Source organism: Phaeoacremonium minimum (assembly GCF_000392275.1).
Source record: "Phaeoacremonium minimum UCRPA7 unplaced genomic scaffold PA7_03_scaffold_104, whole genome shotgun sequence".
In the NCBI taxonomy this organism is placed as follows: domain Eukaryota; kingdom Fungi; phylum Ascomycota; class Sordariomycetes; order Togniniales; family Togniniaceae; genus Phaeoacremonium; species Phaeoacremonium minimum.
Genome location: NW_006921011.1, coordinates 1 through 115947, shown reverse-complemented (window position 1 = coordinate 115947; position 115947 = coordinate 1). Strand labels below are relative to the sequence as shown.

Sequence of the window (115947 nt, the reverse complement as noted above, 5' to 3'; positions counted from 1 at the left end):
AAAGGCAAAGAGAGCTAAAGAAGAAAAAAGGAAAATTCCAAATGCTGGGAGCGATGCTGGGATTATATAGGCAGTCAGAGTTGGTCCGTGCGAGCGTGCAAACTTGCAAGCTATGCATATTCTGCCACCATTGGCCGCCTTTTCCATTGGCCCCTCAAGCTCCCTGGAAAGTGCCTGGCAGCACCTAGAGTCAGTTATGTAGGGTCGCGCTTGGGCCACCTGTAGTCAATTAAGCTCCCCATCTAAAGTCGCGTTTTGGTCGCGACAGCACAGGCAGCTTCGAATTTCTCCCGGACACCTCCTTCAGCTTCCCAATCTCCGCCTCTGCGACCAGCCTCACCATCTCATTGATTTTCAACAGAGGAGGCAAGTTAAGATGTCTATGTGAGTACTTGCCTACACCTCCCCCACCCCCTCTCCGTTCCTTAAACTTTTCCACACCACAAACACCACCACCTCCGAACTGAGTACTGATGAAAATGGCACCTCGCAGAGAGAGCTTCGACAACATCTACTTGGACCTGTCCAAGGAGAACGGCAAATGCAGGTTCGCTGATACAGGTCTCGGTTGGAAGCCCGCCGGCGGCGGAGAGCCGTTTACCCTCGACGTGAGCAACATCGGCGGCGCACATTGGAGCAGAGCTGCGAAAGGCTACGAAGTCAAGATTCTGCTGCGCAACTCCGGCATCGTTCAGCTCGATGGATTTCAACAAGAGGTTCGGCCGCATCTATCCGCGCGATGCAAATTTTGTCATATTGACACAAATTTAGGATTACGAGCGCCTCAACAAGATCTTCCAGAACTGGTACAGCCACAAGCTCGAGAACCGAGAGCACTCCTTGAGAGGCTGGAACTGGGGCAAAGCAGAATTCGGAAAGGCCGAGCTCACATTCAACGTTCAGAACAGACCAGCCTTTGAGGTGCCTTACACTGAGATCTCCAATACGAATTTGGCCGGTCGCAATGAGATTGCCGTCGAGTTCGCCGTCAACGAGGACGGCAAAGCAACGAACGGCCACGGTGGCAAGGGCAACAAGGCCTCTGCAGGCAAAGACCAACTTGTGGAGATGCGTTTCTACATTCCGGGCACCACCACCAGGAAGGAGGCTGAGGGCGAGGATGCTGGCAGTGATGCAGATGAGGAGGAGAAGAACGCAGTCAACCTGTTCTACGACACCCTCATCGAGAAGGCCGAGATCGGCGAGACGGCAGGCGATACCATTGCGACATTCTTGGACGTGCTGCATCTGACACCAAGAGGACGTTTCGACATCGACATGTATGATGGCTCATTCCGTCTGCGTGGCAAAACTTATGACTACAAGATTCAATACGAGGCGATTAAGAAGTTCATGGTCCTTCCCAAGCCCGACGAGCTGCATTTCATGCTCTGTATCGGTCTCGATCCTCCTCTGAGACAGGGCCAGACTCGTTATCCTTTCGTCGTTATGCAGTTCAAAAAGGACGAGGAGGTAACCCTAGACCTGAACATTACCCAAGAGGAGCTCGACGGCAGATACAAGGGCAAGCTGGAGTCACACTACGAGCAGCCCCTCCACCAAGTGGTCAGCTACATCTTCAGAGGTCTGGCCAACAAGAAGGTGACGACGCCAGCGAAAGATTTCCAGACGTAGGTGAATCTAACTCTTTTGTCCGACATGGAATACTAACCTGAAGTAGTCATCGTGGTCAGATGGGCATTAAGTGTTCTATCAAGGCCAGTGAGGGATTCCTATACTGCTTGGAGAAGGCATTTATGTTTGTACCCAAGCCGGCATCCTACATCTCCTATGAACAGACCCAGTCTATTACCTTCTCCCGTGTTGGTGGCGCAGTTTCTGCGCTGTCAACCTTCGACATCACTGTGCACTTAAAGAACGGTGCCGGTTCATCACAATTTAGCAACATTAACCGAGAGGACTTGAAGGGTCTCGAGAGCTTCTTCAAGCTCAAGGGTCTTCGCGTCAAGAACGAGATTGACGAAGACGCAAAGATCATCGCGGCGGCCCTCAGAGATGAGGAGATGCTCAGTACCGATGAGGAAGTGGTTGGCCCCAAGGCCGACCGGGGCTCCGCAGATGAGGATGAGGAATCTGTTGACGAAGACTTCCAAGCAGAGTCAGACAGCGACGTGGCAGAAGAGTTCGATTCGGACCACGAGAGCTCAGGAACCGGCAGTGGCTCGGATGCCGAGAGTGACGTCGACAACCAGGTGGAGGATGAGGATGAGGACGAAGAGGAAGAAGAGGAGCGACCCAAGAAGAAGAAGAAGTCTTCGTGATCAAAAGCTCTGTTTATTCCCCCTCCATGTGGCTTCACTGCAGAGGATTTCTGACGCGGGATTCACTGCAAAGGATTATTGCGCGGGCGTTCCGGGCTGGTTTCTACGTTGAATGGCATTGTCAGTGAGGGAGAAACATTTGCAAGACTACATAATGTATTCTAGGAGGGCATATCCCTAGTATAGACAGCTCTGTGAGCCTGGCTACCAAATGGGCAATGAAGCGTCGCCTTCCGCGCACATAATGCAAAACGTCTCGACTGATGACTGCCACCCCGCCAAGTGTCTCCTCAGAAATGGTCTCCTCAGAAATGGTCTCCTCAGAAATGGTCTCCTCAGAACTATTGATCCTGCATCTTGACTTAGTAACATGATTTGATACAACGAAAACGGAAAAGGCTTTAGGCACAAAGGCAATACAAAAAGTATGGTGTTAGTAGCCAGTTGTAGCTCAGCAATTCTAAGTGCTACCTGGGAGAATCGGCACGTGAGCGGTTCTTTTTGCCTGCCACCTACCTACTTTACTCGCTATGTTAGGTACCTAGGCCCTACGACGTATTGGAGGATCCACGACTTGGCGGGGGAGCAGTAAGGGTGGTAGTGGTAGAATGAATGCACAGCTAGCGGAGCCTGACACGATTTTTGAAAAGCCCCACCGACTGACAAGACGTCGGGTCAAGGTACACTACTACCTGCGCACTTCCTCCACTATCACCAACGATTTTGCCTAGAGCTCGAGAGTGAGGCATAACCGACATCATATCACCCTGCCAGTCGCTGCCTACCTAACCTTGTCCATTCTCCCCTGTTTGCTGCCTCCAGACTCATCAAACCCGCCAGCATCGAGCCGAGGGGCTACTAAGCAATGAGCCCTCGGTAGCTGTCCCGCCGCCCTCCTCCCACAGCAATGCTACATGTAGCCCGACCAACGCTGCCGACTTTATAGCAGCTTTCGAGCTCGCCACGACCTCCTCTACCCACTGCCGTCTGGCCTAGTCTCCTTGCCAGGCGGAGATAATCAATATGGACGCACAAGTATGTCCTTTTGCCCAAGCACCACGTAGATGGCGGGGCCCCAGCCGACCCCGCCTCGACTTGATAAACCCCTGTTGATGCCTCTCCTCCTTGTCCTGAAGCTTATATGCTGATTATCAACTCTCCCTGGTAGATCGAGAATGCTATTGAGATAGCATGGAACCCAACCTCCGACCAGGCTCTCAAGGGCCAAGCCTTCCAGTTCCTCACCGACTTAAGGACTGATCCACAGGGATGGCAAGCATGTGCCTCTTTGTTCACCCGAACACCGAAGCCCTCCGAGGTAGTACGCTTGGTATGCTTGGAGATAGTGAATAATGCCATCGTCGTCGACCTGGATGTATCACGGCTAGCAATCCTCAAGGACACCCTGCTCGACTATATCAGGCGTAACTACGGCTCCAACGACCAGAGCCAAGTCGACCCGTTCAGCCTGCAAAACAAACTCACGCAAACCTTGACCTTTCTGTTCGCTCGCTTATACAAGGAGGGATGGGAATCATTCATAGACGATTTTCTGGCTCTGACCAGTCTGCCTGGAAGTGGCCAAAAGGATAATGCGGTTGGGTGCTTTCTCTACCTCCGTATTCTCAGCTCGGTGCACGATGAAATTGCCGACTTGATGCTGTCACGGCAGCCTGAGGAAGCCAAACGCAATACGGACTTGAAAGACCTCATCAGAGGCCGAGATATGGAGAAGATCGCCCGTTCTTGGCAGGATATTCTGGCACAGTATCAGACACAGAACGATGCTATCGTGGAGATGACGCTGAAGGTCATTGGCAAGTGGGTTAGCTGGGTTGATATTTCTCTTGTCATTCACCAAGACATGCTCAATCTGCTCCTCCCCCTTGTGGGACGCGCCAACACGACAGGAAGCGACGACAAAGTCCGGGATGCGGCCATCGATGCTTTCACCGAGATTGTGGGCAAGAAAATGAAGCCCACAGATAAGATGGACCTCATCTCTTTCCTAGAGTTGCACAATATTGTCTCCCAGCTCATTGCAAGCCCACCTCTGAATGAGTTCAAGGGCACGCCGAAGTATGATACGGATCTGGCCGAGGCGGTTGCGAAGCTAGTGAACACTGTGGTCACCGATATTGTGAAAGCTCTTGATTTGTGGGATCGTAGCTCCCCGTCTAGAGCTGATCAGCATCTCCACGACTTCGTGCCATTGCTTTTGCACTTCTTTTCGGACGAGTACGACGAAGTCTGCTCAACGGTCATACCATCTTTGACAGATATCCTCACTTACTTCCGGAGAAGCCCAATGACTCCTCAGTACTCTGAGATGCTCCCGCCGATCCTGAATGCCATCATCATGAAGATGAGATACGACGAAACATCATCGTGGGGCAATGAAGATGAGCAAACAGACGAGGCCGAATTTCTGGAGCTCCGGAAACGGTTACAAAATCTTCAAAAGAGTGTTGCTGCTGTTGATCAAAATCTTTACATGGAGATTTTGAGCAACGTTGTGGCCAATACGTTCCAGACACTCGACCAGCGAGGTTCTCAGATGGACTGGAGGGACCTGGACCTGGCTCTACACGAAATGTATCTGTTCGGAGAACTTGCTCTTCCCAACCAGGGATTGACGACGAAGAGCCAACCATCCACAGAGGCTTCAGAAAGACTGTTGGCGATCATGAGCAAGATGGTCGAATCAGGTACGTAACCCTTTTTCATAAAGCTTATGCACTGCTTACACGCACAATAGGCATCGCCGAATTCCCTCATCCAGCTATTCTACTCCAATATATGGAGATCTGTGTTCGATATTGTGCATTCTTCGAGAGCCGTCAGGAGTATATTCCTCGAGTTCTAGAAAATTTCGTCCGTTTAGTACATCACGAACACCTCCGCGTTCGTATGCGCTCGTGGTATTTATTCCATCGCTTCGTCAAACACCTTCGAGCACAGGTAGGCAATGTTGCCGAGACAGTTATTCAGTCTATTGGTGATCTTCTTCCGATCAAAGCAGAAGTTCCTGGTGACGAAGCCGACGATGACATGTCTTCAGATGAGACAGATCATTCAGCCGATGCTTTGTTCACGAATCAGCTTTATCTGTTTGAGGCCATCGGTTGCATTTCCTCCACCACCGGTACCCCTGTGGAAAAACAGGCTCTTTATGTTCGATCAGTTATGGATCCATTATTCTCAGATATGGAACGAAACCTGGCGAGAGCAAAGTCTGGCGACAACCAAGCAATTTTGCAGATCCATCATATTGTCATGGCTCTCGGCACTCTGGCACATGGGTTCGCTGACTGGAACCAAGGTATCAATACACAGAGAGCGCCACCTGATAAGTCAGTATCAGATGAGTTCGGCCGGGCTGCTGAAGCTATTCTCATCGCTCTCAAGGAGCTCAATTCGAACAGTGAGATTCGCAATGCCTGCCGTTCAGCTCTCTCTCGCCTGTTGGGCGTTTTAGGTGCCACCGTTCTACCACAACTACCACAGTGGATCGAAGGTTTACTCTCCCAAAGTTCGTCCAATGACGAGATGGCCATGTTTCTGCGTCTGCTGGAACAGATCGTCTATGGTTTCAAAGGAGAGATTTACGAAATCCTGAATCTCTTGCTCACACCACTTCTTCAGCGCATCTTCACTGGTCTCTCGCAGCCAATCACGGGTACAGATGATGACATACAGCTTGCGGAGCTGAGGCGAGAATACCTCCAGTTTGTCCAAATCATCATCAACAACGACCTTGGAGGCGTGCTTGTCAGTGAGACGAATCAAGGCTTTTTCGAAACGCTCATTTCGTCCATCATCAGTCTGGCTCGAGGTATCACCCATGGTAATTTATCTACTAGTAGGATGGCGTTTAGTTTGCTGTCAAAGATGACCCTTGTATGGGGTGGTCCAGACATTGCAACCGTTTCCAATCCTCCAGCTGCTCCAACAGGCAGCCCATCGCCTCTGATCCCTGGTTTTGATCAGTTCGTGATTCAACGATTCCATCCAGTGTGCTGGGAGGTCTTGCAGGATCAGCAGTTCAAGCCAGCGGATGCACAGACCAGACAGGTCATGACTGAGATTGCGAATCTCGAACAAACCATCTACATGAAGACGGGCGAGGTCTTCATCCAGAACCTTCAATCATCTCTGTTCCCTAGCCTCGGCATTGATGGAAGCGAATTCCTTCAACGCCTTACTTCTGATAAAAAGGGATTCCTGAACTACCTCCAAAAGCTCGTGCAGGAACGCGGTAGATAGCATTTCGAACTGTGAACATTATCTTCTGATCGACGATTCGAGGACATTGTTTTTTGCGACAATGGGCGGGTTGGCCTGCATTGTTGGAGTTGGTGGGCGGGACTTTACAACACTCAAATTCCCCGAAAAAGAAACTTCCATTGAAGGAGAACGAATAGAGCTTTTTCTTGACGGATACCATGAGATGTAGTAGATCAAATTTTTAGGAACGACACATGGCTTCTGGAAAGGCACTTCTAAAGCAGCGATGCAGTCCTCTTCTTCGAGGAGAAGCTATTAGGTAGGAATAGAGAATGTTCCTGAGAGATTAATATTTTGATGCTTAAGAAGGCTCGGGGGTTTGTACGGCCACACGATTTTGATCTAGAATATCCCTTCTACCTTCTAAATCTGAAAGTGTTACCTGTGGCATTTTACCGTGGGCTTAAGTAGTAGTCGGTTGTAGAGATTGTACTTCCCAAAATGAAGCGTAGTCGTCTAAAGCATGTGTTGATGCCGCCATAATTCCTAATAGACCCATTCCATATATTGTCGAATCGTCCATATTTGGGAACGTGAAGATATGGAAAAGATGGGCGATTCGATGAAGGGAGATTGGCCTTGACTGGACTGGCTGTGAAACGTCAACATGTATGTCTTTACTCCTCAGTCTTCAGTAATGCTAGGGTTTTATGATAAGTGATATCGCTTTCGACTATGTTCTCCTTTTGAAGCCATTGATGGGGTAGGAGTGCTGACATTCTTTATTCTTCATTCAGGGGCTGAACCAAGTTACCTATTGTTTCAAGCAAGGTATTGTGGGTGAGTTTCTCATTACCTTCAGAGATGAGATATCATACAATGATCCCTCCAATAATTCAAAAGCTTACCTTCGTGATCTTCTAAACAAACTCCTCAAAGCAACTATCACCCGCTCAGCACAACCACGTGCTACAATTCCATAAGGGCAAACTTGTTACCGCCATCCCTCCCCAACCACAATCCAAACAAAAAGAATATACAGTCAATTTCACTCCGACTGAGTGCTTTACAGACCTCCACTGCATTGGATACCGTTATCTCCAGGATTTTCCTCAATTGATATGAGGTGGTCTTCGGAACGGCATCACCTCCCAATCAGATTGCCCTCTCTACCCCTGACAGCACAAAATGCCAGCTTCACCAGAACTTATCTGGCCGAGTGCCGTCCCAACTCGCTCATCGGAGCAGGTAAAAGGGATCGAAAAAGAGGTCGACATTACCAAACTCAGGCAGCAGACCCAGAACCGCATTCCCGTGACAGGCGAGGAGCTGGAGGCGATCTCAGCAGCGGCAAACAGCGCAGCGGTATGGGCGCTGCAGAACTTGTCGGCAAACAACATGTCTGATTTCACACCAGATTCGGGATACATGCTCAGAGTGTCGCCGTGCCACTCCCAGCAGGGCCCTGCGAGGAGCGTCAGCAGCACTAAACCGCCCTCTATCTTGTTGGGCGACTGGATGGGTTACAGCCCGTCCACCTCTCCGCAGCCCTCAATGGCCACACTCTCACCGAGACACTACGACACCATACCGGAGAAGCATCTCATCCGCACAGACACCCACACCAAGCGCATGTACATTTGCATCCCAGGCGGCGCCGGCGCCGGCACCGCCCCCGGCAGCAGCAGCAGCAAGACAGAGAGCACCGCGAACTGCGACCACTGCATCTGCATCGAGGGGAGCGTGCGGCCGTCCCTGCACGGCGTCAACCCGCTGGCGCCCAAGGCGCTCTGCCACTTCCACAGCTTCTACATGACGACGGGCAAGACACTGACGCGCTGCGAGCAGCTGGCGCTGGACCAGCTCGACAGCGACGGCGTGTCGTGGACGCCGCAGCAGACGGCCGTCTTTGTGGCCCTGCTGAAGCGGCGCCTCGGCCGGCTTGCGCTGCTCTACGACAGCGAGGAGCTGCCCAGCCTGACGGCGGCGCAGAGCCGGGTCGTGGGCATGGACTACGGTGCCATTGGCGACGGCCGCAGCATGGTGAAGAAGGCGAGGTCCGGGGCGGATTTGGAGGACGACGAGGACGATGAACATGTTGGCGGCGTAGTCGCGGGCGGACTGGACCCTACGGACGATGATGTCTTCACTTGAAAGAAATGCATGACGAGCGTTGATGGCGAGGAGCTTGGAAAACAGAACATTCTCGAGCACATTGGGAGGGAGAGGGGGAGAGCGAGATGAATCACATTCTTGATTCGCATAGGAGAAGAACGATAGTGAGCCATACGCACAGCTATCATCCGCGAATACAATTGGTCAGGCAGAGAGGAACAGGTGATAGACTCATCTAGAGAGTAATACAGTTCATTGAACTATCAATCTGAGATCATGTGTGATATCTGTAATTATGCAGCCTGTAGCTTCATGCTAAACGTTCGTTTTAACAACAATGGATTAGACAATCTTCCCGAGCCGTCCTTGTCTTCTGTACGATCCACAGGGGCGCACGATCTCATTACCAGCCTTATAGAGATAGTAAGCAGCTAATATGCTTTTAGTCGACCAAGATCTTGCTCTCCAGCGCCGAGTAGTGAGACAAGAAGGAGCTGAAGAGTTTGATGCCGTGTTCAACGTCATACGAACCACCAGTCTCCCGAATGCTATGCATGCTGAGCTGGGGGTTTCCGAGATCCAACGTGCGAACACCCATCTTCGCGGACAGCATCGGTCCGATAGTGCTACCGCATGGCGAATCGTTTCGAACGACGAACAGCTGCAGAGGGACGCCGGCGAGCTTGGCCGTCTCCTGCAGTAGGACGATGCCCGGTGAGTTTGTGGCATAGCGCTGGTTGGCGTTGATTTTGAGCACGGTGCCCTTGTTCATCTCGGGCTGGTGGTTGGACTCGTACTTGCCGGAGTAGTTGGGGTTCACGGAATGGGCCATATCAGCCGAGACGAGGAAAGACGATGAGCAAGTCTGCTCGTAGGCGGTGGCAACCTCGGCGTCTGCATCGGCATGGTCATAAGACTTGTCGGATGAAGCGTCCTCTGGTCCCGGGAAACCGCCGGCTGGGAGGACACACAAGCGGCGAATGACGGCCGGTAGGAGGTTGGAGTTTGCGCCGTGGGCGGAGGTGGAGCCGATCTCCTCATGGTCGAAGCAGGTAATTAGTCTGATGGATGTCTCATCATCCAGATTGGTTGACTTGACAGACTCAATGAGACCCATGATGCTGCAGTAGGTCATGCCCAGGTTGTCGAGTCTGGCGGAGAAGATGAACTCGTCATTGAGGCCTCCGAGGCAAGATTTCTGGGTGTCGTAGAGAACGAGCTCGAAGTCGACGACATGCTCCGTCTCGACACCGACATGTTCGGCGATGATGTCTAGCAGATATGGATGGTGGCGTTCGGCCATGGCCTTCAATGGCTTGAAATCCTCGGAGTCCGCATCTTCATCCTTGGCTGCTTCCTCCTTCCCGGTCCGGTTGAGCTCAGCGGCAACCAGGCCAGCAATGGGGAAGAGCTCGGTCTCCTTGTTCGGATTGAACTCAGGGGACCGGTCCAAGTGGATAGCGAGGGTCGGGATCCGTAGTATCGGCTTATCGACTTTGATAAGCTTTTGTGTAAAGTCGCCCTTGGAATCCTTGACGAGCACGCGACCAGCAATGCTGAGATCTCTATCAAACCAACTGTGCCAAATACCACCGCCATACGTCTCAACGCCAACCTGCAGGAATCCGGCATTGGTCTTCTTGCTCACGGGCTTGAGGCGGAGACAGGGTGAGTCGGTATGGGCGCCGACCATGGCGATAGGGTTGCCGGGCTTCCACTTGGCGCCGATCGCGAAAGCGACAATGGACGAGCCATTCCGGGTCAGGTAGTACTTGCCGCCGGGCCGGAGGGCAGAGGACCAGCTGTCGCGCTCCTTGATGTTCTTGAAGCCTGCTGCTTCGAGCCTCTCGACGGCGGAGGCAACGGCGTGATACGCTGGTGAAGATTGCACATGTGAGTGGCGAGGCACGGAGGCTGAGTGAGGCGAGGGGACTAGAGGGCAGGTTGTGTGACTTACGAGTCGGCGAGGCATTGACGAAGTCGACAAATTCGTGAGCGGACTTCGGCGGCGCCATATTGGCTGCGGATGAGTAACGGCAGGACGAAGCGACAGGACCTGGCGAGGCTAAGAGCCGCGAAATACGAAATACGTTGAAGTGATACGAGCCCAAGATAGGGCTTCTGGGGGGCATTCAGCTGCGGCTGTGTACTCGCTAAGGTGAAAACTCGAGTATTCGAACTGGCTTGGCTCCGAGATGTCTTCAAATGCTCTTTGCGGTGTCAGTTGACGTTGTGATTGAAGGCTTATACCGAGTTCAGGGTAGATCAACACAGGCACAGAGCCTCGCTAGGTCGTTTGGTTAGAGCTAACCAAGCCGACTAACGTAGCCCAGCTACCAGCTCCCCTCTTCGGCTTAGTGACATAGCAACCCCACCGAGATCTGCTACCTGCAACTTGTCTAGCCCCGTTGCACCTTAGCCAGCTTCTTGTTCATCGCTACTTTACATATCACTCGCAATTCCACGTGAAAAGGTTGGCAGCCAGGCGTACTTATTCACATGAGCCAGTGCAGATAGGCCAAGATGCAGGGAATGCAGCCTTAGGACGAGTTGCCCGACTCAGGTGATAGCTACTATAATGTGCTTGTGATCTGCGGCCTGGGTATGGGCATCCTTGAAAGCGTTCCCTTTGAGTTCTGACCACTTAATGACCGGGCCTGGACCTGACACCCAATGAGAGGGGAGAGGCTTGCCCAACCCACCTCCTCAGCCCTATCGACTGCTTGACGAATGTCGGCCTTCCTTCACCAGGCAGCATTTTTTTAATGTGTGTCAGATTGCGGCATAAGCTTAGGTTCGGTTTCTGGACATCGGTGTCCTCTCTCGTCTTTTGTGTGAGCCTCTTTGCCTGTTCTGAGGCTCAGCATTGGGGTGCCTGATCGCTTCGACAAGTGTCCGAATGATGGGGGCCAACGCCCTGCAACCTGATGAATGAGGCTGTCTAAGCAGACCAACCAGGAGGCGTGCAGCGCCAACCGGGCGTTCGCCACATCACTATGGGCGTGGGGAGATGGGGAGGGAGAGGGCACAAGGCGGAGGAACGGGCTGGCAAAGATGCGATGGTTGGCGGGCCGCCTGTGTGGTGTTCGTCGTTCGTATCAATCGACGAAACTTTCTGTTTCTGGGCATTGTGCTACCTCGGACATGCAAAAACATGAAAGACCCATTGTCTACTCAGCAGCCGAACCGTTTCAGTCGTCTGACGAACACCGTACTGTAAAGTCGACGAGAGATGGTTAAGGTTGCTGACGACGAGACACGCGGCAGGGGACCCAGCATGTGCCAAAATCTTTATTTCGTATTAGTGCTCCTATGGTATGAGAACCACGCACATTCCCTAATGCCATGCGAGCAGGAATTCTTCTTCATAGCCTAGATCAGTATATGTAACAAACAAAAACAGACGGTCCACTCCACTCTTCACAGTTCAAAATGCATGAAGGAGCGATTTCATTCTGAAATAAGAGCGAGTCTTCCTTCAGCAGTGGGTGAGGTGAGCACCTATTGGGACACACTTTTTGATGTTTAAAGCGGTGCAAGCCGCCAAGTGCCTTGGAATGAGATGCTAATTCGATAAGCCTTGCAGGGAACCCTTGTCTAAAGCGCCATAACCCAGCAGCCTATCGTAGCCTTCCTTTTGATCATAACCCCTTTCAAAAGATGTTTCTTGCCCCTGAGAAGGACTGAAGAACCGCATGTCGTGCGAACGAAGTGAAGAGGTAGATTGGATACGAATGGCAGCAATCAATGCACCGGCCGCTTGATGGGCGTTGGGGCGAGAGTATTGGGATCAGATACATGCATTGTAGGACACGGAGAATGCGGTGAAGTTTGTCGGGAAGTACCCCTGGCAGGTCGCCCTATCCGAAATGTGCCACGGCACCAATTCAATGAGGCCTATGGTATGATGGGGTAAGCACTGTTGCAAGTAAACGGTTCCCCTAGAGTAGGACCCTACAGAATTTCCAGAAAAACGCGACCAATGATGATATCCTGGCTTATTCACTACGTATAAACGAAATGCCCATGATAGGGATTCTTGTTAAGATCCTACTACATCCTCCTTAGTGAGGCTGGATGGAAGTTACAAGAGGTCTGCCTTGGAGGATCAATAACACCGCGGCAAGTCAGTTGTAGGAGTGCAGGTCTCGAATCTGGGGGTTGATGCATGCCCAGGCGCTTTACCTTGGGTTTTCTTCCTGGCATACTTTCCCACACTCGCCAGGCTTGTCCTGATCGAGTGAGACGCACCTGGGTCCCCTGGCCGTCTTGGCGGGAGAAGATGGATCGCTATTGATTGAGTGCGACGATCAGACACCACGAGCTGTATCAAAACTCCGCGATTTCCAAGAATCTAGAAATGATGCGAGCTAGTTTTTTGCTAACACCCCACACTCTCAGATCAGGAACGACTCTGTTGCAGTGTTCTGCCGGTCGCCGGCCAGGAAGAGGGCGTTGCTGGCACCTCTGCCGAGCACGATGACCAGAAACAACAGGCGTGACGCTAATGTGTGTCAACAGGAAGGGTAAGTAGGTTGGGTGCTATGTCGCCTCAGACAACATGCAGAAGCGACCAAATCACGCCGGAGCCGCATGTCTTTGAAAGGCCACAGAAGCAGGCCACACCGACGTTTTTGATTTTGTGAGTGACTGTTGCTGTTGGCTGTGTAGATCTTGATGATGCTTCGCTGCTGTTTAAGAAATGCCGTTGGTTCGAGCTTGAGCATAGCCGTCGACGCCTCACAGTGTCTACTGCGGTGCGTTGTGTTGTGTTGCGCAGCTTTGATCTCGTCCGTTGGCCGCATGTTGTTCTTCGCCGTGCCCATTCCTCTTAGACCTAGCTCCCGCCCTGGGACAGACCGGCAGCAGACGAGGTGTGGGAAGGGGAAGGGGGAAAGAGGACGGAGAACGGTACGCTCGACGCGGCACCTCTGGGCCGTTCTGGTCTGCTTGCTGTATTGCTTCAATGCCACTGTGTGTCTCACTCTAGTCCGCTGAGACCCACATGGACAAATCCAATATGGCCTAATTACCTTCCATTGTTGCCATTGCTTCCCGTCGACGAGAATGAGCTCGCAAATGACAAGCTGATATGTCAAATTGCCCTCTACCTAGCTCATGATCGATTGACTGAGGACGTATTATTATTATTATTACTACAGATTGGCAGCAACATTGCGCAAGTGGACCGAGCATATCGATCATTCAGAGCGAGATTAGCAACCCAAGATGGTAGTCCATCTGCGCTTGATGATTTCGAGAATCTCGAACGTAGGTAGCGGGGAAAAGGTTAAAACAAGGTAGGTAGGTATCGTACTGTACACCATGCTACCTCATAGGTAGGTACGCTCCCGCTGCCCATGGATCACTGGAAACTGCGGGCAATATCACCCCCCAGGTTCCAGGCGGGAGAAATACAAACTCACGCCTTGCTAGACCAGACTAGACAGTTTAGTTGGCACAGTCTCTGAGGGAAAATGGGCAGCAGGCTAAAGTCACACAATGGCGCCGCATTCTGCACGAGTCTGGAGGCAATAGCACGCTGGTCTTAAGATGCAAGTTGTACAAAACCAGGCCAGATTGGGCCGCTCAACCGGCAGCAACACGGAGACGAAGACTGATGTCTCCGTTTACTGCTGATGACCGGATAAGGTATGTATGACCTCAAAGAAGGTACTACACCTAGGTAGATAGATGCTGGTCTAGTTATGTTGTAATTATCCAGTATTCAGGACTTCCAATATCAACTACCTACTGCATAGTAGGTACGCTCGGTACGGTAGGGCGTTCGCACTAGGTACTGCGTAAGAACGAGGGATGATGGGGGAGCAGGGACGAAGACAGCACGAGGGACAGGGACCAAGGACAAGAAAGAACAAGAAGGTGGCTCCCGCCGCGTCTCTCCACTTCCAGGCGCCGGTCGGTGTCCACCTCGTCATTTTTCAGAGCACACACCACATCAAGCCAAATATTATACCTTACATCTCCCTTGCTTGCTTTTTTGATGAGCTGGTTGCAGCCGGCCACAGCCAACGGGCTCCACCATCCTTACTGAAGATTTCCTGGATTTGCCCGCGATAAGAGAATAGGACGGAGGAGTCCAGGTACCGTCTCTACTGCACCTCCCAGAAGGTCGCCTAGGTGGGCAACTCGAAGTATCGAGCTGCGCAGGAGTACCTTGTCCAGACCCCTGGTCCTCCCACCCCCAGTACTTGCAGTGGGCGTACCCTCGCACCCTCTCAAGCGGCAAGAGGTACGTCTGCAGCCCGTTCACTCCAACGCAGTAAACTTGGGACAAATGGAGCTGAATGGGTGGCCGGATGACGGGGTCAAAGGCTTGGCGTCCTTGCGCCTCTTCCCAAGCCCTTACACTGCTCCGCTGCTATGACTGGCAGGCTGACCTGGCTGTCGCTGACACCAAAGAGGAAGAGAGAAGATAGATTGCCACTCACACGGCTCGTCAGACGACGGGGTGTCGTCGAGCAGACAAGGCTAGATGAGAGTTGGGGCGACGCTCTCGTGCTCTTGTTGCTTCACCATGTCTCCATAAGTGGACATCACGCGGCTTTGAAGTTCAAAGTACGTCTCTCTGGATGAGTATCGTGCACACTGTCTTTTGTATAGACGGACCTGACAGGCACGAGAAAGGCGATTGCCATTTCAAGATTGACGACAGTCAAGCACTCTAGACCTCTGAGACGCAATCACTGCCAAATCCAAAAGCAGTTAGGAGGTCTACGCCAACACAGATCACCGATGCAGTCGCAAGCCAAAGTGGGAAGAGCTAAAGCAAGGCCCGCTCGAGGTAACGCCGGGACAAACATGTACTGGCTTCTAGTCGAAGCGTCCGACCTGAAAAGCATACCATCCACAGGTGACGAACCTGAGAACATGTGCAGGAGATCTCACTTTCGACAATGTCGCCTGCCGCTGGCAAATCCTTGGAAGGCTGAATTCAATGTGCGGGCGAAGGCACAAGACCGGCGAGGTGGAGGTGCCTCATAAAGTCGTTCCCGTTGTCAATGTCCATCACTCGACCCTAATTCTCGTTTCTTGTTTTGCGCAGCTGATGATGTCGAATTGTTACCGTTGGCCGTAATTACACCACCCCCTCGCTGGGCTGGCAGGCGCTCATTCTACTACTACTCCGCCAGGGTAATAAATGTTCGTTTGCCAAGGGTATCACTACTCTTCAACAAGGCATTACTATTGCTACCTTTGTAGAAGTTGATAGGCCTATGGTAATAAGCAGAATATTCGAGAGCTTGATGAGTATTACGACTCTCAGCATTGAGTATCTTTGCCCTTTAAGAAATTAACATTTATTACCCTGGCAGTGTCTCATTGTGGCCTTATAGCCCTTGTTATATTTCTCTTGCGACAGTATCTCATGAGAGGTCCTGACATGAAGAAGAGTTTTTATACTGGGGTCTGCTTTACTTTCGTCCAGCTTCGTGGAAGGAGTCCGCAACTGAGCTTAAAAACGTCCGTCAGGACCTAGCACCAACCTACATTTCGAATGGCGCAGATTGGGGTCTGTTTGGGTTCCCGTCTGGCTCCCCTCCCGCCCTCCTCTCCACTGGGCTCAAGCCATCTGCGGCCCCAGGTGTCCACACTAGTGAGACCTTCGAGGCTTCGAGACTGCCCCTGGCAGCTCATGCCGCCTCAACAACAAGAGACTCTGTCAAGCGACAAATCTTCGCACAAGAGAGGGGATAAACAATCGCGCAGAGGTTGTCTGTTATAATGATATAATTCTTGATATACATGATTGACGGTGCAAAGCCTGGCTCGCATGGCCGTAGGAGTGCTCTCTTGATTTCCCTTGAACCCTTTCCAAGGCTCACAGTCGCCGGTGTGGAAAAGTGACTTGCAGGGGCTTACTTAGACCAGGAGACATCCCTGCTTCTGATTAAGTACAGTGCCCAAGTCGGGCTTGCTAGTCTGGCATGGCCTCCCACCTGCTCACTCTCGTCGCCGCCGCCCATGTCCTGAGAGCTGCATGACTGGCCGTCTCTTCTCTTCACCCTGAGCACGCCGTTGAAACAAGCGAAAGTTCTGCTGCAAGCATGTTTAGATGGACCGACACCTCGCAGCAACGCCTGGCTATTGAACAAGAAGCGCTACAGTTGTACGGTCTTTGAAGCGAGAGAACGAAGGCTCTACACCAACCCACGATGCCATTACGGGGTACTACCGGTATGCCCAATGAGAGATGTTTCGCGGTCTCGTCACACTCGACCAGAGCACATAGCCTCTGTCTCTCTGCCCGACCTACTTACTCGCCCCATAAAAGGGCGAATGTGTTCTCGCATGCGTGGTACAAAGATTCATACGAAACATGCCTCATCAACCGCATTTTTTACTCCCAGAACGGTGGCCAGGAGCCCAGGACCGTATAGGCATAGGGATCACCGCCGTGACAGGTTGCTGCTGAAGCCGAGCATTCATTACGAGGCCCTCTCCAGCACACCCCTCCTCCACCTGAAGTGGCTCCTTGACAATTCCCATTGTCGCGAGATGGAAGTACCCACATCGCAGCCAGGCGCTGGGAATGCCCCCTTCAAAACCCCAGTTTAATACACGCTTGACGTACAATTACTCTCCCGTACCTTGTTTACTGTGCTGCCCGTTCAGCTGCTGTGGAATTGGAAGAAGAAATAACAGACCGTAAGCGCTGAGGATAGCGCTCTTCGCCGTCCCGCCCTCTGCTCCTCACACTGACCCTTGAAGTGGTACTGCCACCCTCGTAGGCTGTCTCCTGCTGCTGCCCACTGTGTCTGGGACATGGGACAGGTCGTGCAACACAGAGCTACTTGGGTAGTCATCGAGAGTGCGTCTCGCTCTGCGCAAAAGTGGTGGGATGGAGAAGTACTCTACCTTGCAGTACCTAATAAGCCATCTAACCATCCAACCGTCTCTCAAGTGCCACATTTCGACACGCCCGCCAACACACCCCAGCGGCTTTCGAGCTTGGGAGGGGGACCCAGGGAAGGGAGATCATCAAGTACCCCATGTACCCTTAAGTCCTGCGGGTGCCGCCCTCCTCAGACTCTCCTACAGATGCTGCCCATTGATTGTTGAACGTTGCCCATCGCTAGGTCCAATGAGTGCAGGCTTGCTAGACCTGGAGAGAGAGAGGCCACAGTTATTAGCAGGTATCTAAGAAATTGCGCTTCTCGCCTTGGGGTGCAGTCCATGATAATTCTATTGTGAAGAAAACGGGAACAAGCATAGTAGGTGGTATGCATTCTAAGCAACGTCGCTGGCCTCAGTCGGCAGGGCGCTACCTCCTCGACTGGGCAAAGCTACCTACCTACGGGTAGGTACAAGGGAATACATATACACAGGGTGCAAGTACCTCAGTATTACCTTACCTACCGTAGGGTAGGTACCTAGTGCGGAGCGGCAGTCTGGCATCCATCAACTTGCTGCGTCCACGAGCAAATGGTCCCCTGGCCCCGTCCGCCTCCACCCTTGGGACCAGTCAGTCCTCTCTCCTCTCACCCACCACCACCTGGGCTGCTGGGCCACCACTCCCATGTTGCGCCCACCCTCGTCGTCTCTTCCCTGCTCACACTCACTCGCTCACTCCCTCACGCAGTCACATCCCATCCATCTACCTGCCGCACCGCACCGCACATACGCACGCACCACACTCACACACATTCTCTTCTCCCTCTTACCATTCCGCTCCTCTCCCGCTGCCTGCTGCCTTTGCCTTTGCCTTCCTTTTTGTCGGTGTCGTGCATTTCTCTCCAGCAGCTCGTCTTCCTCCTCTCTTTCCCTCTGCGCCGCCGTGTAAATCGTCGTGTCAATAACTCGACTTATCGCTGCCAACCTCCAAAGTAGCGTAAATAGACGATTGCGCACACGAAGCACTGACCGAAGTACTCCGTACCACCGCCAACACCACTACCATCCTACCCACGACTTTGGAATTGTGCCATTAAACCATCCATTTCTCTCTCGGTGTAGTAATTGTTGCCTTCTGCGACCTTTTTTTTGGGACGCATTTCTCTCGCTTCGTCGAAAGTCTTTGGTTCCGTCTGGACTCGTCTCCGATTAGCATTGCACCCCTCGACGAAATAAGCTCTGCGAAAGTCCAGCGCCGCCCGTTTCCAACGAGCGCCCGAACTTAAAACCCTCTCCCACTTTGACCACCAGAGTCGTCACGCTGCGACCCGACGTTGTGACTTGATTCTGCATCATCACTTCCTTGGGTCTTTACTTCTACTCACCACGACTCGCCGCCACGTCGCACATAGCGAGGTCCTCGCCACTCTTCACCTTGCATCGTCCCGAAGCGCCTAGGAGGTGGCTGCCTTACGATCGCCTGGTTCTACTTTGACGATAGTGCCCAGTGGTGACTCTTTTGAGGACTAAGTACGTGTCTAGAACATGCTCATTGCAAAGGATCGAGGTTTCAGACGGGCAGATTGATTGACAAAGCATAGCGCGCACTTCGACCACGGTCTACTTGTGTAAAGGGTCTCGAACAGTAGTGAAGCGAGGGTATGAGGGTATCTGGTATCAGAGAATATCGACGTCGACATTTATTCGAGATTTAAGACCCCAATCCGCCTCATCACTTCGAACTCCTCCAATATACGAATCCGGACCTCCAAGGTGCCAGCACGACGAACCCATCGACAGGCGCTCAAGGTGGAACTTCCACAGGCCAAAGGCTCCAATTACAGCGTTGTCGTACACGAGGCTTGATCTATATGGACGCGACTGGGGCACGCTAGGCAGCTTGCAGCCAGTTGACGGCTTCTTGCCTCATTGTCAGGACTAACCGACAAATTCGCCTTTTTTCGTGCCGTTGCTTGCGTAACTACGGCCATCATCTCCCCCGGGCGGGCTCTCGATAGACGACAACGACGAACCCTCATCAAAAGGCTCGGAGACTCCAGTCGCAGTGCGTCCACGTGCCGGAACAGCTGCCTGGTCTTGGGGCTTGTTCAACCTTAAATTATTGCGGCCATGGCCGCCAACTTGCAACAGATGGCTGCGGCCGGCCAGCTGATTCCGCAGCAGCAGCAGCAGCAGCAGGGACGGCCGAACCAAGCTCAACTGAGCAATCTTGTCTACCGAAATCTTATGGCCAACACTCTCGCCCTTCAAGGTTGGCAAACGGCAGTCCAAATTTCCGAGCGTATGGGAAAGACGTTAAATCTGTGCGTTGCCCTAATATCACCTTTGATAATCTGACAGTTTCTCCGACGTTTTTGCGGCGGGGTGGTGGTTGCTTTCCTTTGTATTGTGGTTATTGTTCGTGGCGCTAACCATTGTTCCCTATTCAGAATAACCAACGTCATGCTAGCTATGCCCTCAGCAGAGTGGCAGAGAGCCGCATCTTTCGGACTTGAATTCGAAAAAGACGCCTTCCACAACTCGCCCGACAAGGTGAGAAATCCCCACTACTTTCCCCTCCCTCTCACCTATCTTCTAACTCTTTTTCTTTTTTTCAACAGTCCAACTATGACCAGAAGATGAATGCGAAGAACGCCGAGATGTTCAAGAAACGTCAAGCGAACGAGCAGAACCTCCACAGCACACTCAACGCACAAGCCGCCGCCGCTCAGGCAGCACAGCAGCAGCAACAGCAGATGCTTCTCAATCAGCAGAATGCTGCGGCGCTCCAAGGCCAGATGGGACGTGGCATGGGGCAGCCCGGACAGCAGGGCTTCCAGCACCTTCAGCATCCAATGCAGGTTTCACAAATTCCTCAGCAACCACCTCAGATGGCCATGAATATGGGCAATCCAGGCGCACCCCAGATGGGTCCAAATCAGCCAGGATTTCAGATGCCCATGAACGGCATGCGTCAGCCTGGCGGCGGCAACAACCCTCCGGTAGATCTCGCAAGTCTCTCCCCACAAGACAAGCAGAAGGTGGCCGAGTTCGCCAACAAGCTTGCCGCTACCACCCCAGATGCCCAGAAGGCGAACATGAGAGTTCTACTTCAAGGCAAACTGACTCCTCAGCAAGCTCACGAATTCCGCACACAGAATAGAGATCCGTTGATGTGGTACTTCCAGCAGCAGGCGTTCATGCATCTGAAGAACCAAGCCCAGATGATGCGCCAGCAGCAACAAGGTATGCCTCCCAACCCGCAAGCCGCCATGATGCAGCAGCAGTCTCAGCAGAGGACCATGAATCCCAACATGATGAATGCACTTAACCAAGCGGGTGGCATGGCCGGGGGCAACCTTGGTCCTTTCAGCAACATGGAGAGCATCATGAACGAGCAGAAGCAGGGTTACATGGCACAAGAGGCCGGTCAAATTGTTGTGCCAGCGAACAGTGGTGGACCAGGAGGAAGGGCAACACCTCAGCCGATGGGAGGCATGCCACAGAACATGCCACCAAACCCGAATCAGACTCCTCGCCAACCACAAATGCAACAGCCCTTCAATATGCAACAAGCACAGATGAAGATGGATCAAGCAGCAGCGCAGTCCCAAGCGCAGATCAGAGCTCAAGCCGCCGCTAAGCAATTACAGGGCCAGCCCGGTGGACTAGGAGGCCCAATGCCAGCTTCTCAGAGTCCAGCCATGAACACACTCAATGCCCCTGTGAGACGTCCACCTGTCCCGATGGGTCAAATGGATGGTCAGCAGATGGGCCAACCCAACGCCCAGTTTGGAGGAATGCTTGACCCTCGCTTCAACCAGCAAAGAGCACAAATCTCCATGGGAGGCAATATCAATGCCAACAGCCCGGCTGTCAACGCCATGCTTGCAGCCATGCCTGTGGAGCAGCGACAGAAGTTCAGCGGTCTACCCCCAGAGAGACTGAACGAACTCATGAACAAGTGGCAGGAGCAACAGCAGCAACGCGCGATGCAAATGAATAACGCTGCCCAAGCAGTGAAGAACCAGCCCCAGATGCCAGTACGCCCTGGCCAACCTCAACCGGGTCAGGGGCAGTTCAACCCCGCAAACCCCAACCCTCAATTCCAAATGGCAAACGGGATGCAACAACCGAATGCCAATATCCCACCCAACCTCCAACAAGCGTATATTCAGCAACAAATTGCACGTGCTCGTATGACCGGCGCCCCTGATGCAGGACAAGCGGCAATTATCATGGATAGTATGGACGTCCCGCCACAGATTCTCACGCAGTTCAATCAGCAGTTCGGAGGCAGCCTCCCTGCAGAAATCAAGAAGTGGAAAGACTTCAAGACTTGGCTGGCTTCGAATCCTGGTGTCCCCGACAACATCAAACATGGCTTGCTGAGGACACAGCAGAATCAGTTCCGCCAGATGATGCAGAAGAGGAACAATGCCACCCCTAATGCTGGTAACCAGCCAGGGATGATACCTCCTAACCCTCAGCAAGCTCCTGGTCCCATGGTGAACCAGCAGCCCAACAACATGCCACCGAATATGCCGCAGATTCCTCCGCACATGTTGCAAGTAACCCCACAAGATATTCAGACTCTGCGTCAACAGCATCCACGGCTGTCTCAGGCCTCAGACGACGCTATTAGGAGAGTGGCACTGAAGATCAAGACGGACCAGATTAACAAAGCTATGGCGGCGAAGCAGAATGGCGGCGTACCAGTTCCACCACCTCAGCAGCAACCTGGTCAAATGCCTCAGCCCGCCGTGACACAAGCACAGGTGGAAGCGGCCCAAGTGGTTCAGCCTGGACCTAACCAGCCTGCTATGCAGAAGATGCCTCCGAACAACGCGCCTCCAGCGGCACCAAATGCCAATGCTGCAGCTGCACGAAACAACAACCGTCAAGCTCAGCAAAATCAGGCTGCGGCGCCTAACCCATCGCCAGCTACCGCGCAGAAGAATCTCAAACGTCCGAATCCCGACGAAGCTGATGGCCAGGCGCAGGCCAATGCGGCGGCTCAGCGGCCAGCTTCTCAGCAGAATCAAAGACCGGCTGGTCAAGGACAGCCGATGCCAACTCCTGAGCAGCTTGCCAAGATGACACCCGAGCAACGCCAAAAATTCGAGCAGATGATGAAGGCCCGTCAAATGGCTCCGGAGGACATGAATCGCCTCAAGGTGCTCGCCCAGGAAGAATCTGCTACCTTCGGCAAGCAAAGCTATTCGGACATTGCGATGCAGCCTGCAGAGAAGCAAGAGGTTTCGGCTAAGATCACGAGAATCGCTGCTGATATGGCCAAGCTGGGTAGGGCCATTGGCAAGTGGTACGCGATTGCAAGAGACGAAAATCGGACGAGACTGTTCTTCAGACATGTAAGTTTATGCTGTTCTTGCCTGCCTTGCGTACATACTAATTTCAATGCTAGCGTCTCCGGCTTCTAGCACAGTTCCAAGATGGCGAGAAGATGCAGGCCCTGAAGGATACTTTTAGTATCAGTTCCAGAGAGCTAGATCAGATTCGAGGTGTATTAGAGACAATGACCAAGGATCTGGCTGCCTTTTATGGAAAGCCAATGGGTCGACCGAATCAAGCTGGTGCCCCTGGACAGGCCCAAGCTCCCGCACAGCAGGGTCAACCACCTGCGCCGCAACCCCAGCAAACTGGAGCACAGGCGAACAAGATGCACCAGAGATCGAACAGCAAGAGCGGACAAGCTCCAGCGGCGCCTACCTCGGCCCAGCCTCCCTTCGCGTTTGGTGCCTCCTCGCCTCATGGGCAACCTTCGTATGTTGGGAAGCCGACCGTCACTCAAGAAAACCTGCAGTTGCCCCCAACGAAGAAGGCCAGAAAGAATGGCCCGCAGGCCAATGCGTCTCCATCAGTCTCAGCTGCGACAGCGTCTCCCCATGTTAAGCCCCCTTCACCAGAGGCCAAGCGGCAGCAGGTACCACCGCCTCCCAAGCCGTTGTTCGTCTGTCCCGAACCCGACTGTGATAGCCACAATACTGGTTTTGCTACCGAGGAAGCAAGGCAGGCGCATATCGATCAGGAACATATCAAGCCGTACCAAGAGCCGTTCAAGTTCTTTGAGGAGAATCTGGCTGTCAGCCTAGGACTGGACTCTGAAGGTCACATCAAGACCCCTCCCAAGTCATCTGGGCAGGATGGCTCTCAGCAGCTATTCGCCCCATCGATGACCACCACTTTGTCGAAGCAGGGCCAGACTCCCATGATCAAACCGGATCTTGCTGCAACCCCCATGTCGAGAGCTGCGTCTATGAATCGTCAGCCCAGTGCTACCAAGGCTAATGAGATTGCTAAGAGCACTCCTGGCAAGGCGGTTGGCAAGATTGAGAACACACCAAAGATTGTGGAAGTGCCCCAAGTACAGCTCTTGGACGATCCGTGGGCAGGCTCTACAATTGACCCGCAGAACCTCTTCGCGCAGTTCAACTTTGATCCTGCTGCTGGTGGTGTGATATCTGATCTGAGCCTATATCGATCTGTTACTCCCAATGACACCCCCGAGTCGAGCAAGGACAGTGGTGTTTCTGAGCCCAACAGCGATATATCGGAAGGTGCAGCTCTCGAGATCGACATGAATTACCAGTTCGGCGAGACTGGACTTCTCCTGGACATGGACAGCTTCAATATCGAAGGCAGCATTGACCCAGAGGCGCTCATGATGAACGACCCGTCGTTCTCGAATGTGCCGCCGTTGGACTACACGATGGACTTTGACAAGCCATTCTCGCTTGATATGTCACTCTACTCCATGGATACAACTTGAGGCGTGGAATAAGGTACGAAGACGAGCAACCTTTGTGGAAGATGATCTGTCTCGGACATCTTCCAGAAATGCGAAAATGTTGTGACTTCTTGGCGTTTACATTTTGAACGGACAAGGCACCTAAAAATAACGGAAGGATGAACGAATAGGCTGCGGCGTCAGTCTACGACGGTCTACGAACGGATACTTTGGCTCAGGGGGAAAAGCACTGTCACAGGCGTCCCCGTGATTCTACGGCTCTGTATGACTGGATTGGTATTTTGCGATGGCCGTCAAGGCCAGAGGCGTTCTATTTTTCTTCCTCTCTATCTCTCTCTACTGGAACCCCGATCTGGACGATGGACATACTCGTTGCAGATGCTTTTGAGCGTTTTTGATTTGCTTATTTGCCCAATGCTTCTTTTTTTTTAATTTCCCCAATCCAGTTTTACCGACAGATATAGTGTTTTTGGCACGATAGCAGACGGCAGCAGCTTCTCTCTAGCTGGACGTGTACGAAGCCGTGAATGAGGGACTGCAACTGTGCGTTTCTGGACACGCAAGGAGGGAGGGGAAAGGGGGAGAAGATACCCGCCATTGCATCGTAAGGTTTTCCAGGTTAGGTTACCTAGGTATTGAATGAATTGAGAAGGCAATGCATTATTGATTATGATGCCGGTTCCTAGCGTGATTCCTGTGATATAAGACGTGTATGACATGTGGGGAGTCCGATCAAGCTCTACGTCTCAGACGGACAGAGAGCAATCCAGGGATGGATGGATGGATGGCTGGATGAGTAGAGGCTCTTATCGTACACATGTACAGCAAAGCAGATGGATACTCATTGTATATCGTCGCAGTCGGGTCGTGTTTGTTCCTGCATACGTCAGATGAGAAGAGACGATGCGGGGATGCAGGAGGAAGATGCGCGGCCAGGTTGACCCCGGCTCCCGCAGCGCGTGTAGGTATAGGGGGGTCCCGTCCCCAACTTTATGCAACGGGTAAAGCGCCCTCTTGCAGTGTGCCTACTGTAGGTAAGACCCTACACTAGCTACGCGGTACCTAGGTAGGTGGCACTAAGAGGGAGCTTCGACCACCGCGACCGTCCGCTGCAGAGTACCCCGGGATAGCGCGGAATAGGCCCAGCAAGCGCGGTCAGCCCCAGCTACCTTCAGCAGCTAACGGGCCGCTCCATGCTCGAAGGGGTAAGCAAGTAAATATACATGGGGCCAATTTCGATTCCAGGGCGAAAGGCAACGCGACTTGCATGCTGTAGGTACCGTATGTCGTATGGTAGGTACGTAGAAATCCCGTGTGTGTGTGTATACCTGCTGCGCTGCCCAAACGCCCATCTGAACTCTCAACAATAACGCGACTGACGTTTCTACACCAACTGAATTGGACTGCAATATATACTCTCTCTACCTACACCCATACCCTCCTCCGTGGCTTTCTGCCGTTTCTCATCAATTGCATTGATTACGCTTCCTCAGAGACTGTGTATCTCTCATCTATCTACCTTACCTTACCTTTATCCTTCTACCAAAGCAGTATTATCATCCAATCTCCGTGCTGCATCATCGTCCAGGTCCTTCTGCTGCATAGTAGACGCGCCCGCGCTTCTCGCACCACCACCACAAACACGATTGATCCCATCGTGTTTCCTCCTTGCTCTCCCTCCTCCTCAGTCCTCTCTACTCTGCAATGGACGTTTCATCACCTTCCAAAAGACGCGTGCTTGCATCCCTCGACGTAAACGCGCCATCTCCCAACTCGAAAGCCGCCGGCCTCAAACAACACGCAAAGACAGATCTCTCGCCCTCGGGCATATTGAAGCCGTTCCGGGACGCGGCACACCTCTCTGTGTCTCCGGAGCACAAGAAGAGAACCCTACCTTCCGAATCGAACCAGCAGCAACCGGCGAAGAAGCCCTGTCTCGACACAATGGCTGTCCCTACTTCCGTGCCCGAGTCACGAGTGGTGGAGGCGAACATGGGAGACTTGGAAATGGTATGGCTCATCTAGCAGACCGATTGAACACAATGCGTGATCCAGATCGCTAACGATGTGCGTAATGTACAGGCCGAGCCAGACGGCTCCCACACAACAACACGGCAACGCTCGGTCTCGCCGGACGCGTGCTCCGTCTTCGATAACTCCGTCGTCGACACGTCCCAGGCGACGGCGTTCACCGAGCCGGATCTCGACGGCGTTGTCCCCATTGGAGCCATCCCGACTATCGCCGTGCATGTGCCGCTACCGCCGCCCCAGCCGCGTCGGGTACCGACGCGTGAGGAATCAAGACAAGTATGTACCATGCCCTGGAGATTTTGTCCCCCATTGGGCAATATGCATTTGTGTTTCTTGTTGTCCGACCCATACTGACGTGGCCTCCTTGTCAGAAAGCCGAAATACTGAAGCTACGGCTCGGCCTGGCGAACTACAAGCTGCGGACCGGCCAGGCCGACGTGCCGCTGGACCAGCTGCAAATGAGGCCCATGCCCGGCGCGAAGAGGCGGTCGCCCGGCCTGCCGCCATCGTCATCCGCAGCCACGATACGGGCTCCCGCACCACATGCATCACAGGAGTGGTTCAGGCCTGCCGCGCAGCCGACAAGCGGGCGCGATGCTGCCGCGCAGGCGGGCGAGGACGGCGAGCAGCAGAACGCCTCCGGCCAGGAGGAGGAAGAGGACGATGGTGAGGCCGAGGGCGCGCCGCCTGTCCGTGCCCACGCTCATGCTCATGCTCATGCTCATCCATTCTCGCCGGAGAAGAACCTGCTGCCGAGACTGGCGGCGTCTGGTCTGTACACGCCGCAGAGAAGTCGGTTTGCAGAAGAGGATGAGAAGTTGACGAGCAGCGCGCTGAGGGGCGGTGCGGTCAATGGGCTGTTGAGCCTGGCTAGGGGTTAGAGCTATGAAGCTCAACATCACGGTGTAGACAATATGGCGCTTCCAGTCGCAAATTGTGGAACTTGCATCGGCTCTTCACAGAGGCGAGAGAGCAAGGTGAGGTTTTCTTAGGGTCGGTCCTGGTTGGGGGTATCTTGATGCATTATATCGGGCCATGGTGCATTTGGTGGAAAAATTTCTGTATGAGTGAAGGAAAAGAAGGCATATCATAGACGGGCTGCTATCTAGACTCTGTAGATTCGCCAATGGAGTTTATGTGTCGGAATATGCCTCCCCCGCCGGTATTTACGTTACTCTACAACACTTGAGAAAGAGATCGTCCAGCAGAGTCTTTGCGGACTATCCAGACGCTTGTGCAAGTCTCCAGCTGAGTTTACTTAAGCTTCATATCGTGAGTTCGTATTCTCTCCCGCGCCGTATGCCTACACACGCATAATTCGTCGCGATGGTCTATGCTTTACCCCACCATGATAGGTATCGCGACGGCGCGCGCCCGCATGGTGTGTGGCGGCGAGATTCGCAGGGCATCCATGACATGTCAGAACCCGCCACCGACCATCTACTGTAGGTGATGAAACAGAAGCAATACATCTAAGATGGGCAGCAATTTGAGCACAGTACCGCGTGAATGAGTTCTTTGATGTCTTTCTAAATCTCGAGCACTGTGGCTGCAGTGTCCACGTACTTGCTGGACACCCGACCCCAGCCAATCTATGTTGACTGTCTATCAAGATTGGCAACGCGTAGTCCAAACACAAAGAGGCAACCTTGTGTGTGCCATGCAAATAAATATCACAAGGAAAGTGGATGCCGCGGGAGGACCCTTAATCTTAGAGAGATCGCGCCAGAGGAGAGTACCGGTAGCAGAAGCATATATCCTGATGGAGGTGGGTGTGCCCCCTGTTTATTTTGTGATTTGGTTTTTATGCAAGGTACCTACCGCCAGCAGATCTCAGGGTACCCTACTGCGCGCGCTGCCGTCGCGCGTTGTGCATCGCCTGCAGCGACCTAGCGTCAACTAACGCTAGCTCGACAAGCGCCACCTTTTGCCGCGCTTTCCCACGTGGCAGCCGGTGCAAGGGTGCGGCGCGTCTTTTTTGCGTTAGTTACATAAGCCAGCATAACGCGATCGCTTAACAAAGCCCAAAGAACCCCCCCTTCCTACCCCGGACTATACCACCCTAAGGTCCGGGCCGGGTTAAGTAATGAGAGAGCCCCACAACCTGGCCTGGATAGGGGGAGAGGGGGAGCCCCCGGATTTCGGGAACATCAGCAGCGAGCGGCACACGATCGATCCTTGATCGTCATCGCCTCGATTCATCTCCCTGTCTCTGCTCTTCATCATCCCTGGGAACGAACATGCGGTCGAACTCCTGCCTCAGTCTGTACGCATGGTTTTCGCCGCATTAAAGACGCCACCTTTCATTTCACTCATTCGGGAAACCTTCTAGAAGTCGGTTTCGAAAATGCAGCTGGACTATTCGGGCAAGAGGCACACTAGATATTCAGATGAACTAATGCGTCTGAGCACCAAACCGATGAACTACTCCCTGTATGATACATTGACGAGGCCTATCGTACATCCAATCTACTGTCTTGTACCTTTCGAAGACGGGTACTTCCAGTAACAACTATTTTCCATTACTGTTCTCTCGGCACTCCCGGCACTCGATCTTTGGTTTATTCTTCATCTTGCGAAGATCCCATAGACCAATGCTTGACAGGAGCTGGTGGCCGGGGTTTCGAAGACACTGGACGAACAACCCTCCGTTATGCACAATGCGCCTCCACTGGCATCGATGAGATCCTTCGATCCCACATGCCTCGCAATGTAATTCACATCTCAAACGAGGACAGCCAACTGCAAAGCATCTGCACCGGTTCAAGTTAGCTTGTCTCGCCAGCGCTGGAAATTGTAAACAGGCCACTCACTGATTCTTTGGGCAGTCCTGGCCAAGATGACGCGCCTTACAAAAGCATTCCCGCCAACAGTTGTTACCGCTGTGGGTTCCCGAGCCACATAGGCAGCAGATCTCCTTACACTCCCATGGGTTTTGATGAGGGCGAAGTCCAGATAATCTGCAATAGCGGCAATCCTTGGGGCACTGTAAGTTTGGTCAGTATCATCTCTCAAATGTTATCGTTTTCGATGAGGCATAAAACGGACTTGATGGCAGAGATGCTGTGGATAAGTTGTACACCAGCACTGCTTCGACTCGTCGGGGCATCGTACTTCTCGATTCTTGTGAAATTTGCCGCAAGATCGACAGGCTACCGTACATGAAGTCTTATTGTGATGCCCGCCACAGTTGTCGCATTGAGTGACCTTTTCTGGAGAGAAGTTTTTGCGCTTGCGGGATGGCTGTTGTGCTGATACATCTGTTGATTCTAGCAGCTTATCGGGACCAAGATCGACCGGAATATTGGTCACATCGCCAAGTGGCTCGCCCATGCTTGTTGGCTGTTTCTCCTGAGTAGTCTCTGTGGTGACCGTCGCCTCTGTAGCAGGAGGATCTTGATGATGGTTGTCTCGATTGTACCTACGAACGAACGTGAGGACTGTATCATAGTACAATGATGCAATTTCCTTGGCATATTCCGTCTCATAGCGATCTAGCTGGAAATCTGCTGGGTTCGCGAGCCGAACTTCTTTGGGCTTGAGCCGCTGGACAACATCCTTCATGGCGTCGACAAATCTGGTGAGTAGAGTCTGGGCACCCTGAAGGTCAAATAGGGCGGCATTCTTGACGATGTACTGGATGGGAACTTCGATGGTCGCGAAGTCCTTGTGATGGTGGACTGTCAAGGCGGTGCTAGCCGGACATGGGAAGAAGAGTCTTGCTCCATCATCACCGATGACTTGTCGGCCCGCCAGGGAGAGGCGAAAAGACGAGGGAGAGCTGGGGTGAGGATGATCGTGATCTATTTCGACTGTGGCGCGGTCAGCAGCGTTATCTTTGCGGTCGCCTGGACCACCTAGACCACCTGGTATAGACTGGTTGGAGCCCATATCTTCCTAGGCCTATATGGCTACTGAATACACAAGTATGTGTTCTGAAGGCGCGTAATTCGCACGAGGTGAGAGGAGAAGCGAGATTTAGATTATCTTGCTGCGGTTGTTTGGGCGGAGGTTTGGGTAATCAATGGACAGAATCTAGCGGAAGAAGCATCCATGGATTATGAGAGAATGAGATTTTGGATGAATGTCAGGAAGGAAACGAGGGTAGGTTGTTGTCCTCGAGGTGGTCTGGGCAACAGCAATATTCGTGGGTTGGTCCTTCCCCTTCCGTATATCATAGCTTGACAATATGCCGTGCCTACCTGCCAACAAATCAACGACTCATCTTAGTCAACGCAGAGCCGCTGTTTTCACGATCACAACTCCCATTTCTATACAGTGCCCTTTATCTAAGTACCATTTGATCCTGCGTTGCCTCTCGGCGGTCCATTCATATAAGCCAAATCTAACTCCTGGACTTCTTTGCCAACCCAATAAGTCACTTTGACCTCACTTACTCCTCATACAACCTTTCTGCAAACTGGCATTCACTGCAAGTACATACGCGATATGTGCTGGCTGGTATGTTATATTTACAAGTGCGGCCACGACTCAACCACCACCTTCAAGTGCTGCAAATGCGCCAAGAGCGAGGAGCACTGCCTCGAGTTGAGCCTCTCAGAGACGTGCCCCCTTAAGGAGGTCTGCCACGACTGCAGCATCACCCCCGACTCGCTGGCCGGAGACCTAGCTGTCGACCTCGTGCTGGAGGGAGACCGCTTGATTGTGCCCCTTCAGACAAACCGCCTCCTCAACATCATGGTTCGCCGGCCGCCACGGAGACGCCGTTTGACCCCGTTGCAGTCAATCCCCGCAAGCTGAAACTTTCTCATTCACGGCAATGGGAGCGGCAGCAATCATTCGCAGTTCCGATAAGGAGATGAGGCTAAGAATGCTGATGGAAATTTGGTTCGCTATGGTGTAAGTGCACATTTATATTCCAACCCCTGCAATGTGGGAGATAAATCTAATTCGCCGTGGCGTTAAGGTTCACAGGCGTGAAATATGGGCCACAATCTGTCAAGCTTTGGAACAAGGATATATTTCGACCTCAATGGCATCAATATCTCTCTTTCGAGCTATCTAGCTATCTAGGGCGAACTTGAGAAGACCCTTGGGATTGCGACCATTTTGCCAAGAACTCCTCCAGATCCACGTGAATGCGCAGACCCTTGGAAGTCATCGTGCTAAAGACAGCTCTCAACTCAGACGACTCCATGGTTTTCACCAAAGTGGTGAAGGCTTCCATTGCCAGATCCTTCGACCAGGGACAGCTTCCAATGGCCCGGTAAAACACGTCCTTGGCTTTCTGCCGAAGCTCTTTCCTGCTGTAGCAGAAACGAATGTATGATACCCAGAGTGACACACTGCCAGCACAAGCCTCACTTTCAAGAGCACTCTCAAACGCCGCCCGAGTAGAATGTGCGTTGCCTACGTGCTGTTCGTGAGAGATGGCGAAGAACCTACTGCTTAGGCAGTCGTGCGGGTCTACAAGAACTGTGTGCCGGAGGACATCTCGGACAGGATCGTCTATGCGAAGGCTGGACTCTGCCCAGGCAAAGAGTGTCATGAAGATGGTATTTTTAGGGAAGATGGTGATGAATTTCAGCAGGTTTTCTCGGAGAAAAATCGGTCGAAAGGGTCTGTGGACTGTCAATATACTGTAGCTTAGCACTGGAGTAATGATACTGACCCGTGACTTGCATGGAAGTAAAGAAGTCTCGCGCCAAATTGCAGTAGTTGTTCGTGTGCGCTATGAGCTCCGAAGTGGCGTGAGATCAACTCGTTCGAAAATGCAAGTATACTTTCAATAGCGGCCGAAATGTTACCCTGTTTGTCCGATCTTGATTCTGTGCCTCCTTCTGCTGTCAGATACTCCAGTAGAGCCAGAGATTGGGCGAAGAGGGCGCTGGAAACAATATTCCCAGAGGACAAAGAGTAGTCCCGTCGAGCTAGGAGCTTCTGTCTCGTCTTCAATATTTGAGCTGTCGATGGAGGAGTGGGGAGCTTCTGCTGTGAGGAATTTAGACTTTGTGACTCTTCAATGGAAGAGACGAAACAGGCGAGAGACTGGTCTCGTTCGCCCGAATTCAGCTCTTTCCATGCCCATGTATTCCAAAGCAGCTGCTTATCCTTTTCCTCTGTGGTCTGGAGGCTCGCGGCCGATAGATAGACATTCCGAGCAAGATCCTCATTCCCATTCTCCCACTCTGCTAAGGCGTAAGCATTGTAGAGATTAATGCTCGATGAATACTGTTTCAGAAGTGTCTTCGCTGTCTTTTTCGAGCTGCGACAATCATGGTTCCATGAGAGCGCAAGACTGTACTCTGCTGCTTGACAAAATCCGAACGTGAGCGCCACCTGCTTGACGGTCTTTATAATCCAGTCGTATTTAAGGGGTTCCTCGTTCGATCGGTAAAAATTAGTCCAGCTAACAATATACTTGAACCAGTCCTTCCCAGCGAACAGGACGTCTGGAGTAATCGCTACGTGACTGCCATCCCGAGAAAACGCTGGCAGCTGTTTCGAAAGGTCCTCAGGTTCATGACCGATCATCGTCGGTTGGCTTGTCAACTCCCTCTCGATAGCCTTGCCTCCACGAAAGACAAAGGGGTCATCGAAGGCCACCCTTGTTGCGCCGGATGCATCTATTGGGGGAATGCCACAGAATAGGAGGAAAGAATCGAGCAACGTAGTCTTGACGGATACTGGCGCGGAAGGAATATAAAATATCAGGGGTTCGATGTCCGAGTACATGACCACACGGTACGGATCATCCTCACTTCCCTCGTCCAGCGTTCTCGCCGGCATTTTCCCATTGCATGCCTGCTCAACTTCAATTGATGCCCATGCCTTATATGCATCCTTGGTGTCTGGTGCTCGCAAAGGCTTGTCTGTCTTTGGCTCGGGCAGATCTGCCATTGCCTCAGCCTCCGCAAAATGCTGCCATCCCTTCGCATTGTCTTCGCCGATCCGAGGCACTTCGCTTTCCCAGAAGTCTTTGAATGAGCTCATCGCCTCTTCGGTACTTGGAACGTATGTCTCGGCAAAGCGAGCAAATGTCAGCTCAAGTAGACCTTGCCATGCCGCCACTGCTAGTTCGACAAAGCCGGCGTCATATATGAAACGTGTAGTCCTCAGGAATACATATATCAACTCATTACACAACTTAGTTGCATCGTCGTCAAAATTCTGGGATGCTGTAGGTAATTGGCCCCGTAGAGAATGTAGCCTTTCTAGGTGGAACTCCTTGAGGCCATCAAACGTAAAGGTTGTCATGTTCGTCAATTCGAAATTTAAGCGGCCCTTCCATAGAGCGAAGCTCTTTTCATTTGCTTTCGTGACTTCAGCCCAGCGGTTTGCCAGAGTCTTGGTGCTCCAAACTTTTGATCCTTCACGCATGAGCCTCAGAAGTATCCTCTCCCTGTCTGCATCGTACTGTGCATGAGGCAAAGCCTCCTCGTAAAGTGAAAGCTTGACATTGGCCAGGCCTTTAGCTCCATCTCTCGACTGAGCGTCGGTATCTTCACCAAGACGCAGGTCGGTCTCTTGTGCTTGAGCAAGTTCCAGCCAAGAGTCTATGTCCTCTGGACGATCCTTGACACGCCGGGATAGCTCGATAAACTTAGCTTTGATAGGGTCCTGGCTTTCGAGGTCCTCTTCGTCCCGGGATGAGGTGACGCTGCTGTCATCTAGGTCGCTATCAGAGTCTTCAGGGGCCTTGGGCTTGCCATAGATGGATCTGTAATTCGGCTGCTCTTCATCAGACGACTCATTGGGTTGATCTTGACCGCGTTTTCGTTTCCGTGACTGCTTCAAGGGAACGAATTCCTCATCTGACTCGGCGGCTTGTTCATCGGGTGCCTTAGGGCGTTGTTTGAACCGCCGCGGCCTACTTCGCAGGACTTTTGCCAGGTAGGTTCTATCGCGGAAGGCAGAAGCCCCTTCTCTATTGCCCCCAAGACTAAACACTTCCTTTATACCATCTCGCAGGATGGTAATTCGACCAGGCGCTCCTAGAATTCTCCCCGCCCCAACCCGACGGTAGGCGGGAATCCTGTTGCGGTCATTTGAGCCGTATCTGACTATTAGAGGATCTCCACGCTTGTCAACGGTGAAGAGTTGATTCTCGCTGCTTTCGTCCTTGCGAGAGGAGTCTGCTTGTGGTAGTGGCACTGTCCTGGCTCCGTGTCTTTCCTCACTTCGAGACCTGCGACGACCATGACGATGAGACTTTGACTTGGAATGCCCACGGTCGTCGTCCCGGGTTTCGCGCCTACGTCTGTGTCTCTCCTTGGTTTCATCTATGCGTGCTCTGTCGTTTGGCTTAGATGGTACATCAGAGGCAGCAGCTTCTGATGCGTTTGGCTTTGGTTTGAAGGAGGCAAATTTGGGGACAACTGGCTGCTTGCTATCGTGGCTGGACATGATGGAATAGCCCTGCTTTACGAATTAAGCCCATCTCCCATGCCTCAAAGAGTGGAGAAGCCCGGGTCACACTGATGCACGTCCATACGGGGTTTATTGAGCCTCATGGTTAGAGTTGACTTAAGGTTGCGGTTGACTGCTCTGCACACCTACCTAAAGGTGTCACCTATCATTTACTGTTACCCCACTACCAACTACTAGGGTCACATCCGTCCCGCGGTAAACCGATAGGTACTTTGTCCCGCCCAGAGCGATACCTAGATATTGTAGGTAGGAGTCAAAGCCACAAACACTTCTTGTTGAAGTTGGCTACCGGTATTCAACGTTAACTACCTACTGCACAGCCGATGCATTACCCGTATGCAGTCCAACCGGCTGCCGTTCCAATGGTGGCGTTGAATGATGAAGCCACCCGTCCCGAGATTTGCGTCTACAACGACGAACTACAATGATACTGATTCAGAGAGGATCCAGAGAATAATCTAATAAAGCATTTTCGTGCTCACCGGTCAGCATTTGAGCGACGATGCTCTGCAGATGACTTACTGGGGGGAAATACGGTATTGGCTGGTGCACCATTCCTCCAGGGTTATAAGGGTTCTTGGGGTTCAACAGGGTTCATCTGTCGTGGTGGTGGTGTGCAGCCATCTGGGAATCAATGGCCGGCAGGGTTTCTAGCAAGCGACACTGCCGCCCAATAACACGAGCGATCGCCGCGGCGAATACTGGGCAGGACCCTTGGGCGCGCTATGATGAAATCGCGACAGGGGAGTATCATGCCACTACTGTACGACTTTGTATGCGTTCTTCTCTCTTCACAACAACAGTAACAACATGTCAACAAGAGTATAGTTGCGAACATCTCGAATATGGAAGCAAGTGGCCTGATTGACCCAAACAGCATAGTAACTATAATTCCAGCTGTCTGACGTGATCGAGGCCATCTGACAGCCTTTTCTATAGTTGGGGAGCGTGGTGGAGGTGAACAGCCTTGAACGGGATTGCATGTGGTGGTCCCTTGAGACACCCCTACCAAAGCCTCACGTGTGACTGTCTTGGGTCTCGCTGACCACGCATACCCTTCTAGCTCTGCTTTCCCCCGTCCCCCAGACCAGGTCTTTTCTTCGAGGACCTTTGCCCAGGACAGAATGGCCATATTATTCTGATTTGTCTTTGCTTGCATTTCTATTTCATTTGTTCCATTACAGTAAATCAGCCAGTTGTTCTGCAGGCTTGGCTCGCGATTGCGTCGACATCTGGCCCCACATGTTGATCGGCCTTGATTGCTGATCCTCTTGCTGGCTGGCTTGGACAACAACCGACCGACCGACCGACAGACAGACCTACCCTCCGCCAAGTCCACGACATTCCTTTTCTCTATTGTGCTGCTCTTCTTCCATGTATCAACGACCTCGTCTCTCCAGAGATGGATGAAGACAACGGGCAGAGCGGGAGATATCTCTCCTTGCCGCCATCTCCCACCACCTACCGGAGACCTCGAGATCGCAGCCGGAACCGCAACCGGAACCGCAGTCGCAGGAGCTCCCTTGACCAGGCAGACGAGCGGTCTCCCCTCCTCACAACCGCTGCCAACAAGGCACGCGTCCAAATCGATTCGCCCCGGCATCCTCATCTAACTCGAAATGCGAGCTCCACAGGTTCGTGCTGCAGATTTGAACAGTACTATATCATGCCCGAGACTGACTAAATGTGTTTGTCACAGGAAGCATCCCTTTGAGCCGACACCACAGCCGAGTCGAGTCATGGGGTCAGCGCCTGATCCAAGCTCTTTCCGACCGTCAGGAGTCTTCCATGGCCGAGTCCAAGTCCTCCATCCATCCCGACGAGCGCGTCTGGTACGACCAGTTCACATCGACCGACTGGGTCCACGACAGCATAGCAGACGCCTACCGGGTCAAGGCTCTCCGCAGCCGCAAGGACTTCTGGGGTCGGGTATATGTCCTATTCGACGGAGCACAGGGCTGGATTCTTAGTGCTGTCGTCGGAGTCATGGTGGCTGTCCTTGCATATGTCATCGACATATCAGAGCAGACCATCTTCGATTTTAAGGATGGGTACTGTGCAAAGGCATGGTACCTGAGTGAGAGGGTAAGTGGCCAATGGAACCGCTTTTATTTGGACTGCTGAATATAAATACTTACTCATCTTCAACAGAGATGCTGTCCCCTTGGGCCCTGCACAGATTGGAAAGACTGGGGCGAGGTCCTTCAGGGCAAGTCTTACGGAGAGGAATGGACCGAATATGCGGTCTATATCTGCTTCGTGGTTGGCTTCTCTACTATTGCATGCTTGCTTACCTTGCTTACCAAGACCGTCGTCCCGTCCCAATATCGACTGTCAACGTTCGACGAGAATCTCGCTGCCGAGGCGGCAACTCTCGAAGACGTGGACAATGTTCACGACGAGAGCCCAAGCATCAGTCCTCAACAGACCCCACCGGAAGCTTCCGTTGGTCCTCCCATGATCTACTACTCTGCGGCAGGCAGTGGCGTGGCTGAAGTGCGAGTGATTCTAAGCGGTTTCGTCTTCCACGGCTTCCTAGGTTTGAAAACCCTCATCATCAAGTCTCTAGGTCTGATTATGAGTGTTGCTTCGGGCTTGAGCTTGGGCAAAGAGGGCCCGTACGTGCACATCGCCACCTGTATTGGCAACATTGCCTGCCGTATTTTCTCGAAATACGACAGCAATGACGGCAAGAGACGTGAAGTGCTGTCTGCTGCGGCCGCGGCTGGTGTTGCCGTTGCTTTTGGTGCCCCTCTAGGCGGTGTGTTGTTCGGACTCGAAGAGGTGGCCTACTTCTTTCCAGCAAAGACTCTATTCCGCACTTTCTTCTGCTGTATCGTTGCGGCCCTCACGCTGAAGTTTTTAAATCCTTATGGAACCCACAAGATTGTCATGTTTCAAGTTCACTACAGTGTGGACTGGGAATATTTCGAGATTGCCACCTTCATTGCTGTGGGTATCCTAGGCGGTGCGGCAGGAGCTCTCTTCATCAAGGCATCTCGGCATTGGGCCAAGTCTTTCCGTCGTATTAGGGTGATAAAGGCCTATCCTCTCCTCGAGGTGGTCCTGGTCGCCCTAGTCACTGGACTTATCGGATACTGGAGCCGCCTGACAAAGCTACCCGTTGCGCAACTGCTGTACAACCTTGCTGCACCCTGTGATGACCGAGATAACAACTTGGATGACATGGGCCTATGTCCAAGCGGCATCGATGACATACCTCCTATCTTGTCAAGCCTCTTGATAGCTTTCCTCATCAAGGGTTTCCTCACAATTGTCACATTTGGAATCGTAAGTTATCAGACTGCCTGATCCTGTTGCCCACGCCATGAACGGCGGTACTAATAAGATGGACAGAAAGTCCCGGCCGGCATCTACGTCCCGTCTATGGTTGTTGGCGGTCTGATGGGACGATTGATTGGACACGCAGTACAATGGACTGTCTTCAAATGGCCCTCATGGGGTGTCTGGGGAAGTTGTGCTGTCGTTGGAGACGCAACATGCATCCAGCCCGGTGTCTATGCTCTGATTGCAGCCGGATCGACCATGTGCGGAGTTACTCGACTTTCGGTCACGCTCGTGGTTATTCTATTCGAACTCACGGGCAGCCTCGACTACGTCTTGCCCTTTTCCCTTGCAATTCTTGTTGCCAAGTGGACCTCAGACGCCATAGAGCCACTAAGCATCTACGTAAGAACACTTCTATCGCCACTCATCGTGACTTGGCTGACTCTCTTAGGACCTCCTGACGGAGATGAACTCCTATCCTTTCCTCAACAACAAGCACAGACCAGTGTTCACGTCTGAACTTGCTGACATTGTCCCGCGTGTTCGGCGAGAGCGCGTCATTGATATCACAAACTCACCCGTGGTGTCAGCTTCAAGCCTCAGGAGTAAGCTGGAACTTCTGCACAAGGCAGGCGAGCTCGATGGCGGGCTGCCAGTCGTCCGCGATGGCGTCCTCGTTGGCTTGATCCCTGCACCAGATCTGGAGTTTGCACTTGACAACCTCCCTGATGAAGGTTCTCAGATGTGTCTGATGGCTAAGGTCCCTACCATCGATGATTCAGACGATGGCGAGCCTGATCCGACAGACTTCACACCATATATTGATCCTGTAAGAACATCCTTTGACACGGATTTCCGGAGCCCTCTAACAATCAACAGGCACCTGTAGCTTTGGATATTAAATCGCCCATGGACCTTGTATACGAATGTTTCGTCAAGTTGGGTCTTCGTTACATTTGTGTTCTGAAGAACGGCCGATATGCCGGCATGGTAAGCATCTTCCCAACACTTTTCCATCAAAACACATGAATCTAACATGTTGGCCGTAGACGCATAAGAAGACTTTCGTTAAGTATATGCGCGAGCTTGAGCACAGAGAGGGGCACATCTGAGCGAGGCGCCTGCAGACTTTTATTTGTATGAAATTGTGTACAGATCTTGAGTGGTAATTTTGGTTCGGAAGCGCATGAGATGGGAGCGGTCTAATTACGGAAGGCATAGATTGCATTTGCACTCGTCGTTTGCATAGGGCTGTCTTGGAGTCATTGCATAGTAAGGAGTATCTCACTGCATTTTACTCGGTTAGGGGTCATCAAAGCACGTGGACATGCATTAAATTCTATTTTTCACACCACTATGCAACGGTCTCGCGAGATGTGATGCCACCTTACGCCTTTCGCTTCTTGACATGCCTGTCAAGCGTCTGCTGCTTGGCTCCTCGTTTCGAGCGTTCTTTACCACCATTCTGGGTCGCATTGCCTGCCTCCCTCTCTCCATCTGTACTGACATGATCATCGTCATTGTTAGCAGCTGTCCCCGTATCGCTGCCAATGTCACCCTGCATCTCAGTGTTGCCACTGTCATCCGCAAACAGCTCCTTGAAGCTCCCGTCAAGCGCCCTAGCATCATTCCCATGCAGGCCGACCTCGTACGCCTTCTTTAGGCTGGCGATGCAGATGTTTCTACGCTCGTTGAAGTCAAACATCGGCTTCGGGTACGTGCCGGCCTCGCGCTCCCCCAGCGGATCGCCCGCCACGACGCGCACGCCGGCCTTCTTCTGGTCCGCGATGGGCGCCTTCCACGGCTCGTAGATGTACTTGGCCGGCAGGTCCTTGAGCTCGGGGACCCAGCGGCGCACAAAGGCGCCCTGCTCGTCCCACCTGCGCGGGAAGGCCACGGGGCTGTAGCAGCGGTAGAACTGCGAGAAGAAGGCCGTGCAGCTCAGCCACTGCCAGTTGCCCGCGTTGCACGCCGGCTCGTGGTCGATCAGCAGCTCCTCAAAGACCTCGCACCCGCGCTCCCAGTGCACGTAGCATCCGCCGCGCGTGAGGAAGCAGGCCACGGCGTGGCGGCCCAGATGGTGGATCCAGCCCTCCTCGCGCAGCTGCCGCATCAGCGCGTCGATCCAGGGGAAGCCGGTCACGCCCGCCCGCCAGCGCCGGAACCACACGTCTGCCTGCGGGCTGTCTACCTCGTAGGAGCCCGTTATGCGGCCCGTTGACCTGTTGAGGGTCGAGGGCAGGTGCCAGGGGACGAAGCGGACGTAGGCGTTGTTGGCTGTCTGCCCAAAAGGGTATCCGATGGCGGCCTGCGCGGCGAAATACATGTCACGGAAGAGCAGCTGTCCGGTCATAGACTCCGGTGGTGTCGAGGCGTCCTTCTTGCCCTTCTTCTTGTACTTTTCGATTGCCTCCACCGTCTGCCAGTAGACGAGGCGGACTGAGAGAGCGCCAAAGTGGTGATAAGGGGAGAGCAATGTCGTTGACTGCGGCTCAAACGCCGCCGGGCTGGTCTTGGGTTTGCGGAATGTTGAAATGTACTCGAGATCGCTCATAATCTCGTCAAGCTTCTGCAATGCTATTGTCTCACCGCCGCGGTGGGGAGTCGTGGCCTTTGGAAAGCCTAGCTCTTCCATCGTCACGACGGCGAAGTCGCCTTTCGGACCAGCCAGCTTGGCATAGCCATTGTCGTTCCCCGCGCGCCACTCCTCATTGAAGTCAGGCTTCTTGTCTGGCTCTTGCTTCTTGAAATTCAGAGGCGTCTCTCCAGGATCAGGGAGGCTTTTGGGCGCCGGAATCGGCTTTGGGATCTCTCCAATCTTCTCGCCGGCAGCTTGCAGCTGCGTGATGGACATTGTGGGCTTACCGCCATGCTTCGCTACAAGTTCATCGCTGTCCCAAAGCGTCCGGCCTGCCTTCATGATCACCTCCACCCCAGCCTTCTTCGCAATGGCCATGATGGCAGCATCCCGCTCCTTTGCGTACGCATCCGTGTCCTTCTCGAACACAAGATGAGTCACTCTCCACGCTTTGAGCAGCTTGGGGAACAATGTCTGCGGCGCCTCGCGCACGACAAACAACTGAGACTTGCTGTTCAGCTTGGTGATTGACCCCGAGAGGTCATTTTGGCAGTCAAGTCTGCATGCCAGGTTAGCACAATTTCTACGACCATGGTATAGGGCGACCGCACAAGAACTGCCATCTATTTGGCGCGCCTCTGGCACTGAAGACATAATGCGGATCCCAAGTGAAGATGGGCCAGAGGACATCTGGTTTTAAGTCCAGGGCCGCCTTCAAAGCTGGAGAGTCATGCAGCCGCAAGTCCGTCCGGAACCAGTAGATGACCCGTGCTTTGCCCATGGTAACAATTGCTGGCCTGCGGTGAGGATTTAGTTATCATACTGAAGAAACGGGCTGCATGGTTGAAGAGGATAAGTGATGCACGAAGATGGCTGGAAAAGGGGCTGTTGAAATCCATGATGTCAACACATCAGCCACGATTAAGGGGCCATGCCGTGCCAGATTACATGACAGTGCCGAAAGCATCGAGCCCAAGAACCCCAGATCTTAGCTCTTCTTAGTACGAGCTTGTACGGTGTCAGTGGATACGCTAGAGTCTTGTCTCCCGCGGTCTCGAGGTACTGATATCCATATGCAGGCACTGCACTGAACACCTTTGTTATGATTTGTTGATAGCTCTGCCCAGATATCTCAGGGTTGCCGTTCGAAATCAATTCTCTGAACGAACGGTTTCCTTGATATCATTGCGCCGTAATGAGATATCAATTATGAGATTCCACCAACAGAGATTTCTAATCTTTGAGTCATGTCCATATTGTAACAATTGCGCTTCCGTCAGCCCCTGGAAGCGCACAACTATGCACAGCCGTCAATTGTGTGCTTCTTTATACAGGAATGATACACATCGTAGGGCATGCATGGCAAATGATGATGGCCGAGATCAGGAAGACTGTACATAAAGTGAAGAAGCCAATTTAGAGGTGAAGTTGAGCCATAGGAATTACTATGAGCAATGGAACTCTACCCACAATTGTACCTCCTATCCCTCTCCCCACCTTAGCACCCTAATATCTATTCACAATTGCAGAAGACACTCTCGTTTGTAGTGTTTGTAGGCTTTGAAACGCAGCGTGGGGTTCTTCAAGATGGCGGCGCTCAGAACAATTGCTGTAAGGCTGCACTAAAAATAGGGGGCCCATGCTGTCTTGGTGGGGGCACTACCGTGGGCCAACCCCCCAGTATCTTGCAAGGTTAAATTTCTGGCGCCGGCTTTGTTATCAGGGCAGTCGGTGTGGTAGCATGGCAGCCCCCAGCGGTGGCAATCTCGAATCCAACAATTCCGTCAATGTGTGAGGACAGACCAACCTGGCCACTTTGAATGCAGCAAAACCCGGTATCTCGACCACCCGCGCTCACCTCCCGGAGAAAGATTCTTCTATATCAAGACACGACGATACAAGAGGCACAGCACTGCACAACTCGCTCTCGATTATGGCCCGTCGACACAGACCACACCACCGCTGAACCTACACAATGTGGCTTCCACCCGGGAGCTCTAGGATCTGGCTTACACTTGCAGCTCTCAGTCTCTCGGGACTGGCTGTAGGCCGAGATGGCTCAGACACGTCCATAGACGGGCGAGCGCCCTACACTCCGGAGACGTGCGAGTCGAGGACGATCAACTACATCACACATACCCTACCGCAGCAATGTCTGCGCACAGCCTGGTCGTCGGCGAACTCGACTGTACATACCGAAGCGACAGCCACCCCGACGGCCACGGCCGGTAATGAAGCAGAACCCACGGTGCTGAATGGGACGCAAGGCGAGCGGCCCGGCGACAATGTGACTGAGGAGAACAAAGGTGCAGAGCCCCAAAAGGATGCTAAGGAGGAAGATACGGACTCTGGCGATCTAGCCACGAGTTCTTTCATGTCGTTCGAGGAATGGAAGGAAATGCAGTTGCGCAAAGCAGGCCAGGACCCTGCGGAATTGAAGGCTCGGAAACAGCAAGAGGGGAGGGGAGACGGGTATATCAACTCGGGCCATGGCGACCTCGACAGCTTAGGAGATGATGCAGAGATTGCGCTAGATTTCGATGTGCTCTCAGACAAGATCTCGGAAATATCAGCGTCAACGAGGCCCAGTCCTTCGTCGGTCATAAGAAAGGACATCGCCGAGGAGCCTATATTATATGACGACGGCATGGCGCAGTACCCGCGCCCCAAGGACGCAGGCAAGACTTGCAAGGAGAGATTCTCATTCTCCTCGTTCGACGGAGGCGCCACAGTTCTCAAGACGAGCCCTGGAGCTAAGAACTCCAAGGCTATCCTGCTCGAGAACAAGGACTCGTACATGCTGTTCACTTGCTCACAGCAGAACAAGTTTGTCATTGTCGAGTTGAGCGAGGACATCCTTGTTGACACAGTCGTGCTAGCAAACTTCGAGTTTTTCTCGAGCATGGTACGGCTATTTCGTGTTAGCGTTAGTGACCGCTACCCTGTCAAGATCGACAAGTGGAAGGATATTGGTACCTTTGAAGCGAGGAATTCGAGGGATCTCCAACCTTTTCTGGTGGAGAATCCCAAGATCTGGGCAAAGTACATTCGCATTGAATTCCTCACACACTACGGAAACGAGTATTACTGCCCGATTTCTCTCCTCAGGGTCCACGGCACCAGAATGCTAGATTCTTGGAAAGATGCTGAAGGCTCAAGAGAGGAGGATGAAGCGGAGGAGACAATCTCCGGGCCTGAGCTAGTACCGGAGCAGGAGCCGTTGTCAAATAACAAGACAGCAGAGCCTAAAGTAGCCCCTCCAGCTACCACGGACATGAACAGCAATGCCTCGGAAGCCATTCTAGAAATGGGCTTATCACCTTGGTATCCCACCTTCTATCCCGGCCCGCTATTCGAGACTTGCGCTACAGGAACGCCGACAACTACAGAAACTGTCCGTGTATCTCCTCCAGTTGAGGAAATGACCAACATGGTTGATTTGGAGGAACAAGCACCAAACACGAACCCATCGTCAGCAACCGGCAGTACCGTTGAAGGAGTGCGGAACACGTCCATCTTGTCTGCGGCCAACGCTAGTGCTTTGTCTGGCAGTGCTTCGCCGTCTCCTATGGTCAATGGTTCCGCTCCAGCAGCATCCATGACTGCGATACCAGAGGACCGCATCGTGGCAAATATCACCCAAGTCGCAGAGGACCGGTCGTCTGAGACGCCTACGGGTTCTTCTCCATCTTCTTCACCGATTAGTAAACCACCTACCTCCTCAAAGATACCCGTTCCGCCATCAAGCAAGTCATCCAGCGTAACACACACAACCCCCAGAAATAAAACCAGCACAGCATCGGCATCCAATTCGTCTCCAACGGTTCAGGAAAGCTTCTTTAAGACGGTCAGCAAACGCCTGCAGCTGCTCGAGTCGAACACCACGCTCTCGCTCCAGTACATCGAGGACCAGTCCAAGTTCCTGCAGGAGGCGCTACAAAAGATGGAGCGCAAGCAGATCTCTCGCGTCGACTCGTTCCTCGACAACCTCAACAAGACGGTCCTGAGCGAGCTCCACAATGTGAGGCAGCAGTACGACCAGATCTGGCAGTCGACCGTCATCGCGCTCGAGACGCAGCGGGAGCAGTCCCAGCGAGAGGTCGTCGCACTGACCTCCCGCCTCAACCTCCTGGCCGACGAGGTCGTCTTCCAGAAGCGCATGGCCATCCTGCAGTCCGTGCTGCTCCTGGCCTGCCTCTTGCTGGTCATCTTCTCCAGAGGCCTGGTCGGCAACACCATCGACCTCGCCTTTCCACAGATGCTGGGAAACACCAACCTCATGACACCCACGCCGCCCTCTGCGCCCGTCGAGGGATTCTCTAGCCCGGAATCTCCCACCCCACTGCGCAATAGAGTCGCCCACAGTGTACAGGGAGACCATCGTCTTCATCCGCTAACGCGAAGCGACTCATACTCGGAGAAAGTACTTCCCCTGACTCCAACTTCAGACTATGGACATGATGGAACTCCGCCTGCAATCCATATAGATGAACCGGGCGAGTTCTTCAGCGACATGCAAAGTTACACCCCATCACAGGAGTTAAGGCTTGCCAGCCCACCTCTCGAGGACCTTGAGGGCAGCGTCAGCCCTCCCCCAGCAGTTAACAGGGACGCATTGGATCATGGTATAGAGGACGCAAGTAAACCGCCATTGACGCGATCATCATTGTCACAAATAAGCAACCCTCGAAAGCCATTGCCAGCACTGCCAGAAGACCCAAGTTGAAAGCATTTATCGTACTTTTACACATAGTCACTCAAGAAGTATATATACCATCGTAGGGAAACGAGAATCATTCAGCCGGCCCAATTTTCGATCGTCAAATGAAAGCTGCAGGACGACTATGAAAGCCGCGTCTATGTCACCAGGTACATCATAGATCAATACGGCAGCGAGCAGTATAAAGAAAGCCCAGCCCATTATCGCGGCTCCGGTCATCTGCCTAGGAAAAACTACTCTAATTTTGTTACACGATAGCAAGACATAGCCATGTTCTGTCTTCTATTCGTACCAACCCAAGCCCAGAGCGGTGCATGGCAAGCCTAAAAAGCAGGTGGCCCCCTTTCCTAGACTGCCATGGCCACTAACGGCCATCAATTGGCACTTAGTCCAATGATCCTCCACACTTAGCAAACTCAAGCTGTCAGTCCCAAGAACGAAGTCCGTCAGATCGCGTTTGTATAGTACTATTAGAGGCTGGGATCTTGAAACCTATTATGCGTGACGATTGGAGAAAGCCATGTGGATGTGTTGGCAAGGGTAGAGGATATATATGGCATGGAGTTGGGAGGAAGCTTCCGTAGATAGCAAATCAGGCAAATTAATAATGTCGCATGACTAAAGTCATTTGTGCAATTGTTCCCTGCATGATCACAAGTTGCTAGTGTCGCATCGTAGGCTCTCGGTGTTTAGAGGACACTCCGAAGATCGCTAATAGATCAAATGATCTACTGGACTGGGTAGAAGTTCTGAATGGCTGTCTCGTAGTCGTACTCTTCAAGGGCCGCAAGCCGCGTGCCTCGATCAAACTGAGACCGACGTCGACGTTGCTCGTCGCGGAAGTGCTGGCCAGCGTTCGGAGTGAAAAGTCCTATTTTCATGACCTTAGTGTCGGGTTTTCCAAAGATCTTGAGTCTTATACATACCAACATGCTCTGCATTCTCGCAGCTACGCTTCATTTTTGACTGATTGTCCGGCTCGGGAAAAGGTTCCTCTTGACCAGCGAGCTCTGGCAAGGGACCGTTCGAGGTGTAATAGAGCTATCATAATGATAAGAGAAGTATCATAACAAAGCGAATGACAGACTTACCTTGGGTCGGTAGTGGGGAGTCTCCAGCATGACTGAACTGTTGCGGAACTTCTGCACGAGACAGTCTTTGCCCTGGATAGCTGCAAGTGAATTAGAGACGACTTTGCACATAAGAGGCACATCACATACTAGCGTAGGAAATCTCCGCAACTTTGTCACTCTTGAAGCAGTTCCATCTCTGATTTCCTCGAGCATTCACAAACTATAGTTTATTTAGTAGTTGGATCAGTGGAAGAGACGGATAACTAACGTCAATGATGTCCAGAGGCTATGTCACTGTTAGTGAAAAGCAGCAGGTCGCGGAAAGGATTATCACTCACATCAACAAAATTGATGAAAGCATATCCAACACTGTTGCCTATTAGAAGCGATACTACTGCATTGGCCCGCTGCACTTACTTGCAGTCGTTGGCGAAGTCAATGCGCAAGTACATGAAGTCATATTTGCCCCAACTTGACTCGTCAACAATCCTCTTGAGCATGCCCTGATCGACCTTGTTCGGGATGTTCCTCAACATAATCTAAAATAGTCAGCACTCTGTATAAGACACCCGCTATGTTAACATACAGTGGTCCGAACATCGATTCCTTCTCGAATGCGATTGACGTCGACGTGATTGTGATGGCCGGTTTGATTGTAATAGGTGTTTGGTCCTCGATTGACACGTGCGGCGTTCTGGCGACGAGCGTCTGGACGATAGCTGTGCCCGGATCTAGGGCTATGATACTCGCGATGAACTGATCCGAATTGAGGCGCAGTGGCCAGTTGCGGATAGAGCTGGCCAGAAAGAGACACGCTTGTTGTCGACGACGTAGCGCTGTGAGTGCGGGGAGGCGTGTGTTGACTGATGAAAAGCGGAACAGCTGTGTACTGTCCGCCGTAAACCATGGGTATCAAGGCTGTTGGGTGTTGAATGTGCATGTTGAGAGGCGGCGTTTGCTGACCAGCATTGATTAGGGCAGTGGTTGGCTGGTGCTGTGAGAAGGAGATGTTTCGAAATCCCATCGTGAGATCAGTCATTGGACCACCAGGGGGTGACAAGGCTCCACCGTTGATATCGGAAGACGCGACTGTCGTGACCTCGTCTGGCTTGTACATTGAGACAACAAGGTATGCTCCCTGTATGATGATTATTAGTACATCAGAGATAGGAGAATGGCAGCAAAATTACCTCAACAGTTACCCCTTTAAACTTGATGCCAACATTAAGGGCCAAGGTTGCATCACAAAACTCGACAATGGCTTGGCAAGTTTTGCCCTCAGAGCCATTCTGCTTCTGGAAAGCAAACAACTGTCCCTCCGCCTGTAGGAGCTGGTACACGAAAGACTCGAGATTTTCAGAGTCGATGTTATTGCCCGGCTCAGCAACGGCAACGGCAACGAGCTGGCCCTCGTGTGAAGTAGCAAATCTTGAACCGGGTAAGACCGCCTATCGTTCAAAGTCAGTTTGAAATTACGAAAGAAGTGTTGTCTGCAAACCTGGTTGAAGTTGTTTGGCGATATGTATTGGACTTCCCAGTCCTTGCGGCCGATCTGAATGTTCCCATGCACCATGCATGCATCGCGAATATCTGAGAATCGGACGTAGGCTTTATTTGCCTTGCCATGTACTTGCTTCGTGCCCTGAAAGTGAGAGCCGAGCTGCTCAAATGCCTAAAACTTGCATTAGCCCAGCCACTCTGCTGTTTGAATATCCTGAAACTCACCGAGAGATAGGACTCTGCTTCGGCAGTTGTGACACCGTTGGACGGAGATGAGATGACCAAGCAACGTGAGATGTGCAGGTCAGTGCTCAAATCCGACAAGATGGAACCCACAGACTTGTCGCTGTTAACGGGGAGAGCTTCTTGAGGCTTAGGGGTTACTTCTCCTGAGCCGCGAACAACAAGTGCAGCCGACAAGGGTCGGAAAGCAGAAGCAGTGGCAGACAGCTTTTGCTCCGATTTCTTGGACGGGGTGGCCGTAGTGAAAGGATCCTTGTCTTGCTGAACGGTGACAGGGTTGTAGGAGTCAACTGTGAACTTCACCGGAAAGGGCCTAGAGGCACTCAGATTGAGAGCATTGAGTAGCTTAGATGACTTGATCGATCCTTCATCCGGAGAGAAAGCTGTCAGTCGAGTGTCAGGAGTGCCTTCGTGCTTGCATGAGTCGGCCCCGCCACTGGAAGAGCGAGGCGAGGACAGGTGGAAGGCAGCTTCCTTGGTCTGCGCCATCGTGTGTTGTTTTGACAGTTTACTTGATGCCAAAATGGATTATGTGTTGAGAACGACTGTGGCTATGACAAGGGGAAGAAAGAGGGAATCTTCGTCGACAGGTCCTGACCAAAATACGGAGACAAAAATGGTATCAAACGGGAGAGGTCAAGAGAGTGGAAGGGGGAGAAGGTGAGAGCGGGCGAGCGTGAGTGTAAGGGAGAAGGAGGTTGAAACAGAGGACGGCCCAAATATGATAATGATAGAAGAAAATGGGAAGCCTTGCTGCTCTTCGGTAGTCTACTCAAAATTTTTGTCCGCTCTGTTCTAGGAAGGAAGAAGGGAATGGGATAAGGGTAATTGATGACTTTGTGAGGGAAGCTGCGACTTCTGTGAAGGCTTGTCTGTTGCTTAGTTCGGTTCTGGGAGGGCAAGTGCGTTGCTTGTATGGTCCGGTCACTGCTTTGACTGTCCAAGCTTGTGTAGCCCACCTGGCCTGTTTTGTCGACCTACCTACGTATAGCAATATAATGAGATAGCTTGAAAGCCTGGCAGGGAAATTTAGTGGAAGGCTGCCATCTGGCATGTAATTTGGTAATGACTACCTTAGGTAGGTGCGAATTCCTTGAGCAGGTGGGCATATCTTATTCATCTTCCGTGCACGTGTAGGGACACCTCAAGGAACACAGATGGCGATTCACACACCTACTATCATTAATTTACTACGGTTCATTGCTTGGAGTTACTATTATCCTCAGTAAACAGCTGTAAAGTGGTATTTGGTTTGATGGGAAACCTTCAAGAGCTGCCTCGTATGCTTAGCTGTACGTGGGGAGACTGCTGATCCATGGCTTAAAACTGGTCGACCCATGAGTCGGAGAAACTTGGAACCTAGGCATACTTGACCAATTTTCCTCTGTCACGTATTCAATAGATAAATACCACATAGAAGATATTGAAACACAGTGCAGCAGCGGAGGAGTGAGGTAGGTGACTGAGGCTGCATATACACTCAAATATATTCAGGGGTAAAGGGGTAAGTTCTACCAAATCAAACATCTGAGGTCAGTTGCCATCAAAAAGCTCTGCACAAAGGACCCTTTTGGAGAAACAGAAAATCTCAAAATCAAGTAGATCCAGAACACCTCCGTTGGTAGGGAGGACATATCTTGACCATGGTAGGTGTTTAGTCTCCCTCATCTTGTAATGTCTGGGATGAAGTTGAGCCAGCTGCCGACAGCTGGTAGCGACTGGCAGGGCTGCCTGGAATGGGATGTCATGGTCCAAGCTCCCATACATACGACTTCCCAAAGCTATTATTACATGCGAAACAATCCTCGAGACAATCAAAAACAGTTCCCAGGACAGTCTTTCCAAAAGCATGCCCGTAGCATTTAGCGCATGATGCATTGAAGATGCCGCGAAAGGCGCCTACATACGAGGACTACGGCTCTGCCGTCAGCGAGGTTCGTATAATGGATGAGCCCACCCCTCATGACCGTGTCTAATCGCAATCAAATAGATCATTCTCTCCTCGACCGACTCCGACTTCCTCGACCAACTGATTCCAATCTTGAAAGATGCATCTCTTAGTAGTAGGACGACCTCGCTCGTACAGAGTCTCTCACAATATGCCGAGGACCGGGAAGCCGACATCGAGACGATCGGCCTGACGAAGCACGAGGAGTTTCTGGGCTCCGTAAACCAGCTCCAGAAAGTTCGCGAAGGTACCGTTGCATTGACGGCGGAGATCCTCGAATTGAACCAGTCCATACAGTCCAGCACCGAGAAGTTGGCGGAGCAAAAACAAGCTCTGGTGAACACAAGGGGGGTACGACAGAACCTTGCCGACGCATCGGACGCACTCAAGGAGTCGCTCAAGATCCTGACTGCGGTGAATCACGCGCACGACTTGATTCGGAAGAAGAATTACTACGCTGCACTCAAGTCGCTCGAGGATCTACAAAATGAATATCTGATACCGATCTTACAAAACAAATATGCAACTCAGCATCAGCTGGCGCTGTTGATCCAAAAGTCTATCCCGGCGTCTCAGAAGACAATATCGGAGGCCGTAATGACGGACTTGAACACTTGGCTGTTCCGCATTCGAGAGACTTCGCAGTTCCTAGGAGAAGTAGCATTCTACCATACTGAAATGAGAAGAACGCGACAGCGCGAAAGGGTAGAGAAGAATGACTATCTGTCCCATTTCAAGCTCAACTCTGCAATCGAGCTCGTCTTCGACGAAAGCGAAGAGTTTGATGTCCTTGACAACGATGAGGTGCAGGTGGATTTCACTCCACTTTTTGAGTGTCTACACATCCACGATGCTCTCGGTCAGAGCGATAAGTTTCGCTCCGATTACGCAGCAACTAGACGGCAGCAGAAGGATTTGCTGATGCCAAGCACTGTCAACCTCGAGTCTGACGACGATAACTCCCTGAGTAGCTTGCTTGAGGGTATTGCCGGCTTCGCAATCATCGAGAAGGCGACCATGCGACGCGCACCACAGCTGCGAACCACCGTTGATGTGGACGAGCTATGGGACTCAATGTGCCATTCTGCGATCAGGCTCATTTCCAGAGCGCTGAACGAAGTGACCAATGCCGAGGTGCTTTTGAAGATCAAGGGTGTGATCGCTCTCTTCATCCAGACCATGGAAGGCTGGGGCTATTCAGTGTCGATGTTGGATAACTTCCTGTTGACCCTGTTTGATAAGTATGCAGAACTTCTCAAGCGTCGCTTCAGTGAGGATTTCCAGGAGATTGTCTCCACTGATGACTACATGCCTATGGCCATAAATACGGTGGAAGAATATGAGAAGGTAGTGAACGTCAGTTGGTTCACACAGGAAAAGCCGGTAGAAGAGCTCACCTTCCCCTGTGTCCTCCCGTTCTCGCAGATGTATCCCCTGTGCTGCATTGATATCCGGAATTTCCTCAATCAGTTCTACTTCTTTTCTGATGACCACTTTCAACACCCCAATGTCATTGATGACACTCTCCGAAAGGTTCGTGCTTGCCATTTGATCGCCTTTCACACGCTGATTTCATACCTTTAGTCTCTAGATGAGCTTTTGACGGAAAAAGTTTGCCAGTCGCTTGTTGAGCGACTGAGCTCGCAGTATCTGGGTCAGATAGTGCAGATCCTGATCAACCTGGAGCACTTCGAAACAGCCTGCCAGGAGTTAGAGCAGTTGCTGATCCGAGCTCGGTCATCAACATCTGCTGGTGGACCTGTAACTCTGAGCGCCACAGAGCAGTTCCGGAGCAATAAAAAGACCGCAGAGAAACGTATATTCGAGCTGGTCAACTCCAAGATTGACGATCTGGTTGATACCGCTGAGTATGACTGGTGAGTAACGATGCCCCGCTTGTGATGTTCATCCGTGAGATTGACCAACGCTCCCAGGATGTCAACTACGCCCTCTTCCGAGCCCAGCAGTTACATGCAGACATTGACTAGATATCTGTCGAACATTATGAACTCCACACTGCTCGGACTCCCGCGCGAAATCAAGGAACTTATTTACTTTGATGCTCTTAGCCATGCCGCCGAGAAGATCCTGGCACTGCCATTGTCATTCGAAGTCAAGCATATCAACCCTAATGGGGTTGCCGCTTTGGCCAAGGACGTCAAATTCCTCGTCGAGTTTGTGGAAGGCCTCGAGAGAGGCTTCATGCTGCGCTCCAATCTGGAAGAGCTTGAGCAGACCGTTGCTCTGATGCAATCCGAGAACCACGATGAGTTCTTTGACATTTCCATGAGGAACAAGAAATACAACCGTGTCGACGCTATGAATGGGCCTGTGTTACTGGAGAAACTCACGCATACTGTTGAGGCACCTAATCGCGCTGCACCTGCCCTAGCCAACTTCTCGTCCCGTTTCGGCTTGAGATAATCCATTTGACATGATTTCCATGGTGCACGCCTACGATATAAATGAAAATTACGAGTCGCCAGCATAGCGGATACCGAAGTCAAGAGACGGGGGAAATGCTCTTCTGAATTGCCATAAATACCCTTTACCCTGGTTGCCAGTTTACGCCGAAACACTGCCTAGCTACAATAACCGACCTCAACGAAAAGAAATGCGTCCTTAAGGGGTCGGGCTGAACTTCATGTCATGCCCGCCATTCTGGGGGGAATAAAAACTGTCGTCTGAAATCGATACTACCTGGGGCACAGTGCTGTTGTCCATCTTTCCTCCTCAACGAGGACACACCTAAGCGCTCTACTCGAGATCAAGCAGGTTAGGACTTTACTCGTATTCCTCAGGTGGCATTGGTGCATGCAAATAAGAATTAGGCAAACGTCAAAGTGAGGAGGCAAAGAGAACACTTACTTGTTGCGGCTGCATGGTGCCGTAGCCGTACATGTCCTGCATGTCGCCATACATCGGAGCCTGCGCCTGCCCATAAGGGGCGGAGGGACCGGGCTGGACCTGGCCAGGGTACATATTCTGGGTTTGACGGTAATCCGTCTCCGGAGCGAGAGCGTGGCCGCCCATAGAGTAGTCTGTGGCCGCCATAGGGTGTTGGCCCGCGTGATTCGGGGCCTGGACGTGTTGGCCTGGCATCGGAGCCTGGCCAGGGGCGGGGGCAGGCACGCCTTGAGCCTGGCCAGTGGTTCTCTTGGAGTGAGAGGATGCCTCCTCACGAGGAACAATGTCGATGAGGAAGTCGAACATGTCCGACTTGGCCAGAGCCGAGGCAATATCAGACCGCTGGAGAGTTCGTCGCTTGTTCTCCTCGGCATGGATCCAAGCGCGCATAGTTAGCTCAGTAATGAAAATGTCACACCCCTTTGCGAACAGGATTGGTGCTTCGGCTGAGATCATCTTGACGTCAGGGTCCGCCTTCATGACCTTCTTTATTCTGGCCAAGGGAAGCTGATGCAGCTTGTAGTCGTGAGTGTCGCTCTCCAGGTGGTTGATGGTCTGCTGCCAGTACGTAGTCAGGATGTCCTTATACTGGCCATTAAGGCCCTGGTGGACCTGATCGCAGATAGAATGTTAGCAAGATACAGCGCGACTCAGATCGCTTGCAGCTGGACGTACGTTTGCCCATGGTCCTGTATACAGCTCTGCTGGCGCATACCCTTGCGCGGACAACTGGAGACATCATTAGCGGGGTCTGCCATGGTCGTGGATGCGTGCAAAAACAAACCGCAGCGCTTGCGCCTAGACAATCGACAGGTCAGTACACGGTCGCATGAGGCCGGAAATGCGGATGCAATGCGACTTACCGTAGTGGCCACCGTGGCTGGTGTCGTAGACCGGCTGCGGCCGATTCTGCTGCCCCGAGGATGGATTCTGGGGATCCATTGTACAGGCGGTTTACGCGAGAGCGTGATGACTGATTCGGGGGAATCGGGTTTGTGGCGAGTCGCAATCGTGCGACGAGATGGCTGGGTCGGGGTCGCTCGGGTTCTGCACGCCTCTGAGATATTCAGCAATCCTGCACAATGAGCTGCGCTTTGTCGAGTGTTTGTTTACGCAGGCACACGATGGTTCTGCCTCGTCGACCTGTTAAAGAGCTCTGGGGGATTGGGGTTGTTGATTGGCTGTGGAGTGGAGGTAAGGTAGCGAATGGGTGGAGTTTTGAGTGCTCTCTTTGAAGGGCTGGCTCGCCTGGTCAGGTGGAGGAGGAGCCACTCAGCTCGAGTGGTGCCGAGCAAGGTAAGGTTGGTTAGGTTTGGGGGACCAGCGGTCGACAACGAGCAGCGATTCGACGCCTGGGAATGCTGGGACTTGGGAAAGGCGAAAGCTCATTGAAAGAAACGAGTAGGCGGCTGACATTGACATTTAACAGGAATGACATACCTGAGCCTATGATCTTATATCCTTTTCTCTGCTGCCTTCTGGCTGTGCATAACCTCTAGTTAGGCTCGTGGAAGGGCGGATTACGATACTCTCTTTCTTTTTTTCTCCGACAAAACCAAGGCAGGCAGCCCAAAATGATGAGATGATGAATTGTGCAACACCAGCACTCGAGGCAAATGGGAAAGGTTGGGCAGCAGTCACTTTTTGTATGTAAAGCCGGAAGGTAGGTACAGTACATGCGGTCAGGCAGGTCAACCCTGAGACGTGAGGTATCTAGGTACACGCAGAACAGCTGCACACCTGCACACTAACCCCCAATTTTCAATCTCTGTACATGACATCCATCCCTCATCCGACTCTTAGATGTGGCGCAGGCCGCAAAGCACACAAAGTCTACATGAGTAGCTAGCTCTAGGTAGGTTGGTGTCAGGTAGTGCACACCTTACCGACACTTTTCGGTCCCCTTGTCTTCAGCCCAAGAGGCCCCCAGGCCCCTTGTTAAGGCCATGTCCATCTGCCCAACTGCCAGTTGTCAGTCATCCACCACCAGCCTCGCCCCGGTAAGTGCGATCGGATGAGACGAGATGACGGCATAGGTACTTCGCTCTGTCCTTCCCAGATGGTAGTAAGCACCGGCTGTTCCATGCCTGAGGCACATCTCCTTCTGCCGACCGCCTATTGCCGATTCCTGGTCGGCTGGTCGGCTCCGGATAAACGTGTTGATCCATGGAAAGTCATGCCCCACTTTCCTGAGCTTTCCCAGTGCTACCCGCAGCTCCAGGATTTTTTTTGGGCACTTGTTTGGTCGTGAATCCACGAGTCCATATTGGCAAAGTCTCTCCAGCAAGCACTTCCAGTCCTGGCGCTGCCAACATGGGAGCCGCAACGCTCGAGATATCTGATGATCAGATAGAGGCGTTGCTGTCAGAAGCGGAAAGCCGGCTGGCATCCAATGCTTCTGAGCAACATGCCATCTCCAAGGTCAACCAGCCAGAGGCAGGCTCCCTCGCCGTGAGAGCCGCTTCTGGCGAGGTCGGACAGCAAGGCGAAATAGTGAAGAAGTCCAAGGATCTTTCTGTACGAGTTCCTCAGCTGGTCGCTAAAAAGAGCAAGGTTCGTCCAATTATGACTTTCCCAGTTCTCCTGCATGATGAAATTAAATCCCAAATCTCTATGAAGCATTGACAAGATCCCGTCATGGGATCAAGTCCTGCACACACATGATTTTTTATTTGTTCATAGTTACTCTGACAGGAATTCACCTCATTATCCGTTGTGTCATAATATGATACTTGGCATATCGCTGACCACGAACAGACTGCTGCAGACGATGCTGGCCCGGACTGGTATCACCTACCACGAACGAATCTGGCAGATCCCAATGTTAAGAGAGATCTCCAGCTGTTACGCATGCGATCAGTCTTGGACCCGAAGCGCCATTTCAAAAAGGACACGAGGAAAAACCCGCTGCCAGAGTTCTCCCAAGTAGGAACTCTCATCGAAGGTCCTACAGAGTTTTATAGTGCACGCCTAACCCGAAAAGAGCGGAAGCGCACTCTTGTCGAAGAAGTTCTTGGCTCTGCAGAGTCCAATGCCAAGTTCAAGAGCAAATATAACGAAATCCAGGAGAGGTCAACAAGCGGAAAGAAGAGCCATTACAAGAAATTGATGGCGCGGAGACGGCGCGGAGTTTGAGAATACAATGATCTTGGCTTCGCTATTTGCCAAGTCAGAAAGAACATTTTCTCAACCAATGTGACCTAGTTCACAACATCCCGAGGAACAGGACACCGAAAATATGCACCCCGTCATGGGAAGATCTATTCGGACCTTGAAAGTGGATGCCCCGAAAGAGGATATCATATCCCTTCAATCAGCACGTCGCTCCAGTCTTTAGCACGCCACTATGGCCGAGGCTTTTGGGAGCATGAATCTGCCAGGAGGGAGTAGTCTATTAGCGATGGGAGATTCGCTAAATCGTAATTGAGGTTGGCAGAGATTAATACTGTATAACGGGTGCAGTAGCTCGCATCGTCAGCTTAGACAGCCAATCCACAACATCAAGCTTCTATATCAAGTACTTTGAATGAAAATTCGAAATACGTGTTTCGTAACTATCGTCCTGTGTATGTAGTTCAAGTGCGTCCCGCCGTCGAAAAAAGTGCAGTTTGGAGTGGCTTATCGATAACAGCTCCGTCAGGTTAGGCGAGCGGACGCTAAAAAGTCCAGTCCTGGATGAGCCGTGATCTTTGCACCCAGACATCGACACATGCGAGCCATGCAGAGATGAACGCACCACCATTAATACGACCCTTGCAGGGCCTAATACAGAGGCGGCTGGTAAGAGAACGATGATTCAGTGATCGGCCTCAATCCAAAGCTAATCGATCCGTGTCAGCAGCCTGCAATCCCTGTGCAAGCGCAGCATAACCTCCTTTCACAGACTTCGCAAACCCGCTCCAATGCGTCGGTGTATGTGCCAAACCTTCTATGAGCGAGTTTCCCACACCCGGTAATGCCATATCTGACTCCAAAACAGAGCGAAACCTCCTCGAGCCGCGAAATCGAGCCCAAAGAACGCGGCGCCCGAGCCCACCAAGGCCTCCCGTCTACCACGAAACGTGCAGGCCTTTTACCTAAAGCCGCTGCGCCGCGAAGCTGAATATGGCGTGCCATCTTGCGACCTGCAATTGCGATCATATAGCGTCCGCAACCTCGAGTTCTTCTGCGACTTTGCGCTGCGCGCTGCCTACTATCTAGGCCTCCCGGCGTTCGGTCCCACGCCGCTGCCACGTATCACGGAGCGCTGGACGGTGCCCAGGGCCAGCTTCATCTTCAAGAAGTCGCAAGAGAACTTCGAGCGTATCACCTGCCGCCGACTCATCCAGATCCGCGATGGGCACCCGGAGACAGTGCAGATGTGGCTGGCGTTCCTACAGAAATACCAGTACTACGGTGTGGGTATGAAGGCCAACATGTGGGAATTTAATAAGCTTGGTGAGTTGTTGCTCATTCTTTTGGAGTTTGTGCTCTTCTAACATTCTCAATAGGCGTTGGCAAGGAAATAGACTTTAACATGAAGGAGATTGAGGGTACGCTCGAACCACACTGGGAGCATATGGCGGATACCAGCAAGAGTCGCGCAACGATTGAAAAGGTCGAAGAACTTCTCACAAGTGAGAGGTTCAAGCTCGCAGGCGGAAGATAGATCAATGTCATTACTCAGGCAGATAGCCCTTGGTGTCTTGTGTAGATTTGTAGTCATATCATAATTTGTACAATATCACAAGCTTAAGACCAACATTGAACAACACTCTACCGTGGACGTGTTTGTCCAGTATGGGTAAAACGCGTATATGGAAAAGTAGCGTAGCCATAGGCAAAGAACACCATTTACAAGCGAAATTTATCTTTGGCCAAATAAGACGATACTCCGATGCGCTGTGCTGTACCTGGGGTTGGGATCTTAGTTCATCAGACGATATGACCAAAAATTTGGACCAAGCTCCACTGCCGTAACATCACTTCAACATCGATTTCTAGACTCACCTTCTTCGGCGCCCGATCGCATCTAATGATAATAAACGCCCGGATGAGCTCCTCACAACCATAACTAATGCTGTGCAGGCCGGTTCGGACGGCCCGGGCACTGGGCAGCCTTGCGCGGCTATCGCAGACGCGCTCCATCTCCAGCAATGCCGTGATCTTCTCGGGTATTCAGCCCACCGGCATCCCCCATCTGGGGAATTATCTCGGGGCTCTTAGACAATGGGTCAAGTTGCAGAATGAAGCTGCCTCGGGGGCCAAGCTACTCTACTCCATTGTTGATCTACACGCCATCACGATGCCGCAGAATGCGCAGCAGCTTAGGCAGTGGAAAAGAGAATCTCTGGCATCGCTAGTTGCTGTCGGATTGGATCCTGAGAAGTCAATTCTCTTCTACCAGTCTTCTGTAAGTGTCTAAGATGCAATATTCAAATGTTCTTTTGCTAATATTATTGCCACAGGTCTCTGCTCACTCAGAACTCATGTGGATTTTAAGCTGCACCGCGTCTATGGGGTATTTATCGCGAATGACGCAGTGGAAGGTTGGCGCTCCATCAGTCTAATGTCTACGCCTTTCTAATGAACTCTTATAGAGCAAGCTTTCTCTGTCACAGGACTCATCTTTCTTGGATGAGAAGGCAAAATCATCACTGAAACTTGGCCTCTTTTCCTACCCGGTCCTCCAAGCTGCCGATGTGTTAGTTCACAGGTGACGTTCCTCCCTTGTACCTGCAACGCCACTTTCACTAACCGAAAACTACAGGGCAACACATGTCCCGGTAGGCGATGACCAGAGGCAACATCTCGAATTTGCCCGCGAATGTGCGACCAATTTCAACCACACATACGGCGGCGCGCTTGTGGCCCCGGAGACGATCTTGTGTAAGTCCCCCCTCAGCAAAACGTATGTCTACTTGCCTGCTGACCTAAACTCTGTAGCTCCGGCAAGGCGAGTGATGTCTCTTCAGCAGCCCACGCAGAAAATGTCCAAGTCACACGCCGATCCTCGTTCGCGCATCGTCCTGACGGACACGCCCGAGGAAATCCGGAAGAAGGTCATGTCAGCCCTGACCGACTCCACCAACTCCGTGTCCTATGACCCAGAGGCCCGGCCCGGCGTGTCCAATCTTCTCGAGGTGATCTCCATCTTTGATGAAGCCGGGCGCAGTCCTCAGGAAATCGCACAGGAGCTCGGCGGAGCGAATTTGCGAGCGCTGAAGGAGAAGGCAGCCGATGCTATCAATGGCGGTCTGAGTAACATCCGCGAGAGATACCTTGAAATGCTCGCCAAGGATGATGGCAAGTATATAGACCATGTGGCAGAGCAGGGTGCACGAAAAGCGAGGGCTAATGCGGAGGAGACGATGGAAGGTGTACGAGCAGCTGTAGGACTGTAAAGGATTTATAAATATTCTGATGTATCATGGATGTATTCTTAGAGGGTCTATGCGTAATGCTCGAGATACCCCAACTCCTCACTCAATGCCCAGATCTGTCACTTTTTGGCAATATCCCTTTCTATTGACCGTTTGTAGCATTGCTCGCTCCTTCGTCATTCCCTTGTATACTGCTTTTCTAAACCAAGTGCGCACGAGCAGCTCCCACCCTAGATGCCTTGCCATACAAGCTGTCATGAAGCATAGGCAAAATTAGAGCCTCTGCAGGCAAGCCAAAACTCCCTCACAACCTGATTTGTTTGTCGATTCCCGCGTAGGCTAGCGATACTTGATCAGTCCATTGTCTAAATCCCGGAAGATTCAGTAAACTTACTTGATGATCTTCTTCAGAAACATCGACTTCTCCTCTCGTGAAACCTGTTTGCCTGGGAACGAATCATCAGACAACGCTGCCTCTAACCAACGTTGTGAGTGCACTTGGTTGACGACCAGCTTCTTGAGCGGATCGCTCAACTTGTCGAGCTCGCTTCGCGATGCGTTACCACCAATGTTTTGCATAAGAGATTGAGCTATGAGGGGGCCCAGATACTCCATGGCATTGTTGATGGCGGCTTGCACCGATGAGTCTAGGCTTTTAAGAGCGATGAATGTAGACTAGTGAATATGGTTAGAGTCGCTCATACATTGAAACGTAAGTCGTCTATCTTACCCAGAAATCCGCGGCCGCACCCTTGGGAAGAGGTTCCTTGCCATTGAGGACCTTGAGCGCGAACAAAAAGAAGGACTCCAAGTCTTCAGTGGGTTGCAGCCCAAGCAGGACTTCCGGATTTTTGGTCACGGAGCGATTAACGAACTCGATGCCATTCTGAGCAAGCTCAGAGTCTGTCTCCGGTTCTGCAAGGACATCAGTTACCGACTTATGAGAGGAATTGGTGGGGCTCTTACCAGGCAATGCCTTCAGCAGACTCACAATCCACGGAAGCAGCCTATAAAGGCTGTCTCTAACTTGAGCCTTGGATGTGTTGTTTAATGAACTAATAAATGAGCACACGGTGCTCACCATGGTACCTATCCTAGGATTCTGCCAAGTCTGTCGGGTGAAGAATTCAATGACCGTGTTGGGTGCGAATACGAAAGGGCCAGGTTCCGTCTCAGAGAAGCCAGCTCGAAATATGTTGCAGATTGTTTCGTTGACTTCTCCACTCTGGCTAAAAGCGTCCTGCAGTTGAACCATGATATTCATAATAGTGTTTTGAATACGAGTTAAGTGCTCATTGCTGCTTTGTGTTGTGGCCGCCTCATCGCTATCCAGGTCCACAGGGCCCTCAGCTAGACCTTGCATGCCTCGTGCAATACTTGCTAGAGATCGTAGGACTCTCTCCGCCACAAGCAGAGCAGCCTCGTCCGGACTTGACGGTGGCTTTGAAACCGTGACAACATCAATGGCAAGCCTGGCCTGCAGCCACTGGTCGTCTGAGTGGAACGCTTGTGGGTTTGTTTTCAACTGAAGACAACGTTGTGCATCATTCTGAATTATAGAAAGCAGATGCTCGAAAGTCTGAACTTTGCGCTCCTCTTGAGAGATCGCCTGAATGATTGAGGCTATGCCAGTGAGAATCCTCTCCTCTGGTAATGAGTGAAGTCCACCAATGTTGTGTTGGTGCTGATACTGGGAAAGAAAGATCTCAACTTGCTCTACAAGCTGAGACCTACACGAAGAGCACAGTGTCATGATAGATTTGGATGAAGGACCCTCAAGAAGTGGGTCGCCAATAGAGCCGAAAAGAAGGTTCAGGGCATCAGGGAGATATTTGTGATGACGCTCGAAAAAGTCCGAGTAACGCTCTATTAGAGAGAGCGCCGACTGTTGTAGACGGTGGGGAATGATAGAGCTGCCCTCACCTAAAAGCTGGAAAAGGGAGGAAGAGAAGATTTTGTGCAAATCCGTATCACAAGTGCCTTCGTCTCCGACACAATCGGATATAGCACCAAGACAGAATAGGGCGGCTTCAATCTGACCCCAGTGCCGTGATGAAATGGACTGAAGGAGCAAGTCCACAAAGGTAGTTACCAGAGACGGCCCGCGAAGCGGATACACGGCTTGTAGAAAATCAGCCACGTCTTTGCGGGCATCGTTCCAGCCAACTCGCTCTGTGGAATCCCAGTCCTTCCAGGTGATGCTATCAACCATTTGTATCTTGCCGTAGCAGTTTGAAACAGCCTGCATCACCTGGACCATGGCTTGAGGCATCCAGTTCTGCATGCCTTCTTCCTCTGAATACATACAGTCTGTCATTGTCTCCACAAATGTAGACCAAAACTCGAGAGCTGGGACAAAGATTTTGTCCTCGCCCACTGGGTAACCTGTAGCACTTAGTAGCCCACATAGGCCAGAGAGAATGTTCTTGGATTTGGGGTCCTGGCCCTCCATGAGGTCTTGAACTTTGGCGTCTCCGAAGGCAATCATAAACATGCCATATTGAACCGAGTCGAAGTCAAAATCGCCTTGCACAAGACGAGTATAACGTTCTTGAGACCATTCAGTCTCGAATAACGAAAACATAGCGTCATAATGCTCTTCTGTGAAGAATCCTGAATAGTTCGACAGAACATCCGTGAAAAGCTCGACGGTAGAATCATATAGATCTTCTACAAGGAGACATTTCATGGTGGGGATAACCAGATTACGAAGAGGTGTAACCAGCTCGTCGGTGGTGGACGACACCCTCTGGGCATAGAGGATCCATGCCTAAACTAGTCAGAAGTCCAATCTATCATGTCCAACATCTCCAGGAACTAGATGCGGACAGGTGGGCAGAGAAATTTGTGACATACCTGAAAGCACTTGACTGCTTCGGCTTTCACTCGGAGACTATTGGGAGACTCGAGCATCAGGCCACCGGCGAGCATTGTAGTGATATCCTGAGAGTTTTTCAGGAGACGCTCATGAGCACCCATGCTGATTTGTATTAGTCATTTACCAATGACTGAGGCCAGGAGCTGAATAGATTTGATTTCTGTAGGCCAACTCACTATTTCTGGGAATTCATCTCCGTCTTCCCGACATCTTCCACGAAGGATGCGGCAAACCATAGTGCAGCAAGTAACTTGCTCTCCTCCAAGCTTCTGATGATCTCTGCAGTTGGAGTGGCATCATTGGCGTCATCAACGGGTACAGCGCGGCCAATATCGAGGCAGTACACCAAGTGCTGCACACAGTTGGGCCAATACTGGGAGAAATGGATGAAGAAAGTGACGAGAGCTGAGCATAGTTTCCTGATCACAACTGGTCCAGAGCCGTCTGCCAGCGACCTCACAAACCATCCTATCAGACTTTGCAATAGTTGTTTTGCATCGTCCTCGCTCAGTGCGGAACTGCAAGAATGGTCAGCTATTTCGAAGACTCAGACATGTTTTGCAAGCATTACCTGGCCGTGTTCAGCTTGACTATAATCGTGAGGGCGCCAAAGAATTTGACATTGTCGTTCGACTTCTCGAGAAGGCCATGAGAAATCTGCCAGCCTTGTGGCGAGCGTTGGACGCGCTGGAGGACATCCTGAATTCTGGACACTGTCTCAGGGGGGTTTGGCTGGTAAAGTGCTAAGATCAACTAGATGATGTACTTTAGCCGTTCAAAGTTGATTCAAGAGGGCAGTGAGAAGTGCTTACTGTTTCCACTTCATCTAGCGATGAAGGTAGCGGTAGCTGATCCATCCTGTCTACTAGAAGTTCCGGAAAGGAGGTTCATGGCAGAGAATTATGTGCTGTGAAAAAGGAGACTCTCGTCACTTGCGTGGTTCTGTCTGGTGAGCGAGTGTTGCGATGCACAAGGCAGACAGAGGACGTGAGGCAATCTCGGATAACGGCAATTCTTCCTGTCAGGATATTCCAGCTGCGAGTGTGCAGCCTCGCGATGCCCAATTATCTGCCATGCCCGTTTGGCGACTTAGTTGCTTGAGGCCTGAAGTATCTCTCGTTGGACGGAATCTTAGGACAGGTGGGGTGGTGAGCTCGGTAGATAGATATATTCTTCTAGGCGCCTTATCGCAGAAAAGTTGCTGTGGCTATCAGCCGGGGCCGGCAGTCTGTGTGCCGCACAACCACTATCCATGCCCTGGGACGAGCTGGAGATTGCGGGGCCTGACAGGGCAATGGGATTAGGTAAGGGCCGCCCGAAGCCCCGAGGCCGGTGGCAGCCGGGCATGTGTCGTGTGCTTCTCATGTATTCATGCATTCAGGTAGTCCGAACCTTGATAGCTAGGTATGTACCTGGGCACAAACGACCTGCCTTAGATTGGCTCAAAAAGCATCTTATGGTCTTAATTGCACGTTCAACTGACTAAACAGCATTTATTGACCATCTGCAGAAATCAAAGCCGATAGAAGCCTCCCGCATTTTATGCAGAAACAACAGAACTAACTAACTACCTGGATCCGTTTCCGCATTAGGGAAGACCGTCTGCACGGCTGCCAGCAGGATTGGGGAGGACCACCACCTAGATAGAAGTGGGGTGTGCGGGACAGATACACCTGCATCTGCACTGAGAAGTCCAATACCCAATACCGAGACGGCAGCTCGAGCTGGCTGCTGCATTACCTTTACCTCATAGTCATCCACACACTCACTCACGTCCCTTCTCCTACTTCTCCTACCTCCCCATGAGACATATTTGGCCACGGCCCTTCTTCGCTTCTTCTTCTCGGTCTGTCATCGTCCACTTTCTCGATCCCAAGTGCAGAGCACCCAGGACTTTTGCCGCGACCTTCAATCCCTCCCCGATAGCAGCCTCAGTCTGCAGATACGCAACATATCACCCTCCCCAGCCCACCATGGAGACCGTCGACAGCAGCGCACGCTTGACGAAGTTGAGGCAGCTCATGAAAGAGCGCAACGTTGATGTATACAGTCAGTAGTCGCCCGAGGACGTGCAATGAACGAAGACTGCTAACATGTTGGATGCAGTCGTCCCCTCCGAAGACAGCCATGCCTCAGAGTACATCGCCTCCTGCGACGCAAGACGAGAGTTTATAAGCGGTTTCACCGGTTCGGCGGGATGTGCAGTCATCACCCACGAAAAGGCTGCCCTTGCCACAGACGGGCGATACTTCAACCAAGCAGCAAGGCAGCTGGACTCGAATTGGGTCCTGCTGAAACAAGGTCTCCAAGACGTGCCCACGTGGCAGGAATGGTCCGCGGACGAATCGGCTGGGGGAAAGGTCGTCGTGGTTGATCCAACGCTAATCACAAGCTCTACAGCTGAGAAGCTCCTGGAGAAGATCAAGAAGCGCGGCGGGTCTAACCTGCTTCCTGTATCGGACAATTTAGTAGACATTGCTTGGGGAGAAGCGAAACCCACCCGGCCTAGAGAGCCTGTGGCTTTCCTCCCGCCTAAGTACTCTGGCAAGGATGCCAAAACGAAACTCACAGAGCTTCGGAAGGAACTGGAGAAGAAGAACTCTGCGGGCTTTGTGATATCCATGTTGGACGAGATTGCCTGGCTATTCAACCTCCGAGGAAATGACATCCCGTACAACCCCGTCTTCTTTTCATATGCTATCGTAACCTCGGACTCGGCAACGCTATACGTTGACTCCACGAAGCTAAGCGAGGAGTGCCACAGCTATCTGGCTGAAAACCATGTTACGATCAAGTCATATGAGAGCTTGTTCGAGGACGCCAATGCTTTGAGTGATTCGGTGTTTGTGGAAGTGCCTAAAGAGGGCGAGAAACCGCAAGATCCAAAGAAGTTCCTGATCTCAACAAAGGGATCTTGGGCATTGAAGCTTGCTTTGGGAGGCGAGAAATATGTCGAGGAAATTAAGAGCCCAATTGGCGACGCTAAGGCTATCAAGAACGAGACAGAGCTGGAGGGTATGCGACAGTGTCATATCCGTGATGGTGCAGCGTTGATTGAATATTTTGCTTGGCTGGAGGACCAGCTCATTACCAAGCAGGTATCTCTAGACGAGGTGACAGCGGCGGATAAGCTTGAAGAACTGCGAAAGAAACAGGAGAATTATGTCGGTCTTTCTTTCGATACCATCTCTTCAACCGGCGCAAATGCGGCGGTCATCCATTACAAGCCTGAAAGGGGCCATTGCTCAATAATCGACCCGAAGGCAGTCTACCTATGCGATTCGGGGGCGCAGTATCTCGATGGCACAACTGACACGACTCGTACGCTGCATTTTACAACACCATCAGACGCCGAAAAGCTAGCTTACACTCTGGTCTTGAAGGGCCATATTGCCCTTGACATGGCTGTGTTCCCGAAAGGTACCACCGGTTATGCTCTGGATGGACTGGCGAGACAATTCCTATGGGTACGTATGCCTCTTCGCAGTCTCTGATTCTGAAACTAACAGCTGTCTGCAGAAAGAGGGTCTTGACTACAGGCACGGCACAGGTCACGGTGTTGGCTCATACCTGAATGTGCACGAAGGACCAATTGGCATAGGCACCAGAAAACAATATTCTGAGGTGGCCCTCTCAGCTGGCAACGTCATCTCGAATGAGCCGGGCTACTACGAGGATGGTTCGTTTGGCATCCGAATTGAGAACATCGTTATGGTCAGGGAGGTCAAGACACATCAGCAATTTGGTGACAAGCCGTACATGGGCTTCGAGCATGTCACAATGGTACCATACTGCCGCAACATGATCGACACGAATCTTCTTACTAGCGAGGAGAAGCAGTGGCTGAACGACTATAACGCCGACGTCTTTGCGAAGACGAAGGACTACTTCACATCTGATGAGCTGACCACGGCTTGGCTCAAGCGCGAGACACAACCGTTTTGAAACAAAGTGTATAGCAGTCATTTGGGGGTCTTGCAAGCATTGTGCATTGCTGAATTAATTGATTCATTGTACTTAGAATTGGAAGAATGCGGACAGGGCAAAGGTTATACCAAAGGCAAGCTTGAAGGTTGCGTTTTTGTTCAGGGCCGAGAGGACCTTGGAAGATTCGATGCGTTTTCTGAGCTTCAGCATCTCCACCAGATTAATACCATATCTTGACGCAACCTGGCTACCAGTCAGAGGGAATGACTTGTATCATGTGAGAGGGACGTTATTACCTGAATAGCTACAATAGCTACACCAGCAAGGACTACCAAAGTCCGGGAGAACATGCTGACTAGAAGTCCCGTCACGAAGCCTATCAGCAAGTCGCATTAGCTCTCTGCAAGATGACAAGTGAATGTTGGCGTACCGGATAAGCTGCCTCCAGATATCTGCTTGATGACCTGTGGATCGAGCCACTCGTCCGACTCTGCGATAGGCCGTGGAGGAGACGCGGGCCTGGCATCTAGGCGCATGGGCTTTTGCCTTGTGGCCATGAAAGCCGCCGACGAGACGCTGAGAGTAAGCGGAACGGCATGCCGGCGGATGGCACTGCGGGCGAGAAGGAGAGTGGACATCTTCCTGAATGAGTGAGACGGCAGGGCCAGCGCAATGAGATTATAGGCGTGTAGAAAGCTTTGTGCTTGTTCAATTGTGTTTGCACGTCCAGATCAGGCCAGCTCATCAATGATCGCTCGGGAATCCATCACCTACTCTAGGGCTGGGGAAAGGTAGGTGGTAGACAGCTCCTGACGTCATGTCCAATGGGGCATCGCCCGCTAAATTATAGGTAGGTTACTATGGTGTGTTTTGCAAATGCTGGCGGGGTACTCAGTGGCACTGTGGTGTCTCGCCTAGCTCCACCTCCACTGGTAAGCGGCCAGCTGATAGTGGTGGTTTTAGTGGCCCTCAATGGTGCACGGCTCCAAGCTCTCAGCCTCATCTCACTCCTTCCTCAACCCCTGAATTGCATCGTCGTCAATAGCTCTTTCCCTTGATGTGCCACAATAGGCCGAGAGCACGTCTGCAATTTTATCACAGAGCAAAATAAAAATGTATTGTCTACTGAGAAATTTCCGTACTTGGTCTTTTACAATGCGAGAACAATAGTGTTGATTGTCTATTGTGCCGTTATTGACTAACACGATGTGCCCCTGAACGTGACCTGCCCCCAGACTCCTATTATGCCCATTGTATCTATATACACCACCAATTCGAAGCACCAGCGTACTCATATAATGCCTTGACAATTTTCTTCGCTTCAATTCCCTTCATCCTCCATCTGTACACCTCTCGAACCCTCCATTTCTCATCCGCAGTAGCCCAATTCCATCTCGAGAACCCTCAATTCACTCCGATTCCAGCGTCATGGCTACGAACGTCGTAGCAAACCTCGTGTTCGAGGTCGATCTTGACCAAGACGGCAGCATGGAGAGGCGTAAGCGTTTTTTTCATATAGCTTGCTCCTAGGAGCCTTGAGCTTTCAGATAAGATCACTGACATTTTGATGCATCAGACGAACATCTCCTCCGTATCGGCGAGCCTGTCAAATTTGGCCGCAGCTTGAATAGCAAGTAAGTGTTGGTATTGAGATTGCGAAGAGAGTCGGTGATCTGACGGATGTTCAGTCTGATTACGTGCCCGGGTTACAACATCTCCCGAAATCATCTCGAATTCTTTTCGGTCGAGCCCGACCCGGAGTCTACTGCTGCGTCACTGGTCTATGTGCGAGATCGCCAGTCTGTTAACGGAACCTTCGTCAATGGCCTGCAGATTGGCAAAGGTAGCACTGAGATTACACCGGCCTATCTGCTTCAGGACGGAGACATCGTCGAGGTGAAATCAAATGTCAGGATCCTCGTCCAGCAGCCGGCGATGCGAGCAAGTCTACACGAGCTCACAAACATTCAGAAGAAGGAGGTCAAGGTTAGTCACCAATTCGCGTTTCTTCATCTACCAATGTACTAAAAGTACGAAAGATGTTCGAAGGTCAATACATTGTCACAAATCGAGTGCTTGGCGAAGGCGGGTTCGCTCGCGTTCATCTTGCAATTGACGCCCGAACAAAGCAGCAGGTCGTTTGCAAAATTCACGACATCTCAAAGAGCTGGGGAGGTTGGAACGGTATCGCAGCCCGACAGGCTCTTCGAGAAGTCGATATCTGGTGCCAGCTAGACCATGTATGTGGATTTTTCCTGCGCTACTGGGGTCAGAAGCTGACAGTTTTCCAGCCAAATATCGTGTCTTTCAAGCGCGCATACAGGACACCTCATACCTTGTAAGTGTCATGATTGCCTAGTCTTAGGATGATATGCTGAAACTGGCTGAAAGGTACACATTCGCTGAGCTAGCAACCGGTGGCGACTTCTTTTCTATGATCTATCAGATGAAGCGCTTTCAAGAGATCGAGGTTAGGTGGGTGATGCGGCAGCTCTTGCATGGTCTGTCGTACTTGAACTCGAAAGGTGTGGCTCACCGGGACCTGAAGCCGGAGAACAGTATGTACAACCCATTGACTGACCTCAGATAGCTACTGATTTCTAATTGCTATATAATAAGTTTTCTGCACAGTCTGTCCGAGTATTTCACAGAGAATTGTCATTGGCGATTTTGGCTGCGCCAATGTCTTGAGTTCTGGACGTATTACCAGCGCCTCAGGAAGCCATGGGTATCACCCACCGTGAGTTCCGTTCATCAGTAACCGCCCTGTCATTTACTAATTTTCTTAGTGAGCAAATCAGTCAGGATGGCCACGATCAATCTGTTGATATGTGGGCCGTGGGGGCGCTGTGTCTGTCGTTCCTTCTGGGATTGGATAATCCTTTCGATCCAGACATCATCATGCCCAGGACGGAATCTGGCTCAATTGCCCAGGGCCAGTCTGGGAGCTCTCCGAATCTCGAAGGAATCTTCGCTTATCTCAACCACGACACGAGAATCATCGGCAAGACAGGAATGAGTTTCATTCGCAGCTGCCTCGAATTCAATCCTTCACTACGAATGACCGTCGATCAAGCCTTGAAACATCCATGGCTCACCCAGTGTGAAATCGTTCGTAGATCATTCGCAACCTATCAAGAGAGTATCTCCGATGCTTGGACGCCCAGGGTCGCTGTGACACCTGTGCTACAGATTCTCCCAGATGTGCTCTCCAACGAGGCCCCCGATGTGGCTCCACCTTATGACTTCCTGAGATCCAACCGAACTGTATCGCCTGGTCGCGCGGAGACTATGAGTTCGAGTAGTGGGATCGAGAGCAGCGTAGCAGACACCAGGACCACCGAGACCAGTCTTCTCTCCAGCAGCGAGAAGGAAACAGAGATTGCGGACAATGAAGAGGAGGAGACGAGGAGATCTTCGCCCAGACCTGCTCGGTTGTCTCGATCATCAACCCGAAGATCTCCACCTACTTCTCTCCTCAGGAGGTCCCCAATTCAGAAGAGGCGAATGACCACAACAGCAAGCATTCTATTCAAGAAGAAGCTCAAGTCTTCGAATGTACGCCGCTTCAAGACCGTCTCTGGCAGCGGTAGCAAACGCGGTTTTAGAGATGAAAGGAAGGGCGAATGAGTAATCAATGGCAGATGTGTGGTAATGGCAGTAGGACTAGTGAAATCGCTGGTCCGCGCTTCCATGACGATTTCTAGTCTCAGGTATGTCATGTCAGATCGGTGGTGCTTACTTGTAGCCACGAGATTTGATGTGGACAATTCTTACAACTTCACGGTCATATATTGACATAGCGATGAACACGTATATCCGCCTAGTATAGGACGTGATTAATTACAATGACATTATCTTATTATTGACCTATGCTGTGAGTGCAAAAATAGCTTGAGCATTGGTAGGTACACCGCCGCCAGTTCTATAGCTCTCCTTTTCTATAAACACACCGAAACGCCGTATCCATGCCTTCGAATGCAAATGACGCTATGAGTTAACCTCTGCAAACCATGTCCTGAGCAGCCCGGCCAAGGCACCCGGGAGATCTTCCAGATTGTGGACAATGAGGTAGTACTGGAAGGGGAAGGTATCGAGATACCGCTCAATGACCACATTGCTTTGTCCGTACTCGTCCTTGACAAACTTGGCCTCTTTGAGCTCTAGGACGCTGTCTCCCTTCTTCTTGCTGGAGTCGTCCATGATAATGAACACAATCATGATGCGCTCCTCCATGGCTTCGCGCAGCAGGCGGCGGATCTTGTCGTGTGCGGAGGACGGCGTCAAGCCGTCGGAGAGAATAAGCGCGAGTTGCCACAGGTCCTCGGATCCGCGGCTGCCGCTTTGGAGCCTGGCTGCGCGGAACTGGTCGATGGTTTGGCGGATCAGAAGGCAGATATCTGTCCTGTCCTGCTCAAACGAGAACTTCTGGAGGACTCTCGCGCCGGCGTCATGAGACGCGAATGGCTCGGTCAGTTCGTGTGCCGTGAAGACATCAGCACCAAAGCCCAGGACGCCGACTTGGCCAGCTTCGAGCATGGCGAGAGATCGCGAGACCATGACGAGTGATTCGAGTGCAAGGCCGCCAGATGTGGTCTCGCCCATGCTCCTGCTGTCGTCGACGCAAAGGAGAATTTGATAAGCCCGTTTGGTGGGAATGCTACGGCGCATCCAGATCTTGTCTCTCTTGTAGCTGGATGCTATATAAGGGATAATTTTCTTGATGTTAAGACGTTTACCGGTACGGTATGATCCGGAGAGCTTAGTTGACTGAGATGGTGTTAATATCAGGCGCAGCTGAGAGGTAAGTGCCAGGGACAGCGGATGAGTCTTGGTTTGAAAGGAAGCCCATTGCTCCAGAGACTCAGAATAGTCTCTTAAGGACCTATCTCGATCGGTGATGTGAGTAATTGACAGCTGGGTGGACGTTTCTTGAATCGTTTTGTCTTCCTTGTCAGCAGGTATGGTCTCGTCTGGAGACGGGGATCGATCACGGTTGAAAGCGCCTTGTCTAGTTGCAACGCCAGAACGACTATCTTCCTGCATTGGAGTTTCCTGTTCGTCCAAGCTCGTGAGTTCCTTATCATTCATGTCCTGATCTTGCTCTGTCTCTTCCTTTTCAATGTCTTCTGGAAGAAGTCGGCTCTCAGTATCCCGAGTCTCGTCATCAATAGCCATAGAGTCGTCTATGGGACGAACCTCCTCCTCTGAGGCCGTGCCCAACGCCTCAGCGTCGGCGGCCGAGTCGTCATTTTGAAGGTGTTGGAATTCTTGCTTCATCATCTCAGCCTCGGACTTGTCTTGTTGCGGTGGACGGTCTTCATCCTCCGTGGAATTCTTGATGTCTTTCTGATTCCTGTACCACCTTTCCATAGCGTCTCCAAGCTGCTTGAAAGGCTGTGACTCTGAGGTCTCGGAGGGCTTATTCTCGTCATTTTGGGAACGATCCTCGTCTAGTCGAGACATAGATCCTTCGTTGCCCGCAGCTGTCTCTTGATCTTCTGCATTTTGTCCCATCTCGCCACGGTCGCGCTGAGAAGCCTTGTTTTGACTATCCTGCTCATTTGCTCTCTCTTCAATGGCATCTTGTTCCTGACCGGCTCCGCTTTTCACGTCGCTTGGAGCAGCGTTTTGGTCGGCATTCGCATTATCGAGTGATTCTTGCTTGATCTGATCTTGTTCCTCGATGTCTTCAGGGCCGTCCTGCTCGTCGATATCCATATCAAAGTTGTCGTCATCAATTGGAAGTTCCTCGCCCTCTGGAAGAGCTTCGGATTCTTCATTGTCCTTGTCTATGATCTCTTGATTGGTGTCCGGCAAGTCATCGCCGTCTACTACGCTCTCGGTTTCTGGCTCCTTCATGGATTGCTCTTCGGTATCATCTTGCTTTTCCGAGAGAGCATCTAGGTCGCCGTCATCGACCGAGGAGGCGCTGTCTTGATTCTTGTCGATCTCCATCTCATCTGGCAAGGCAAGCGTTTCGTTCTCCTGAACGTTCTGATCTTGGCGATTGAGCTCATCCTGTGGCACCACATCATCCTGTTCTGGCCCAATCTCCTCGTCCACTTCGGGCTCCCCTGGTTCATTCATCTTCTCGGGTTGGTCATCCTTCTTGTCGGCCCCGTCAGCCGCCATTTGTTCATCGTCCTTCTTCTGACCCTTGCTCTGATCGCCTTGTTGATCCTTATCGGCATCCTCCTCATCCCCGTCCCACATCTTCTCATCGACAGCGGTAGGGTCAAGATCATCCACGTCGCCGACCTCCTCATCCATCTCGTCCTCCTCGTTTTCGTCCCCTGACTTTGAGTTATTGTCATCGTCTTCTTCTTCACCGCCGGCATCTCCCATTTGGCCCTCCATCTCCTCATTCGCCATATCTACCGCATCCTTCTCGTCTTCAATCTCACCATCTCGTTCCTTGTCTGGTTCTTGCGCCAACTCCGACAGGTCTTCGTCTGGTTGAATATCTTTGCTGATATCATCTGCCCCTTCGCCGTCTCCGAGACCAGTACCGCTCTCGAGCTTTCCGGAATCTCCAGATGTTTCGTTTGACTTCTCTTGCGGAGTACAGAAGCCCTCTGAGGCTAGCTGAGTGAAAGATCTACTTAGGTTATATGCCATTCTGGATGTGGAACGGTGTAGTTCAGTGAATTTGCCGAAGATATCGTGGCAGATGTTCGTATATTGCTGAAACAACGGGAGCACCACACCCAAAAGGGCAAATGCAGCTTGCTTATTGGACGGAGATGACAAGTCAAGAGCTCTCAGTTGAGATAAGCTTGATTTTATGCCGTCCGCAACCGTACTAGCATGGAGAGCCGCAAGAGCATTCGAGAGACTACTGCTGTATTTTAAGAGCCAAGATGCATCCTCGATTGACGTGGGTAGCGCTGAGGCGGCATCTTGAAGCTTCTGTACTGCGTTCAGAATCTTCTTCGAAAGAATTAGGATTTCTTCAGTGAAGGCTGCAATACTCGCACTCGTGGCTCCGTCTTGATCGTCCTCTGCGGTCATTGTCGTCCAAAGTCTGATTTGTTGAATGATGAAAGCCAGATCTGGGCGTGCATTTTCGAGAGTCTCTAGGCTTGCTCGAAATGTCTCTAAATCATCAACAAATTGGTCTTGTAATTTCAGTTGAACATTGGAGATAAATCCTTTAGGAAGGACTGGTTCTGTTTGTATACGTTCCTGGAGTTCCTGGAACCTTGTCACCCACTCCTGAAGTTGATTGCGGATGTCCGAGTTGTCAAGGTCTCCAAGTCGTCCATGGACTTGAATTAGGTGTAGCCCAAAAGTGATTATTTGAATGAGCCAGCGCAGAACCCGGCCATGGTCCGAGACTCTGCCCTTGACCTTTGTCACATCATCGCACTTCATAGCAGTAAGTGCCATGACATTCGTGACCTCGCTATCCAATATTGATAGATTGGTTTGCATTTCAGCGAGTCGGCCGCGTTGTTGTATCAGCACATAAAGAATTCCTTCCAGGTAGCCTGTGCTTCGCCGGACAGCATCATTACTTAGATCTCCGGAGTGGTTTTGGAGCGATTGGCGGAAACGTGGAGCTAGATCAAGGACCTTGTGGAAGTAGTAGTCAATCTCCGCAATGCTGTCACCCCCACTAGAGTGAAGGGGGTCGATTCTTGCGAAGGCAGTTGCAAGATTATTTTGACCTTTCTGGAGATTTTCACTGAGGTTGCGAGTGAAGCCCATCTGGCGGATAGCTTTCAAAGTTTCCTCGAACAGTCTCATCTTCCTGCCTTTAAGATGCTTGACTATCTCCTTATTTTCGTCGGTCAAGAAAGGCGGTGTTTCCTTCCTCAGTGCTGTCATCGAGGCTGCGAGGTCTGAGACCCAAATATCGACCACCTCTGCAGCTTCGACTGATGAATCTGGGAGACGAGATGTCTTCGCCATGATTTCGACGATCTTGTCTCCTTTTGAAAGGCGCTTACTCTGGGAATCTTCTCCCCAATGTGGAATAAGTTGCTGGCATAAAGTGACGGAAGACATGTTGGTGACAGCCTTAGACCATGGTACGCTAGTGTGCCCTTCACTACCGGTATGGTGGTGTTCATCAGGTAATCCCTGATCAATGATTGACTTCACGGGCTGCCCGAGTAGTCCACGAAATTTTCTGACGATACGGAATAGCTTCATATGAGACCTCCGGGCGCTTTCTTTCAATGCGAGAATGTTTGTATCTTTCCAACTAGCAAGCAACAGTACTTCATTCATTTTCTTGTCCAGTAACTCTCTCTCTTTGTGGATGGTGTCTCTTATTCTGGACTCGTAGCGTCCATAGAACGAGATGAAGTTCTGTAGGGCATTTCGGATCACGTCGAGTGAGGGATAGTCCACGGTCAACAATTTGAGGTGTGCCTGCAATTGCTTTAATAATCGCAAACGTGTCTGATACTGACCTAGAATGGCTGTTGAAAAGAACATATCCAAGTCAGACACCAGTTGCGCGGCGTAGTCTCTAAGATTCTCTCCCAATTCTAACTTCGACATTGGTATGGCGATGACCGCTTGGTAGGCCACGAACCACCAGGACTTGGCGTCGTCCTCACAATTCTTGGTTTCCATGTCGAATAGTCTCTTCCATGTGGCGAGCTCGAGTCGCCGCCAATCTACTATCATCGATACGAGTTCCTTATATAGAGTAGGGATTCCATATTGACGAGCTGCTAGATGGCCTGATTCCCACTCATCGACGAATTGATGCAACTTCTCAACCCTGATTATCATCTTTGCGAGCGGTTCGGTGTGACTGAGTTCCAGTATATGATCACACGCCATTATGACATCAGCGATGGTCTGGAGAATGCTTATCTCATCGATTGACTGTAGCTCTTTGAAGCGAGCATGGATAGCGTTAACAAGTCTGACCAGCTTCCGAGCCTCAATGAGATTAGCCTCAGTATAGAAGTTGCAGGTCTTGGAAGACAAATCCGAATTGAACTCATGCACCTTCTCCTCGAGCACTAGGAGAGCAGCAGGGAGCAAGGCCTTATCCGTGTCTGCTTGGGATTCAGACCCTTTTTGCGTGTTCTTAGAGAGCTTCCGGCCAACAAGCTTGCAAAGAGCCTGCAAGCTTTGTTGGCACTCTTTGGGCGACACAAAGATATTGCTGTGGAGATCAGCTAACCTGACGGATATGTCTCGGACAACATGCTTTCGGTTGCCGTCATCCTCTTCATAGTTGGGGAAGAGCTGCTCGAATTCAGCTGCATCCACCTCCTCTTCATCTTCCAGACTACCCCTGAACTGATACAAACTGCTCTTCGCAGCCTCGTTTTTGCGATCCGTCTCAAGTTTTCTACTCCATTCATTGTAGTAGAAGTGTAGTGATTCGAAAAGAGACATCCGTACGTGCGGATCAAGCCTATCAACCCCATCTATACTCGAAAGAGAGCCAATAACCGATAATACTTCAAGCTCTCGAACTGGAAGGGGCTTGTGGACAATGGACAAATCTCCGCCCAAAAAAGGGGTTATCTCGAGGAAACTGGGAGTCAAGTCTTGTGAACTTGTTTGCTTGATATTGTCTGTTAAAGACAGCCCGACCTGGAGACAGCGAAGGAAGTTGATCAACGGCACCGTGAGATCCTGATATGCTGGAAAGCGAGTTGATAGCCGCCCGATCAGCTGCGTTACATTATCTTTGACAAGTTGCAGCTCTTGTGCTCCTGATGCAGAGGGCTTGGATATATATCTGAAATGCATAGAAGAGACGTTATTCCGTAGCACAGCGTTCAGCACGTTGTTGAACTCTCCTTGTAAGCGGCTTAGCTCAACATTGGATGGCCGATATATCATCTGTGCTGTTGGCGGAAGTTGTGGCAATTCACTGATTTCCGCCTCCAGGGAGACAGTTCTCAAATTGGAGACTTGACCCGTGAAGATCTGCTCAAACTCATGGGCTGCCTGCAGTTTATGTTGCAATAACTCGCGAACCCCTTCGTGAAATTCTCGTTCCGTCTCGGCCCTGAGATACGGGTCAAAGACCTTATCTGGGACGTATAATTTGATGCATCCAATCGCAAATTGAACCCAAGAGATTGCCGCGAAGGCCATCCTCCTATTGCCAGGTGTATTAGCAGATTCAAGCGCAAGGAGTGCGGGAAAGAAATGCTCTTTCACGACTTCAGACGCGTGATCCAGACTCGAATCCTGAAGCTTCAGTTCAGACATAGGTACGTCCACGACAAAGCCACAATCTTCTACCTGGAGATCAGATCTCGCCACTTGTCTGCATAGGCGCTCATACGACGACATTATGATCTCTGCTTCTTGAGACGTATGTGAAGCAATTGCCCTCAATAGGTCAAGAAGGATCCCATTCAGGATAGCGATGGTGTCTGCGGTGGTAGCTTCCGAAGAATTTGCGAGGGCTTTGCCCATATGCGGTATTTCCACCTCTAGGGATCGTAATGAGAAGAGGCTCGCTGCCCCTATCGAGTCAAATTTGTGGATCAGCGACGCTGATTGTGTACCGACCCAAGGGTGTATAACTGAGTCTTGACACATCAGGTAATTGATGAGCGAAGTTATGTCTGATGGGCTCCGAGTTCGAATGTGCATTTCCACGATTGTCGGTACGTCTGATAGAAGAGATTCCTTCGATCCAATGAAGGATGTGTTCTGACAAGAAATTTGATGAAGAATCAATGACTGCCTTAGCATCTCGAATTCAACTGCGAAGAAAGGAGATAGCTGTTGTGACTCTTGGAGTTTGGACTCCAACGAGTGAATATCTGATGTAAGGGTTTCCAACAGCCCCTTCACGTTGATAGCACCTGTGAGAATATCACTGTAAGCCTTGCTGAGATATGACACCACCCGAGCCAAATCGGTTAGAGAGGCATTGGATCTCCACTTGATGTTATCGAATCGTTTTGCCAGTTGCTCGACGCTCTGTGTGAGACGCAATGCCATTTCGTCACGTATAGGCTCAGGCCTGAGATATTCCCAAAGTGCTTCCATACTCAAGCCGGTGGAGAGCTTGAAACCCGTCACAAAGTCGGTTTGAATGCCGTGCAGGATCTTGTGTATCAGTTGCTGCACGGGACCCTGCCCAACTGTCGACAAAGTTGATGTGAAGAAATCGATTCCTTGCCTCAGGTGCGCCTGGAACTTTGCTTCGTCGAATACCTGACCAGTGACAAGTTTGAAAGTTCTCCACCAGTAATGCATCAAAGCGCGCATGAATGACCTTGTTCGCGGGGATGAGTTGGCCACCATCGATTGTGAATCCTCTATGGGTACATCCGCCATCTCGTTGTCATCGCTCTGGAAGAAGATATTCAAGTCTTGAACTGCGGATGATAGAAAGCGTGAAACATGAACTGTCGAGTCTTTTGCAACGGTTGCTATCTGACCAGAAATGCATGAGCGCTGGAACCGGTTCAAAGATGAGGGTTTGGTCTTGTCTGTATGTCTTTCCTGGAACAGCCCAGCGAGGCGAGCAGCTTGAACCTCAAGAAAGAAGTCAAAGCTCAGTGCCAACCAAGTAGCCACTACCGGGCTATCTCCTCCAACCAGTATCACCAAAGGAGCGTTATTGAGTGGGTAGATTGGTTGTGTCCGTGTCAGGAGCGTGGATAGGGGTGTCGGGCTCTTTGACTCCACACTAGAGCTAACATGAATAGAGTTGGTGGTGGTCTCATAAAGATGAAGGATGCCTTGTCTAGCGGCACTGGGCGATCGAATGAACTCTAGTAATGTCTCAATATGTTGGCAGAACGAGCTTAGATTTGACTTTTTCTGAATCAAAGGTCCGTTTTCTACTGCTTGACGGTACTTTGAGAGCATCGTTGAATCGTCCAGAGAAAGGTTACCAAGAGCCAAATTCGACAGATCGTTGCTGAGATCTGACTCTGGCTCGTTGACCACTTGGGTGATCGCGTAGTATCTCTGCATGCTCGACTCTACTGCGGCGATGTGCGAAGTATATGACGCTATACGCGTGAGATTTGCGTCAATATGAATTTCGATGGATCGGTTTCTCATTGCGCGTGAGAGCTCGCCGTACCGAGGATCCATGGTCAGAAAAATACGGAAGTCACGGTGAGGTTTGATAATCCTAGGCTCGCCATCCGCTCCGCTATGCTCGTTGATGCTGAGGAACCCATCAGGGCGTTCAAGAAGTGAGTTGAGCCTGTCAAGAACTGAGGCGCTGCAAAGATTTGCATTGTCAAGTACGAGCCATTGACCTCCTTCCATCGCACGCACGATCACACCATCTAACCACTCAAAACGTGGATCAGCTAGTGTTGTCGGCTGTTGCAAAAGACGGTATGCTTTCTCGAGCAACTGACCCAGCTGTGAGGATACAGAGACCTCTGTGGCTAGATTTTGGATCCTCAAAGAGATATCGGAATAATCTGATTCGCTGAACTTGTCAAGCCGGGTCAGCAAGGCCATTGCAGCCCGTGATATCTGCTTCGGAACGGTTGACAAGATGAAATCTTGCAAAGCGCTACGGACCTCATCGAGGCAAAGGTGAATCTCTCGCAGAGGATCCGATTGCTCAAATCCACCAACAAGGTCCATTGTGTCAATATCGGCATTAAGAGGGAAGATGACCAAGCTTTTCCCTGCGAGGGCTGCAAGGTGTTGTAATAGAACAGACTTGCCGCTACCGGACGAACCAACAAGAATGCAAGGCAAATTTTCCTTGACACAAATCATCAAAGATTCGATCTCCGCAAGTCTCGATACGTCGTTAATATTTGGAAATGGTGTAGGTTGAGACAATATGTTGCGAGTCATTAGACTCAGTCCAACTTGGACAATACCCGAATTCAAGTTGTGATATAGGTTGTGGCCGTCAGGCATTGTCTGAAATGCCTCGGAGAAGATCGTCTCCACTGCTTTCCTATCGGGAGCATTCCGGAAACGTTGCTTGATCACAACATCCAAGAAGTCTGCAGCTGTCCCTGAAGCCAGTAAAGTGTCAGAGGATGATAGGAGCTCCAGCCATCTAAGAGTGTCGCGCAAGTTGAACTCCCACGGATAACCATGTGAACCAAATGATCTCTGAACAACCACCTCGTGGTCTAATTTGGCGATGAACTCTATCATATGTTTAATTGTTGCCTCCGGAATTGTTTGAAACCTCTTGCTGGCGATGAGCAAGAGATCTTCCACCGTGAAAACATCCGCATAGACGACCACAAAACGGTTCACAAAAGAGCTTGGTAAGCCCTTTCGACCGCCTCCTTGATGATGAGGGTTTTGGGCAGCAAAAAGACGAAAGTCTGGATGGCGTTTGAACATTTGATCCAATTCGGAGATGTAAACCTCTCCACGGTGATCTAAGCATGCATTTAGACCTTCGAGGACCGATTGCGATGCAAGGTTCATCTCGTCCAGGAGTACCCATTCACCTTTCTGCATGGCCTGCAGGAAGGGTGCGTCTCGCCAGGCGAAGTTGCCTGCCTCCGCTCCTTCGACGGGAACATCAGTGCCGAAAAGGTCCATGAGATCTGTTTGATCAGACAAATTGATTCTTGTCAAAGGTCTCCCACATGCCCTTGCTAGAGCACTGACCAATGTTGTCTTGCCCACACCGGGATTGCCTTCCAAAAGAATGGGCTTGTTCACCCGTAAGGCTCGTAAAACTCGCATCGCATTCATTTTTGTGGTTGGTGCTTCGAATGCAAAACCCGGTTCTGAGTCACCAGTGACGTCCCTAGCAATAGTAAATTCGCCAATGGAAAGTATTTCATCGTGAAAATGAATGGTTGGCTGATTCCGGTACATCGGGGTGACATCCACTTTATCTCCTATCAGGGTGCTGAGCTTGTCCAGGCACAATTGCCTCTGCTCGTTCATGGTCTTGGGGTCCAGAGCCATCAACGCCGATGGATTTGCCCCTAATGTGTCAATGAACACCGTAGCAGCGCCATGTAGCAAGGCCAAACCAGGAGACAAATGAGACGATTCATTGATGAATTTGACCCAAACGAGGATGTCACGAATTGAGAAAGCTGTTGCTGAAGAAGACCGGAAAGTCTGGCCAAACCAATACGAAAAGTCCACAACGATTGTTGCCAAGTTGCTGAGTTCGCTCTTCAGTTTATCGACCACGATATCCAAGACGTCTTGGCTCTCGGTCATTGGCGGCACCCAAATTTCGGTGAACCGATTTCTTAGTGCTGGTGATAGCTCCTTTTTACCAAAATCGCCCCCTGGGTTCATAGTGGCAAAGAACTGGAAACCATGTGTGGCTTTGACAAAAGAGTCATCAATTCCCTTCTCAGCAAGTAGCAGGGTTCGCTGGGGCTCAAGAACAGAATTCAGCCTTTCGAGAACAGAATCATCTGCTAGGGATATCTCGTCAAGAAGAAAGAATTGACCTGTTTTCATTGCGTGGACAAGACTACCATCTGACCATTCAAACAGAGCCTTGCTTCTAACCTCGTTCAAGGCAATTCTGTCCTTCACCTTCTCAGAAATCTGTGCTGATACGTCATCTGGCAGGGCTCGAAATTTCTCAAAAAGGTCCTCGAGGCTTCCTTCTGTTGACAGCTTCAGTTGCTGTAAGACTGACTCCAAATCTTGTCTCAGTGCATCAAGGATTGCTCCTCTGTTTCGCACAGGTCGCTGAGATCCAATTAGATCGCCTGTCTCAGTGTTCTGGTGGGCATTGACGATATGGAGCTCTTTGCCGATGGATTCTGCAAGCAACTGGCAGACTGTCGTCTTTCCACAACCAGTCTCGCCAACAAGAAGGACTGGTTCGTTATTCCGGAGCGCTTGGGTCACCAAAACATACAGTCGTCGCATCGCTCTAGTCCAAACAACGCCTTGGCTGTTCTGTTTCCTCTCGAATTGAGCCAAAGGGCCGAAGGTTGGAGTGTAAAGACGATCGGGTTCTATCTTCACCTTGAAAACCGTTTCGATGACTTCTTTGACGGCTGTTCTTTCATCTTCGTTTCGGACCCTCTCTGCAAGCAACATGAACCCGTTCGTTGCAATCTGCTCCCTATTGTCGGCTTTCCTGAGAGCCCATCGGAAAAGGTCTCTGAGGGTAGCAAAACTGTCCTTCTGTTCGAAGACGCGACTAGTCTGCCGAAGCCGCGAGAGCTCTTTGTAGACAGTAACGATCCGCTTGCAGTCAGACGGTGCGGTCTCCAAGCTCCGCTTCTGCAAAATATACTCTAGTTCATCTTCGGGAATATCGTCGTAATGTAATTCAAGGAACCTATTACGGAAAGCTCTCGACAAGACCTTTCTACCTCCATACAAGCCGGGCGGATTTTGTGTGGCGAAGAGCATGAAGCTCTCGTGAGGTCGCACGACTTCTTGTGTCTCCGGTATCAGGAGTTCCCTATTGTCGTCTAGAAGGCGGTTGAGTGCCTCGAGAACATCTGTTGGGGCAAGATTCAATTCATCAAGGACAATCCAATGACCTTGACGCATTGCCTGCACGAGGAGACCTTCTTGGAATTTAAGCTTGCCATCGGATCCGGACACGTAGGTCCCCAGATATTCCTGAAGGTCCGTGTGCTCGTGATTATTGATGCGGACAAACTTGTTGCCACTGTAATTGGCGAGATACTCAATCATACTTGTCTTGCCCGAAGAAGTTGGTCCTTGGATAAGGATCGGGAACCTTCTTGTTGATGTAGCCCGGACAAGATTAAGCAGATTTCGCTCGACGTACTGGGTGCGAATGTAGTCATTTCGCTCCTGAGGCTGCTGGTCGCCCTGGAGCAGCCAGTACTGCCTATCATGATCCTTATTCATAAAGCGGATATACTGCCGCCCGTCGTTATGCGGTTTGAGTGGATGAGAGAGGAGAGAACGTCGGCGATTGGGATTTTTACCAAATAATGTGTCTAGAATGAGAGGTGCCACAAGCTTTTCAGACTCTTGACTTAACAAAGTCAGGAAACCCATGCAGAAACCTTCATACAGAGCTCTTTCGAGTCCGTAGAATGGCCCAACGTCGTTAACATACGTCAACACACGAGTCAAAGTACGTAGACTGAAATGCGGAACCTCATTTGCACCATCAACCAACGCTTTCGACTCAGCCAACGCCTTGATTTGTAAGTAGAGATTAGCGACGTTGTCGGCAGCTTTGTCGATTGTCGAACTGCTGCCTTTCAGGTACGTTTTTATGATGATTACCAAGTCTTTGACGTCCTTATCTGGGCTTGAGACATATAATTCGGTGAACCTTGAACGTAGGCCAATCGGTAGATCTCGCTTGCCCACATCCGTCGCTGGATTCATGGCACCGAAGATCCTGAAGTCAGGATGGGCATGGATTCTCTCAATCTCTCCCGTTTCTGAGAGGAGAATGGATGGAGATGCGTTTGGACCCGACTGCAGAAGATCTGCTATGCTTTCCAGAGTATCGGGAGACGCTAAGTTGATTTCGTCCAGCAATACCCAGTCTCCATTCCGAGCCGCCTTTACAATATTGCCTTCCACGAAAGCAAAGGCAAAGCTATTTGAGCCGCCCGAGGCTTGGATTTCAAACTGGCCCAGATTCTGAGTAAATTTCTCCCATCGCGGTTTCAGTTCTCGCAATGTTTGCAGCCTGGATGATCCTGTCTTTCGTCTCTTTGCTGGTTGGCCATCCTCTCGTTCCTTTGCTTGGAGCTCACTTTCCGCAAGCTTTCTGAGAATTTCATCGAACATTTTCGGTGCTTGGCGCCAAAGCTTCGCTACCTCGGTCCATTTTCCCTTAGCCATGCGCTTTCCTATCTGGTCAAGATATTTTTGATTCCTTTCCGCAGAAATACCAGTGGAAGCGAAAAGATCCTCAAATTCTTCCTTTAGTGGAACTGCAAGACTTCGAACATTAATAGGCTTGAAGCCGCCAAGAAGATCACCAACTTCGCTTTGCTGGGAAAGATTGACTGCAACCATCCTGTGACCGAGGGTTTCCGCGAGTTGCTGAACAACGGTAGTTTTACCAATGCCGGTCTCTCCTACAAGTAGAACCGGCTCCCTGAGATCGACAGCAACCGCAATTTGCTCTAATAGTCTCTTTGCATGCGATGTCGTTGCGAATGGTCGTTTTGACCTCGTCATGCGATCGTGCTGCTTGGTTTTATGTAGAATCACTCTCCCTATCGCGAACTTGCTTTCTTTGTCTTCGAGGTGCGGAATATGAGAAGACAGATGGTGCTCGACGCGTTGCTCGGATCTGCCCATAAGCTCGCCAATCTTGATAGTGAGAACGTCGCGAATGTTGGAGTCCTTGACATTTCCAACAAAGCAGTCCACGGCCTCCATGAACATGGAATCTAAAGTAGTCTCGCTTATCGGTTCATCGCCATTTCTGCTTCCGGCAGATAGTAGAATCCGGTCAAGTCGTCTACACCATTTGAAGAGGTCTCTTGAATTGATTGGACGCTCTAATGCAGCGGATCCTCCAGATACCGTTCCTGGCGTACGAAGGAGTGTGCATACGCGGTTGAAAACCGAGAGTATCTCAGGTACAAATTTATGAAGGCGAGGGTACGTTTGTGTGATAACGTCTCGAAGTTCTACTTCAGGGAGAGGTTGAACAGAGAGCAATTGCCAAAAGCGCAGGCCTAGTAGAGATGGAAGGCTCTCTTGCCCGTTCATGCCGATAGAACTTCTCACTGTTGCGAGAATACGAAATCCACTGGCAGCTTTGATCCGTTCGCCACGGTTCGCAATCAGAAGCTCGCCACGCTCGATCAGTGGAAGCAGAGTGCTCATCACTTCGTTTGGAGCTCGATCGATATCCTCAATCAGAACCCATCTTCCTTCTTTGACAGCTGTGGTTAGAACACCTGGTCGCCATTCAAACGATCCTGGCTTCACGCCGGTTGTATAAAGCCCGATGAGCATCTTGGCATCTGTCTGTTCGTTGAGATGTAAAGTCACTAGACCCGAGTCCATGCCTAATTCCCTGGCGGTCTCCTGGACAAGTGATGTTTTACCAGCTCCAGGAAGTCCGTGGAGTAGGATAGGGCCTGGTTGGAGAAGAAGCTTGGCAAGACTCTCGAGATTGTCGACTGTTCTTGGTGTAAACACCAGTGATGGTGACTGAGCGGGAGGTCCTAATGGGCGAGGGAGCAAGACATTCCCATAGCGACACACGAGAGGAGTGAGTGACTCTGGAGCATTTCTTATGGTGTCGATATCATGAGACTGCAGCGCCTCTCGATTTTGTTTGCATTGGTCATGTATACTCTCCGCACGAGTATGCTCGAATAAGGATAAGAAGGTGTAATCAATGTCTTGGCCGTCAAAGTCACCATTCAGAGACTCATCATTTGAGATATACTGTCCAATGAGAGATTCGAGCTTGTGATCTGACGCGGAGAGTAATTGGCAAAATACGCGGATTGCCACGTACTTGACAGGACTCCTTTGGTGTGTGAAAAGCTCCTGTATGTGTTCGGGGTTGACGAGACGGGCATATTTCCTCCTATCAAAGCTAATGAGACGCCATGCAGTTAGCAGGCTCTGCAATAGTGAGGCTGCATGAGCTGGTCTTGCAAGTTGCTTGAAATTGAAAACATCAGTGCTGGCCTCGCGCGAAACATCTTCATTCCATGATCGACTTTCGAGATACTTGTCAAGAAAGACTGAAAGAGATGGCGCAAACGGCAATATTCTCGCAAATGCCGCTATTATTAAATCATTCTCGTTTCCTGGTCGTGGGTTGAGAACCCATCTTGCGCATATATCTGCGAAGACAGACTCAAAATGGGCGAAAATTCGTCCTGTAAGTCGAGGTGTGAGCGCCACCCGCGCAATGACATCTAAGACGTTCGTCGCGCTCTGATCCTCGATGATGTGAAGCAACTCGGGCGGTAGATACCCCAGTGTGGTCGCGTCGCCTAGCAGAGACAGCCTCTGCTGGCTCACATCGATATTCGCCATGTTGGCTGTGAAAAGTCGTCTTTTGCGTGAAGCAACGACTTTCACTGAGACCTTCAACTGGAACTTTTTTCTTTATCGATAAGAAGGTCCCTGTCTGCACCCAAAAAAATTAGCGGATCGGGATTACGAGGTGCCGTGCCAATCGCGAGCTCGGGTATGCTAGGAGCGTTTTGACCTGATCTTAAAATCTGCTTGAGCATCGACAGTCCAGTCTATAGCTTCCGCATCTGTAAACCTCAATTCGTCCCTCAATTAGCGGCCCAGCTCGACCTCTCAATATGTCGTTGTCGTGCCGCTATGCTGCGCAATGCTGCGCTCGTCAGCTGCGGTCTTCCTCAGCAATCCGGACCTCTGGATCTCTTGTGCACCAGAGGATATCACGGCGACACCAATCCACCGAAGCATTGAACCCCAAGATTACCGGAATCGTCGACCAGATTAGCCAATTGACTCTCCTTGAGACTGCCGACCTTGTTGCGAGCTTGAAGGTGAGACGAATACATGAACGGGATGAATATATGCTTAGGCTGGTGGAAACTAACTTCTGTCCAAGTCACGGTTAAACATCCCAGACCTGCCAGTCGGAGGCTTCGCAGCGGCTCCCGCAGCTCCTGCAGCCCAAGCAGCGGCTGAGGAGGCAGACGACGCGGCACCTGCAGCCCAGGAGAAGACTCTCTTCAGCGTGAAACTGACGGCATTCGAGGCTGGCTCGAAACCCAAGGTCATCAAGGAAATCAAGAACTTGCTAGGCCTCAGCTTGGTCGACTCGAAGAAGTTTGTTGAGAGCGCACCAAAGATGATGAAGGAATCCGTACCGAAGGACGAAGCCGAGAAGATCCTTGCGACGATGAAGGAGCTGGGCGCTACGGTTGTGATGGAGTGATTTGTACGAAATTGCTTGGCGGGCCAAAGACATGGCAGGAAACATTACATGTATAAATTCACGTGTACCAACATTGTAGAAGAAGGCCATATAATGAATCTTCTCCACAACATCACGGTGTTTATGGCAGAGATTGGTGAAATTTTTTATTTTCTATGTCTCGCAAGACGAGACTGGGTATCATACGTGATTTTAGATATCCTGCCCGAATCAGCCTATAACTAATATATAACGGCACAAAGAATACTCTGTGAGATAGCATGGCCGAGCCTATCAAGATTAAAGTTCGGCCTCTCGTCGATATCTCAATGTAAGCCAGTACCGGCGTTCGAGTGCCGAAACAGCTGTAGAGACCCCGGCCATTTGCAATGGCCAATCGAATACTGCCTCGTACGCGGAATAGTCGACTATTTTGACCTTCGTGTCTGGCATTATTAGCGTCGAAATAACATCAGGGCGTTTGCCACATACCAATTTGCTCATTGCGTTGTCCAGCTGGCTCTTGATGAATGCATACTCAATAAGACAAGTTGCCTATCTCGCTCCGTCTTTCCAGTCGTCCGATAACACTGATGATCGCAGGGTGGTCTGAATGCGATGTCGAAGGCAAGGTGAAGCACATCAGTGGGAGCTTTTGCCATTCGGGGCATGGCCCTCGGGATCGCCTTGACGATGAGGGCAACTCTGTTGCAGACACCTTTGACGCTCTGCCTCTTCCTCTTCGGCCATGAGATAATCATCGTCACCAAGGTCACTCGTTTCCTCAAAAAGCTTCCACATCTCGGCATCTTTGGGATCTGTGGGGACGGCCCAGATACTCTCACGGAGTCTCTTGTGGCGTTCGCGATCCTCCTCGATGCGCTGCTCGATCTGCTTTTTGTCTAGACGCTGCGGAGCTGGACCACGGTTGGGCTTCGGGATGGTCTGGGATGGTGGCATGTCGCCTAGGTTAGCATCGCCGTTGACCGGCGAAGACATGCTCACGTCGTGAGTTGAGGTGTCACGCTCTCTGAGAATCTCGTCAATCTCAGTGACAGTCTGAGCTTGCAGAAAGCTTTTATGTTGAAGACCTTGGAGAACCTGTCCTAGGGTCAGCAAAGCGGTACTCATAGAATACCTCGACGACGTTCCGACGCACCTTTCGAACCACCTTGACGTTAGCGGCGCCTGTACCATCATCCGGAGCGACGGCGTCAACGACGCGGATGATGTCTCGCTGCATCATCCGAACATAATCGACATGGCCGTCCTTCTGAGCCATCTCAAGAAAATGCTCAATGAAGTACATGATGTTGGCTCTCGTGTTCATGTTATTCTGTTGGAGTTACAATTAACAGGCTTATTCCGTCATGAGATACAACGAAGCGATTTATCAACCCACCCGCTCGAGCTGCTCGAGTATGCATGAGTGAAGATCCTCATCCATGTCTTTATATTTGAGCGCATACTGGGCAGCCTTTTGCGCTGAAGTGACCGACGCGTTGAGATGTTGCAGCTGTGAAGTAAAGCGCATGCGGACCTCAAAAGGGTCGGCCATCTTGGATGGTCTTCGATTGATGATACTGGAAAGGTTGTTGTTCTCCTCGTCGATCACGCTGTGGAAGGACTTGAAGGTCTGGAGCTCAAGACGGGAACCCCACCAGTGTTAGGTCAGGACCGGGCAGGGCGTTGAACGAGCCGCATTGAGACCCCCAGTTGCCTGTGGCGGCATACATTCTTAGCGCGGAACCGTGCGAAGGTACCGCTGAACCGGCGCAGACAATGGGGATATACTCCTCCGCCAGGGTGCCTAGGTAATATACGTTAATTCTTAAAGGGTGAAGATACTCGATGCTGAGAGTCGTAATACTCATCAAGCTCTCGAATATCCTGTTTTTACTCTACGTCTATCAACTTCTACAAAGGTAGTAATGCCTTACTGAAGAGGTACTGATACCTTTGGCGAACTAACATTTATTATCCTAATGGAGGAGTAAGGTGCTGTAACAACGGTAGACAAGACGGTTTACCTCCGATATCGACGACTAGAAAATTTCGGTGAGGGTTGTTGGTATCCAAGTTTATCACAACGATTCGAGGTCCTGCTTGATGTAACAGCTTTCGCTGAACATAGATCTCAAAGGACAAGGGTTTTCGAGGGCCTTCGAAAAAGCAAACTCCTAATAAATCAAACGTAGTATACAGAAGCCTTCGTTACATCCCCCGTGCAATGCACATACTATTCGCCTATATCTTATTCACTCTCTCGGGTTCTCATTCCCTTCATTTTGCAATATCAAGCGGATTTGCCAGTGAAAGGCACTGGTTGTTTTAATCTTTTCTTTTTTCCTCTCACAACGAAAGTTTACGCGTTGTGTGACTGGACCTTGGAAATTCGCCATGCCACAAAATCAGAGCTCTGGGGAGCTCACCCTGTGTGCGCTGGGATGTGGTATGTTCACTCTCCTCTTCCGAAGAACTAATTCAATAGCCTAATGGTAATCAGGAACTATGGGAATTGCCATTTTATCGGGTATCTTGTCGTCTTTGAATGATACTCCTATCTCTAAGTCAGGCTCTGCTTCTGGAATCTCCACTCTCCAGGATGAGGTGCCCTCCCGCCTCCCTAGCAAATTCGTCGCCTGTGTGAGGCGACGAGAGTCAGCCAAGAGGGTAACATCTGCTCTAGGGGACCTATCTGGGAATGTCAAGGTATTAGAGGGGCGGAACGTTGATGCGGTCTCCGAATCCGAGGTAATCCTCCTTGGTTGCAAGCCACAAATGGTCAAGGACATACTCAACGAGCCTGGCATGGCTGCGGCTCTGACTGGCAAGCTGCTGATCAGTATATGCGCTGGCGTGACTGTCGACCAGATCCAGGGGTACCTGAACGACGAGGTCCAGCAATGCACAATCGTTCGCGCCATGCCCAACACCGCCTCCCTCATCCGCGAGAGTATGACTGTCATTGCAACCAGCGAACCTCCCTTACCACCTCAGCAAGCCAGCTTGGTGACGTGGATCTTCAAGCGCATTGGCGAAGTCGTCTACCTCCCACCTACTGCCATGGATGCCAGTACGGCACTCTGCGGCTCCGGCCCCGCCTTCTTTGCCCTGATGCTTGAGGCGGCCATCGATGGCGCTGTGGCTATGGGCCTGCCGCGCGCCGAGGCCCAGCGGATGGCCGCGCAGACCATGAGAGGTGCTTCGGGACTGGTGCTGAACGGCGACCATCCTGCTTTGCTGAGGGACAAGGTCAGCACCCCGGGTGGATGTACGATCGGTGGATTGCTTGTCCTCGAAGAAGGTCGAGTAAGAGGAACCGTGGCTAGAGCCGTACGTGAAGCTACTGTAGTTGCGAGCCAGCTAGGAAAGGGGGTTCAGGGAGTGAATGGGACAAGATTCGGTTCCCACCAGCTCCAGTAGAACCGTCATCTGGAGTTGCACATGGAGGAGAAGAACAAAAGGGCTCACGTATTGGAGGAACACCCAGGCGTTAGGTAGACAAGCACTTCAATGGCTGGTGGTAGAGCAGATCGCATGTATTTCGTTTCCCTGCCTTAGTGCAGATGCTTTTCACCCTAGGGGCCTACCGTTAAAGGCAGCTTGCTAGGGATTCAAGTAGCATTGCTTCTCGTCCGTCCGACCTACCAGAAGGCATCATTATTTGTACATAGGCCTGGTCAATGGAGGTATCAACAAATCCCACAACGCCATTACCAATCCTTAATCTGCATTTCCATCCAATAGCCCCATCAGGCAAAATGCAGATGTACCTATGCATCCTCAACTCTCGCTTTCTTGCTCGTGGGCTCTCCAGGCTCATCAATCGCTTTCCGCTTGCCATTGGACGCTGCTCCAGACTTCTGATTGCGAATGTCAAACAAGGTCAAGAGTCGCGCGTACTCGAACTCTACGTTAGCAAGAGTCTCGTCCAGCTTTTCAATACGCTCGGGCTTCTCAAGCTGACCAAGGGCATCAATATTGTGTTTGTAGAGTCTCTGCTTAACAAGCAGCTTCCAGAGTCTGTACTCATGTTCTTGGTCCTTGGTCACGGGTCTCTTCGAGTCTTGCACCTCAATACCTGGCCGGACTGACGGCGGAAGTTTAGACATGAGGTGCAGCTCGGTGACACGAGCAAATTGCCGTGGTGCGATCTTGTATTTCAGTCTCAACTTTTCCAATGCCTCATGATCAACGATGTCTCGAGGCGCCGGGCCTTTCTTATCCACAGCAATGCTGGTGTTGATCTTGAGGTCGTTGAACTCGGGTATCTTCCGGAGAAATGCGAGATCTGATGTGTCTCTCAAGTCGTCGAACTTCTCGTTCGGGTCTTCAACCGTGATCTCAGCAGTCTGTTTTGCGTCCAGGTAGTGCTTGAAAATAGTGTTGTAGAGACGAGCTCCGCTGCCCTTGCCCTGGAATGGCGGAATGATGACGAATTGAGATATTCTTGAGCGGCATGGGAAGTCAGTGAAGGGAGTCTCCCCCTTAGGCAATTCAAATGCATCATTTGTCGCCGGTTGAATGGCAGCCTTCTGTTTGGTAGGAGTAGCTGGGGGTGTAGGGCCATGGAATAGGAAAAACTGATAGACAGTGGAATAGCCAGCGAAGACATAAGAGAATTTATCTGGCTGTCCTACAACCTCTTGCTTGTGGTATAGGAAGAATACCGCCCAGCGATCAAGCGGGTCTGCTTCGCCGTCATCGTCAGATTCCGTCTTGATGGGCGTGCCTCCCTCAATGAACAAGGAGACCAGAATCTGGATTCGGTTGACCAGCTGCTTTACAGCTGGATCCGCCAAGCTGCCTTTCCAGATCTCATATTGTCCGTCCTTGGTGTCGAAGCTGGTGACAAGCTCTCCGGGCGGCGTCCAAGAGGTCGGTACTTGCTTAATCGCCGCTTCAAAGTCCTTCGGGCTCGAAAGCGCAACTGGAAGGTTAGCATCGTTAACATCTTTGAAAGTAGAAGCAACCTACCGGATGGAAGGAATCCCTCTAGTGCCTCGTGGATATCTGTCGGCTCAGTATCTCCTACTGCCTTGAACTTCTTGCTGTAGGAGACCTGGAGATTCGGGCGCATATCGCTGGCATGATATCGAAGACTAACTTTGAGGTTTTGGTAACCGAAGATGCGTTGGTCATCTCCGAAGATAGGGTATGTGTGTTCAGGTTGAAAGCTCGCGATCGTCTTCAATCCGTCGGTCGATGGCTTGACTAGTGATACGAGGAGGGCATCATTGGCATTGACAGACCCTAAATCTGATTAGAGACAACGAAAGCGCAGAGCGCGAAAATGGCACATACAGGTGTCATCTGCCTCGGCCATCTTGGCTGATGCTTTTTCGCAGCAATCACTGAGTCTTCCCGTACTCAGAGATTTGAGACAAATGTGCTCAGAAAATGGATCTTTTCTGCCTCGGCAGCCTAGTCTCTTGGTTTATTTTGGTAGGAAGAAGTTTGATGCTGGGCTGGTGGTCGGCTCTAGATAGCTTTGCAAGAGATACGCGAAAGTCGCGACAGGGGTGAGGTGTACCGCGTTGCGCTTCACAATGGCTTAATTGAAATCGCGCACGGGCCAGTTGGTTGCTCTCCGTACTAGGTATACTGCATAGTAAGCTTCCCTTTTTAATGGACAGGGAGCAGGCAGGGAGCTGGCAAGGCGTAGCGGGTTTCGACAGGGGTCCTTGCGAAGGTCAAAACTCCAGGAGCTTGGTGGTACATAATGCTTTACCCTGTTGGTCAGGCCAACATACGTCAATCGTGATCTCTGTCAATTTGTGCGACCAGCGCAACCTCTTCCTCCGGTCGCATACAAGATCATTTAGAGAGACTGTCCTGTTGATTATTCTATTGCTAAACACTGATAACGCTGATCGGGATCATCTTGTAACCTATATACTTCCATGCATCGATAGCAAGCATCCCTCGTTGGCCTCGACAATTCAGCAACTCTTGCGGCAAAATGGGTGGTCTTCTACTTCTACTTGCCCTCTGTGTATGTCTTCACCTCCGTTTAGTCTTCCCTATGGGCTCTAACATCTCATTTGTATAGGTGATAATGGCATTGGCGTGCGTACATGATCCCTTCGAGCGACCGCGTAATCCTTAACTTTTAGCACCGACTTACCTTTCTCGCAGCTCCTTTCTGGCTGGCGCATTACCATTATCCATGACGCTTTCCCAATCGCAACTTCGGCTCATATCTAGCATCGGTATCGGAATTCTTGTTGGCACTTCACTCATAGTCATCATACCTGAAGGCATCGAAGCAGTCGTCACAACCGGAGGCTCGTCACACGCTCATAAGACGAGGACCCTTGACAGTGCAGCACACACAGCAGTTCGATGGCATAGCCGAGATATGGGTGGCTTTGCAGATACAAATGCCGTTCATGCTATTGTCGACCGACGAGGTGCATTTGACGATAAGCTTGAAGCACTCCTCCACGGTCGAGAAGACGAGACACCGGGCAAAGCGGGCAATTCTGGGCCAGATAACCATGACGATGCGGAAAAGCACGAGCAATCGAGTTTACCCACCTTCTTCATTGGATTAGCTCTCATTCTAGGTTTTGCTCTCATGTTCTTGATCGACAAGCTGCCACAGCATGCTACGGAGCGGTTCCAGGCGGCACCAACAACCAGACATATCAGCCTTGACAACCTTGCATCGTCAAGTGTAACGGGCGAGGAGGAGACCGACGGCTTTTTGGGCTCCTTGGCACCAACACCGAAGCAATCGAGGAGCTTGGCTACTACCACAGGCCTTGTGATACATGCCGCGGCGGATGGAATAGCCATGGGGGCCTCGGCGACAACAACCGACATGAAACTTGGCCTTATTATATTCGTCGCAATCATGGTGCACAAAGCGCCGGCTGCTTTCGGCCTAACATCTGTTTTGTTGAAGCAAGGGCTATCTAAACGTGCGGCTCGAGGCCATCTTATCATATTCAGTCTGGCCGCCCCATTCGGAGCCATAGCCACGTATCTCATCATCTCCCTTCTGGGAGGAGGAAACATGGATGGGCCATCGGGCCAATGGTGGACTGGCATGCTTCTCCTGTTCTCCGCAGGGACTTTTCTGTGAGGTCGCTTTACACATTTCTGTCTCAAGCTTGCTAACAAGTTCCATAGATACGTCGCCATGCATGCAATGGAAGAGGACAGTGCCTCGTTGGGACATGACCATCATTCTGGCTCGAATGGGTATGCGGATGGGCCCAGCTCACCCAGGAAGCAAAGCAGACCTCAGATGCGCGATACACTTGCGACAGTGATCGGTATGCTTCTACCTCTTCTGACCCAGTTTGGTCATCACCATTGAAACGTGTCATGTCACTCCATATGTTCGGCTTACGGCGTTTATACTAGACTGGGGAGGCAAATCTGGGACATTATGACTTCAGGAGTCGCATAGGGGGAGTTCAGGATGCTATCAATATTTTTCGGGTGTGGATATGTACAACATCACCTAGATGGGCACCACAAGCAGACCTAGCTTTCGTAGACCTGCGCGCAAGAGAATGCAATCATGTTGGTCAACTCGTACAACCCACCTTGAGCTCCTCTGCTCGGCTGACCCGGTTGCAAGGGGAGTGCGCTTCGCGAAAACAACCGGGAGATGGTAATTTAGCCGTCGTGGCGGGTCGCACCTTGACCATCAGGATCCCATCGAGCCCGTCTGTCAAAATGTGAGGTGTGACTTGAGCAACCGCACTACGCTCTTTCTCGCGAAAGTCTAAGTCGCACAGCGTCATCTATCGGCAGGCTGGGATATGTTGGGAATGACAATTCATATGAACTGGTTCGGGTTTGCCCGAGCTGCCGTGACACGGCGGACAAGAAGCCAGAAGTAAAGGAGGACGAGCTGTGGAGGCTGATGCAGTTCGTCATCAGCAATAGCAAGCCGCCTGGAAGACCGCTGGATGTTCGCAACAGAGACACCCTCGAGGCATGACGGGAACCGGACCGTAGCCGCCAGTGTGCCAAACTGTGAAAGGCGGAAAACCTTGCTATCAAACCAACGATATGTCGCGTTGTGATAAAATAAGTCTAACCTCGGCTTGGTTCTGACTCAGTGGTTCCTCAGTCAGGTACGGTCCCGTTTCTATGCTGGCGACATCTGTAAAGTCAATTGACGAAGGAAGTATTTTGCGGAGCTCGTTGGAAACAATGATACAAATTAAGGGTAGATGGTATGTTGAGATGTCCATGCTGATGGCAATACCTACGCCACTTGGCACCGAGGCCATGGAATGATTTAGCTTTCAATGTACTACACTACATGAATATTGTATGCGAACCTCAAGGCAAACCCTACGCAGTAGCTATCTAGGTAGACAATAAGTGACAGGGTGCAAATCATTGACCTTGATGATCCTGGCAGGGCGGGGAGAGCAAATGGGAATCCTTCCAGCGACTGATTTGTATTGACGTGCATGAATCAGAAAAGCCTTTGCAGAAAGGCTGGGCGGAGATCGCCCCTTCGCTCCTTGCCTTATCTTGCCGTCTTATTTGATATTGATGCGCAGTGCAATGAGATCAATTAAAATGAAAACTGGAATTCATCATGCAGTCCTCGCGACAGGTGGTGTTCAGCATCGGCTATAGTGAGAGACAATGTCGCAGGCGCGCATACGCCTTCGATCCCAAACCATGCTTGCACTTATGTCAGGTGTGGTTCCCTTGGTGGCCGATGGTAGAGAATCTCTGACGGTCATGGTAAACTTATACCGGAGTAGACAGAGTTCCTGTCTATTCGTCTAGGTAGGTACACATGCTTCCACAAGTACCCCCTTGGACTGAATTGACAGATAATGGGTGAAGTGATCGAGAAACGCATGTATGCAGATCAACTCTCCGGAACCGAGGTGCTCAAGCCAAGCTAGGCTCAACATCAAGTACAGAGTAAGCAGGACAGGGTGTTTCCTAATTAAGAGCATCAAACGAGAAGAAGAGAGAGGTGCGGTCAAATGCGAACGGTAGGTGGAAGATGGCCACTTTGGGCTTCAGGTAGCCCATCTTCATACCTACCTGAAGTGGTTTGCTCGCCAATTGAGTCCAACGCCGTCAGCCAGGTGGAATCCAGGCACACACATCGTGGCACCAGCCAGGGGCTTGAGTCTGGAGGTCGCATACTTCAATTGAATGGTTCTCGCAACCTACCGAGCTAAGGTAGCTAATAAGAGCCACCTGAAGCCCGAAACGGAGGCCCAAGAACCAGCCAGCTCACGCAGGTACCTGGGCTGGCGCGCGTGGTGGCTGGATTTGGCCGGCAGAGAAGAACAATGAGGAGTAGTAAAGGCATTCACTAGGTAAACTCACAGCGCAACCTTGACTATCAAGGAGGTGGAGGTGCACGCGCACACACCTAATTCCTTTCCTCCTGTCGGTCAGCACCTTTTGCAAGGAAGAAAGGAGTACCTAGACTGAGGAGGTAGATATTAAGAGTATATGTTATGCGTTTGTGTGCACGTCCTTAAAATCACTTACCACAGGCTTGTCCCATCACCCCCCTTTGCCGGGGCTGGCTGGCTGGCTGGCTGTACCTCCAGGTCTAGGTAGTGTCTCCTCACTTGACACTCATTCGCATTCGACCACCAGATGAGACCAGACCAGACCACCTGGACCCGCCCTCCCGCCTCCCTCTGCCATTCCCGCCCATTCCTCTTCCGATTGATTAGCACGCAGTATTACTGGTCACGCCTTGCTACAAGGCCTGCGCAGCGCTGTGTCACTGTTACTGGTGCCACTCCTCCCGCCGCTGGCTCGAATATCCCGGGCCACACCTGCACCCATGCCCCATACATAGGTACACCTATACACACCCACACACACTAGACTCCCTCAGTCGCTCAGGTAGTCAGTCGGTCTGTCTGTCGGTCGGCCGGTCGTTCTTTCCAACCTTCAACCACCTATTTCGCAGCAGTGTCGTCGTCGTCGGGCTCGAGGAAGGAGAGAGGCAGTTTCGATGCAGGACGACCTCAAGACCCGAATTTGTTTACTACCTCACCTGCACAACCGACCTCGAATCTCAATGGCTGTTTCCTGCTGACGGCAGCTGCATTGTAACCGATCGCCGCTTCCTCTGTCCATATCCCATGTTCCATGTCCTCGGCTGGGCTGCACAACTCGATTCTCTCCCTTCTCCGCAGTCTCCTCCATCCCAATCCAGTTTTGGCGGGCTCTTCACCTCCCTCCGTGTGAACCACCGACTTGAAACTCACTCGACCCCGATCTTTTCTCCCGTCAAATAGTGCCGCAAGCGACACATTCAAAGGCCTCGTCATCCATTGTGGTCTTCAATCACTCATCACCCCCCAATCCCGTCGTTTTGGCACTCTGAATGTGGCTTTCTGGCTGGATAACATAATCCACCATCACCACCAGCATTAGCGCCGCCTCGTCATTCTCGCAAGCCATCACCTCCTCGAATTCTCACCACTTAACTCCTATACCATATTCTTCACTACCGTTATCTTGGACCAGACCAGTGGATGCATCCTTTGTCAAGTTCCAAGTCTGGCCTATTGCCAAGTAGTGTCTATCGATCCTAACCCCATACCCGTTACATCTCGATACGGGTCGATACAAAGTCGGATTACCCACCATAAGCCCACCTCTTGTCGAACCCGGTTCTCCCTCAAGGGCCCAAAACTCGAACTTATCGGTCTTACACGTCAAATCCAGCCATGTCGGGCTATCACCGGCCGTTGAGTTTCTCGGAGAGACGGGGGAGTGTGTTCAGTTGCGAAGAGTTGAACCTGAACACAACGGGCAGTGTCAAGATCGCCCAACCCCGACCTCCGCGAGGCCCTCCAACGCCGAGCATGAGCACACCTGCAGCAGACTTCGACCAGACACTGACTGGATCACCGCCGCCTCCCCCAACACCAGCTGCGTCACCGGGTCCTTCCCACTCCCAACCCGACTGGAGTGACGCCGCTGACGACGAGGACTTCTTCTTGGCCAAAGTCCGCCAGCATTTCCAGAGCTGCACAGGTCCTCAGCGAACTAGGATACTCGCAGACCTGCTGAACCTATGCACCAGTCAACAGCTGAGCTTTGTACACCAATTTGTCAGTCCCTTGCTGAAAAAGGATCCTTTTACCAGCCTCCCTGACGAATTGTGTCTCCGAGTAAGTAAAGTTGTATCTCGCTACATTGTATGCCGCTTACAGGTTGCCCAGATCCTTTCCTTCATCGACGACCCAAAGGTTCTAGCACGGGCTTCCCAGGTCTCTAGGCGATGGCGGGATCTACTTAGTGATGACATGACCTGGAAGAATCTCTGTGTCAAGCATGACTATGGCCGTCGACTCTCTGAAGTCTACTCGGCAATGCCAATGTTTGCACGCCCCGGTGCTCATCCGCTGAACCTCCCCGACAATGACTTTGCTACCCACAGCTTCCCTGGCGCGCTACCATCTTCTGCGTTGGCCATGACTGCTTCCCGTAGCTTCGATGGTTCTTCCTCGAGCGGTTCCTCAAGACCGCGGCTCAAGTCATACAAATCACATTTCAAACAACGTTACTTGGTAGATGCCGCGTGGAGGACTGGCGGTCGCAATATCACGAGGAACATCACACAAGACGGTGGGGTCGTTACAAGCCTCCACCTAACGCCAAAGTATATCATTGTGGCCCTCGATAACGCAAAGATTCATGTTTTCGATACGGAAGGAAATGCTCAGAGGACTCTGCAAGGCCATGTTATGGGAGTATGGGCTATGGTCCCATGGGAAGACATTCTCGTCAGCGGTGGCTGTGATCGAGATGTGAGAGTGTGGGATTTGACGACTGGGTAAGAACCTGCACCTGTACCATATGTCGCCACTTTACTGACCGTTCTAGCGCTTGTGTGCATACGCTTCGCGGTCATACGTCCACCGTGCGTTGCCTTAAGATGTCAGACGCAAATACCGCCATTTCAGGATCTCGTGATACTACTCTCCGTATCTGGGATATACGGACAGGTCTCTGCCGCAACGTTCTTGTTGGCCATCAGGCTAGTGTCCGATGCCTCGAGATCAAAGGCGACATTGTGGTTTCCGGAAGTTACGATACTACAGCAAAGGTGTGGAGCATCTCCGAGGGGCGTTGTCTTCACACTCTACAAGGGCATTACAGTCAGATATATGCCATAGCCTTTGACGGCACCAGAGTTGCAACTGGCAGTCTTGACACCAGCGTTCGCATCTGGAATGCCGCCACTGGTGAATGTCAGGCAGTCCTTCAGGGCCACACTTCACTCGTGGGACAGCTGCAGATGCGCGGTGACACCTTAGTCACTGGAGGCTCGGACGGCTCCGTTCGCGTGTGGTCGCTTTCTAAGTTTGCCCCGATTCATCGGCTCGCTGCTCATGACAACAGTGTGACCAGCTTGCAGTTTGATGATACCCGCGTTGTCAGCGGCGGTAGTGACGGCCGCGTCAAAGTCTGGGATCTGAAGACCGGGCATCTAGTCAGAGAGCTCATTGCACAGGGCGAAGCCGTGTGGCGAGTTGCTTTTGAGGATGAGAAGTGTGTTGCCATGGCTCTGCGTAACAATCGGACGGTCATGGAGGTATGTCAACGCGAGCCTTTCAAGCGTTTGAAAAGTTACTAACAACAATCTGTTTAGGTGTGGTCTTTCTCCCCACCGGAAGAAGTCATGTATGAGAGACCTCTTTCTCTCCCACAAAGACCCTTGGACGGGTCCGCTCGACCCATGAGTGCTTTGCCTCTTGAGTATTCTCAAGGCCTCCTCCCAGGGCTCGTCCGCAGAGGATCACCCAACCAAGATGTCGACATGAGGGATGCCGGCCCTTCCACGGCTCCTCTACAGCAGGGAAGCCAAACATTCTTCCATGACGACTAGTACTTACACCATTTATACAACCTATTGAGAACTATTATAAAGTCTCAGGTCTTACTGGATGCTCTTTTTATACAGGAACAGGGACATCATTGCACATACCCGCGTTAGATGATTGCTACGCATTGCATGTGCTCACATAGCACATTCTTACCAGTTTGGCATTAGTTCAGGCGAGCGAGAGCATGGCCTGGTTATCAAAACCAGTGGTGGCTGGACGAAACTGATACGTACGTGCATGGCTAAGGCGTTGTTTGAGTATATCGGCTAGGAAGCAAGCATAGCAGAGGAGCTTTTGCTGGCATGGCTTATGAGCTATGGACGAGAATTATGGATGAGTATAGGTACAAAACCTAGATAATTATACGGGAGCTTCCAAGCCAGCTAGAAATTCAAGCATTACTGATACTCGTCCTGGGATTCCATTGCCTGTATCAAACAGTAGATGAGCTTTTGTGAGCCGGCGAGACAACCTTGAAGAAAGCTTTGACCACCAATGGCCAGCGACGGCTGCGATCGGAGGCGCTATAAAATAATCGGAGTGTCCCTGGTGACGACTAGTCCATAAGTGGGTTAGCTCGCGGCCAACAACAAGGTTGGTAGGCCAAAGCTACCTCCCAACGCCTTTCTGGCAGAAAATCATTTTCGGAGGTCCATTATCTCGCAGCTCTTGAGTTCCGGACGTCGTCGTTGACAGCCTCTCATCCTCAGAGCCACCACCACCATCGACATCGCCATGTTCTCACGAGCCCTTAGGGTACCGCGGGCGATGCCCTTGCGCGTCCGCGCTCCAGTGCCGTCAATTGCGGCCAGGAGGCTGGTCACCACCGATGCCGCTTCCTCCCACGTCGACAAGAGCGCCGTCCCTGAGGTAAGCCTTGATTGCGGTGTTTTCGGGCGAGGGCGAGATGGCATAATTGATGCGCCAGTTACCCGTCACATCTCGCTTTGTCGCTTTCATTTGCTTGCTGAGCAGCCAAAACTAACTTCGGTGTCAATTAGTCCGATGATGAGCCCTTCACGGTCAACCTGAGCGACGAGAGCTTCGAGACGTACGAGCTGGACCCGCCTCCTTACAGCATTGACATCACCAAGAAGGAGCTTAAGCAGATGTACTCCGACATGGTGGTCATCCGGTATGTTGGCCTGTCGAGCCAGTGTCTCATGGAATGTTTGAGTTAATATCGCATCTAGACAAATGGAGATGGCTGCCGATCGGTTGTACAAGGAGAAGAAGATTCGGGGTTTCTGCCATCTATCAACTGGTCAGGAGGCCGTCGCTGTCGGTATCGAGCATGCTCTCACCAAGGACGATGATCTGATCACTGCCTACCGATGCCACGGCTTCGCCTACATGCGCGGCGGCACTGTCCGCTCAATCATTGGCGAGCTGCTTGGTCGACGAGAGGGCATTGCCTACGGAAAGGGCGGCTCCATGCACATGTTCACCAAGGGTTTCTACGGCGGCAACGGAATTGTCGGTGCTCAGGTCCCCGTCGGCGCCGGTCTAGCTTTCGCGCACAAGTACACCAACAGCAAGAAGGCCGCTGTCATCCTGTACGGTGATGGTGCCAGCAACCAGGGTCAAGTCTTTGAGGCTTTCAACATGGCCAAGCTCTGGAAGCTCCCCGCCCTGTTTGGATGCGAGAGTAAGTTGGCATGCTCGTTTGTGTGAAAAGCGTCTTCTAATTTCTTGAAACAGACAACAAGTATGGTATGGGTACCGCTGCATCCCGCTCATCCGCTCTCACGGACTACTACAAGCGTGGACAGTACATCCCCGGTCTGAAGGTCAACGGAATGGATGTTCTTGCTGTTAAGGCAGCCGTCAAGTACGGAAAGCAGTGGACCGAGGAGGACCACGGCCCGCTTGTGCTTGAGTATGTTACCTACAGATACGGTGGTCACTCCATGTCCGACCCCGGCACCACATACCGAACCCGTGAGGAGATCCAGCGCATGCGCTCAACCAACGACCCCATTGCAGGGCTCAAGCAGAAGCTGCTTGACTGGACTGTTGTGACGGAGGACGAGCTGAAGACTCTCGACAAGGAGGCTCGCAGCTTCGTCAACGAGGAGGTTGCCGCTGCTGAGGCCATGGCCCCGCCAGAGCCGACGCAGAAGATTCTCTACGAGGATATTTACGTCCGCGGTACTGAGCCCAGCCACATCCGTGGCCGGACGGCTGATGAGCTCTTCTACTTCAACTAAATGTCTCCATACCCACCACCCCCTCATGAACTGCGGCCATCCATCCCGCATGATATCTAGCTAGTCTAAACCCCTTTGTCTCTCATGTACAATATCCTATACAGTATAGAGGTCTGGAATGGATGCGTTTGAACGTCAATGTCGCTGTTTGCCATATTTGCTTGTGTCTGCGGAACTGAAAGTGACAAGTCTTGGGGGCACAATTTGAGTTGCCCAGGCACCTTCCTGGCTGCAGAGTTTAATGACTTGGAGTGTTAGTTTCATGTTCGTCAAATAACTAGCAAAGTCTTGGAAAGCACGATGGGCTTGGGCCTGCACAGCAGTGGAAGCCTTGGAAGGTGCCTAGAGGGGTCCCACGTGACCCGTGTCAATTGGGCGCGAGTTTAATAGGAAGGAACACGTCCCAGTCGCGTCACCGATTTCGCGCCGCTGGAAGCTTAATGCGTGGGCTGCCTAGACTCCCCTCGAACGGGCGTATTTACATCACCTGTGCTCATAATTGACCTCCTCCTCGTAATTGTTTGGCCCCTCCTTCTCTTCTCTCCCATAACCGCTCAATCAGTCTGGCTTCGCGGCAATTCTTCAGATTTGCGGCGATCTCGTCACGCATACTGCTCAGAATGGCACCCAAGCAGAAGCAGCAGGCGACCCTCGGGTACGTTAAGCCATCACAGACCACCTTGGGGTGTGTACAAGAACATGCCCTCTCCAGATTTGTCTATTTGAAAGTTTTGCGCGATAGCGTCTAATTCTTTCAATTTCATGTCAATTGCAGTCGCTAATCCAATTTGCTGTCTACAGGAAGTTCTTCGGCCAGCCGAACGGTACAGCCCCGAAAGCCCCGCAGCAGCAGACAAAGTTATCGTTTGCGACGAAGTCGGGCACGAAGTCCGCAACTCCGACGACAGATAATGCCCCAGAAGACGTCGAGGATTCAAAGGTGAAGAGATCAAGTCAGGGCAGCTCGGCCGATGCCAGTGGAAAGGAAAATGCGACCCCATCTCCAGGTTCGTCGTCTTTGCATTCGATACGAAGTTGTTCAAACTGACGTAGCAAATAGACTCAAAGAAAAGATCGCGCCCAGTAAGTGATGGAAAATCAGCCGCCAAGACAATTACGGGAAAGGCAATAAAAACTGAGGCGAGCGATGAGCTCGACGAGGAAGCTCCTGTTGCGAAGAAGGCGCGCAAATCTCGTAGAGTCGTGGAGGATGAAGATGAGGATGAATCCATGGATGATGCGCCGGCCGCTACCGCGCCAAGTAGATCGAAGAAGCAAGTCAAGTCAGAGAAGAAAGCCTCTCCGAAACCGACACGTACTAAGAAGGAAGCGGCCGTGAAAGTAGAAGAGATTAAACAGGAGGAAGAGGACGAAAAAGATTCTGCAGCATCTGCTTCTGATGCTGATGCTGAACGAGAGGCTGAAGAAGAGGATGAGGACGAAAAGCCGGAGATTATTGAAAAGGCTCGAAAGACTGTCCAGACGACTCTAAAGTCCAAGACTAAGGATCCATATCCTGACTGGAAATCAGGCGAGCCTGTGCCATACGCCGCGCTGTGTAAGACTTTTTCGCTCATCGAACTGACCACCAAGCGATTGGAGATTATGGCTCACTGCTCTCTGTTCCTGCGTCAAGTCATGAGACTCACGCCGGACGACCTTCTTCCGACCGTTCTCCTCATGATCAACAAACTCGCGCCAGACTATTCCGGCATTGAGCTGGGTATTGGCGAGTCTCTGATTATGAAGGCAATTGGCGAGTCAACTGGACGCAGTCTTGCTGTGATCAAACAAGACCAGAAGGAGATAGGAGATCTTGGTCTTGTTGCGGTCAAGTCAAGATCTACACAGCCTACCATGTTCAAGCCCAAGCCTCTAACGGTCCGCGGCGTGCACAAGGGGCTGATGGGCATCGCTACTGTCACAGGCAATGGTGCCCAAGGGAGAAAAGTTGATGGTATTAAGAAGCTTCTCTCGGCGGCCGATTCTGCATCAACTGGCAAAGTAGACATTACAAAGGACAAGGGTGGCCCCAGCGAAGCCAAATACATCGTACGTTTCTTGGAAGGGAAGCTTAGACTTGGCCTTGCAGAGAGGACAGTCTTAGTCTCACTTGCCCAGGCAGTCATCTCTCATGAGGCTGAGCAGAAGGGCAACGTTCCAAGCACTGCGGAAATCGAGAAGGCCGAGTCCATCTTGAAGACTGTCTACAGGTTTGTGCTGCTGAAGCGTTGTTTTGCATCAAGAAATGCTAACCGATGACAGCGAGTTGCCAAGTTACGATGTCATCATCCCGGCCATGATTGAGCACGGTATCATGAAACTCAGGGAGAATTGCAAGCTACAACCTGGTGTGCCTCTGAAACCTATGTTGGCGAAACCGACTAAGGCCATTACTGAAGTGCTTGATCGATTCGAGGACCAGACTTTCACCTGTGAATATAAGTATGATGGCGAGAGAGCGCAAATTCACTATGTGGCGAAAGATGCGGATCAGGAGCTCAGTCAATCAGCACCTGGTGCTACGAAAGAAGCTGGAAATGGTGTTGCGTCTATCTTCTCGAGAAACTCGGAAGATCTTTCCAAAAAATACCCGGATATCCTGGCGAAGCTTCATACATGGGTCAAGCCAGATACCAAAAGCTTTGTTCTAGACTGTGAGACTGTTGCCTGGGATATGGAGGAGAAGAAGGTCCTGCCCTTCCAGCAACTCATGACCAGAAAGAAGAAGGATGTAAAGATCGAAGATGTCAAGGTCAAGGTTTGTGTCTTTGCCTTCGACATGCTATATCTGAACGGCGAAGCTATCGTGGAAAAGCCCCTCAGGGAACGCCGCGAGCTTCTAACAAAGTCCTTTGAACCTGTTGAAGGAGAGTTCGCATTTGCAACACATATGGACGGCCAGGAGATTGACGAGATTCAAACGTTCCTCGACGAGAGTGTCAAGGCATCATGTGAGGGCCTGATGGTCAAGATGTTGGACGGTGCAGAGAGTGGATATGAGCCCAGTAAACGAAGCCGAAATTGGCTCAAGGTGCGTATTTGCTCCCATTCCGGACTAATCCCGTTTCTAACTGTATCATGTTTTAGATCAAGAAAGATTACCTTGCTGGGGTCGGCGACTCACTGGATCTTGTCGTTCTCGGTGCTTATTACGGCAAGGGCAAGCGTACATCCGTATACGGCGCTTTCCTTCTTGCTTGCTACAACCCTTCAACCGATCAGTACGAAACGGTTTGCAACATCGGCACCGGGTTTTCTGAGGCTGTACTAGAGGAACTGCATGCTCAGTTGAGCGAGATCGTCATCGATCGGCCGAAGCCTTTCTATTCTCACAGCTCTGGTGGGCAGCATCAGCCGGATGTGTGGCTAGAGCCGCGTTACGTCTGGGAGGTCCGCACAGCCGATCTAACGCTAAGTCCGCGTTACAAGGCTGGTGCGCACGAGGGTGTGGACAAAGACGGGAAAGGCATAAGTCTTCGTTTCCCACGGTTTATTAAGGTACGAGACGATAAGAAGCCGGATGAGGCAACCTCTAGTCGACAGGTGGCGGAGATGTATCGCAAACAGGAGGCCGTGACGAAGAGTAAGGGGCCGGCTGTCGATGATGATTTCGAATATTAGTTCCAAGTTCCAGGACTCGCAATTGTATGTATTCATAGATTCGAAGCGTACTCGATTTTGGCATGTGGCTTTAGCTTCTGGTTTACATATCATACGGAGATATCGCATCATCAATAGATCAGTGTGAAAGGGTCCAATCACAATCACTACGCTCATGAGCTACCAGTAATAATTATGGCTTGGTAATGAGCCATTACAGACGGACACGCTTTGCTCATTGTTATCTTAAAATTCGAGCTGTATTATCATCTATAATATCGAATCGGCGTCTCCCGCCGGGCTTCGAGTTTCCTCGCCCTCTTCGGAGTGTAGGAGTCCTCTCTGTTCTCCCTCGCCATCTTCTCTAGTGATGCCAGTTTCCACGCCCATGTCTCTTGTAATTCCGGTTGTTCTTCGAGTTTCTTCCTCTCCGTTCAAGACGTACCACACGTCCTTCTTGGTCAGGAGTCCTTGGAGAGCGCCCCTGTCACTGAACAGCACGTATCGAAGACCAAGCTTCTGGAAGTAGCTCACGGCCAGCTGCATGCTTGACCGCGAAGGAAGCGTTATTGGCGTCTGATCCATCCACGGCCGCAGGTCGAGGGTGGTTCGGGGATCTGCGAGAGGCTGATGGGAGAAGAATGCCTCGGTCTCGGGCGGGAGGGATCGAGGCGGTTGTGTCGAGGTGTGTAGATTGTACGCCAGTTCAGCGCGCGAGATGTAGCCAAGTAGAATGGCTTCTCTTGGATCAGAGACAACTGGGAAACCCCGATAGGGGTGTGTCTCCAGGATGCTCTTAAGACTAGCTATTGTGTGCCCGGTAGCAGTGAGGACGACCAGGTCTTCGATCCTCGTCATGATCTGGGATGCGGGGATGTCTGGGATGATCATCTCCTCGCTGTTGTCGAGGAAGGGGTATTCGTTGAAATGGATCCAGGACTCATAAATGCCCCTTTTCGAGAAGCCGTCGCCGACCCATTTGGATATCATAACAGCAACCATGATAGGCAGCACATAGGTTAGAGCGCCGGTCAGCTCGAAGGTGATGACGACAATGGAGACTGTCATCCGTGTCACGCCTGCAAGTGTTGCCGCAGCTCCAACAATGGCATATGTCCCGGGGGTGACACACGGTATATCTGGTTCGCAGGACTGAAATGGGAAGAAAGTCGGATGATTATGCACCCAGATCTCCATGATGATTCCAACTGCGCGGCCAGTTAAGGCGCCAATGGCCATAGACGGCAAGATAATACCTGCGGGTATCTGCAGACCAAAGGTAATTGCGGCGAGGAAGAAGCCCAGTACTGCAGCAAATAGAAGCAGTACGATGGTGCCTGCTGTCGCAGCTCCAGTCTTGCAAAGACCAAACTGGTCATCAAGCAACTTCGAGCATTCAGAGAAAAGGTTGGAGACAAGCTCCGACGACTGAGCCCTCATGTAAAGATTAGGGTAGTTAATGAGAGCCGTCAACACAGCTACAAGAGCGACTTGCGTTATTGGGCCTGGGAGCCATGATGTGGACTTCTTCCATCTCGCCACGCTCATGTTGGCCTTGATGAAGAGGCCCCCATAGATACCCTGAATACGTCAGCGCAGTGTTCATTGAGCTACGAAGATGCAACACTTACTCCTATTATCCCAAGAATAGCAAAGGGGATAAGTTCAAACCCATGCCATCCGGTGCTATACTTCACTTGATATAGCACGAGCTTTCCTGAGCGGAAAGGATCAAGCGCCTGCAGAACGACAGCAGCCGTCATTGCACAAACAAAACTCTGCCACATTGTCTTGTCCGGGAAATAGTACGAAAGTTGCTTCGAAAGTCAGCTCGGTTGTTTTGTAAGTTCATCTTAGTCTTACCTCTAGACTAAACAGCACACCACCGATTGGAGCACCAAAAGCAACAGATATGCCCGATGCCGCGGCTGCTGAGAGGACCTCTCTTTTCCTGGCTTTAGCAACGGTCAGATGAAATGACCTCCATCCAAGAAAACAACCATGCATACCTTCATTGCCGTTAATGCTCGGAAATAGCTTGATGAACAAGTTTGCACAACAACAGGCCACATGAACCAAGGGACCCTCCTTACCCAACCACATGCCAGATGACACAGACAGGCACTAACACAAAGAAATCAGTCTCGAGAATAGCCCAGACAGGAAGAACACGACATACCAGCCCGAGAGACTTTGTAACCAAGGTCCAAACCCCTAGGAATCTTCGAATAATGAATCCACCCAGGACCGTCTTGATCTCAGGTATACCGCTATGCTTGGCGTAAATCGCATATTCTTGTACTAAGATGCTTGCGCAAAGGGCCAATGTAATCGCGAAGAGCAAAAAGAAGAAGTATTCTATGAACCACTTCCCACCCGCGGATGAAATGCCAAGTGCAGTTGCCCAGGGTTTCCATCCCTTGCACATGGCCCCTTCGTCGTAGCCCAAGCAGCAGAAAGTCTTGCTGAGATAGAAGGCACCTCCATCCTCTGTGGAGCAGTACCCGGTTTTCAGGTCAGCCAGCCAGTCTGTCGCAACATCGATACTCGCTGCGACACATCCTACAGCGATACCTGTGAGGACAAGGATGACCCAGACCTGACTAGCATCCAGCAAGCGCTGGGCGTACCCCATCAAACCTGACGCGCTTGAATACAGGACTCGAAGACGTTGGCGCTCTTTCGTGTACTCGAAGATCCAGTCGATTGCCGTAAGATCTTCATATCCTACTCGTCTCCCCGGCCCTTCGACGTACCAGTCCAAGGGCACTCCATCCTTGACTTGGTTGGTTCGAAAACCATTCGGAGGCCGTCCGGGAGAAACTCTCCCTAGGAAAGTATCTTCCTGCACGTCTAGTCCGCCAGCAACTGATGCCTGCCCAATATTACCAGTCGTGTCAAGTCGTGGGGCCCCGCCTGTGAGCGACGAAATCAATCGCGCTGGCTGGGAGAAGATGCTTCTCTTCTGTTTCCTCTTGAATGACAAGGGCTCGTCGAGATTTTGATTTAGAGGATCATCGCCTAGAACATCGCCGTCGCGGTCTTCCGACCAAAGCGCATCGATCGAATCTCTGTCGTCGTGCGGCTGTGCCCCGGCTTCCGATCGCGAGGACGAGGATGCCTCGGGGCTGGCTGGTCCGTGATTCATCGTTGGGGCTTCCCACAAACAGTAGACACCCTCATCTTCTTCCTAGCACTTCCCCTTCAGAGCGCGATCACGGGCGGTGCGGTTGCAGGTATCGATCTCTGGTTTCTGTGGCTTTTGTCGTGGTCGAGTGGAACAATGAGACAGTCGGTCGCTGTGGCTGGCTGGCGTGCGTTAGTGTAACAGTTACAGTGACCTCACAGTCCAGCTCCCCATTCCGGCAGGCTGGATAAGGGAGCTTAACGTTATCTGGGAGGCTCCCGCGCTGGATCAACTAAATTGACCGATCTCCGGCGACTTAGTAGGCTGGCAGCGTGCCTTTACGGCTTAGTACGGGGGAGCCAGCCCCAACTACGGCAATGCGGCAGCGTCACGGACAGGGGTCGTGGGGCGCCTAAGCCGCTTCGAGGAGGCTTGCTCCAGCCACAGACTCCGACTTACACGCCGTCGTCATACAAGACACAGAAATCTGCGAAAACAGCCCTCAAATGAGGGTAGGATCTGCCCAGTCCCTCAAATAATGGGGTAACCAAGCCGGCTTGTTCTGCTTCTTCAACCTCCAAAGATGGCCTCATCAGCGCCTTCGTCTGGGCCGGCTGGAGGATCAGCCCAAGCGGCCGGCGACGCTCCACCGGGCGGAGAATCTGAAGTGTCGATACAGAAAATTCAGGAGCTGCTCAAGGCCAAGGACGACACGTCGAGATTCGTCGGCCTGGCGCTTCTCAAGTCTGTGCTGGACAACTCCCCAGAGCTGAGAGAAGATGAGGCCTCTATCACGGCTCTGTGGATCAGCATCCCGTCGCGCTTCCTGGACCGCCTGCTGCGAACAGGCGCCACTCAGAAGAAGGATGCCAAGGACATGCTCGATATCGCCGTCGCGGTTCACCATACCTTTGTGGTGTTCCTCCCCGATGACATAAAACGGGAGTCTAAGATGTTTAGCAGAATTCCCATGCTGGTTAACACGCTTCTGTACAGGTTCGAGAGCCCTCTTTCAACTATCCCCTATACTGGATCTCAGACTAATGTAGACTGCAGTTCGCCAGAAACAACACAGCTAACTCTGCAGACTCTCCTGACGCTCACGAGCTTCCCAGAGGGTGCCAAGGAGCTGGTACACATGGAAGACATCAGCTCCTTGGTAGAGATTGCCCCAACTTACCCTGCTGCCCTCGAGGTGCTCTATTTCACATGGCTAAACTCCATGTCACTACCAGAAGCAAAGGCAACTCTATCGCTTAAGATAGACGCGACCATCCGCAGTCTAGTGGCAACGTTCAGGGGCACTGATGCGATCACTCTTCTTGCCTTTCTGGCAAAGCTGCTCAGGAGCCTCAACGCCGAGTCTCTTCCCAGGAACCCACCATGGATCAAGCAACTCATCGCGTATATCCGCAACGTGGTAAGCAGCCGACCGACTGCTGAAGGCCGGGCAGCCTACACGAATCTCGCCGCAACGCTTCTTCAAGTGTACCCGAGCGAGACACCGCAACTTCTCTTCTCTGAGGAGATCGAGGCCGAGAAGCCATTCTCCTACCTCTTCGTCAACCTACTCCTAGTTGACCTCCGCTCCTCTTTCCCCAGCCTGCTCGAAAAGCTCAATAGTCCGGAGTACAGTGAAATAGCAAGGCGTCTCGCGTCAGCATTCGACATCATCTCATCCTTCATTGGCTTCCTCGTCCGCTACATGGACGACGACAACCTCCAGAGCTCGTCCACCGCGCACATGATGGCGCCAGACCTCCTGCTCAAGCTGCGAAAGAGCATCTCCGAGACAATGTCCGTGACGATCGAGTTCCTCCGCGACAGGTGGGACGCCTCCGTCGCGGGCGCCCTGGGCCTGCACCCGGACGCGCGGGCGGGCACGGCCAACACCTTCGCGGGCTCGCGGCTCACGCTCGCCTGGGACTCCAAGACGGACGCGGCCGGCGAGGACGCGCTCATCTTCGCCGCCGTCCGCAGCCTGGCCATCTGGCTGCGCGAGGACGACAACGACACCCTCCGCAGGGAGGCCGCCGCGCTGGCGGACATGCTGATGGAGCTCTACCGGGACAGCGGCGCCAGGTCGGCGGCGCAGGACTTCAGGCCGCCGGTCGTCGTCGCGCTCGAGGGCATCACCGCCGTGGAGGAGGGCGTTGAGGCCTTTCTGGACCAGGACGGGTGGGACATCCTCAGCCAGGACATGCTGGCCGTTCTGCAGGCCAGCTCCGCCATCAGCGACGAGGCCGAAGCGCTCAGGGCCACCGAGATCGTCCGCCTGCTGCTCCCCATCGCGGAGGCCGAGCGCCCGGGGGCCAGGGAGGCGTGGATGGCGGTCGTTACTAAGGTCGCCGCGTGGGACGTGCCGCCCGCCGAGCAGCCGCCCGCCGTTTACGAGTTCCAGGTGGCCGTTCTGCAGCTCGTCACAGCTCTTTTGGCCAATACGCATCCAGGGGTACAGCGGCGTTATGCGCACTCGACGAGTGCCATATTGGGTGTTGCAAAGCAGTTGAAAAGTAAAGTAAGAGGTGGTGATCCGGGGCTTTTGGAATCGTTACAAGATGTGGAGAGCACTTTGAGTCTCTTTAGATGAGTTGTCAAAAACTGATGTACTAGCATTGACGTAGCATTGATACCTCCCGCATGATATGTCCTAATGAATATGACATTTTACTATCTCTACGTGACAATAAGTGATGCGATGAGTGTGAACAAGGTTCTCACGGCGCCAAGTCTGAAGTTTAAATGGCATGGCGCACATAATCTATCATGATCACATCTCGATAGGCACAGCACACTTTAAGCACAGGTGTTTCCATCTGTTATTTAACTATATCTCCATATCCATGCTCCATATGTCTGACGCCGAGTAACTCGCAATGATAAGACTAGCATGTCGCTAGAGCACTCTTGAGAGTATTATCCTTCCTCTTTCATCCATCTTCAACCCGTTATTTCAGGGCCGCCCCACGTTTTCAACGTTCATCGACGCATATCCTAGAGGATGTACCCCTCCAACTTGCCATCTCAGAGAAGGTCCCCAGAATGTGGAACATCCTCGACGACATAAAAAGAAACTCTTCCTCGCAGGAATCGGGGTGTGATTGAGCCAAAAACATACAGGAATTTGGATATTATAAAAATGGAACATGAAACAGAACCCGAACAAAATCAAGCCAAGAGACCAACATCAATTAGAACAAGTATTCAATCTCTTTCCAAAGTCACTGCGTGGCTGCTGATACTTTGCGCATCAATTGGCCACCTCTTCCTCAACCCAACCATTCAAACCGCCATGGATGGCAAGACCAAGTCCGCTGCCGATCCCGCCAAAGCTGGCCTGGTACTGGTGACCTCTTCGCTCACCATCGCTGCCACCGTTGCTACCCGGAACGCTGTTCGGGCTTGTTCCCCCATTCTCGAAACCAGGAGCTAGCACCGGCAAGCTCACAGCTCGGTTGTGCTGGCCACGTGGGCCTGGCGCAAGAAGCCCGCCGATCGTGGTAGCACCAGATGCGGAATTCTGAGTTGCATATCCGTTAGAGATGCTGGCAGACTGGCCGTGGCCAGAGATAGGGCCTTGCGGAACCTCCAGAGTCAGCTCATTTGGCGATGAGGCAGCCGTTCCGAAGAGGGCGGCCTGCTGAGCTGCAAGAACCTGATGCTGCTGGTGATGATGCTGTTGAGCCTGCGCAGAGACATGGTTCAGGTACATCGTCAACGGGTTGCTGTTGCTATTGAACAATGCAGGTTGCGTTGGTGTTTGGCCATTTGTCGGTGATCCACCATTCTGGCTACCCTGAGGCGGCGGGGATGGAACAGTCTCAGTTCGAGGCGACTGTTGAGCCTGTTGCGACAACTGTCTCGGAGGGTTTCCACAACGATCTTTACCAAAGTTCACCTTGAATTTCTTGTACTCATCTTTGCTTCGGATAGCCTCGATCGCCTTGATGGCATTGGCAATGTTCGTGAAGTTGACAAAGGCACAGCTCTTCTCACGCAGAGTATTGACAAGCTCGATCTCGCCAAACTCAGAGAAGTCCTGTCGAAGTCTCTCCTCGGTCCACGTCTCATCCAGGTTACCAATATATACATTTCGAGAGGCACCGCCACTAACAGCTAGAGCGATCGCTGGGGGAAGAGCGCCAGAATGCTTTCCCCAGCCAATCTTCAACCGTCTGTTATGAATCATGAGGCCCTGGAGATTGCTGAGAGCATAGAACGATGCGGCTGCGGTGGGATCAATGAACGTCACGAAGCAGATATGCTTGTCCGGGATGTAACGGATATGGTGCAAGAGCCCACCACGAACCACATTGCAGATCTCCTCAATGGTCGTCTCGGGGTGAATGTTTCCGAGGTAGATCGTTCGGTTACCAAGGTTGTTGATTCCACCAGCAGTAGTGGCCACAGCAGCAGCAGCCACAGATTGCTGGGCCAAGGCACTGGAAATGAGATCACGATCAGCACCGGTCAGCATGTGAGCATAGCCGGGAGCAATTCCAAGGTATTGGGCAGCGTTTTGCTGCTGTGTCTTGGAAACATAGGCACATCGATCCTTGCCATAGTACACACGTCTAGGAGTTTGCCACTTCGGCTCCTGGGGAAGCTGGGAGACAGCCTTGATCGCATTGGCAATAGACAGGAAGTGAATGAACGCGATATTTTTCTCCCGGACAATTTTCACTGTGTCAATGGCGCCAAATTTCCCAAGGTCCTCACGCAGCTCCTCTTCCGTGATATCCTCGGGCAGATTGCCCAGATATACGTTCCTAGAAGCACCAGACTGCTGAACCGCCAATGCGACTGATGTCGGTACTTGGGAGGGCTTGCCCCAACCAACCTTGATATCCTGGCCCTTGATGCAGAGCTTTTTCAAGATGGCATCAGAGTGGAAATGGGTCGCCGAACTCGCGTCCAGGAAAGAGATGAAGGCGCAGTTCTTGTCGGGCAGCAGGCGAACCGACTCAATCTGTCCGCTGCGGACGTGGCCGAGGATCTCCTCAGCAGATGTATCCTGAGGGATGTTACCTAGGTAGACTGTACGGCTCGTGCCGCTGACCACACCAGGAGACATCTGGACCGGGGATCCAGGCTGCATTTGCATAGCTACCTGGCCACCCATGTTGCCGTACCCGGCAGTAGGGGACTGCGGAGAGTAAAATTGGGGGGCACCATAAGTAGAGGGCGAGACGATGGCCTGGTAAGCCTGAGGTGACATGTTCTGCTGCACCGGGCTTCCAATGCCATTCTGCTGCTGCGCACTCTGCTGTTGAGCATGTTGAAAGCCAGACAGATTCTGGAACTGTGGGCTGGCAAAAGCAGCTGGCGTTCCAGGCTGGAAAGGGCTGCCCAAGAGCAGCTGAGATGGCAGAAGAGGGGTGAACTGCATGTCAAAGGCAGTACCGGGAGTAGTCATGTCTGGGCCATTGGTGGGAGGCTGAGGAGCAGCAATTGGCTGGGTGTTGATAGAAGGAATGTTTCCACGCCGAGGGTGCCTGTCAGCAAAGCCGGAGATGTTCGAGGTGAAGGCGCCATGAGAGAAGCCGGTGTCACTGTTGGAGGGCTTCGAAGCATGTCCGGGGTAACGGCCTACCGGACCCGCGCTCGGTCCGGACTGACCCACGGGACCATTGAGATCCTGCATCCCGAGGAGATGAGGGGGGACAAGACTGTCCCGAGCGACGTGAGATAGAACAGCCGTTTTGAAAGATTAGACGTGCCCTGGGGAAGGCACGATTCGAAAAGGAATTAGACGCGTCGGAATACACCGGTACTGAGCAACTATAGATGGGGTATCACAATGTCCTTGTAAGCCGAAGAGCTGTCGAAGGACCGGGTTCGTATCGTCGAATGACTACCAGCGGCGTGGGACAGTCGGCGATGAGGGAGAAAGGTCGAACAAATAGCTTGGAACCTGTATATTACAGATATGATGTATGTGCAACCAAAGTCGTGCCCTGGACTAAAGCTAGGACTGAGCGGTGCTCAAGCTGCTGAATTCGAAAAGGGAGAGCGTTCTCGACGATTGTCCCCGAAGCTTGTCGAGGTTGCGACGTCGTTTGGAATGAAGTGTGCTCGGCCGAGGTGACAACTCGAGATAGCCAATTCGTTCTTGTCCTTGAGCTAGACGAACAAAGAGCGTCGATATTACACAAAGAGGCGAGGTATCTAGACCCGAGCAAGCGGCAACAAGGGAGACCTGCAGACACACAACAAAAACAGCTGCGCTACAGGCGAATTGACCGATATGGTATGAGAGAGCTTGCGAGATGCTCTCCTGGCGAAGTGAAGTATTATAACAGGTATACGGTTGTAGTAGTAGGTTAACGAGCGTGGTTGAACGAGTCTGGTAAGACTACAGAGCGGCGAGACCAATAGAAGAAGGCGAGAAAGGATTGGACAAGGAGGTGGTCGGCGCAGGTTTAGAAGGACATACGATCGAAGAAGAATAAGAGGATTGATGCAAAGAGGAGGATTCTCTGAATGAGAGAATGTGAGCGAGCGAGTGAAAAGAAGACAAGAGAGAGTGAGAGCAAAGAGGAGGAGAGAGGGGACTCTGGCGAGATGAGGTAAGGTTAGGTACAAGGTAAGGGGAAAAGATGAAGGAGTGAATGAACGAACGGTGGTGGTGGTGGTGCCAGTAGTAGAGGAAGGAGAGAGGGCGAAGAGAGACGGCCAGACGTGACTGCACTAGGCCGGGCCAACAAGACCCAAGTAGACAGCTGCAGCCAGCTAGGGTAACTATGGTACCTAGGTACCTAACGCCAGCCAGATAGACAGACTTATAGCTAGAGAGACGGACGCTCTTTCCTTTCAGGAGGCAGGGCTCAGATGGGTGAATGGATTGGATGGATGGGGAAGGGGCCACCCTCCTTCTGTTCCTGCTCCTCTTTCTTTTACTTCCTGCTTTGTTAAGTAGCTAGGTACTTCCTTCCCTTCTTCGCCTTGCTGTGTATGGTACCTTCCGTCCGCTGGGGGTTTGGTGAGACCTTCGTGGTTGTCAGGGTACGATGGTAAGGTCACTGCGCTAGAGTGCAGATTACCTTGCCCAAAGGGGCCACCACGTAGAATTGGCTGCGCTAAGTTTAATGAGCGCGGCCAGGGATCTCAGGAGGCCAGCGCCGTTTCTGAGCCCACCTGCACCGCACAATTGCACATCAACCCGGCGGGGCCACCTACCACCCTACAGCAGGGCGGTACGTGCTACCCACCGCTTCCCAGCGTGTCGACCGTTACTGAATCATGTACCCCAGGGGCAGAGATTTGCCGCACCCGGAACCTCAATTCTGGCACCACTCTACCAGTCCAATATCACACGACCCCCATCGGCTAGGTTCTTCCCCATATCCAATATCAATGGGGGTCTATTCATTAATCCTTACCTATTAGGAACCGATCCTACCTCTCCTAATACGTGAGGCATCTGCTACCGTTTTCTGAACGCTGTCCTTCTTGCTAAAGAGGAAATGTAGGCTACGGGGTATTTCGCCCCTTTGTTGTTCCTGGCCCATTATGGCGGCTGTCTGTCATCACGTCGTGCACTAAGGTAGCAAAGGTACGGAGTCTTGGAGATCCAGGGCAGGGTATCCCTCCTTTGCTCTGAGCCTCCTTTAAGGGGTTTACTGCTAGCCCGACGCAGCTAGCCACGCCTGAGAGCCTGCGCCAGGAACGGGGATCCGTACCCTGCGAAGTTACTGTACCTCACTTGAGGAATGGTACCTCAACGCATATCTGACCACGGCCAGCGCGCCTGCATGATGGCAAGTTGGGTCGGTGATATGATAAGATGCTACCAAATACGACTGTACCGAGTGTACCTCTCTGTCTGCATCAGGGCCTTTACCAATGCGAGCATGCGAGGGAGAGAGAAAAGGAAAGTCAACCCTCCAGAGTCCAGGCGCCGTGGAATGTGGATACCTTAGCGGTCGCATGCGCCGTTGGAGTAGCACAGGACACAAAAGTCACCATTACATTTCAGAACGAAGAAAGGGGGCGCTCGTTTAAAGATCTCAATTCCCCGTATCGACCAACTATCGATCCATCGTAATGGCACCCAGCCACCTCGATTTTCCCCTCTGAGAGGAGGCACCGTAACCATATCACAGTGAGATAACTCCCATGCACATAGTTCAATCTCCTCGCTCAAACAAGCGAGACGAGCGGTATCATGGAACGAGTCTGTTTCGTGGCTCGGCACCGTTAGGGACTGCCCGGCCGGTCTCCATTGAACTTTTTAGTCTGCTCCGGTAAAGTGGCAACACGCGCAAAAATAGAAAGGCGCTCGCCCTCACCCGTTGTT

At 51.7% G+C, this 115947-nt stretch overlaps 30 protein-coding genes across 30 annotated transcripts; 19 read left to right on the top strand and 11 right to left on the bottom strand.

Annotated features, from left to right (window-relative positions):
- Positions 1 to 473: 473 nt before the first annotated feature.
- On the top strand, positions 474 to 2282 carry UCRPA7_1450 (putative fact complex subunit pob-3 protein; the record flags this gene model as incomplete). Its single annotated transcript, XM_007914030.1, has 3 exons — positions 474 to 716; positions 772 to 1631; positions 1682 to 2282. 3 exons carry the CDS (start codon positions 474 to 476, stop codon positions 2280 to 2282), a joined length of 1704 nt encoding a protein of 567 aa, XP_007912221.1.
- A 1023-nt stretch (positions 2283 to 3305) lies between these two features.
- UCRPA7_1449 (putative trna exportin protein) lies at positions 3306 to 6548 on the top strand (the record flags this gene model as incomplete). The annotated part of the gene is made up of 4 exons (XM_007914029.1): positions 3306 to 3317; positions 3451 to 4990; positions 5041 to 6129; positions 6298 to 6548. The coding sequence occupies 4 exons, from the start codon at positions 3306 to 3308 to the stop codon at positions 6546 to 6548; spliced, it is 2892 nt and encodes a 963-aa protein (XP_007912220.1).
- Positions 6549 to 8063: 1515 nt separating this feature from the next.
- UCRPA7_1448 (hypothetical protein) lies at positions 8064 to 8663 on the top strand (the record flags this gene model as incomplete). The annotated part of the gene is made up of 1 exon (XM_007914028.1): positions 8064 to 8663. One exon carries the CDS (start codon positions 8064 to 8066, stop codon positions 8661 to 8663), a length of 600 nt encoding a protein of 199 aa, XP_007912219.1.
- A 403-nt stretch (positions 8664 to 9066) lies between these two features.
- Positions 9067 to 10639, bottom strand: UCRPA7_1447 (putative aspartyl aminopeptidase protein; the record flags this gene model as incomplete). The annotated part of the gene is made up of 2 exons (XM_007914027.1): positions 9067 to 10499; positions 10582 to 10639. 2 exons carry the CDS (start codon positions 10637 to 10639, stop codon positions 9067 to 9069), a joined length of 1491 nt encoding a protein of 496 aa, XP_007912218.1.
- An 8971-nt stretch (positions 10640 to 19610) lies between these two features.
- Positions 19611 to 24270, top strand: UCRPA7_1446 (hypothetical protein; the record flags this gene model as incomplete). Its single annotated transcript, XM_007914026.1, has 4 exons — positions 19611 to 19782; positions 19951 to 20033; positions 20102 to 22852; positions 22906 to 24270. 4 exons carry the CDS (start codon positions 19611 to 19613, stop codon positions 24268 to 24270), a joined length of 4371 nt encoding a protein of 1456 aa, XP_007912217.1.
- Positions 24271 to 25953: 1683 nt separating this feature from the next.
- On the top strand, positions 25954 to 27161 carry UCRPA7_1445 (putative cyclin-dependent kinase protein; the record flags this gene model as incomplete). Its single annotated transcript, XM_007914025.1, has 3 exons — positions 25954 to 26259; positions 26332 to 26556; positions 26652 to 27161. 3 exons carry the CDS (start codon positions 25954 to 25956, stop codon positions 27159 to 27161), a joined length of 1041 nt encoding a protein of 346 aa, XP_007912216.1.
- A 2130-nt stretch (positions 27162 to 29291) lies between these two features.
- Positions 29292 to 30171, bottom strand: UCRPA7_1444 (hypothetical protein; the record flags this gene model as incomplete). The annotated part of the gene is made up of 2 exons (XM_007914024.1): positions 29292 to 29432; positions 29488 to 30171. 2 exons carry the CDS (start codon positions 30169 to 30171, stop codon positions 29292 to 29294), a joined length of 825 nt encoding a protein of 274 aa, XP_007912215.1.
- A 5902-nt stretch (positions 30172 to 36073) lies between these two features.
- UCRPA7_1443 (putative chloride channel protein 3 protein) lies at positions 36074 to 39071 on the top strand (the record flags this gene model as incomplete). The annotated part of the gene is made up of 7 exons (XM_007914023.1): positions 36074 to 36305; positions 36371 to 36756; positions 36823 to 37962; positions 38029 to 38361; positions 38411 to 38788; positions 38839 to 38949; positions 39009 to 39071. The coding sequence occupies 7 exons, from the start codon at positions 36074 to 36076 to the stop codon at positions 39069 to 39071; spliced, it is 2643 nt and encodes an 880-aa protein (XP_007912214.1).
- Positions 39072 to 39346: 275 nt separating this feature from the next.
- On the bottom strand, positions 39347 to 41318 carry UCRPA7_1442 (putative dna photolyase protein; the record flags this gene model as incomplete). The annotated part of the gene is made up of 2 exons (XM_007914022.1): positions 39347 to 41096; positions 41155 to 41318. The coding sequence occupies 2 exons, from the start codon at positions 41316 to 41318 to the stop codon at positions 39347 to 39349; spliced, it is 1914 nt and encodes a 637-aa protein (XP_007912213.1).
- Positions 41319 to 42688: 1370 nt separating this feature from the next.
- On the top strand, positions 42689 to 45024 carry UCRPA7_1441 (putative sad1 unc domain-containing protein; the record flags this gene model as incomplete). The annotated part of the gene is made up of 4 exons (XM_007914021.1): positions 42689 to 42725; positions 42805 to 43970; positions 44367 to 44903; positions 44986 to 45024. The coding sequence occupies 4 exons, from the start codon at positions 42689 to 42691 to the stop codon at positions 45022 to 45024; spliced, it is 1779 nt and encodes a 592-aa protein (XP_007912212.1).
- Positions 45025 to 45985: 961 nt separating this feature from the next.
- Positions 45986 to 48562, bottom strand: UCRPA7_1440 (putative meiosis protein mei2 protein; the record flags this gene model as incomplete). The annotated part of the gene is made up of 12 exons (XM_007914020.1): positions 45986 to 46128; positions 46184 to 46298; positions 46349 to 46428; positions 46478 to 46550; positions 46599 to 46616; positions 46669 to 46699; positions 46748 to 46858; positions 46917 to 47067; positions 47294 to 47468; positions 47521 to 47778; positions 47829 to 48002; positions 48056 to 48562. 12 exons carry the CDS (start codon positions 48560 to 48562, stop codon positions 45986 to 45988), a joined length of 1836 nt encoding a protein of 611 aa, XP_007912211.1.
- Positions 48563 to 49956: 1394 nt separating this feature from the next.
- Positions 49957 to 52445, top strand: UCRPA7_1439 (putative exocyst complex component protein; the record flags this gene model as incomplete). Its single annotated transcript, XM_007914019.1, has 4 exons — positions 49957 to 50007; positions 50064 to 51554; positions 51606 to 51898; positions 51956 to 52445. 4 exons carry the CDS (start codon positions 49957 to 49959, stop codon positions 52443 to 52445), a joined length of 2325 nt encoding a protein of 774 aa, XP_007912210.1.
- A 198-nt stretch (positions 52446 to 52643) lies between these two features.
- On the bottom strand, positions 52644 to 53870 carry UCRPA7_1438 (putative nuclear transcription factor y subunit c-4 protein; the record flags this gene model as incomplete). The annotated part of the gene is made up of 5 exons (XM_007914018.1): positions 52644 to 52682; positions 52890 to 53540; positions 53604 to 53657; positions 53713 to 53726; positions 53792 to 53870. 5 exons carry the CDS (start codon positions 53868 to 53870, stop codon positions 52644 to 52646), a joined length of 837 nt encoding a protein of 278 aa, XP_007912209.1.
- A 1371-nt stretch (positions 53871 to 55241) lies between these two features.
- On the top strand, positions 55242 to 56063 carry UCRPA7_1437 (putative rrna-processing protein fcf2 protein; the record flags this gene model as incomplete). Its single annotated transcript, XM_007914017.1, has 2 exons — positions 55242 to 55481; positions 55686 to 56063. 2 exons carry the CDS (start codon positions 55242 to 55244, stop codon positions 56061 to 56063), a joined length of 618 nt encoding a protein of 205 aa, XP_007912208.1.
- Positions 56064 to 56830: 767 nt separating this feature from the next.
- On the top strand, positions 56831 to 57576 carry UCRPA7_1436 (putative 30s ribosomal protein s10 protein; the record flags this gene model as incomplete). Its single annotated transcript, XM_007914016.1, has 3 exons — positions 56831 to 56838; positions 56908 to 57365; positions 57419 to 57576. The coding sequence occupies 3 exons, from the start codon at positions 56831 to 56833 to the stop codon at positions 57574 to 57576; spliced, it is 624 nt and encodes a 207-aa protein (XP_007912207.1).
- A 408-nt stretch (positions 57577 to 57984) lies between these two features.
- On the top strand, positions 57985 to 59311 carry UCRPA7_1435 (putative tryptophanyl-trna synthetase protein; the record flags this gene model as incomplete). Its single annotated transcript, XM_007914015.1, has 4 exons — positions 57985 to 58320; positions 58508 to 58611; positions 58678 to 58796; positions 58854 to 59311. The coding sequence occupies 4 exons, from the start codon at positions 57985 to 57987 to the stop codon at positions 59309 to 59311; spliced, it is 1017 nt and encodes a 338-aa protein (XP_007912206.1).
- Positions 59312 to 64141: 4830 nt separating this feature from the next.
- On the top strand, positions 64142 to 66113 carry UCRPA7_1433 (putative xaa-pro aminopeptidase 1 protein; the record flags this gene model as incomplete). Its single annotated transcript, XM_007914014.1, has 3 exons — positions 64142 to 64217; positions 64275 to 65635; positions 65688 to 66113. 3 exons carry the CDS (start codon positions 64142 to 64144, stop codon positions 66111 to 66113), a joined length of 1863 nt encoding a protein of 620 aa, XP_007912205.1.
- A 1410-nt stretch (positions 66114 to 67523) lies between these two features.
- On the top strand, positions 67524 to 68699 carry UCRPA7_1432 (putative meiosis-specific serine threonine-protein kinase mek1 protein; the record flags this gene model as incomplete). Its single annotated transcript, XM_007914013.1, has 7 exons — positions 67524 to 67593; positions 67672 to 67729; positions 67784 to 68081; positions 68135 to 68335; positions 68387 to 68433; positions 68487 to 68620; positions 68686 to 68699. The coding sequence occupies 7 exons, from the start codon at positions 67524 to 67526 to the stop codon at positions 68697 to 68699; spliced, it is 822 nt and encodes a 273-aa protein (XP_007912204.1).
- Positions 68700 to 70085: 1386 nt separating this feature from the next.
- UCRPA7_1431 (putative midasin protein) lies at positions 70086 to 72716 on the bottom strand (the record flags this gene model as incomplete). Its single annotated transcript, XM_007914012.1, has 1 exon — positions 70086 to 72716. The coding sequence occupies one exon, from the start codon at positions 72714 to 72716 to the stop codon at positions 70086 to 70088; it is 2631 nt and encodes an 876-aa protein (XP_007912203.1).
- A 6340-nt stretch (positions 72717 to 79056) lies between these two features.
- UCRPA7_1430 (putative midasin protein) lies at positions 79057 to 81854 on the bottom strand (the record flags this gene model as incomplete). The annotated part of the gene is made up of 2 exons (XM_007914011.1): positions 79057 to 79083; positions 79653 to 81854. 2 exons carry the CDS (start codon positions 81852 to 81854, stop codon positions 79057 to 79059), a joined length of 2229 nt encoding a protein of 742 aa, XP_007912202.1.
- Positions 81855 to 85261: 3407 nt separating this feature from the next.
- UCRPA7_1429 (putative 54s ribosomal protein l12 protein) lies at positions 85262 to 85866 on the top strand (the record flags this gene model as incomplete). The annotated part of the gene is made up of 2 exons (XM_007914010.1): positions 85262 to 85471; positions 85537 to 85866. 2 exons carry the CDS (start codon positions 85262 to 85264, stop codon positions 85864 to 85866), a joined length of 540 nt encoding a protein of 179 aa, XP_007912201.1.
- Positions 85867 to 86487: 621 nt separating this feature from the next.
- Positions 86488 to 87403, bottom strand: UCRPA7_1428 (putative ctd kinase subunit gamma protein; the record flags this gene model as incomplete). The annotated part of the gene is made up of 3 exons (XM_007914009.1): positions 86488 to 86946; positions 87005 to 87181; positions 87248 to 87403. The coding sequence occupies 3 exons, from the start codon at positions 87401 to 87403 to the stop codon at positions 86488 to 86490; spliced, it is 792 nt and encodes a 263-aa protein (XP_007912200.1).
- A 1223-nt stretch (positions 87404 to 88626) lies between these two features.
- UCRPA7_1427 (putative pyrroline-5-carboxylate reductase protein) lies at positions 88627 to 89271 on the top strand (the record flags this gene model as incomplete). The annotated part of the gene is made up of 2 exons (XM_007914008.1): positions 88627 to 89181; positions 89263 to 89271. 2 exons carry the CDS (start codon positions 88627 to 88629, stop codon positions 89269 to 89271), a joined length of 564 nt encoding a protein of 187 aa, XP_007912199.1.
- A 350-nt stretch (positions 89272 to 89621) lies between these two features.
- Positions 89622 to 91174, bottom strand: UCRPA7_1426 (putative histone acetyltransferase type b catalytic subunit protein; the record flags this gene model as incomplete). The annotated part of the gene is made up of 3 exons (XM_007914007.1): positions 89622 to 90778; positions 90826 to 91101; positions 91153 to 91174. 3 exons carry the CDS (start codon positions 91172 to 91174, stop codon positions 89622 to 89624), a joined length of 1455 nt encoding a protein of 484 aa, XP_007912198.1.
- A 6362-nt stretch (positions 91175 to 97536) lies between these two features.
- Positions 97537 to 98710, top strand: UCRPA7_1425 (putative f-box wd repeat-containing protein 7 protein; the record flags this gene model as incomplete). The annotated part of the gene is made up of 3 exons (XM_007914006.1): positions 97537 to 97571; positions 98224 to 98416; positions 98474 to 98710. The coding sequence occupies 3 exons, from the start codon at positions 97537 to 97539 to the stop codon at positions 98708 to 98710; spliced, it is 465 nt and encodes a 154-aa protein (XP_007912197.1).
- A 733-nt stretch (positions 98711 to 99443) lies between these two features.
- Positions 99444 to 100918, top strand: UCRPA7_1424 (putative pyruvate dehydrogenase e1 component subunit alpha protein; the record flags this gene model as incomplete). The annotated part of the gene is made up of 4 exons (XM_007914005.1): positions 99444 to 99578; positions 99710 to 99843; positions 99902 to 100356; positions 100410 to 100918. 4 exons carry the CDS (start codon positions 99444 to 99446, stop codon positions 100916 to 100918), a joined length of 1233 nt encoding a protein of 410 aa, XP_007912196.1.
- A 620-nt stretch (positions 100919 to 101538) lies between these two features.
- On the top strand, positions 101539 to 104542 carry UCRPA7_1423 (putative dna ligase protein; the record flags this gene model as incomplete). The annotated part of the gene is made up of 5 exons (XM_007914004.1): positions 101539 to 101573; positions 101720 to 101925; positions 101979 to 103131; positions 103184 to 103952; positions 104009 to 104542. The coding sequence occupies 5 exons, from the start codon at positions 101539 to 101541 to the stop codon at positions 104540 to 104542; spliced, it is 2697 nt and encodes an 898-aa protein (XP_007912195.1).
- A 249-nt stretch (positions 104543 to 104791) lies between these two features.
- On the bottom strand, positions 104792 to 106308 carry UCRPA7_1422 (putative chloride channel protein 5 protein; the record flags this gene model as incomplete). The annotated part of the gene is made up of 2 exons (XM_007914003.1): positions 104792 to 106102; positions 106153 to 106308. 2 exons carry the CDS (start codon positions 106306 to 106308, stop codon positions 104792 to 104794), a joined length of 1467 nt encoding a protein of 488 aa, XP_007912194.1.
- A 1923-nt stretch (positions 106309 to 108231) lies between these two features.
- Positions 108232 to 110342, top strand: UCRPA7_1421 (putative duf1941 family protein; the record flags this gene model as incomplete). The annotated part of the gene is made up of 3 exons (XM_007914002.1): positions 108232 to 108644; positions 108705 to 110100; positions 110340 to 110342. 3 exons carry the CDS (start codon positions 108232 to 108234, stop codon positions 110340 to 110342), a joined length of 1812 nt encoding a protein of 603 aa, XP_007912193.1.
- Positions 110343 to 110898: 556 nt separating this feature from the next.
- On the bottom strand, positions 110899 to 113292 carry UCRPA7_1420 (putative negative regulator of differentiation 1 protein; the record flags this gene model as incomplete). Its single annotated transcript, XM_007914001.1, has 1 exon — positions 110899 to 113292. One exon carries the CDS (start codon positions 113290 to 113292, stop codon positions 110899 to 110901), a length of 2394 nt encoding a protein of 797 aa, XP_007912192.1.
- Between the last annotated feature and the right edge of the window lie 2655 nt (positions 113293 to 115947).